Genomic DNA, 144,179 nt, shown 5'->3' with positions numbered 1-144,179 from the left:
CCCCCTTCTGATTCACTTCCTGCAGCACGAGACAACAGCGTAACTCGCAGACCTTGACCACCCTTCGCCAGGCTATAAAATCAAAACGACCAGGCAATCTCACGCGTGTGGTCATTCTGCTCCACGATAATGCAAAGCATCATACGACCAACACAGTCGCGGCACTCCTCCAGAAATTCAAATGGCCACCCTCCATGCAGTCCGGACCTCTCTCCCTGTGATTACGCCATTTTTGATCCCCTTTAAAGCCGGCCGCGGTGGTCTAGCGGTTCAGGAGCTCAGTCTGGAACCGCGCGACTGCTGCGGTCGCAGGTTCGAATCCTGCCTCGGGCGTGGATGTGTGTGATGTCCTTAGGTTAGTTAGGTTTAAGTAGTTCTAAGTTCTAGGGGACTGATGACCACAGATGTTAAGTCCCATAGTGCTCAGAGCCATTTTTTTTGATCCCCTTAAAAAGGCTCTGAGGAGCAAACGACTCACCTCGGACGGCGACGTCGACGTTCAGTAGGACGTGCGGAACTGATTAACATCGCAGCCCCGGGAATTTTATGAGACAGCCATTCACCGTATTGTGTCACAGTGGGACAAGTGTCTCAACGGCCAGGGTCAATACTTCTAACATACAGGTATTGGCTTCTGTAATTATGACTCCGGCTCGTTTTTTTTAAAACGCCCCTTATATTTTACTGCCTAAGTAGCAGAATTCCTTAACTTCATCTACTCCGTGACCATCAATCCTATTGTTAATTTTCTCTCTGTTCTCATTTCTGCTACTTCTCATCACCTTCATCTTTCATCTATTTAATCTCAGTCCATACTCTGTACTTATTAAATTGTTCATTCCGTTCAGCAAATCAAGTAATTCTTCTTCACTTTCACCAAGGATAGCAATTTCATCAGCGAATCGTATCATTGATATCCTTCCACCTTGAATTTTAATTCCTCTTCTGACCGTTTCTCTTATTTCCATCATTGCTTCCTCGATGTACAGATTGAACAGTAGGGGCGAAAGGCTACAGCCTTGTATTAAACCCTTCTTAATACGAGAACTTCGTTCTTGGTCATCCACTCTTATTATTCCCTGCTGGCTGTTGTACATATTGTATATAACCTGTCTCTCCCTATAGCTTACCCCTACTTTTCTCAGAATTTCGAACATCTTGCACCATTTTACATTGTCGAACGCTTTTTCCAAGTCGATAAATGCTATGAACGTGTCTTGATTTTCCTTTAGTCTTGCTTCCATTATTAACGGAAACGTCAGAATTGCTTCTGTCGTGCCTTTACCTTTCCTAAAGCCAAACTGATCGTCATCTAGCGAATCCTCAATGTTCTTTTCCATTCTTCTTGTCAGCAACTTGGATGCATGTGCTGTTAAGCTGATTGTACGGCAATTCTCGCACCTGTCAGCTCTTGCCGTCCTCGGAATTGTGTTGATGATGCATTTCCGAAAGTCAGATGGTATGTCGCCAGACTCATACATTCTACACACCAAGGTGAATAGTCGTTTTGTTGCCACTTCTTCCAATGATTTTAGAAATTCTGGTGGAATGTTATTTATCCCTTCTTCCTTATTTGACCTCAATCTGTCCAAAGCTCTTTTAAATTCTGATTCTAATACTGGATCCCCATATCTTCTAAATCGGGTCCTGTTTCTTCTTCTATCATTTCAAACAAATCATCCTCCTCTTAGATGCTTACAATGCATTCTTTCCAGCTGTCCGCTCTCTCCTCTGCATTTAACAGTCGAGTTCCCGTTGCACTCTTACTGTTATCACCCTTGCTTTTAATGTCACCGAATGGTCTTTTGACTTTGCTATATGATGAGTCCGTCCTTCCAACAATCATTTCTTTTTCGATGTCTTCAGATTTTCCCTGTAGCCATTTCGTCTTAGCTTCACTGCACTTTCTGTTTATTTCATTCCTTAGCGACCTGTATTTCGCTATTCCTGAGTTTTCCCGGAGCAATTCTGTGCTTCCTCCTTTCATCGATCAAACCAACTACCGACATTGGGTGTGGTACGGCCATACTACTACGTGATGGCATAAAACTAACGGGTATTCAGTATTTGCCATCAGCGCGAGGCGTTGGGCTCATGATCGGCGCAGTTCTCATTGTGAATCTGTATGCCCCTTCGGGTAATGCGAAGCGCCGAGAACGAACGCTCTATTACTGTACAGAGGTAGCTCCATCCTTTGAAGGTGCTACAAAACATTTCGTGGTGGGCGGGGACTTTAACGGAGCCTTACACCATGATGATCATATCCCTCACCCTGTCCCATGTATAGCCCTTAATGCTTTCGTCAGAGATCTCGCTTTGCATGATACATGGACACTAATCCACTGTGACCGACGCGGATATACACATTTCACCAGCCACTCGGCCAGCAGATTGGATAGGATTTATGTTCCCCGAGGTCTTCGGGCAGCGACTGTTGGTGCTGAGCTGTGGCCCATTGCATCCACCATCAGCCCTTTATCTGCACCGTAACTCTTCCACGACAACAGACGAACCGTAGTAGAGGACCTTGGACTCTTAACGTCAATATTTCCCGGGAAAAGGCTTGCCATGTAGCTGTCACTGATACATGGCACAAATGTGAGCGAAGATGTCATACCTTTGCTTCTGCGACACAGTGTTGGACACACTGCGCCGAACCAGCTATTCGCCCACGCTCATGTCGTATGGACGAGACGGGGCGCTTTGGCAACGATTGACATCTGAGTTTTACTACGCTGTCTTGCGAGAACTAGCGTTGCAACAACTTTCCCCCGAGTGCCAAACGGCCGTCCACCGGACGCAGACACGGCTTCTGCAGATCACGGCTGATAGACTGGACGGCACGCAGAACAGCGAGACTGAAAGATTCCGTTCCAGAGGAATGTGAGAACGGAGAAATCCTAAGAGGCGACACGTCACGGCAGTTATTTCGGCAGATGGGCAACGTGCAGAGGGACGCACCACCATCTCCTGTGTCCTCACAGATCATTACCGCGCTCTCTATTTGACAGGTCAATGGCCTGACAATAAGGTTGAGGACGTCCTGCAGGACCTACCACCATCAGGTATGGTCAAGGCGACGCCACATTTTTGGAGGCCTTCACTTTGCTCATGACCCTGTCGCAGGGCCGACGAGCACATTCCCTGGACTTGATGGTCTTCCGCTGGAATTTTATAGCAACTTTTCTGACCTGATGGGGGAAGTTTGGCGGCAGATGTGCTGGTAACTCCTGGATCCAGACTTTCCCGTCCCAACCCCCTTCCTGAACCGTGAATTATTTTCAAAGAATATTCTTAAGAATTTATTTTATTTACTAGCGATTCATCAGGAACATTAACACATTTAATCACACTGTGTGAGCGTGTAATTAGTTGCCAGGGCGTAACTGATGAAATCATAAGCAAATTCCTTTTTAACAAATGGTAATTTATTCACTTTAATGGTACCTAAAGCATTTTTTAAAAAGAAACAGATTTCAGATTATAATCAGAAAGCACCCTCTAAATATCAAGTTACAATTTATTCAGAGGCAGAAAGAAACAAATTTTTGACTGTATGAGCTTTCGGGCTGAGAACCTTGCCGCTCCCTTTTAACACGGCCGTAGTTACGACCGCTCACAACAACCTCTGAAAGACTACACTACTGCAAATCTGCGACACACCAGATTACTTTAACTAAATGTTTAAACAATTCACACAAGCACACAAACTATGCACCCCATAGGAGGGCTGGAAATGGCACAAAACACTAAAATTAAAATATTAACTTTGCCACCGAAGGTGCAACTTGATTTTAACTTCTAAGATAGTCTTACGGTGGAAGGGTGTCAACTTTATATACTAAAATGACCATTTAAATAAAAGCTCATGAAATGCAATCTTATATAAAATTATACAAGGTTGGCCAAACAAGTTAACATACTCTACAGTACACAAATTCCGCCTCTCGAGATGATAGGCAAGATCAAAACATATTTTAGGAATTCGGCCGTTACACTCCAAGCAATAAATTCGTTAACACACCGAATCCGACAAACATAACAGAGGCAGCTCCGAACGACAGACAGACACTAATTGCCTAACAAATGCGGACGAGAAACAGACGAGCAAACTGGGGACGAGAGACTGACCAAGAAAACAAGTAATATTTAACAAGAGTAAATCACACAACATGTCACCAATCGCTTAACTTCTAATAAACTGCGATTTCTCGAGAAGACCTGGCGCAGCACCCCCAAATCGCTCTCCCGAACCGTCCGCTGCCAGCCGCTTCAACGGACGCTGGATGGCGCTCCAGTCTCCCGTCTTTCCTAGTCCGCACCAACCGACCGACTGCCCGCTGCTTCGTCCGCGACTGCTGCTCCGCCGCGACTGCACCGCTGGAGCGTCTCCCACTCACTTCCAGACACACGGCGGTGGAAATACTGGCTCGGACCCAACCATGCAGAGGAAACACGCCCACTGGCAAAACGACATCCCTGCACCAGGAAAGGACCAAGCCAAGCTCCACAAGATGGTAACTGAAGGGGCCCAGAAGCGCTCGGAGAACCAGTTACACCACGGCGTCGCAGCTCGCACCGGCCAGACTGATCGTGGGTTGACTCCTGTTGCCCTCGTGTCGACCGCAAAGTCACCACCCCTCGCTATACGCCGCGACCCACTGGACTCACATGGCGACCTCACAAGCGCCGACGCTCAAGGCGGACAAGTCATCTTGTGTCTCAGTGCGCGACCGACCAACCGATCGATCCAACCGCCAATGACCACTGCCTGAGCAAACTCGAGCAGACTGGCGGCCTAACACGCAGACTCATATGCACGAACTAAGCCCCGACCGGGCGACCACTCGCTGAGTTCTCTTACTGGCGGAGTGGAAAGACTCTCATTTTTCCGGCATTAAAGGTTGATCCGAACGACAGACATACTAGTACTCCGACCGACAAACAGACACTAACTGCCTAAGAAATGCGGACGAGAGACAGACTAGCAAGCTGGGGACGAGAGGCTAACCCCAGACTGACCCGACTGACCTACTGGCGAGCTCATAGTGCCCCTTAAATGCACATGAACAGGCAACCTTTCCCCTTTCCCACCAGAGGGAGACACCAAAGCTGCGATTGCCACAGCGGCGCCACCGCCAGAAACGGAGGGCGCTCTTCATAACAGCAATTTTTACCACGGCTCACTTCTCACCCCCGACTCCCATATTTTTGGTGGGCATGACCATCGCTGTGCCAAAACCAAACGGTGTGGTGGTGGGGGGGGGGGGGGGGGAGGGGTGCAGACCGCAACAGTTCCGGCCGTTGACATTAGTGAATTTGAATTACAAGGTATTCGCACGCCTACTTCGTGCTCGCCTCCTCGCTACTGTGAAAGATGCCGTTCATACCATCAAAACATGTCTGGAAGGTGGCAGTAATATCCACACGGCATTAAGCTTTTATAGAGATGTGATGGCACCCATGCCGGCATGTCGTTTTCTCTTCGCCGTCGCCCTCGAGATTGCACTTCATGGTCTATGACAGCGTTTGGAGGACGTTCACCTCCGCAATGTTCGTTTCAAATGTTGTGCCTATGCGGACGATTTAGTTTTATTGGCGAGTTCGGCAGAAGATATATGTACAGCGAACGCGTGGCGTCAACGCTACGGCGAGTTGGACGGCAGTCATATCAAACTGCGGAAGTATGTGGGGCAGACGACTGAATATCAGTAAGTCAGTCCCCATTACCTAGGTCTCGGTGATGAAGTATTTCGAAATGTCTTTACGTGAGAACGTGCAGCGCACAGCTGCAGCTACAAATTGCAGACTACTAAATATGATACACACGAAAGTTCGCCTCCATACCTTCTGAACATTTGAGTTGATCATGTGGGTACATTTTGTCAACGTCTACCACGTTCCGAAATTTAATAATTACACACACGTTCTCCCAGTGGCCGCTACGGTAGCTGTCAATTTCCAGGCAGCTTTAGGTCATTTCGCCAGCGATCTTAGGGTGTTCAAGACCCATTACGAGACACTGTCGTTGCCCACACATACAGGCGGTATTGGGACGATAAACGTGCACAATAGAACGCGTGTTCTCTTTTGCCCATGTGCTTTAGACAAGGACACCCTCTCTGGTACGATGATTGAAGAGGTGGCGCCTCAATCCCTCAGGCCGCCGATTCCTGTTGGACATATCGCGCCAACATTGTGTTACATCCACACTTATCTAGTCGGTTTGAGTTATCTGTTGGATCTTCCACCGACCACACGGCTCCTACAACCAAGGACTTACCTTTCAATGGATACTGCCTGCCTAATGTGACTGAACGTCTACAACCGGCGGTTGGCTGCAACCGGGACTGAAGTAACGTGCACTCGCCTTTTCTTCCCACGGTGGTGAGATCACTGTGGTATGCGATAACGACTGAAAAATTCCCAACCCGACGACGTTTATACGCTACACACCTTGCTGAGGACCCTCTCAGCCCCAGGTGCGCCGTAGTTAACACCGACGTGTACCGTCTCGTTTGTGATACGGCTGCCGACTGCAGGCTCCTCACACGTCGCATGTTGGCATTGCTGCTGCGACGGTCGTATCAGTCCGTAGAGCCCGCCGAACTAATCCATCCCGTCGTCACTTACTACCCAGCTACTCGGTAAGGGATGAGGGTATGGCACTATCATACTTGCATAGTGAGGGTGTTGCAGGGTTGTTACATTTTTGGCACTATTTAACGATCAACTACACGGTTTTAAGGCGCAAGGCCTTCGTATGGTTCGCCTTTTGCGAATTACTTGGAGGCGTTATTTATGCACCCTCCAGACCACTGGGGCGTACCGGGTGTGACAAGAAATTGACGATATAGCACACGATGGACTGATGAGAGACATAAAAGGAAATTATAGGGTGTTTAACCTTCGCTGAACGAGAAGACTACCTCAACATCCCAACGTCTGGCTGCTGTGAACACCCCTGGAAGAGGAATAAATCAATAAAAAACGACAAATAAAGGGGGGGGGGGTATTAGGGGTGACAGAGGCGAACGCCTGAAGTGGAAGAGTTTCACGGGAAAAAAAGTGGATTAAAGAAAAGGGCGTATCGTCTTTGAGTAGTAATCAAAACGTCCTCGGGCTCGGGTTCTAAACCCGCCACTTTTAAATTATGATTAATAGTCAGCATTGGCGGCCGAAGACTACCGGCATACGAAGTCAGCCTCATTCTGCCAACGGCCTTGTCAAAGAGGGCGGAGGAGAGGACAGAGGTTCAGGGCACTCTCTTGTCCTTGGGGTGGGAAACTGCTCCTAAAGGAATAATCAGCAATGATCAACGACATGAGGATGCAGAAGACAATAGAAACCAGTGCATTAATAATACACTACTTGTATCCACAGGAAATGTGGCCTGTAACTGAAAAAGTCTCAGGATGATCTCTTCATTGGCAAAAGATTCCGGAATAGTCCCCCATTCGGATCTCGGGATTTTTGGGGGGGGGGGGGGGGGTGACCATGAGAAAAAGATTGAATAACCAACGGTAACGTTTTACGAACCGGGGCGTGGAATGTCAGAAGCTTGAAAGTAGTAGGGAATCTAGAAAATCTGAAAACTGAAAAGAGAAATGCAAAGGCTCAGTCTAGATACAGTGTGGTACAGTGAATTGAGATGGAAAGAAGACAAGCATTTCTGGTCAGATGAGCATAGGGTAAGGTCAACAGCAGCAGAAAACGGTATAACGGGAGTAGGGTTCGTTATGAATAGGAAGGAACGGCAGAGAGTGTTTACTGTGAACAGTTCAGTGATAGAACTCTTCTTATCAGAATCGACAGCAAACCGACAACGATAGTTCTCGTATACATGTCGCCGTCGCAGCTGAAGATGAAGAGATACAGAACATATGAGGATATTGAAAGGGCAATACAGTACATAAAGTTAGATGGAAGTCTAATAATCATGGGGGACTGGAATGCAGTTGTAGGAAAAGGAGTAGAGGAATAGGTTACAGGAGAATATGGGATTGGGACAAGGAATGAGAGAGGAGAAAGACACAGTTCTGTAATAAATTTCGGCTAGTGGTGACGAATACTCTGTTCAAGAACCATAAGAGGAGGATGTATACCTTGAAAAGGCCGGGTCATACGGGAAGATCTCACTTAGATTACATCGAGGTGAGACAGAGAATCCTAAGTCAGATACTGGATTGTAAAGCGTACAGTGTAGTAATGATGAAGAGTAGGCTGAATTTAAAGAGAATAATCAGAAAGAATCAATAAGCAAAAAAGTGGGATATGGAAGTACATGGGAATGATGACATACACTTGAAGTTCTCTAAGGCTATAGATGTAGCAACAAGTAATAGCTCAGTAGGCAGTACGGTTCAAGTGGAATGGACGTCTCTAAAACCGGCAATCACAGAAATTGGAAGAAAAAAACATAGGTACAAAGAAGATATCTGCTAAGAAACCATGGGTGACTGACGAAATACTTCAGTTGATCGATGAAAGAAAGAAGTACAGAAATGTTCAGGGAAATACAGGGCACGGAAATACAAGTCGCTAAGGAATGAAATAAACAGAAGTGCAGTGAAGCTAAGACGAAATGGCTACAGGAAAAATGTGAAGAAATCGAAAAAGAAATTACTGTCGGAAGGACTGACTCAGCATGTAGGAAAGCCAAAAGAGCCTTCGGTGAAATGAAGAGCAACGGTGGTAACATTACGAGTTCTAGGGGAATGCCGCTGTTAAATGCAGAGAAGAGAGCGGATGTGTGGAAAGAGTACATAGAAGGCATGTATGAGGAGAAAGATCTGTCTGATGTACTAGAAGAAGAAAGAAGAGTCGGTTTACAAGAGATGGGGGATCCATTACCAGAAACAGAATTTAAGAGAGCTTTGGAGGACTTAAGATCGAATAAGGTATAAGGGATAGATACAATTACATCAAAATTTCTGAAATCATTGGGGGAAGTGGTACCAAATCTACTATTCACATTGGTGTGTAGAATGTGTGAATCTGGCTATATACCATCTGACTTTCGGAAAAATATCGTCCACTCAATTCCAAAGACTGAAAGAGGTGACAAGAGTGAGAATTATCTCACAAGCAACATAACAGCTCATTCACCCAAGTTGTTGCAAAGAGTAATATATAGAAGAATAGAAACGAAAATTGAGGATGTGTTAGATGATCAGTTTAGCTTTAAGAAAGGTAAAAGCACGAGAGAGGTAATCCTAACGTTGCGGTTGGTATTGGACGCAACACTAATGAAAAATCAAGACACGCTCATATGATCTGTCGACTTGGATAAAGCTTTTGACAATGCAAAATGGTGCAAGATGTTAGAAATTCTGAAAAAGCAGGGGTAAGCCATAAGGAGAGGCGGTTAATATGCAATGTGTATAAGAGAGAAGAGGGAATAATAAGAATGGACGACCAAGAACGAAGTGCTCGGATTGAAAAGAGTGTAAGACAGGGATGCAGTCTTCGTTCACTCGATTAACAAGGATGTTCACTCGATTAACAAGGATAACAGTGTCATAGGAAGTGAAAGTGGAATTTTGCATTTTATTTGAAAGTGTTAGTGTTGTTAAATAACAGTTACACAACTATCACTCACTTCACATAATGTTAAATTGTTATTTTTCTCTGTAAAGGTACTTGTGTGGGGTAATTTATGCAAAGCAACATGTTGTAAATTCAGAAATGGTTTTAATGTTCAGTTCTTACTTTTTCATATATTAACGTAATTTGTACATAGACGGTTAAGCATATATGCTACATATGATGTTGGATCCAGTGACTATTTACGAAATTTGCTAAACAGGTGAAGTGTGGATGTCATTTGAACTAGACAATAATTTCTGCTATCACCAGAAAAGGTGCACATTGTATTTTTTTTTTACTTTGTGGTTTAATATCAGCTTAAAAATTCTATTATTGTCTTTATTTTTCGCTGTATACCTAATATATACTCCCAAACCCCTAATTCAATATCCATTAAGCTAAACACGCCTTGTCACTATCAATGATACATTTATTTATAAAGTGGTAGCATTTTAGTTCACGAATGATGAACTTCATAACTTTTTCAGTAGGTTCTGTGTTCGTAGTTAAGCTTCAAAGAGTATCAGGCGACCGATTAGTGGCAGTGGTGTATTTATTTCCTTCAAAAATCAATTTGAATAGTAAATAAGAACTACATAATATTTGCACGGGGTGGGCAGTATCACATATGAGTCCATTACATTTCGGCCTATCTCAACATATTTACTCGTATTAGCTCCTGAGCGGAGATGTACCAACTATAACTTCTAAACCTTTACTTAGATAGAACGGCAATGCTTTATAAAATGATCTTTATTTATATTTTGTTGCTGTAAATGTGGTCCACATGACGGGATATGTTCTCTTACCATCTCTTGGAGAAATTTCATAGGGAAAACTAGGGAACTGAGCTCTTCTTTGTTTGGGTGCTTTAATTTGGAGGTCGAGGCCCATTTTGTCCCCTTCCCCCCCCCCCCCCCCCCCCCTCCCCCTATGCACAGAGTCAACCCACGTGGAGCCCCACTTGATGTGGGTACGCCTTATACAAGTAAGAGATGTGAACATTTGGCTGGAGTAGCCATCCACCTCATCAGCACGTAACACACACCTTGAGGTTTAGGTGTTTTTTTTATAAACTTTTATATTTACCTCGCAATCGGGCTGATAAAGGTAAGATTGCCCTTCCCTGTGACAACCTCGCGCTCTACGGCGAGCGGCCAGTACTTACAGTAAAAGAGGACTGGCGATGCTAACCACGCCTGTGCTTGATGTCCCTGAGACAGCCACTATCGACTGTGCCTCTGTAGGACAAATATTACAGACAGAGTTTATAGTTGCAGCTCAGAAACAGACGTAGTACATCACCATACACAACAGTAGCACCGTCCTAAAAGAGAACACTGGTAACTTTCGAGCACTGTAGATGATCATAACCGGTACCAGGCGGCCTCTTGACCCTGTACCCTTGACGTAAGTCACACCAGTGAAGTGATGTGTATGTGTCAAGTGAATAGCCCGAATAAGTGCAGGAATATGGATCGACGTGAACACGTGACGGAGTGGGGAAAAGATATTTCGCTCCCGCACTATTGAACACGGCGAAAGATCGGTAGTCACACAAAATTCCAACTGACAGGGACCGAAGATATGTGTGACATCTTGCCAGTCGCAACAGGATTCTTGTTGTCAGTGAACGCAAGTCCATGTCAACCAGTTTCTGAGCGAACTGTGACAGCAGCTGCATGCAACGGACTTTCGAATCAGCTACATCGCAAGAAGAATAGAAAAGAAAAATGAGAATCTGTTAGACGACGACCCTGGAGCTGCGCTTATTGATCGAAGGAAGACTTAAGAAATATCAAGAAAAATTCGTAGGATCTGTCGAACTAGAAAAAGGGTTATACATTTAAAATGCTGCAAGACGTTTGAAAATTTTCAGAAAAGTAGGCATGTACTATAAGGAAAGACGAGTAATTTGCAATACGTACAAGAACCCAAAACGAATATTAAGAATGGAAGAAGGCCAAAAAATAATAGCTCTGATTAAAGAGGGTGTAAGACAGGGATGAAATATTTTCCCCATATTGGACACTACGTACATGAGAGAAGCAATGAAAGAAATAAAAGTTTCAGCAGTGAGATTAAATTTCAGGGAGAAAGGATATGAATGATAAGTTTCACTGACGACATTGGAATCCTCAGCGAGAGTGAAAGCATTACAGGGCACATTGCATTAAATCAATTCTCAACTGAGATCGGAATACGGACTGAGAGCAAATCGAAGAAAGAGGTAAAAAATGACGAACCGCATAAACTAGACTAATGATGAACTTAAAATGGAAACTGGGGACCACATAGTATGAGGGGCAGTCAAATGAAAACCTAACGTCCGCCACAATGGCTCATGGAATGGTTACATTGAACAGTATTCACGAGATGCGTGGCAAAATTTGTCACACTGGAAAGCGAGATGTCGATTCCTGCTTCGTAGAACGCTATGGGCCGCTGACAGCACCACAACCACACCCATTCTTGCACTTCCTCATCCGATTGATAAACGACGCTCAAGCATGTCTTTCCTCCGATCGCCAAAGATGTGATAATCACACGGTGAAAGATTCTGGCTGTAGGGAGGATGCTGCAGAGATTCCCCACCAAATCGCCGAGTCGTAGTCTTCGTCCGAGTGCAGACTGGTGGTGGGCATTATCGTGCAACAGGATGATTCCGTCCGACAGCCCAGGGGCAAACGGCAAAGCCAGCAGTGGATACACCCCACATCTCTCTCGCCAAAGATATCCAAATCTGTTCGCACAAGTTCATGTAAAGTCATGATGCTCCTCTTCTTTGGCCGCAGGGGTCCTCTGCTCGTCGACTTTCTCGAGCGTGAAGCCACAATCAGCATGCAGCGCTATGAAGACACTTTGAAGAAAATGCGACGCAGCATAAAGTCAAAACGCTCAGGATTGTTGGCGGACGGAGTCATCCTGCTGCACGATAACTCCCACCCCCATACAGACAATGGAACGAAGGTTACGCTTCAGCGATTTGCTAGGCAAACATTGCAGCATCGTCCCTACAGCCCGAATTTTTCACCGTGTGACCGTGAGACCAAAGAAAGACACGTGTGGGCGTCGGTTTCAGTCGGATGAGGAAGTGCAGGAGTGGGTGTGGTCGTGGATCCGTCAGCAGCCGACCGCTTTCTACGAAACGGGAACTGATCGTCTCGTCTACCAATGGGATAAGTGTCTTAAAGCGTGTGGAGATTACTTTTTAATGAAAGATTCCATGATCCCTTTATGGCCTGTGTTCGGTTTTCATAACTGCTCCTCATAGACGCTGCTATCTTGGGAACAAAGAAAATTCTGAGAATGGTTACATTCAAAAGTATTCACGAGATTGTACCGTAATGAATCATGGACTGTGCGAAAAGCGAAAAACAAGAGAATCAAAGAGTTTGAGATGTAGTCCTACAGAAGAATGCTGAAAATTATGTAGGCTAGTTAAAATAAGAAACGAGGGCGGAAATATGTAGAAGACACTGACGAGAAAGGGGGACGGGATGACAGGGTAAGTGTTAGGACACTCGCGACTAATTTGTACGGTACTAGAGGCAGCTGAAGATAGTGAAGGAAGCCCACATACTGGAACATATTTAATAAATAATTGACGACGTAGGGTGTAAGTGCTACTATGAGATGAAGAGGTTGGCTCAGGAGAGGATTCGAGGCGGGCCGCATGAAACTAGCGAGAAGATTTATGGTCCTTCCTCCCGCTCCCCCCCCCCCTCCCCCCCACTCCATCATCATAAATATTTAGCCGTAACCTCCGTTCAACTGAAGGAACCATGCTGAAACTAAACAGTAAATGGCTAGAGGCTTTTGAAATAACGCTAGACGTTGAGAACACCGATGGACTAATGAGGCGTTCAACCGGCAGCGTGTGTAGTGCGTAGCTCAGGCCGTAAGTAGTTCTGTGATGTTTTGGGGTATGTTTCTTACCACGACTTGAGCCCAGTCATTCGGATTACCGTGAACTTGGACCAGGATGTTTATTCCAACATTCTCGGTGCCCAAGTACAACCCCTTTTCTACACTGTCGTGATGAATACGTTGTGGATACTCCCATATTCCGACGTGACAACACCCGTGTTCGCAGGTTTGCACGCATATATTCCTGGTCTGACGAACTGTAGTGCACCCTGTTGCAGTTTGATAGGCCAACTATGTCTCCCGACCTTAACCCTATAGAAAATGTCTAGCACTATTAGGAATGGGAAGAGGCATTATCAACTCTCACACGGTATTAGGTTAATGTTTACAGGGGTGCCTAATTTTTCGTCCAGCAATTTTACTGCGATAGAATGGCTCTTGGGTTGGGCTGGACAGATGCGTTAATGCCAAGTAGATAATTTCATTTTAATCTGGTTACTCATTCCATTATTGTGAATAAATTTTCGTGCAATTTACGTGACTATATTATCGCTGAATTTTGAGACTGCAAATGTATTTCATAATTATGGTGTTTTTCTGTGAATCGCAGGGTTCAGTACAGTCCTACAACTTTGAATGACAATTCGCCAGATTGTGCTTAAGTTTGAGATTAGGTACCTAAGCTACATGATGCGAGTGGTTTTCGCTTTGTTCCTTACTGAACTTGTTGATCAAAGCGAACAGGCAGAATGAACTGGACATCATTATGCAAGGTGAGTTAACAAGAGACTTCCGCAACTCAATGACAGACAAAATGCAGAAACAAATAGAAAAAAATAAAATAAAATAAAATAATTCCTGGGCCTGTGGAATAAACTAACAATGCACTCAAATTTTTGTTCAGCGTACTTTGGTGGATCTCATATAGTGAAAGTAATCTACTTCAACCAATAAACTACAACATAATTCTCAGATTGAGAAATATACAAAAACAAATCCAAAACTCGCTCAGGCCACTGCATAGGAAAGGCTGTCAGGAAATTCATACCAGATCTACTGAACATGTCAACTGCCACACACATAACTAATTCACAAAATCAGTCCTTGTAACACTTCTATAAACACTGGAAACCAATTCACCAACATATATCTTAAGACACACCATAACTTCCAGGTATCATATATAATGGATTTAATTCGGGAACTGGAAACATTTGTACACCACAAAAGGTCAGCAGAAAAAAATCTCATTAGTAAGCTATATCGTCGATTAATTTGTTAATGTCTTCAAATGTTTCTCCTGTATGCATTAAGTAATCCACAAACCCATAAAGAAATTCATTCATTCACACATTACACTCAATATTGCAACAAAATATTATTAAATAGAATATAAAACTTCACTGATAATTTAAGTAGTCGGTCGTGATAGTGAGCACTTTATGCAAATAATGTAATTCACAAAAAATGGAACACCACCTCCGACAGTGTCCAAACCATTTGGGTAGCCATACCGTTGTAATACCTTTGTAGTATATTTGGATTTCTCGTAAACGAACAGTGTGAGTGTGAATACTCGTGAGTAGAAACAAAATTATCTAAGATTAGCATGTAAAACTTCACAAGATTCATTTTTCCCGGTTGTCCAATTATGGAAAAACCTTAAAAAGATGTCCAAAACATTCCTGGACTTTTTGCCTCCTCAATTCATGGTCTCATGCCTTCAACGATGACTTCCATCGTCTTACAGTCTAAATTAGTGATGTGGTGACTTTATATAGCCCATAGACGGCTTGTGATTGGTTGATAATTACGTAGTTCTATTGCAGATGGCGTCAACATCTGCGCTGAGGGCGCCACCGTTCCAGTAGCAGCCTAAACATTGCGAGGGAAATATTGTAAGTAGGTTGTTGAGGTTTTCTTATTGGTAACGCCACGTAGCGCTCTGTATGGAAATCACTGGCTGTGCTGTGTGCAGTCTGTGGCTAGTTTGCATTGTTGTCTGCCATTGTAGTGGTAGGCAGCTGGATGTTAACAGCGCGTAGCGTTGTGCAATTGTAGGTGAGCCGCCAGCAGTAGTGAATGTGGGGAAGTGAGATGGCGGATTTTTGAGAACGGATAATCTGGACGTGTGTCCATCAGAAACAGTACATTTGTAAGAATTGATGTCATGAACTGCTATATATATTATGACTATTAAGGTAAATACATTGTTTGTTCTCTATTAAAACTTTCATTTGCTAACTATGCCTATCAGTAGTTAGTGCCTTCAGTAGCTTGAATCTTTTATTTAACTGGCAGTAGTGGCGCTCGCTGTATTGCAGTAGTTCGAGTAACGGAGATTTTTGATGAGGGAAGTGATTTGTGAAAGGTATAGGTTAATGTTAGTCAGGGCCATTCTTTTGTAGGGATTTTTGAAAGTCAGATTGCGTTGCGCTAAAAATATTGTGTGTCAGTTTAAGCACAGTCATGTATAATTTTTCTAAGGGGACGTTTCATATGTCGACCCTTAGCCGAGGATACCTCACTGGAATCTTCTGATTTTGTTCTTGTAGTTTGTGTAATTAGTGTAGCTATTGTTTATTGCTAGCGCGTAATCATAGAGAGAATTTCCTTTGTAGTTGTGGTTTTCATTCTTGTACAGTAAAACAGTTTTGGCATGCATGTAGATTTGCACCAAGTATTTCGCAGCTGCGCTTGCAATTAAGTAGACATTATTTTCAGTGCTATGTTAATGTGTTCTCTTATTTTTTCCTCTTCAAATTGTGCTTTTCTGTGTTATCGTGTGAAATATTGTGACAGTAATGGCGTATGAAAAACGTAACACTAGGCTCCAAAGTAAACTGAGAAATAATAGTGACGACGAGCGTAGCTTATCAGCACCACTGTGTAATGAACTAACAGACATTCAAGGTAGTAATTTGGTAATTGTGCATAGGGAAATGGAGCGGGCGGCAAATAATGGTGTAGACAGTGAAACAAGTAGTGAACAGGGAAGCATTATCGATCGATCGGTCGGCAAAAGCTCGCCTCAGGAATTCGAAATGACAGAACACAATATTGCAAATACTATAGACTCAGGTTTTGGGTCCTCACCGTTTTCTCAAATAAGTCAAGACACATTTTCTGCTCGTCAAAATGTAAATGTTGCCGGTGCAAATGCACTGCCAAAAAGCATAGAGGAACAGATTTCAGACACTAATACATTATTATTGCAATTAATGCAGCAAATGAAACAAAATCAGAGACAAACACAGCAACAGTTGGACACAATGGAACAAAATCTTGAAAAGTTAGACACAATGGAACAAAATCTTCAAAAGTTAGACACAATGGAACAACACCAGAGACAAACACAGCAACAGTTAGACACAATGGAACAAAAGCAGAGACAAACACAGCAAAAGCTTCAAAAGTTAGACACCACACTTGAACAAACACGTGAAGATTTAACTACTGAGTTACATAACATTGAATCGAAATGTCAAAAAGTCTGTAATGACGTAAAAACACAAATTTGTGAGCATTTTCAACCTATTTTTTCACGGCATGAAAATGCATTACAGAATCACGAAGCAGCCATAAAAGAACTGCAAACCATTGTTCATGAAAATCATGAGACCTTGTGGGCTAAAATTGACTCAGTTGCATCTACCGATTCGGTTACGCTACTTGCAAAAATTCAGGAAAACTTAAAGGACACAGTAGATACGATTTCAACACAAATGGACACTCTGAAACTTGGTTCAGAAAAACACAGTGAGGAAATAAGTACACTATCGGAGAAGGTAGCCGAACTTTCGGTTCAGTTCACTAACTTATCTGCAAAGGTAGATGATGATCTGAATGACACAAGACCTGTAGCCATCACTGACACAGAAGAGTATGAACAAATTAAGAAATTCAAACAAAACCAGAATCAAATTAATACGCAATGCAAAAGAGAAATCCGGGAAGTACAAGATCAGTTGGCACAAGTAATACAAGAATTACATATTTCAGAGGACACTCGCGCTCCAACACGGGAAGAGGGACTTAAAAATACGGAAAAGCCACAAAATAATAACACAGGGCATCTCGGAAATTATGAATGGAATTGGCAAGGCGCACCAAATTTTGAGACGGAACAGCCGACACGACGTAACAATGACCGACATGCTTCTCGCCGACACGATGATTTTGACTATAAGCTGTTCATTACTACACGTAAATTCTAAACATTTAAGAATTCTGGCAACGACATTCATCCACAAGCGTGGCTCCATCAGTTCTCTCATTGTTTTCCTCCCAACTGGTCATTAGAGCACAGATTAGAATTTATGTGTAGCTACTTAGAGAATGAACCAGCTGAAAGAATGCGATCGGTCATTCACGATTGTCACAGTGAAGGAGAATTTTATCATGCCTTGCTCTCAGCATATTGGTCTCAAGCTACACGAGACCAAGTAAAACATAGCATCATAATGATGAAACATTTCGAACAATCTGAATTTTCCAGTCTTGTGAAATATTTTGAGGACATGTTGTACAAGAATCAGTACCTGTGAAACCCATACAGCCCCTCAGAACTCATCCGCATTTGCTTAATCAAACTACCTGAACATTTACGACATATTATTTTGGGAGGACGTTGCAAAGATGACATTGAAGCTTTTCAGGGACTGTTACAAGAATTGGAAACTGACACTGACAATCGCGGAACGCGAAAACAGGAACACAACAATTACAGGTCACATCCGTCACAATTCCGCAATGAAAGAAATAATAACTGGACACGACAAGGCTATTCTCATTACACAAATCGTGACCATAACAGACACCACCCATATGACAACCGTTGGTAGAGTAAAAATAATTACAGAGAAAGATCGCATTTCCATAGTAATGACTATCACAGAGACAACCATAGAAACAGACAATATGGGAACCAAAACAATCATTATTACGGGAGACAGAATAACTTCAGACGCAACGGTCCACCGTGCAGTGATAATTCAGGGAGAAATTCTCCACCACTTAACGGACAAGAAAGAAACTGCAGGAGCTACCGACATGACGACAGACGATATAATCATAACGACAGACTTGAATTTCATCAGGACTGGCGTGATTCAAACAGGGCTGGACCCTCTCGGCAAGGTGAATTTGTAGAAGTTAGGTCTCCTAATCCCAATAACGACGCGCGCCAACAAAGAGACTGTAGACAGTGACTCGCACCGAAGGCAGCCACGTGCGCTGGCTGACTCAGAGAAAAATAACATAGACGCTAACCCTGAGAAAAATTCCAGTATTCTTTACTGACATATATTGCATGAGAATTGCGTTCAAGTTGAAACTCTGCGTACTAGGTAGAGTAAAGGCTTACACCACATTTCATACGTAAAACCGCTTATTGAGAAATAATCTGTTTTTTTAACTTAGTCTTTGCTATAAAATTTTTCACTTTACATTACTAGTATGCTTTGTCAGACTTAGAATCTGTTAACATGCAACAATGTTTGAAGTTAAATATCCAGTCAAGAACCAAGAGAACTTACTTAAACAGAAATTACGAATGCATTGTTATAGTGAACAGAGGACACAGTGTTATTGTGTGTGTACATTCTTGCTTGTTAATTGCACGATTACGTAACGACTATAAGGCTTACATACTTAGAACATATACTGACACTGCTAATGAGATTTTAATGCAACATTTTGGTTTACTTGAAAATACATTCTGGATTTAAATTACTCTCTGTGAGATACCAGATGACACAGTGTTTAGTTTATGTGACAGCTACACGATTTTATCACGACGCTACTAATGAGTGACCATTTAGAATGTTGCTTTTGAGGTGTTTCTGTTTTATATCTGCACAGTTTTTCTGAATTATTCTGGAAAGTAAAACATGTTTTGGTAGTAACTTTTGTGGTATAGCTACAATGAGACAGCCTTTTCCGCAGCATGACAATACGTTCCAGCACAGTACTTTCTTCATCACGGCAATAAGCGTAATAAATACGATATCTATACGCAAAGCATTTCACTTTTGTTTATCATGAGGTAAGTACATTGACTTCTGCAGAACTTAGCTTTCGGAGGACGATAACTACGATAGTTCCACAGAATTATCTTACAGCAAGACGCATATTTAGCGCTACAGGACACGCATTTGAGTGATTAATTTTGTACTTAAACCATTTATTTTTCAAGATTTTTGAATTACAAAGAAAGTTTTTTGTGATACGCTTACTTTGTGTACCATGTGTGTAGCAAGCACAAGGAGCCCTAGCTAATATGGTATTTGCTTATACAACTTTACACATCGGTACCATATTTCTCTGACACAGAATTACACAGCTATCTGATCATTTAACTGAGAGAGACAAACATTTTTTTTTACTACATCAGTGACACATTTTTACATAATTACACAGTTGGATAATTTCACACTTATGAAATTGTATGTTGTCTGTACTTTGTGAACTGTTCATATTTTTTTGGAACCATTGTGATACTACGAGAGCTTTGAATGATGTATTTGGTATGGGATAATGATTTTTAAAGTACGTTTGAGTTAGATGACACTTTTGACATGAGCAGAGAATTTTTTTCAGGTTTTGAAATTATTGGAGGAAGCTATGGCGATTTTGAGATTTGGCTGAGGTTTTATGATGTTATGATGACGATGTGTATTACGCTGTTGCGGTATGTTTATGATCAATAAGCTGATGCTATATGAGGAATTTGATTATGCTATGTATTTATTATGATGAAATATTGAAGAAGTGTCGACACAAGATTAACGTGTCGACGAATATGTATATGTGTAATAAGATAAGGAATAATGAGTAGTGTTTAGGGACTCTGTTTGTGAAAAAGGATGTTGGAAACGAAGAATCGTACTTTAAGAATAATGAAATGTGTGTACATGCGTGAATGTATTACAATGCTGTCGAAAATTTTTTGGATACTGTTATATTTATAGCATTTTATTTTCTACACATTTGTAATGCAAATTCTCAACTTGTGAAGATATTTTTATATGAGACTGTCACTGCAGTGGAAACTGTTGTCATAAATATTTCAATAAGAAAGGTAAGTGACCCTGACATAATGCGTTTTGGGCGCCCAGCTGAGAGATAGTCGTCTGACAAAAGAAAGCCATTAGGTGGAGAAAAAAAAGAGGCCATTATCCTCGCTATTGACATTTATTTGTCGAAAGCATCGCAAAAACGACACGCTCAAACTTGAAAACATATGGTTACACTGTGGAGCTCTTAATTTATGATATTTACTAAAATGCCTAATGAAATGATGAGAAACATTTTACATCTATTGTCTTTCTAGTTGAGAGTTTGCTCATTTTGTTTAATATCTAGTTTCTAGCTGCAGTGCAGCATTGGTTAAAATAAAATTTTATAGATGTACTAATATAAATATATTCTGTCTACAGATCCAGTAAATAATAATTATGTGATATACTTCCAAAACAATGAGGGAGCACAAAAAGACATTTCCCTTCACAGGAACTGCACACATAATTTTCTTTTCAAGTACTTGGTAATTAATTTCATAGAATATGTTTTTGTGGTGCACCACTTTAATGACGTAGATATTAAGATGTGAATAGACATTTCCCTTTTCTGCATTGTTGTCTTTAGTGTAATATTTTTTCTGTTTGAGTTTTGTCATGTTTAGGTATAAGTTATAGCATTTGTTGTTGCTGTTTGCCAGGCATAATGTTACTGAATTCGACTTCGTATTACTCTGTTAAGCCAGTTTTACTATTGATTTATTTTTCTTGTTTGCTGCACAGTGCCTTATATTAGTTGTAATATTGCAGTTGCTTTGCTAATTTAGATTTCCTGCTGCTTGCTTTGCCAATTTACATTTTTTTGTCATTGCTGTTTGTGTTAATTGTTTTGTGCAGCTGCATTGCCTCATCCCTTAGTTTAGCATCTGAGCTCCGGTGATTTAAGTTAGCTTAAAAAAGGGTAGGGTAAATAATAGAACGAGTTGTGATGAATTGGAAGAAATGCATTGAGAAGCTATAAGAAAATGGTTTGGCCAAAAAAAGTATTTTGAAAAAGGACATGAACAAAAAAGTAGGGTTTAGAAAGAACAGGTTTAGGTAGGATTTTCTTGGAAATAAATGATGAGGTAAGATAATGGAAAATAAATAATGAGGTAAGAAATATGTGAACATATAAAAACAGAAAGCATGCTTGGATAGGATTTTTTTGGTGGAAACAAATGTTGAAATAAGACGAAACATCTATGGAATGAAGTTTTGGGTTGGCCTGCAGTACCAAATGTTACACTGAAAACAAACCCTGCCCTTTCCTCTTGTGTTATTCTGCTATGTGTTTGTGTACTCTTGTATATTTGTGTTCTTCCTGTCTTTATGTGTTTATCTGATGAGAGTTACATTGTAGAATTTTTCTGATAATATGTTATTTTCTTTGTAAAGATGTTTAGACATTATTTATTCTGTTCTGTTTTAATGTTCATGTGTGAAATTAATGTTTCGAAAACTATTCTCATTATTTTATATATTTACTTATGTCATAATTCCTGTAACACTAATGCATATGTTTATTTCTATTCCTTTGGAAAGCCCATATTACTACAAATGTTATCTGTATTGTTATGTTCTTTAATGATGTATTTTGTACCTTTGTAATTGCATTCTTATGTTATAAATTTATAATTGTATAGACACCAGTTCTTCAAATTAAGTTACATTTCACTGCACGCGTTTCTGTTGGTCATAGTAATGCACAATATGTGAGAAGTTGGGACTGTTAGTGTTTGCACGTGTGTTAATAATTCAGCAAGGGACTGGATAACAGCTTTGCTGGTTCTAAGGACATTTCAAAAAAAAAAAATTTGTGAGTGCACAAGTGGTGGTTCATGGGCTTGCTATATTGTCCACAAGACTCTTCAATGGTGATTGTGCACCTGGACAGTCACAGCACATGGCTACTGGCCATCTCTACAAGGACTGCAGTGGGTCTGCACCTTTGATGACACACCAATACCATTATTTCTACAAGGACTACAGTGGGTCTGCGCCTTTGATGATCCACCAGTACCATTATTTCTACAGGGACTGCAGTGGGTCTGCACCTTTGATGGCCCACCAATACCATACTCTCTACCAGGACTAAAGTGGGTCTGCTCTGTGATGACCTACCTACCGATATTCTTCAAAACTTCGGCTGACTCTGCTGTGGGTTTGCTCTGTTGTGGCCCATTACCTGTCTGCATGTCAAGAGTCAGCACTGTCTTTCCATTGGAAGGACAATACAACTTCTTCAAGACTGCATGGAAATCCACAACTTCCGTGGGCATTTTCTTTTACTGCTCAGTCTTTGAGAAAACACTGCAATTTTACTGTAGTGAATGATCAGGACTGTCTTTATGGACTGTGAGAAAATTTTAGCTTTTCACCAACATTGTATCGATAAGTGTGCGCATTTGATTTCTTTGTTATTGTAATTATGAAAAATTGTTTCAAATCTGCATAGGCCACTGTCCAAAACAATTTGTAAAATTTTTTGTGGGGAGCATGGGGGCTGTGTAAGTAGGCTGTTTAGGTTTTCTTATTGGTAACGCCACGTAGCGCTCTGTATGAAAATCACTGGCTGTGCTGTGTGCAGTCTGTGGCTAGTTTGCATTGTTGTCTGCCATTGTAGTGTTGGGCAGCTGGACGTTAACAGCGCGTAGCGTTGTGCAATTGTAGGTGAGCCGCCAGCAGTAGTGGATGTGGGGAAGTGAGATGGCGGATTTTTGAGAACGGATAATCTGGACGTGTGTCCATCAGAAACAGTACATTTGTAAGAATTGATGTCATGAACTGCTATATATATTATGACTATTAAGGTAAATACATTGTTTGTTCTCTATTAAAACTTTCATTTGCTAACTATGCCTTTCAGTAGTTAGTGCCTTCAGTAGTTTGAATCTTTTATTTAGCTGGCAGTAGTGGCGCTCGCTGTATTGCAGTAGTTCGAGTAACGAAGATTTTTGATGAGGCAAGTGATTTGTGAAAGGTATAGGTTAATGTTAGTCAGGGCTATTCTTTTGTAGGGATTTTTGAAAGTCAGATTGCGTTGCGCTAAAAATATTGTGTGTCAGTATAAGCACAGTCATGTATAATTTTTCTAAGGGGACGTTTCAATATCTGCCTCTTTTCTGCATTGAGAGCTCGCTTTCATCCACCGCTAATATTATATCTGCTGTCACGGTTGAAACTCTTCTCACACATTCTTATTTCTACGCCTCTTTAATTGCAGAATCCCAGTATGGAGGAGCCTGGTACAAAACATTTGTTTCGTCCAACAATATACCGTTTGTGTTTGTAAGGCTGTTCTCAGCTAACCGAAGATTTCTCCTGTTCTCGATTTTCACTATCCCGTTGATGTCCTGCACGGCGGTCGGAAACGGCGCGGACGGACTGATGGATGCAACTGTCTCCTCATTCACAAGGGATGTTTTATATCCCAGGGATCCTGAGGCCGTGACTGTTCTTAACAGGGCATTACATCTTTACCTTCTTAGGAGGTAGGAAAAAAGGTCTTATACAATACCTCATACTCCCAGGACTCTTCCATCTTGCTGGATGGAGGGTCGCTGAAAGGAAGAAATACAGTCGATGGCTCATCAAGTGAATGTTCAACATTTTCACATTTTCTTTTCTTGGAGAACACTGACTTCATATTAGGTGAATCATAGTTAGAGTTTTCTTAAAAACATCGATTAAGATGATAAAATAAAACTCAATCTCTGCCCTACGGGTTTGTTAAAAAAAAGTAACACAAATAATAATAATAATAATAATAATAAAACGCGTCTCATTTCACACAACACTTTTCCACTACAATTTTTTGAAGGATATACTTGTTCCAAAAGCTCTCCACCACACTGTATAGTAATAACAGCTTTCTGAGCTCAGCGTCTTACTCACCACACATTAATGCTGACTCAGTTTGTGATCCATGGAAATAGGAAGCTGCGGTACGCAAAAAGAAGTCAAGCAGTGTCGCTATGGTTCTGACGTCCCATGACAGTGTGTGTAGTGAAACTTCCTGGCAGATTAAAATTTCATTCTAAAAAATTCATTCTAGTATGTGTAGTGTTAAATATTGAAATAGTGTGTGTAAAGTGCGTATAGTGTGCACAGTGAAGTGGTAATGAGTATTGAATGCACAGCGTAGCACAAGTTTTTTAGACTAATATATAACGTCTTTGTGCAACATTAATTTACACTAGAGGTAAACGAAACGAATTTCAGCTGTTTTAAACAGACAGGCCCTGTATTTGTGAGGATGGAGGCCGTATCTCCCTTCGGCATCCTGATTTATGTTTTCCGTGGTTTCCCTAGATTAATTCAGAGGAAAGCCAGGGTGTTGGCACTGTAAGCCCACGGCTTACTGTCTGTCCCATCCTTGCCGTACTAGATCTGAAAGTATGTAAATGACTGTATATATTAATTATATTTTTTTATTTGTTTGTCGTTAGACTGTAATACCATTTAATATCCAATATGCTTGTAAAAGTGATCGAGGCGTAATTGGAACTACTGTTGCTACTGGTATTACCACCACTACTTCTAAAATAGAAAATTATCTATTTATGAATTCGTGACGACGTGGTAATTAGAAACACGTAACCAAGCTTCAAAAATGTTCAAATGTGTGTGAAATCTTACGGGACTTAACTGCTAAGGTCATCAGTCCCTAAGCTTACACACTACTTAACTTAAATTATCCTATGGACAAACACACACACCCATGCCCGAGGGAGGACTCGAACCTCCGCCAGGATCAGCCGTAACCAACCTTCCACTGGAGAAGAATTAAAAAGAATCATCTGGACGGGTATTTGGGTTTAAGGGATCTAGGGAAACCATGGAAAACCTTAATGTGTGCGGCTGGACGCGGATTTCATTCCCAGTCCATTTGAACATGAGCCCAGTGATTTAACCAATGGGCCAATTCGATTGTTCCTTGCCACTTCGTCCGAACCATCTGTTTTCACTAACATCTGACTGCGATCTACTGCTGATAATAGATTGTAGGTGTAATTAGTCTGTAAAAAAAGTATGTTGGCTTGATGCGAAAATGAAAAGACGCAATCGAGCAACAGGAATTAACAGGAATTATTCTTAAGAAAGAATTTTCTTTGGGTACGTAAAAGGGAAAACGAGTGCAACTGTACTCAAACTGCATACAACCATATAAACTGCAGTGAGACTTCTATGTTAATGTTGCCACTTCTCGATTCTGATCACGAAACCTATTATCGGGGTTGACTGCATCTATAATAGAACCGATAACGGATAATAGGGTGCACCAGGCACTTAAATGCGTGGACACCTTTGACCTTACGAAGCGCGTAGTTGCCACGTAGCGACCACCATTTAAAGCGAGGAATATTTATACTCGCAGGTGTGGGATTTCGTAACACAACAGCCTGTCCGAGCAGGCGTTAATTTCAATAACCGCGCCGCTATCTCGGCAATGATCTTCGCAGTCATGATTTATGCAGCAGTAACACCCCACATTAAATAACGCGCGGTATTCAGCTCGACAGATTCCTTAATGGAAGTAGTGCGCTGCATTTCTCCTCACTGACACTCTCGCATTTTAGGATGCTGTAGGATAATGCAACGTTACAAGCTCGCTGAATTTAGTGATGACAGACACTATCTGAGAGACTATTTTTTAGATCGATGTACTCAATTTCCTTAACATGGCTTCTCTACTACTCGATGATTGAACTGAATGTAAGCGTACATGAGTTATTGGTTGTGTATTTGCAGCTTGGTTGTGCAGCTGCAACTTGGAGGACCTTTCACAAACGGAACAAAATCGAATGAAAAAGGAATGTTGATAATTGCGAGGTGGAAATATCGTTTGATGCCAAGGTGCTATTTCGACGCAGCTGGTGATCCTATGCAATGCTATTTGTGTTTAGGGGGAATAAGGAGTGGGCTGAGGCGTGAATGGAAATTTGGATCGGGGAGGGAAGGGTGGTAGGGCAGGTCGTGCAGGTTTCCACGGTTTCCACATCCACCGTGCCAGGGTAGCGTAGTCGTCAGCACATCTGCCTAGTGAGCGGGAGACCAACGTTCGAATCCCGGCCTTGGTACAAATTTTCAATTTGTCGTTTCAGTCCGCATATATACATGCAAGTCTAAGGGCTAGGAACCCAACAACTGGTCTATTCCAGCTTTTAGCTTCTCACAGTGAGCGTGCTTTTCCACGTATGTTAGTAATTCGCGGTATGAGAAACGATGACTGGCAGTATGGTTGGGACTTTACGTTTAAGTATATCCCACAATTACTGGCAGAATGAGGTAGTTCTCAGGATGGGCACAGCCTCGCCAGTGGGTCCCTGCCCAACAAAACACAGCTAAATTTGAATAAACACTTGGGTTTAGGCCGGCCGGAGTGGCCGAGCGGTTCTAGGCGCTACAGTCTGGAACCGCGCAAGAGCTACGTTCGCAGGTTCGAATCCTGCCTCGGGCATGGATGTGTGTGATGTCCTTAGGTTAGTTAGGTTTAAGTAGTTCTAAGTTCTAGAGGACTGATGACCTCCGAAGTTAAGTCCCATAGTGCTCAGAGCCATTTGAACAATTTTTGAACTTGGGTTTAGGAAAACTTCACTTTTTTAAGACGACCTTGCGTTTAAATTTCTGTAAGTCTACGGCGGAATGAAACTGGCATGAAAATGTGGAAACTGTCTGCAGCCTGTAGAACCAAACAGAAATAACATAAAGAAGAAGAGATATTAATGTATATTTGACAAATGTTAACTAGAGACGGAAAAATGGAAATGAGCGTTTGGCGTCATTGGCCAGTAGGACCCTGACGGGGCAGCTCCGGGCGCCTTGGTGCAGGTCTTACTACATTCGACGCGACATTGGGCGACCTGTGCATCGGACAGGGATGGAGTGAAGATGATGAAGACCCAGCCGGGAATCGAACCCGGGCCCGCAGGACGGCAATCCGTCACGCTGAACACTTTATATATATATATATATATATATATATATATATATATATATATATATATATATATTATTAGTCGTAAAGCTCCCAACATGGAAGACGCTAAGTAAAGATGGTTCACTTCTGGGGCTTCTTATTCTTCTTGTTTGCCCACCAGGTCTTCATTCTTTGCGAGAATTCAGCTTTTCTTTCTTCGCTCCATTTTGTTCCAGTTCTCGGCGCTTTTGTCTCTGGTTTGACCTCCCATTTGTCAACTTTAAGTTTGAAATCGTTTCTTTTGTTCATGTCTTCAGTAGTAATGTTGGCTAATTCCAGATCTTTCTTTACATTTTTGATCCATTCTCCTCCATTAACAAGGGATGCTACGTATCTTACTATTTTTTTTGTAAGTCTGTGATCGGGAAGTCTCATTATGTGGCCATAGAATTTTAGACGCCTCTTCCTCATGTCTATCTCTATGTTAGAATATTCTTCAATTTTAGAATTTTTCCGTAATCTATACCCCTCTTTGGTCCATCTTGGTCCTAGAATTTTCCTAATGATTTTCCTTTCCTCTTTCTTCAGGTTTTCCATATCTGTTTTCCTTTTAAGTGTCAAGGTTTCGCTGGCATATAGCATTATTGGTTTAATTACCGACTTATAATGTTTAATTTTTGTATTTATAGATAGACATTTTTTATTGTAAATGTTTTGGACCAGCCCTAGACCCCTACGAGCTTTTAATATTCTTTCTTGTTGTGAGTATTTTTCAGAAATTATCTCTCCTAAATATTTAAAGTATGGTACCCTCTTAATTTCTTCATATTTGGTTTGTAACTTAGAAATTTCTAGATTTGTTGTTGTAAACACCGTTTTCTCAAAAGATATTTGTAGGCCAACTTTTCCTGCACACTCTTTTAAGGTTTCTATCTGTTTGACTGCCATTTCACTAGAATCTGCCATTATTGCAAGATCGTCTGCGTAGGCTAAGTAGGGGATTTGTAGGTCATCTTTTTTGGTTCCCAGTGATATTGGTTTCCAGTACTTTTCTTTTTTGAGTTCTTTTTCCCATTCTGCCATGACTCTATCCAGAACTAAGTTAAATAACAGAGGTGATAATCCTTCACCTTGTCTAACCCCAGTTTTTATCTCAAATGATTTTGAAAGTTTTCCCATGAATTTCACTTTGCATTTTGTATTTGTTAATGTCTGCTCTATGATGTTCCGTGTCTTCTTATCCAGTCCTTGTTCTTCAAGAATTTTAAATAGTGTGGGTCTGTGAATTGAATCATATGCCTTTTTAAAGTCGACAAAGACATATACTGTAGGCTTCCTTCGCATTTGTCTCATCCTTGTAATCAATTTCAAGTTTAAAATTTGTTCTGGACATGATCTGTTTGGTCTGAAACCAGCTTGGAAATCTGAGATTTTGGGTTCTAGCAGTTTTTGTGTTCTTTCAAGAAGACAAGCTGATAATATCTTGTATGTGACGGCAAGTAAGGAGATTCCTCTATAGTTGTTCACATCCGATTTATCCCCTTTTTTATGTAACGGATGTATTAGGGCACATTTCCAATCTTCCGGTATTTCTTCAGTAACCCATATGTTTTGAATAATTTTAACTAGCTCATTTCTTGAGTTAGACCCTAGACTATTGAGAAATTCGGCTACAATTCCATCTTCTCCTGATGCTTTGTTATTTTTGAGTTTGTTTATGTATTTGATAATTTCTTCTTCAGTTGGCGGTACAGAGTCTTGCTGTTGCGGGGCTTTAGTGCTGGATATTGGAAGAGCTTCTGTTGGTTCTGGACAGTTTAGTAGCGTTTCAAAATATTTGGCTAATTCTTCACAGTTTTCTTCGTCCCTTAGTGCCAGATTCCCATCTGATTTCCGAAAACAGACATTTTGAGGGATATACCCTTTAATTTGGTTTGCAAAAGTTTTGTAGAATCCATGCGTATTATAATTTTTAAAATCTGCTTCTATTGATTCCAGTTGCTGAGTTACATACTTTCTCTTCTCTTGTCTAATAAGTTTATTTGAAAGTTTCCGTGTTTCTAAAAAGTTTTGAAGAGTTTTCTCATTTTTATTTGAACTGTACTTCGCAAAGGCTTCTGTACGAACTTGAATTGCCTTTTCGCATTCCATACTCCACCATGGATGTTTGTGCTTCTTCTTCAGTGGTATTTGCTCCTTCGCTATTTTTGTGATTTTTTCCTTGAATGTTTCCCAGTTGTTTGCGGGAGAATTTTCCCATTTTTTAATTGTTTCTGATTCTGTTAGTTTTTGTAGGTCAAATTTTGGGATTGCTGGTGGAATTCTTGGTGTTTTCCTTCTTGGGGTGAATTGGACCCGAACTCTTGTGAGATAATGATCTGAGTCAATATTTGCACCTCTCCTAACCTGGATATCTCTGATCTCTTTTTGGAAGTTATATGAGATGGCCACATGGTCAATTTGAAATTCTCCCACTTGGCTTATAGGGGATCTCCAGGTCTTCTGTTTTCTTGGTTTCTTATTGAACGACGTTGAGCTGATTTTCATGTTGAATTGTTGACAAAGTTGGATTAGTCGCATGCCATTTTTGTTGGTCAATTTGTGTGCTGGGTATAGCCCAACCGTCTTCCTGTATTTCTTTTCTCTGCCAATCTGTGCATTGAAATCTCCAAGAAGTATTTTGACATCATTCCTCGGTACCTTTGACATTTCAAGTTCTAATCATTCCCAAAATTTATCCACATTGTCTAGGTCCTTTCTATTGTCAACGTTGCAGGGTGCGTGAACATTAATTAGGGTGTAATATTTATTCTTGTGTTTCAACCTAAGAAACATTAGTCTATTGCTAATAGTTTTTACAGATTTTACAAATTTAACTGAGGATTTTTCGACCATAAAGGCCATACCAAGCATGTTTGCCCCTTTACCAATTTTTCTGTCCGTTCCACTTTTGAAAATTCTGAAGCCATTGTAGTCAGTGATTTGATTATCAGGAAATCTGGTCTCTTGTACTGCTAGGATTTGGATTTTCAGCTTCTTTAATTCTTCTGTTAATGTGTATAATTTTCCGGTTTGTATTAGTGTCCGTATGTTTACTGTTCCAATGTAATCTTCATTTTTGGGAAGTTTTCCAGAGTGCTCCGATCCACTCACAAGTCGTGTAGGTCCGGTCTCCCCAGAATCCGATAGACCATTGCCACCTTTCTGCTAGGTGGGTGGATTTCACCACCTGGGGTACTTTTGTTATTACATACACGAACCATGATTTTACTTGTAATTGTATTTTGGTCTGACATGTGCCAGTTGGTAGGATCAAGGTTGTGGAGCCTTGAAACACAAATCAGCCGCCACTAACATGTGGAACAGACGCTGTCGGGAAACCGCCACTGACATGTGGAACCGTCGTGCCCTAGTTTGCTAGTTTTGGTCCACCCCGGGTATTTTATTTCCCCGGTACCCACCATATCTGGTGAGCATTCCCCTATCCGCCACCTGGGGAGGCGCCTGGTAGGAGACTAGCAACTCCCCCAGGATATATATATATTTTTTTTCTAACATTCGCGTATATATATATATATATATATATATATATATATATATATATATATATATATATATACGCGAATGTCGGCGTGCGGCACCATCCAACTGAGCGGGGGTGACGTAAAGATCGCGTGTAGGTAATTGGCGAAGAAGGCGCGGTAGCGCGGTCGGTGCTCGACTTCACTGTGGACGGTTTGTAAGTACTGCCAGAAATCAAGGCGTGATTTGTCGCCATCATTATACATGTAGATGATCGTCCATCCCTTGACCCATACAATCGCATGATTTTTTGTGGCGGGGAAATAAGTATCCTCAGGATGGATAAAAGTCCATGGGTCAATCGAGTCCGGCGGAACACGAAGTTAACAGGCAACGAACTGTCGGCCAAGTTTCCAGACGTCACTGGTGGCAGCACAAGTCAGTTGCAGCTATTGGGGCGGACACTAGAGACGGAGTAGAGTCTCGAATAAGCGCGGAGAAGAAATCGGCACTGGGTTTTATAGAGGAGCCATCTTCTCATTCATCTAAAATCCGATAAAATATCAGGGCGGCCGAATCAGAGATTTAAATCCACTGTCCGTTGTGTTGAATTCTGTGTCCCCACTGAGACACGAAAATAGCGACAATCCAGTTTTGCGATACAATATCCTTAATACCTTGGGGAAGGCTTCTGACACTGTACCACACAAGCGGCTCGTAGTGAAATTGGGTGCTTATGGAATATCGTCTCAGTTATGTGACTGGTTTTGTGATTTCCTGTCAGAGAGGTCACAGTTCGTAGTAATTGACGGAAAGTTAGCGAGTAAAACAGAAGTCATTTCTGGCGTTCCTCAAGGTAGTGTTATAGGCCCTTTGCTATTCCTTATGTATATAAACGATTTGGGAGACAATCTGAGCAGCCGCCTTCAGTTGTTTGCAGATGACGCTGTCATTTATCGACTAATAAAGTCATCAGAAGGTAAAAAAACTGCAAAACGATTTAGATGAAATATCTGAATGGTGCGAAAAGTGGCAATTGACACAAAATAACGAAACGTTTGAGGTCATCCACATGAGTGCTAAATGACCTCATTAATCTTCGGTTACACGATAAATCAGTCTAATCTAACAGCCGTAAATTCAACTAAATACCTACGCATTACACTTACCAACAACTTAAATTGGAAGGAACACATAGAAAATGTTGTGGGGAAGGCTAACCAAAGACTGCGTTTTATTAGCAGGACACTTAGAAAATGTAACAGATCTAGTAAGGAGACAGCCTACACTACGCTTGTCCGTCCTCTTTTAGAATACTGCTGCGCGGTGTGGGATCCTTACCACAAAGGACTGGCGGAGTACATCGAAAAAGTTCAAATAAAGGCAGCACGTTTTGTATAATAACGAAATATGGGAGTGAGTGTCACAGAAATGATACAGAATTTGGGCTGGAAATCGTTAAAATAAAGGCGTTTTTCGGGGCGACGGAATCTTCTCACGAAATTCCAATCACCAACTTTCTCCTCCGAATACGAAAGTATTTTGTTGACACCGACCTACATAGGGAGGAACGATCACCACGACAAAATAAGGGAAATCAGAGCTCGTACGGAAAGATATAGGTGTTCGTTCTTTCCGCACGCTATACGAGATTGGAATAATAGAGAATTGTGAAGATGGTTCGATGAATCCTCTGGCACGCACTTAAATGTGATTTTGAGAGTATCCATGCAGATGTAGATGTACCTGACGTTCATTACCCGCCGCATTTTCATAGAGCGTGCCGTCCCACAGTGTGTATCCTGGTGTGCCCACACTGTCGCAGCGCCCTAGATCGTCAGAATCCTGGGTTGGCAGGAGATCTTTGTCCGTAACGCTCCAAATGTTCTCAGTTGGGAAGAGATCCGGTGACCTTGCTGGACAAGGTAGTGTTTGGCAAGCACGAATGCAAGTAGTTGAAACTCTAGCCGTACGCAGGCGTGTACTGTCTTGCTGAAATGTAAGCCCAGGAACGGTTGCCAAATTGGAAAGTAGAATATCGTCGACTTTTCGCTGTGCTGTAAGGGTGCCGTGGATGACAACCAAAGGGGTCTTGATATGAAAAGAAATGCCACCCCAGATCTTCACTCCTGATTGTCGGGCCATATGGCGGGTGACAGTCAGGTTCGTGGTCATTGCTGTCCGGAGAGTCTCCAGACACGACTTCCCTCAGTTGAAGAGGGACTCATCCCTGAAGGCAAATATACTCCAGTCTATGAGATTTTAGGCCGAATGTGCCACTGAAAATCGGCTTCTTGGTATGGAGAGGTTAATGGTAATCCGCGCAATGGGCGCCTTGGGCTCAGACCTCTTTCTGCAAGCCGCCTATTAATGTTCTTTGTGGACCAGTTGCAAGTCGGATCGATGATAATGATGAATCCAGGGCTCTCTGACCACTACTCGGTCCTCACGTTCACTCGTCTGTCTAGGTCGGCCGCTTCTTTCTTGACGCTTAGTTGAGTCATGGTTCACCCATTCCTGCCAACATGTGGCATCGCTCCTATTGAAACGTTGAGCGATTACTGCAACCGGCTTGTTTGAGCCCAACTACACGTCCTCACTCAAACACTGCATATATTGTTGACGCACCTCTCTGCGAAGCGTAATTACTGTCCAACTAAGTACACGGGATGAAATTCGCAAAGACCTTATGCCTCGCTGTCCACATGTCTCCTGTTTACTATGCTTGGCAACTGCACGGTGAAATTTCGGTGTAGCCTCACGCGTTTATTCATCGGTCACCAGAGTTTACAATTTGCATCTTCCGTCGATACCCGTGTGAATAGCAATTTGTGACCAATTTGCGTAGCTTCTTCGTGGTGCATCGCCTCTTTTTCTATTTTTTGTCTTAGTGTGTACATGGTTAAATTTGTAAGCCATTTGCAGAAAGTGTAATTTACAGAGCGCTTTTAACTCTGGCACCAACAATAGGTCTAATGCGGACGATCATTCAGTCGAACTGAACTTGGATGACAGATGCACGTACGTCATTCCATGTTTCTTCAGATCTGTGCCGGAGTTCATGACTGTTAGTGGTTGGCGGGTGGAGGGGTGTCATTGTCTCTGCAATCTGTGACCAGATGTTCCCAGTGGGTGAGAGACCTTGAGACTTTACTGGGACGGGAATTAGTCGAACACTGTTTCGAGGTGGGCCAGCAGAGGAAGGGCAACATGCGATCTTGCATTGTACTGTTGATGTCACAAGATCTCGAAGAATGTGCATGACCATTGGCCTTAACACAGTCGAAAGGTAGTGGCTTTTGTCGAGATCCTCGTACTCACTATGTCAACGAGAGATAGTCGTTGCTTACTCAGTGGCTCCCATATCTTCGTGCAATGTGCTAGAAATGCCACACCGTATAACGAAGAAGAATGTAAACATTAGTTACCCTCCGAGCATCTAGATACGCTTAAGACCGTTGTGACGCTGTACGCAAAACCGGGACGACGTGGTAGCTCTCCTCCATCCATTGTAGTCGCGGGGGCACGACTGTTGGCGCAACTATCTGTTCTGCTGCGTTAAGCAAAACAAAAGCAATGCCGCACCGACAGTCAGCAGTGCATCAAACGTCGTCGTAGTGTCTCTATGGTTGTTAATTTCGCTGCAAACATGCCTATTTCCTGGCAACGTACATGGCGTGCTCTCGGGCGTTAGTCATGTGGGACCCTTGAGATTAGTCACGGCATTCATTACGTCGATCCATTTCATATTCACAAGTCACTCTTGGCATACAGTAAAGGACATCCAGTAATGTATAACATGAACTTCTTACAACCATTACTTACAAACAACATTCAGATTCTGATTCAGAAACCACCTAAGCAATCTTTCCTTATAAATAGAACGTAAAAGCCGTTAATCCTGTTAATTTTGTTTGGATGTGGTGAAATGCTAATAGCTTGCATTTCCAAGCATGTAGTACAGTCCATGTCATTTTTGTTGTAAGTCGCCTTTTTGGTTCTGTAATTTTTAAAGCAAGCGATGTGTTATGCAACTAGTATTTGCCACGATGGTAGATACAAGTTATAAACCACGCTGTCCACATTAGCTAGGCGATTTCTCCACAGCACTCACGAGGGAGCCTTCCAAGCCTGCTCAGGGTACTTCTTGACTGGCAACGCGCAATACGCGGTAGCAGCGTTAAGTCCCGGCGGCGGGGTTCAGCGTTATTCGTCAATATAACCCAACGGAAGTCGAATTGAAATTGCTGTCAGTAAGTCACCTCAGTCATCCGCCGACACTACCTCAGTAGTAAACACCTTGTCACGTCGAGAAAAGTAAGTCACAACGGTGGTCGAAATGTTGCAATAATTTACACTAGCATTCTAGGACAAACCTACAAGAAATATCTAGAAACTAAATCACAATGGTCGGAGAGGGATTTGAATATCGACCCTGTCTAAGTATACAGCGTCTCAACGATGTACCATGTGCTGTGGAAAACGTGTCTTTGTAGATTAGAAGAGGGACAAACAAGAGATAAAGAAGTTCCGCTGCCTCTGATGAATCAGCTTTAGAGGAAAAAAAGGTTGTTGTTGCTGTGGTCTTCAGTCCAGAGACTGGTTTGATGCAGCTCTCCATGATACTCTATCCTGTGCAAGGTACTTCATCTCCCAGTACCAGCTGCAACCTACATCCTTTTGAATGTGTTTAGTGTATTCATCTCTTGGTCTCCCTCTACGATTTTTACCCTCCACGCTGCCCTCCAATACTAAATTGGTGGTCCCTTGACGCCTCAGAATATGTCCTACCAACCGATCCCTTCTTCTAGTCAAGTTGTGCCACAAATTTCTCTTCTTCCCAGTTCTGTTAAATACCTCCACATTAGTTATGTGATCCACCCTTCTAATCTTCAGCATTCTCCTGTAGCACCACATTTCGAAAGCTTCTATTCTCTTCTTGTGTAAACTATTTATCGTTCACGTTTCACTTCCATCCATGGCTTCACTCCATACAAAAACTTTCAGAAACGACTTCCTGACACTTAAATATATACTCGTTGTTAACAAATTTCTCTTCTTCAGAAACTCTTTCCTTGTCGATGCCAGTCTACATTTTATATCCTCTCTACTTCAACCATCATCAGTTATTTTGCTCCTCAAATAGCAAAACTCCTTTACTACTTTAAGTGTCTCATTTCCTAATCTAATTCCCGCAGCATCACCCGATTTAATTCGAATACATTCCATTATCATCGTTTTGCTTTTGTTGATGTTCATTTTATATCCTCCTTTCAAGACACTGTCCATTCCGTTCAGCTGTTCTTCCAGGTCCTTTGCTGTCTCTGACAGAATTACCATGTCATCGGCGAACCTTAAACTTTTTATTTCTTCTCCATGGATTTTAATTCCTACTCCTAATTTTTCTTTTGTTTCCTTTACTGCTTGCTCAATATACAGATTGAATAACATCGGGGATAGGCTACAACCCTGTCTCACTCCTTCCCCGAACACTGCTTCCCTTTCATGCCCCTGGACTCTTATAATTGCCATCTGGTTTCTGTACAAATTGTAAATAGCCTTTCGTTCCCTGTATTTTACCCCTGCCACCTTAAGAATATGAAAGAGAGTATTCCAATCAACATTGTCAAAAGCGTTCTCTAAGTCTACAAATGCTAGAAACGTAGGCTTGCATTTCTTTAATCTATTTTCTAAGAATAACTATTTGGCTGAAAAATTTACGAGAAGACTATGGTCATAACTGAAGCGAGTAGAGTTCGTAAGCGAAGCTGCACAGATAGTAGTAGGACTTATCGAGAGAACTAAATACATAGTGCGTTTCACAGGGATGATAAGAATAAAAAGAAAACAAAGAGCGAATTCATTGTATTACAGTTGGTAAAAGAGAGAGCAACAAGCATTGCTGAAGTTCTGTAGAGAACCTAGATGAGGTGGGAGAATACTTCTCCTGGGAGCGAGCAGTTGAAGAAGAAATTTCCGTTGTTGGCACTAAGACTGATCGTGAAGATAACGTCGTCAGATTACCGAGTGTACACGCTGGCGAAGCGGTCATCGGCAAGAGATCACACATTGCAACTTGCTGTGATGTCAAATGGGACAGGAGGATGCACTACTCCAGAAACAGCAACGAATTGGGCTTTTAGACGCTCGGCAGATGACCTTCACGTTCAGTTTGACAGATGTGCCCACTCGGCGGTTTAGCGCTCTTTGTGAACCTCGGCCCTCGGAATGAGTTGTAGTGCTGCCTGAGAATCGGGGCCGTTACACATTTGGCTTGCAGAGGCTGTTGTGAAAATATCTGGCTCTCGGTCCTCTCGTAACAGATTACTGTGCTTAAAAGCCAAGAAATACTGAAGCACTGCGCCTTTTCTACAAGAGTACGTAATTTCCGTAATCTTATTCATGAACAAGAACTCTGTTCCGAAGACAACGCGGCTGTATGGGCCAAAACAGTTCCCGATACTTTTAAGGTCAGAGAGATACCATGACCTGCTTAACACATTCCTTGCTAAGATTTGTGGCATGACCTCTCGCTAGGAAATGTTGCCAAACGCATACCTGTTCCCCAGCGGCCGTGGAGTGTCCTTCGCAATTTAGCGCGAATTCGCGTCCTTCTCAAGGCCACTGCCAGTACTGGTTGCACAAGCAGCTATTGTAGATTCATTAGCAACGCTTAACGACTGGAACGAGTAAGTGCATGGCACACATATGCTAACTGAGCTTCCAATGTTCCGATTATCCCAGTGGAAAGAACGGCAGACTCAAGTACAGGTTAATTATAACTAATCTATCTCCATTTGAGCCAGTATGGACGGAAAACTATTTACCGTATGGCCTCCAAAATTTCAGTTTTAGACCGTCAGCATGGGTTTGAACAAGGCGAGCAGGGACTTAATCGCAGTAGTGTTTTATCAAAACAACAGCAATAGTGCTGCTGCTCTTCAAGAGTATAGACGCATCAGAGGAATGCAGATAGGTTCTCTTGTAGCACTGTCGTTGAAGAATATGATCTGAATTATCTGGAGATTTGAGAATTGCTCTTAGGGTAGGCCGGAAGCCCATTGCGCTGCAAATTGATGAAGAAGTTACTGTTGCCATGGCTGAGAATGCTGGACGCAATGTGCGATCTTCAAGGAGTGTACGAATTGTGTCGCGAGAGCTGAACATTCCGTGGTCCACAGTTGGAAAAGTGATGCGAAGGCTTGTGAAATGGTACCTACATTGCGCTTCCAGGCTATTGTCGAAGCAGATGGTCGTTCGTCACCTTGAGCAACGTTTGTAGCTTGAACGTAAACATGGCACACAATTAACAAATGGTTCAAATGGCTCTGAGCACTATGGGACTCAACTTCTGAGGTCATCAGTCCCCTAGAACATAGAACTACTTAAACCTAACTAACCTAAGGACATCACACACATCCATGCCCGAGGCCATAGTGCTTAGAGCCATTTGAACCATTTTGAAGAAATATGCAATGAGACGAACTGAAATCACACTTTCCTTGAAATACATTAATTACACTGGAGCCAGTGTGCTTTATCATGGTCCCCTGGACGTTACAAAAGGCGTGACATTTGATACGTTGTGTGGTCATGTGAGACGCCAATGCGTGCTCTGCAGTGTGCAACCTTGGTAACAACGTTGGTGACGAGTTCTTGTGGTAGGGCGGTCCATTCCTCCTCGAGCACTGCTGGATGGTCGTTTGTGATGTGGACATGCTGCAGTACGCCTGCAGAACGATCCCACACGTGCTCGATGGAAGTCGGGGAAACGAGACAGCTAGTCCAATCACCGAATATTCTGTCGTTCCAAGAGCTCCTTCACCTGTGTGTTCGTGCACATTGTCTTCCGTAAAAATGAAGTTGGACCGAATGCATAACAACAAAGACGCACATGGTGAAGGAGTACAGCTTCAGAACAACGTCGACCAGTGAGGGTATAGAGTTCAATGATTTAGAGGCGTGTACGCCGATGCAACATTACTCCTCACCATTCCATAACACCTTGACTGTCAAAAAGAGCTTTTTCGATCATGTTCTTGGGTTTATTACTGGCTCCCACGTCTAACAATGCGACAGTATGTCCAGAATCATTACTCAGACTGGATCTGCTCTCTTCGTTGACCGAGACCCTATGGCCTACGCTGTCACCACCATCGCAAATGATGCCGACAATGCGAGGACGTCAACGGAACGCAATGTATTGGTCGTCGGACAAAGAGTCCATCCCATCGCTGTGGCGAGTAAGACTACGTGTCTTGCAGTCGCCGGCCGGACTGGCCGTGCGGTTCTAGGCGCTACAGTCTGGAACCGAGCGATCGCTACGGTCGCAGGTTCGAATCCTGCCTCGGGCGTGGATGTGTGTGATGTCCTTAGGTTAGTTAGGTTTAATTAGTTCTAGGTTCTAGGCGACTGATGACCTCAGAAGTTAAGTCGCATAGTGCTCAGAACCATTTGAACCATTTTTTTTGTCTTGTAGTCATGTTAAATGCGGCTGCAAGTGCACCCGCTGTTTGATGTGAGTCCCATTTCGCCTTTTGTAATGTGTAACATGTAGCTGCTGTAGCTGCTTGTGGTCGATGATCTCCTCTCTTTTGGGCAACAGTGTCTGTGGTTCAAAAAGCTCCCCAGGCAATTGAAATAGTGCCGTGAGCAATGCCAAACTCCTGATCTACATTCGTTGCAGTTCGTGCTTCTTCCAGTTTCCCGATGATTCTTCCCAGTGTCAAGTCATCCAGATATTGTCCCTGGGTCGTGTTGTAATGAGAGACACCACCAAAGTGCACAGTAACTGCTCTTTGATTGACACACACCGTCTTTTCCTAAGGGACTAAACTACTGAGGTCATCGGTCCCAAGACTTACACACTGCTTAAATTAACTTAAGCTAACTTATGCTAAGAACAACACAAAAACTCATGCCCGAGGGAGGCTCGACACTCCGACGGGACGGGACGCGCAATCCGTGACAAGGCGCCTCGGCCCGCGCGGCCACTCCGCGCGGCTGTTCAACGTTATACTCACGCTGATCTCACGCCGTGTGTCGTCCAACTTTCTGTGTAACGACTAGGAGACCTCTGGCAACATGCACCCACACTTTCATTTATTTCCACTGAACAGTTATTACTTTGCGTTACTTTTTCTATTTCGCCCTTAAGTTTCGCAGAGCAGTGTATTTGGGTTGGTCTGTTTTACATAAAACACCCTGAACAAATGGAAAATCCTTTTCAATTTCTTTTACTTTTCCAGCGGGCATTTATTAGCATTTTGTGTGTTATGATATGGTTGGTTCCAGAACGATGTGTCTTGGATTCCTACTTACTTCAAATAAAAATTAAGTAATTGGAAACCATTCCGCACGAAATAGATATGTGCTGATACTTCAGTGAACTACGAAAGAATAGATGATAAACAGGGTATGTGTTGAAGTAAAATCAATCATGCAGATACTACCGAGAAGCAGTTTCCCTGAGATAGGGCTTCTAGTTTTTCTGAAAACATACTCTATTTTGATGTATGTTGACAGTTCACTGTATGTCATCCATAACTCAGATCCAGATTATGCTCAGCTAAACCCACTCCCCTCGGTTTGCCAGAGCTGTACTGACGCTATCTTACCCCTGGCACAACTTGCAAAGCTGTGGCACCTTTTTTCCCCCATATAACTAGCTATCTACATTTTCCTATGAAGGTGAAGCACATTTTACAATTTTGTAAGCGAGATTAATAAAAATGAAACTTTTTGAAAAAAAATATTACTTACTTTAATAATAGCGATAAATCACAATAAATTACGTTATCGTTCCAGCAAATATATTACGAACCAGATAAATTTCCTAAAGAAGTGAAAGCAAACAAAAACTATTTCTTATTATTTATAACAGGTACTGTTAATTGCTTTTAGTATGTGTAACAAAGAACAGATTTCAAGAAAACATTCTCTCTGAGAGCTGTACTTTTACTGCAATTTTAATTTGTATTTCCTTGCACTGAGCGAAGCAGATTCATTGACGATGTTGCTAACGTCAAGTGTAGCAGATATATAATATTCTGTCGAAAAGGTAGGTAAATTTGACAGTCTGCTTGATCTTAAGATGTTTCTTATAATTTTTAATTTGCTGAAAGTACATTCATGGGCTGCAATAGTCACCAACGTTTTAACATACCTCCTCATAGCTATTTTGGTATTTGAATAAGCGTCTCTTAACCCATGAGTAGGATGTCTATGGGGCCTCCATATTACTTTACAATTCAATGAAAGTGTTAGTGCAGGCTGCCTCATTATCTGAGGTCAATACGTCATCAGTGATCTTGAATATATAACGGCATTAAGATGGCGGATGACAGGAAATTTAAAAATCCAAGATTGAGGGTGACAACAAATTTGAAAAAAAGTAAGCTGGCGAGGGTCTCGAAATCTTAAAATTCAGGATTCAGATGGCAGAAAATTTAAAAATACGCAGTATGGCAGATGAAAAAAAGCAAGATGGCACTGGTGGGATGTTTTAAAAAATCAACGCTAGAACACTCTGGTACAAAGAAAGCAAAAATACAGACTGGAACAATTGGTAGTAAAATTCCTAATACTTGCATTTTGAAGTTGGTTATGTAACTGTGCACGCAAAGTCTCATGAAGACATATGCATGGTATGTTGTCCTAAAGTATAAGAAAATATGACACATGTATTGTATGTCGTACTAAAGTGTCAGAAAATACGACTTCAGTGGATATCTTTGCCACCTCAGGTATGTTAGAGAACAAATGTAATTAAAAAATCGGTATTAGCCAATCAATATCGTTGGTTACATATTTTTCTAGTGTAGACAATAGTATTTTCTGAGATGACGAAACACTGTCTATTTTAAACTAGGAGGAATTACCGCATCCTTTCTACATGACGTTTGTACTGTTATAGAACAATTTAGATGTAGAAATATCATTGTGGCAATGTTGTGTTTTAGGTGTCAAGTATAAGTTACATATTAATTGCAGTCCTGGAACAGTTGACATGCTATTTTTGCTAAGTGAGTTTTATAGAACAATTTAGACATGCCAATCACTTTTACATATCCACTGTGTATTTGTGCTGAAATCTTTTTTATAAATAGTTATTGTACTAATTGTAACTTAGCCTCATTTATGTTTAGGAGGACCTGTTAACTGCCTGCTTAGCAATCATTTTAGCCAAATATCTTTTCTACTGTTATGTTTAAATAATAAAGATAATTTAGAAATGGAAATAGAATGTGGACATTTAATTTGACGGTGCAACCGCATGTTTCAGACAGTGACGGTTGTATATTATTTACACTCTTACAGTAGCTGTCAGTAATGCCGACTCCCTATTTGTTTGTTTGTGATTGTGTGTGTGTGTGTGTGTGTGTGTGTGTGTGTGTGTGTGTGTGTATGTTTGTGTGTGTGCCTGCTTGGCATAGGAATTTACGAAACGTGTGTTTCGTGCGCTAATAGGCCTAGTGAGGTTTGTTTAGGTACGTCGCTTATTTTTTAAGCCACATGTGTTTTACAGCTATTTAGAGAAGGGAACTGAGTCGGGGCATTTAATTTAAGAGTTGATGGCGATGTTTTAGGCACCAGTTTTGGTGTGTGTGTGTGTGTGTGTGTGTGTGTGTGTGTGTGTTTGGCTGACATAGTATAGATACTGAAATACCGCAAGTTACAACCTTTACCCATTTTTTTATTATGAATACCTCTGAACGTGATGCAAAAGCTGATTCAGACTTAGCAGATACGTTTGAGTGCGGCCAAGACGACTAAAACTACTGCACTCAGATTGATTGTTTTATTTTAATGGATGTGAATTTTTTTTTTAAGTTTCCACCCAGCACAAGTTTTATTTCATTTTGGTGGCCAGTAACAACACTGTGATATGACTGGGGGTTTCATTTTATTGGATACTAAATTTTTTTGCAGTTACTTACAATTTTAGCACTGTCATCGACCACTTCATCTGTAATGTATTCTAAACAATTTTCTGGCAACCCCCTCCCTCCCCCCATTTAACATTTCTTTTAACTCCCCAGCACCTCCATCTCCAGTATTATTAAATTCCCCAACTACCACCAGTTTCGATTCATAAATTTCCCGCCACACTACTATCTCGTATTTTTTTTAAATTTACACCAACCGCCATCTTGAATTTTTAAGTATCCTGTCACCGCCATTTCGTATTTTTAAATTTCCCACCAAATACCATCTTAATGAGATCATATGATCAAGGTCATTGACGACATAATTGTCCATGGCATGTAGGCATCCTGCACTAACACTAGTGTTTTTAGGGTCATTTAAGGGCAAAGTGGTGTGAGGGATCATGGATACTCCTACACTTTGAAAAAATCGTCAAATTTTCAAAATGGCAATCCGTGTTGATGCTCTTTGATTTGCTATATTCAGCACAAAAATGACCAGTACATTTTTCGCGGAATGATACAAGCCATTTTGTGATGGAAAATTAAAATAGTAATGGTGTGCTTCATGTGAAATATATGTCCCATTTCATTTACTGTCCTATGAAATATATTGAAGCCCATTGACTCAGACAATCTAACTCCAGTCGTTAGGCGACAGAAAAGAGGCCCTATGACACCGCACTGAAGTAGCAACAACAATTCTGTCATTGAACACAAGCGAGATGTATAAGTAGCAGCTGAATAAACTAAGGACGCTATTGCCATATAAACCTTGGTAACAAGTGACTTCTTTGTTCTATAGTAGTAGTTTCATCGTGATGCTACTTTGACGAAATGGCAGTGTTGAAACGACACTATGACAACAGACTGCTTTTACAGTGACGGCATGAAGAACAGACTTCTCTTGGCTGGCAGAAGATAGAAACGTGGATCGTAGGAGAATTCACGTACATACTGAAACTGTCTTCTGTCCGGCCTGTGAAGAGGCAAATAGAACAGAACAGAACAAAAGTGTAATGCAGCTTTACACATCATTCAGCAATGATATAAATATGACGAATTAATGATTGCTGCAGATAAGACTGTTTCCATGTTACGGAGACGGAAGTTGTGAAAAACCAGGAATTCTTGTACTCGAACAGATGTTGTTTGTGGGGTAGTTTGGAGACAACTGATACACGTAAAAATAATGAGAAGGAGTGTGAAATATTGGTTGAGAATAAGTAAAATCGAATAAATACAGAAATAAACTGTGAAATAATCACCAACAGGCAAGGACTGCGATGTAGGGTGAGAGATAACTGGTGGCACATCTAGGCCAGTACCATTTCAGAGGAATAATGTGTAGTACAAGAGTGCTTCAATAAATAATACACCACAACTCTTTTCTTAGAAAGTATTTATTCTCAGCAGTTAGAATTGGGTGACAACATTAAACATGTACTATTTTTATACATATCGCTGCCGATGCACTTTCAGTGCTGACCCATAGCTTTAGAGCAAGTTCTCGAGTTGTGAGGTGATGGTGTTCAAGAGAAATGTCATTGAAGTGATTCACCATGCCGGGAGCAATGACTGTGACAGAATGTCCCGAACGTACCAGATCATAGAGCACTTCCTGGCTCTTTAACTATCCTTACCCATCGCTCAACAATACTCTTGCCAGCTACATCATTCCACTGCACACAAATACTGTGTATATGGTGAATCACCTGAAAATAACACCGGAAATATTGCGGAAATGGAAAGTGCTATCGATGTGCAGTTTTCGCAGAGTGTATTGGTAGTCAGGGGCTGGTACTGTTAGCCAATAAACAGATTTCAATAATACTTCGAAAGTGTATTTTCTGTGCAAAAATACACTTCCTTAAATGAAACAATGTCTATTGACATCAAGTAACTAAACGTAGGAATATTAAAACGTGTTTGTTGCAAGATTATAGTGGGAACTGTTTTTCGAGGTATCGTATTTTGAAAACTTTCGACAGCTGTTTGCCTACAGTGTGCTTGTGTGTTTCTTGAGTGCACTGTGACGTACTAGTCAGTTCATGTGTGATAGTCCAAGCAGCATGTCGCGAGTGGACGAAGGGGTTTACAATTGCAGAAACGCAGACACGTTCATAGTGTATGGAGAGTGTAGGAAGAATGCAGTTCGTCCTTGTACGACATGTGCGGAAGGTATCCCAATAGAAGTCAACCATCTTGGAAATTATTTATCAACCTCTTCAACTAGTTATGCGAAAGTGGTTGTGTAACACCTAGCCGACGTAACAGAAGGAAAAAAGTAACGACCGATGAGGACGAGATAACTGCTCTTACTGCTGTCGCAGTCAATCCGCATCTGGCCAGGCAAATGCCAAGAGGAAGTGGCATGAGTCAGGCAAGTGCCCCACGCATTCTCCATCTCTCTATATCAAGAGCTGCATGGAAACGATTATGAAAATCGTTAACTTCTGTACATGGGAATTAAGTCAGGACACTCCAGATGTAAGCTACATTTATCAGTCATGGCCAAGTAAACCGCCGAAACATGCACTACTTGTCTATTCACAATCCCCTTTGGCTTCGCCTGGGGAAACGTTAGTGTCTATGGAGAGTAAACGTGTGGTGTGGGATTGCGAATCATTGCCTCATGGGCTCGTTTTTCTTAGACGGAACACTGAATGCGCCCAAGTATCGCAGCCTCCTAACAGACCATCTTCCACAGACGTTAGAAGACTTTCCTCTTGTGAGGTAACGGGCGAGTTCTCGCGCCCTGAAAATATTCATAGTTCGGAGGAAGCAGTGGCCGCACGGGCGGCTCGGCAGGCTGACCACGTGGTGCCAGACGCTGGCCAAAGGAAGAGGAGTCTCACCCTACATCGCAGTCCTTGCCGGTATGCTGATGAAAGAGACACGCCGGGAGTGCCAAAGATGGTGGACTGTGTGAAACCTTAATGGCAGACGTTTCACAGTTCGTATAGAAATTAATAGTAGCCAGATACCTCAAAAAGAAACATGTAAATTACTATTATTTGCACGACGATTCGGATGGTGTAATCAGATTCTCAATATTTTTATTGGTTTAAGTTTAGTATCTGACGGTAAATTATACAAGTAACACCCAGCAACGAATTTCCAAAATCTAAACGCTTCATCCGGGTTAGTCGATCGTCGTGTCTTTAGAAAGCTATTAGTGTAAACCTAAATTGGTATTAATTACACGCATGTGACTTAATAGTACACGAGTTATTGGAGGTCAAAGTGGCCGATTACTATCGATCGCGTCAGGCCATAAGTACTCCACAGTTACACGAAAAAACTGTAGCAGCATGCTTGCAAATATATTCATTCATCCATGTCTTTGTTAATATCTGATATATGCTATTCATGAAGAAACTGGTCAATTATTTACCGTGTTTTAGAAAGCACAGAGACATTAGGCTCCTGGCCTTCCTTTCGCTTCTTTTCATATATGTTTATTTCATTGTTTATGTATTTAATAATGTGCATTAGAGCGTGTTTATGGTCCAGCCGTAGGATTATTTATTTAATTTCAAGTATTTGAATGTAAATCCTATATTTCGTATGTGCTTGAATATGGGTGTCGGTGCGTTGGTTTGAAGACATGGCGCGAGCGCTCTAGCCAATCACAGCGCTCGTGAATGGGGAGACTGGATGGAAGCGAGTTTCCGGAGAGGACACGGGGTAGTTCTGGCTGTGCGGCAGTTCTGGACAGTCGCAGAGGACACGGAAAGTGCTGGACGAGAAGGCGCGACGTAGAGTCGCCAGAGGGACTTGCAGAGGGTGGCGTAGTTTGCTCGTGGTCGCGGCAGATAGAAATATTTCGTAGTGCTGACTTGTGCACTTGTGAGATTTCTGTGGCTTCTACAGTGAAGACGTAGTGTACATTTAGAAGAGACTATCTCGCGAGCTATGTTGTAGTTCATAACTAATTACATGCATTAGGAATCTATTGTTTCCCTATTCAACTTATATTTTATTTAATTGCTGGACCAACAACACCAATGAATGTTTTGCAGAAATATACCACATTCTCAAAACTACTTCTGCTATCGTATTCATCATTTAAAGTTGTTAATATAGTACCTGCGGCAACGGCCTTGCCGCAGTGGTTATACCGGTTCCCGTGAGATCACCGAAGTTAATCGCTGTCGGGCGTGGTCGGCACTTGAATGGGTGACCATCCAGGCTACCATGCGCTGTTGCCATTTTTCGGGGTGCACTCGCCCTCGTGATGCCAATTGAGGAGCTACTCAACCGAATAGTAGCGGCTTCGGTCAAGAATACCATCTTACGACCGGGAGAGCGGTGTGCTGACCCCATGTCCCTCCTATCCGCATCCTCCACCGAGGATGACACGGCGGTCGGGTGGTACCGGTAGGCCACTCGTGGCCTGAAGACGGAGTGCAAGATAGTACCTGTAGATTTTAAATTACAATTTTTCGTTTATAAATTCGTATGTTAGTTTCACAAATCGCAATTGCCAAGTGATTGAAACCTTCGACCATTCGATTCATGTGTGTATTCTTATCGTACACTGTGGACTCAGCAGTATTTGGCCTGTAATGCGGCAACTACGTATCCCAGCCCCTAGACAACGAAACCAGCCAAAACTTTTAATAATTCAACTCTGAGGGTGCGTAGTTTCACATCTTATTTGTGAATGCCCGCACTCTGCAGTCTAGGAGGATCCAGTGATACCAAAATTAAGGCTCTCCAGCTCAAAGAGCACAACGTACTACAGCATGTCTTCACGAATTGTTTCCAAATCGTTGGTCTGGACGCAGAGGACCTCTACCTTGGCCGCCCTGTTCCCCGTATCTAAAGCATGTAGACTCTTTCACGTGGATAAAGATGAAGGACGCTGTCTACAAGGACACACAAACTGCACCCGATGATATGCAACGACGTATTACAGCAGCCTGCTCGGAAAACTCCGCTGAAATGCTAGCACGTATGCAGCACGTAGGTATTCCATACCAAACTGGAAGTGGGTGTTACCGTCGCCAGTGATCATTTTGAACACAACCTATGATGGTAAATTGTCTCGTTACTGGTCAGAATCCACGTAACTAGTGTGTGTTACCACAGATATAATACAATTGTCGGTATGGGAACTCTTAAAAATACGATATGTCGTAAACGACGCGCATTAAAATCTTACAACGAACACCACTGACATTCTAATTTACCCTACTTTTAGTTTGTTGATGTCAGTAACCATTGTTCCATTTAAAAAAAGAGTATGTTTGCGCAAAAGTACACTTTCTAAGTATTATTACAAACGGTTTGTTGGTTTCCGACAAGAACCCCTGACTACTAATTCATTCTGTGAAAACTACACATCAATAGCACTTCCGTTCTCGCAATATTTGGGTTGAAAGTTTTAGATGATTCATCCTGTGCCAGCTTCTTCATCCCCTTCGTCACTCAGTACGACTTGTACTCAGTTGCTTCCTGGATGTATTCCACTATTTGTCTTTCTCTACAGTTTTTAGCCTCTCAGTTCTCTGTGGTATCGCGAAGATTCTCTGATGTCCTACCACCCAGTTCCTTCTCTCGGCAGCGTTTACGATATGTTCTTCACTGATTTTGGGGAGAACCACTTTATTTCTTGTCTTATCAGTGCACCTGGTTTTCAAAATTCTCCTGTAGCAGCGCACCTCAAACTCTTCGATTATCTTCGGCTCCGGTTTTCCAACTGTCCATGGTTCACTATCATAGAATTCTCTGCTCCAAACGTTCTTCTCAGAAGTTTATTGCTCCGATTAAGGCCTGTGTTTGATACTAGTAGACTCCTCTTGGCCAATAAAATGCTCTTTGTGCCAGTGACAGACTGATTTTTAATTCCTCCTTGCTCCGTCCGTCATGAGTAATTTTGCTGCATAGACAGCCGAATGCCTTAACTATACTACTAGCCATTAAAATTGCTACACCAAGAAGAAATGCAGATGATAAACGGGTATTCATTGGACAAATACATTATACTACAACTGACAAGTGATTACATTTTCACGCAATTTGAGTGCATAGATCCTGAGAAATCAGTACCCAGAACAACCACCTCTGGCCGTAATAACGGCCTTGATACGTCTGGGCATTGAGTCAAATATAGCTTGGATGGCGTGTACAGGTACAGCTGCCCATGCAGCTTCAACACGATACCACAGTTCATCAAGAGTAGTGACTGGTGTATTGTGAGGAGCCAGTTGCTCGGCCACTATTGACCAGACGTTTTCAATTGGTGAGAGATCTGAAGAATGTGCTGGCCAGGGCAGCAGTAGAACATTTTCTGTATCCAGAAAGGCCCGTACAGGACCTGCAACATGCGGTTGTGCATTATCTTGCTGAAATGTAACGTCCCGTGTTCAAAGTGCCGTCAATGCGAACAAGAGGTGACCGAGACGTGTAACCAATGGCACCCCATACCATTACGCCGGGTGATACGCCAGTATGGCGATGACGAATAAGCGCTTCTAATGTGCGTTCACTGCGATGTCGCCAAACACGGATGCGATCATCATGATGCTGTAAACAGAACTTGAATTCATACGAAAAAATGACGTTTTGCCATTCGTGCACCCAGGTTCGTCGTTGAGTACACCATCGCAGGCGCTCCTGTCTGTGATGCAGCGTCAAGGGTAACCGCAGCCATGGTCTCCGAGTTGATAGTCCATGCTGCTGCAAACGACGTCGAACTGTTCGTGCAGACGGTTGTTGTCTTGCAAACGTCCCCATCTGCTGACTCAGGGATCGAGACGTGGCTGCACGATCCGTTAGAGCCATGCGGATAAGATGCCTGTCATCTCGACTGCTAGTAATACGAGGCCGTTGGGATCCAGCACAGCGTTCCGTATTACCCTCCAGAACCCACCGATTCCATATTCTGCCAACAGTCATTGGATCTCGATACGATAAACCGCAATCAAAGTCGGAAACGTGATGGTACGCATTTCTCCTCCTTACACGAGGCATCACAACAACGTTTCACCAGGCAACGCCGGTCAAGTGCTGTTTGTGTAGGAGAAATCGGTTGGAAACTTTCCTCACGTCAGCACGCTGTAGGTGTCGCCACCGGCGCCAACCTTGTGTGAGTGCTCTGAAAAGCTAATCATTTGCATATCACAACATCTTTTTCCTGTCGGTTAAATTTCGCGTCTGTAGCACGTCATCTTCGTGGTGTAGCAATTTTAATGGGCAGTAGTGTAGATCTGCTTCGTGATCACCAATCCTGATGATAAATTTCTCGCTATTCTAATTTCCGCTACGTATTATTACTTTCACCTTTCTTCGATTTTCTCTTAATATATATTCTGTACTCAGCTGGCTGTTTATTCCTTTCTGCAGATCCTGTAATCTTCCTCAATTTTACAGTGGATAGCAGTATACCAGCGAATCATATTATTGATTTTCTTTCATCATGAATTGTACTCCCACGCTTGAACCTTTCTGTTGTTTCCGTCATCCATCGAACAGATTGAACAGTGGAGCCGAAAAACTGCATCCCTGTCTTTCCCTATAGCTTACTTCTATTTTCTCAGAATTTCTAACTTCTTGCACCATTGTACACTGTCGAGCGCTTTTTGTAGGTCGACAAATCCTGTGATAGTGTCTTGATTTTTCTTCATTCTTGCTTCCAATATCAAACGCAACGTTACAACCGCCTCTCTGGTGTCTTTACCTTTCCTAAAGTCAAACCGATCATCAGCTAACAGATCGTCAATTTTCTTTTCCATTCTTCTGTATTTTCTTCTTGTCAGCAATTTCTCCGCGCGATAGATCTCGCACTTATCTGCCGTTGTTGCCATGGGAACTGTGTGGATGATATTTTTTCGGAAAGTCACCAGTCCCAGATATTCTACGCACCACCGTGAATAGTCGTTTGGTTTCCACTTCCTCCAATGATTTTATAAATTCGGATGGTATGTCATCAGTCCCGTCTTCCTTATTTGATCTCAACTATCCCAAAGCTCTTGGACTTTGATTCTAATACTAGATCCCCTACGTCTTCCATATCGATTCCTATTTCTTATTTTATCACGTCATCAGACAAATTCTCCCCTTCATAATCGCCTGCAGTGTACTCCTTCTATCTATCTGCTCTCTCCTTCGCGTTTAACAGTGGAATTTCCATTGCGCTCTTAATGTTACCAATTCTGCTTTTAATTTCACCGAAGGTTGTTTTGATTTTTCTATATGCTGTCTCAGTGTTCCTGACGATAACTTTTTTCGATTTTCAAATATTTCCTGCAACCATTTAGTCTTGACTTCTCTAAAATCCTGTTTACTTTATCCATAAGTGACTTCTATTGCTGTATTCCTGTCTCTCCCTTAGAATTTTTGTATTTTCTTCTTGCATCGATCAAATGAAGTATTTCTCCTGTTACCCAAGGTGTCTTCACAGTTACCTTCTTCGCAGCTATGTTTGCCTGTCTAGTATCTCTAATTGCACTTTTTGTGGGTGTCCACTTCTTTTCAGCTGAGCTGCGTATTCCTATATTTCTAATCATAGTATTAACATCCTTTGCAAACTTCAGAAGCGTCTCACCGTTCCTCAATACAACAGTATCCGATTTCCATCCACAATGATTCTTCTGGATGATTCTCTTACACTTCATGTACGCTTCATCGTTACTAAATTCTGATCTGAGTCTGTATCTGCTCCTGGATACGCCTTACATTCCACTGTCTGATTTCGAAATTTCTGTCTTATGATGATGTATTCCAGATGGAACCTTCACGTGTCTTGGTTCTTGCCAAGTATGCCTCCTCCTCTCCTGAACAGAGTATTCACTATTATTGGCTGAAATTTACTAGCCTTTCTCCTCTCTCATTCCTACTGCTAAGCTCATGACCTCCCGTAACCCTCTCTTCTATTCGTTGCCCTTCAAACGCTTTCCAACCCCCCATGATCATTATGTTCCATATCCCTGTACCTGCTGAATTAACAGTTCAGTATCCTCATATATTTCCTGTACATCTGATGAGAACAAACCTTTTACTGAGCTGTTCACGGTAGCTCACTTTTAGCCCTACTTTCCGAGTCATAACGAATCCTACTCCAGTTATAGCATTTTCTGCTACTATTGATATTGCCCTTTATTCGTCTAACAGGAAGTCCTTATCTTCTTTAAGTTTTAATTCTGTGACCCCCATTGTGTCGATATTAAGCGTTTGCATCTTCCTTTTCAGATTTTCTGGCTTCCCTACTACTTTCAATTTTCTGAGATTCCGTTCACGGTCTAGAAGAATGTCATCCCTTCGTTGGTTATTCCATCTTTTTCTCATGGTTACCTCCCCCTTGGCAGCCCCTCCCGGAATCCCGAATAGGGGACTAATCCGGCATCTTTCCTTTGCTTTCTACATCATCATGCCGTTGGTCATTGCGGATTCTTTCGCCTTTTGCGGACAGTCTCCCACCCCAAGGCTGAGACAGTGCCCTCAACCTCTGTCCGCTCATCCTCTCTCTTTGAAAATCTCGTTGGCAGATTGAAAGTGACTTCATGAAACTTCCTGACAGATTAGAACTGTGTGCCGGACCGAGCCCCGAACTCGTGATCTTTGCCTTTCGCAGGCAAGTGCTCTACCATCTATGCTCCCAGGCACGACTCACGACATGTGCTCAACTCCGCTACAAAAATCTCATTCTGGGCGGTGACTTTTGATCTCGGAAGTTTTAGGCCGCCATTGCTGATGATTTTTATTCAAATTTTAAGGCAGTGGCAGGGCTAGAACCCAAGACCCAGGACGTTTTTGTTACCAGTCGAAGGTGCTACCCCTAGATCACGAGTCCAGATAAAACCTGTAAAAAAATTCAGGGTATTAATTTCGAACGACTCTCGAATTCCACGAAATCATGGTGGGAAATATGAAAATAAGTTACCCAAGTCAGTGAAATCGGATGGCTCATGTGCTAATGACTGGTATACAATATGTTGCTTATATTTGCAAAAGCAATGAAATGAGTATTGTCAAAGAAATTGTAGCACCCGAGGGTGACAACCAAAGGAAAGATGTCTATTTAGAAGATCGTAATTCTTGTGAAATAATACGTGATAAAGAGGTATGTGTTGTGATAGGTAATTTAACAGATATGTATAGGAGAAAAGTGCTACAAAATTATTTGAGTCATCAAGCAGGAAGAAAACACAAAGTTTTCGTAGGACTGACCACTACTCCATACTGGAGACTGCGACTTGTAGGAGAAAAACGCGAGTAGTACATCCCTGGCTCTTTCTCCGGACAGTATGGTGCTTACAGGTTTTACTACGAGTTTCGACTCTGGTATTTAACTGAGTGTTTCTGGATCAGAGTTTACGCAATGTGTGCAGTCAAAAAAGCATGAGAAAGAGAATGCCACCATGGTCTGAATTGCCAGCCAACGGAGAGGACCAAAATCACAGGTAGTGCATGACACTGTGTAAAGATTGGTCTTGTTGTTTGCCGTAATCTTGGATGCCACAGGTTCCGATTCCGATTGCTAGTGGTGCTGCATTACTCCGAATATACAATTATGGACCACAGTTGTTGGAGTGACAGGACCAGTGCAATTAATTTGTTCTAATTTTCATTATTTGTGTAGCTCTCGTTTAATTTATTTAATAAACATTTTGTAGTTAACTAATTCCCTGCCTTTCTCTCCTCCCCCCAACACAGAGTCTGCTTATATTCTGCTTCTCTTCTCTGTTTCTTTCATTTGTACACTCTTTCCTTTCTCCTAAATGTAATTAACAGATATTAAAATGATGAAATGAAACAGAAATTCTGCCGCTGAATGGAATTCAAATGCGACAAGTGAAAATTTGAGCCAAAGCCGGAATCAAAGCTAGATTTCCCGCTTTAGGCGAGCAGTCGTCCTAGCACCTTCGGCTACTTGAACACATTTCTCGGCCAACCCAAATTCCCAACTTGTAGTGTACTTATTATACACTGCCCCCCGTCCACCATACTCACTGCTCGCAGCTTCACGCTAATTCCCACAAGAATTGGAGAGAAAGATGCGTCCACATAGAAATGACCTTAATGGCCATCAAGACTTAAATAGTTGTATACAGGGTGATCCAGCTGTCCCTATCGATGGGTTTTATGCAACCCACAACACCTTCAAAAATCACGTGTGGGACTTTCATATCCTCTTGCTCACTATGCACAAAGTATTAGTCCTACAGAAAAATATATAGGACCTTTTTGTAGGGAATCTGACACAGTTTAATTTTGAGATGCGTTTGTGCTGGAGGTCACGGTTTTCGTGTTATTCAAGAAAAAAGAGTTTGATGTTCACTTTCGGACTTTTTTTTGCATTATTCGAAAACTATTGCCTCCAGCGAAAACGAATCCCCGTCCAAAATTTAACTACATTAAATTTCTTTCCAAAAGGTTTTGTCCATATTTTCTGCAGGACTAATAGTTTGCATATAGCAAGCGAGAGAGCACGAAAACTTTGCATATGGTATTATTTGATGGTATTGTGCGTGGCATAACACTCATCGGTAGGGGCAGATTTATCATGCTGTATGTGTGGTGTCATATATACATATATATAAAATGTGGATTTTGAAATCACATCTGTACAGTAAACTCATATTTATAAAAAGAATAAAAAATACTTATACTTGGTTGAGTACGAAAATTATGACAAGAACTGTGGGACACGGTATGGTGTGGCTGTTATGTAGAAACAGCAATTAACAAATAAGAACGATTAAATAAATATGCTGTCTACTCACATTGCATGACGTGCAGTGCACTAGCATGCATGTCAATGGATTATGCTACCCATAGCTCGGATCTGTGCAGCGGATTAACGACCGGCGGTTCGTATACCTGGCTAGCCAGAATGTGCTTTTAGGCAGTTTTCCACGCCCCTTCAAGCAAATTCTGTACTGGGCAGCAAATGCCACTTTAGAAAATACTCGACATCTCGAACTCCGTCTGAACCGGTCTTGGAAAGCCCTAACGGTACCGACTGACCGGCGTGTCTTCCTCAGACGAGAGGTGTCACTGGATGTGGATATGGAGGGGCATGTGGTCGGAACATTGCTCTGCCGGCCGTTATCAAATTTCACCGTATGCCAACAGTGCTAGGCAGAACTGGATGGTCAACCTGGTGATACCATTGCGGCAAGGTGGTTGGCGTGAAACAAAGTCTAATACGATAACACACAGGACTATCAGACACAGATAGTGCACACCATTTCTCTCGCTTTGGTTGCCTTGAAGTCTGTGGCTTCAGGAAGGTCATCCGTCCATAAAGTTAAGTAATAAAATACAATCTGCCAAATCCCGATCAGATGGACCCAGGAATAGGCGGGATGAACACCAGGGAGAAGAAGGAGATTTATTTTTAACCTATCACAGACGAGGGCTGTTCGGTAACTAAGGTCTCATCGGTCCCGTAATGGAAGGCAGAATAAAAATCAAAACTGTTTTATTTGCAACAGTTTGCTACACATTCCAGCTACTTCTCTTCATAGTCGTCGCTACGACTGAGATATTTGTTGCAGCGCTGAACCAATTTTCCAAAACACTCGTTTTAGACCGCAGCAGCCTGTGCTTTCCGTCACTTCTCTGTACTGGTCTGCAGATCGTTGTCTGTGCCAAAATGATGTTTTCATAGCCAGCGGTTCATGTGAGCAGAGATGAAAATCAGAGGAAACCAAGTCCGTGATGTATGGAGGTGATCAAACACTTCCCATCGAAACGCTGCAGGAGCGTCCTCATAGCTCCTGCAGTGTGCGGCCAAGTGTTGTCATGAAGGAAGAAATGCATGACAGGTATGTTGTGTGGGCTGCATGAAATCAGGCGAAATATCACACTGGCACTCACACTAGGTGGGGAGGCACTATTTTATAGGAATCTTTACGTGACCATCGTGCCCTCCGAACTGAAAAGAGTGACGTGACGCAATAGACGGGCATACTAGAGATGCTGTCCAAGACATCTATTCAAAGCTCTGTGTGATTTTGACTGTAGTTTCTAGTTCGCGATCGATTTGACCTTAATTTCCGAATAGCCCTCGTAGACAGCAGGCACCCGGTTAAAAAGAAAGCCCTGGCCCGTACCTACCTTAGTCAAGGTATCTCAGGGGCTGGAGCTTGAAAGGAATGGGAACACTTCCGTCCAGTATGGATGCGCTCCGTAAGGGGTGCTCAAGCCTGAGCAACAGGCACAGAGTTTCAAAATACGGTACACAGAATCATCTTTTCCCGTGTTAGAACTAGATTTTACACTTGAATGCTAGTGTTACAAGTGGATGGTTGTCGTAGCTGGTCCCCAGAGTAGAATGGGGATGTCGCCAGCACAGTGGAAGTCGCGGTACTGAGTGCCGGCGTCCCACAAAGTGGATGGCCTTGCCGGCATTCTTAGCATTCTCATGTCTTTCCTCCGCCGTTTTTGTGCTCGATACAGCGCCAATCGGTCATGACTATTATCTGGTGTATGTTCGGCGACGGCTATAACTAAAACCTTGAGAGCGTGCTTCGGCGCGGAAGTACAATTAAGTGTTCTTGAGTGAGAGGTCACAGCATCAGTATTGTGCCTATCGAGTATTTTCTAACGACTGTAGCTGTCTAAAGGAGGATAGGCTATCATTTGTAACGATAATGTATTTTATTGCGTAATTACTATTTCAACTGCAGAGAAACAAATGATTTTTATCATCTCACTGACATTCTAATGTCATACGTGTACGAGTGGTAAAAGGCGATTTCCCTGAACTGACATTGTTTGTGATCTACGACATCTACTTTTATCGTTTTTACCTAACTGACATTGATTTGTTGTTGATGGACTTTGCGATTTGCTGCTAAAAGCCCCATCACACGCTACTACCTAAAGAAAAGTGAACACTTCACAGCTTTTGGCGTATCTACTGTGACAATACTGAAATTCTAACACAATTCGAAACAAGGCCCCGGGAGTAGACAACATTCCATTGGAACTACTGACAGCCATGGGAGAGCCAGGCCTAACAAAACTCTACACTCTGGTGAGCAAGATGTATGTGACAGGCGAAATACCCTCAGACTTAAAGAAGAATATAATAATCTCAATCCCAAAGAAAGCAGGTGTTGACAGATGTGAAAATTACCGAACTATCAGTTTAATAAGTCACGGCTGCAAAATAATAACGCGAATTTTTTACAGACGAATAGAAAAACTGGTAGAATCCGACCTCGGGGAAGTCAGTTTGGATTCCGTAGAAATGTTGGAACACGTGAGGCAATACTGACCCTACGACTTATCTTAGAAAATAGATTAAGGAAAGGCAAACCTACGTTTCTTGCATTTGTAGAGTTAGAGAAAGCTTTCGACATTGTTGACTGGAATACCCTCTTTCAAATTCTAAAGATGGCAGGGGTAAAATACAGGGAGTGAAAGGCTATTTACAATTTCTACAGAAACCAGGTGGCAGTTACAAGGGTCGAGGAGCATGAAAGGGAAGCAGTGGTTGGGAAGGGAGTGAGACAGGGTTGTAGCCTGTCCCCGATGTTATTCAATCTGTATAAGCAAGCAGTGAAGGAAACAAAAGAAAAATTAGGAATAGGAATTAAAATCCATGGAGAAAAAATAAAAACTTTGAGGTTCGCCGATGACATTGTAATTCTGTCAGAGACAGCAAAGGACCTGGAAGAGCAGTTGAACGGAATGGACAGTGTCTTAAAAGGAGGAATAAGATGAACATCAACAAAAGCAAAACGAGGATAATGGACTTTAGTGGAGTTAAATCGGGTGATGCTGCGGGATTTAGATTAGGAAATGAGATGCTTAAAATAGTAAATGAGTTTTGCTATGTGGGGAGGAAAATAACTGATGGAAGAAGTAGAGAGGATATAAAATGTAGACTGGCAATAGCAAGGAAAGCGTTTCTGAAGAAGAGAAATTTGTTAACATCGAGTATAGGTTTAAGTGTCAGGAAGTCATTTCTGAAAGTATTTGTATGGAGCGTAGCCATGTATGGAAGTGAAACGTGGACGATAAATAGTTTAGAAAAGAAGAGAATAGAAGCTTTCGAAATGTGGTGCTACAGAAGAATGCTGAAGATTAGATGGGTAGATCACATAACTAATGAGGAGGTATTGAATAGAATTGGAGAGAAGAGAAATTTGTGGCACATCTTGACTAGAAGAAGGGATCGGTTGGTAGGCCATATTCGGAGGCATCAAGGGATCACCAATTTCGTATTGGAGGGCAGCGTGGAGTGTAAAAATCGTAGAGGGGGACCAAAAGATGAATATACTAAACAGATTCAGAAGGATGTAGGTTGCAGTAAGTACTGGGAGATGAAGAAGCTTGCACAGGATAGAGTAGCATGGAGAGTTGCATCAAACCAGTCTGTGGACTGAAGACAACAACAACAACACAGCACTTTCAGGAAGCTTCCAGCGTTCACTGAAAGAATCTCGCACTTTTCAGCACAACATCCATCGTCTTGACAGTAAAATTTACGAGAACACTACGACGTTACTTAGTTATATAATTGTAACAGAGTACGAACACAATAAGAAATGGAGTACCGTAAATGACTGAGCACGTAATCAACAATTCTATTCATTCTTCAGAATGCTGCAGTAACTTAGAAAAAAGAATTGCATTCGACAAAGAATGTCATGTCACATCAAACCTGAGGACGTGGTCGGACCATAGCAACGTAATTAAGCTTTCACAGTACACAAGTGCATATGTAACACGTAACAGTAAAACCGGCAGTTTCATTCTTAAAGAGATAGAATATGTTACGATACTGACTTGGTGCATGAACTGACCTTCAAACGTCTTCTATCACACAGGCCCAGATAAACGGATTCCGCTCACAGAAATTCGAGACAGTCATGGTTACCCAGACTACTACATCTCTATTCCCAATACTGTTCATTCCTCTGACAGAATTGCATCAAAGAGAGGTGACACAGTGGTCAAAACAGTAGACTACTAAGAGCTGACATCATCAGGTAACAGAGATAAGCGATATGGTGCATTTCCAAACCTTTTAAAATAATTCTTTATGTGAAACCTTTTTACTGTCTTGATCACAACAGTATGTTACTTTACAATCAATTGATTATTAGTTTCGGTTGCTAAAGAACCGTCTTCAGATCACTCGTGCAATGTAAACACAGAGACTCTAGCAAGAGTCATCTGAAGATCGTTGTTTAGCAAGCGAAACTAGTAGTCAGATTGTATCAAAAAAATTAAAGATAGCTTTAGAAATAATTTTGGCTAGAATTCGCGAGCCCAAGAGTCCACTTTTAGGATATCTATTGTTTCCTAAACCGAAAATGCGATTGGAAAGAAACTTTCTTTTCCATCCTTGCTCCCTGCGAGCCCATACTATGCCTCATCGCCGACGGCAGGATGAATTCTTCATACAACTGTGATTCCGCTGCATACTGCCCTTTTTTCTCGTTCACTTCAGGATTCTGCCCATAAATGGTTTTGCTCTACCCTATGTTCCTTACTTAGTCAGTAACGGACCACAGCTCAAAAACCGGTCACTAGTACTGGAGTCAGTAGAACTGCTGTTTTTGAGTACGTTTCGCCATATACTCCTTGTGATAGTTCAAAAGGAATACAGACTCGTCATGTAGGAAAAGAGTCGCATTACCTTACGTACTGGCTTATATGGAGACAGAATTCATCTTTAATGTTTAAATATATAATTGTTTGATTAATGATGTGCTATTATATGAATATCATATGTTGTAAAAGTTTATTGAGGCGGAGGGAGCGCCACGGCAGTCTCTATGCAAATTTAGCAGCAGATGTAAAAAAAGCGAATGGATCCAGGAAGCTGGCCAACTAAAAAGGATTTGTCGAAACTACTCATAGCAATAACTTATTGTTAAAAATGGAGAAGTAAAGCTGTTCATTTGTTCAACTGCTGTTCTATTCTGATGGGGTGTTGAGGGGGTACACGTACAGTCGTGTTAGGTCAACACGGTAATGCGCTCTCGCTCAATACGTGAGTACAGTAGATTTCACTAGAAAAACAATAAAGTCCAAGTAACTTTCAGGCGTGGTGTAATGTAGTCAATGACAATGTGCACTGTAATTTTTAGTGTAAAGTCTCATAAAAAAGATTACTGAGGAAGAAGAGTAATTTTCAGTTGACTGGAACCGTATGGTCATTATCCCATTGATATTTCTGCATGGGCAGTGACGTGTCCACTTGGAAAGCCAACTGCTTTCTATTCTGTATTTTTATTAATTGAGAAAATAATTCTCAGAGCGAAGAAGCCCAGAATTTAAGTGATAAATGAACGAATAATAGCGTAATGGTATTGGGTAAGTCGAGACTACCCTGACTCAAGCTATTCCCTAATACAGAACAGGAATAAACTTCGGGCACAGCAAAAATTATATTTCTGACATTTTGTGCTGTAGGTATCATTGAACATAGTTATTCAGGTCTTAAAGGTAACTGTCTTGAGATTCCACACTCCACAACTGTGCCAAGTTCATCTAGGGTACTGTGTCATCTTGGACTCTCTACCTGAAATATTTAAATCTTTTATTTTTGCGCACATTAAAAGTGGTGGTGGCAAATTAGTAGTTTTTTGTTGACAGCAGGGCCAGTTAATATATTTATTGGGTCACTGCGAAAGTCAAGAGCATTAGTGTATAAAAAAGGGTTGAAATAAATAATTTTGTGTCGGTGTAGTTATTGTATAGACATGTGTATGTCTAAAGCTCTCTTAAAGAAAAATACTAATTTTCGTAAAATATTTAAACCTCTAACTATTCATATAAAAGAAACTTTTGGTTTAAAGTTTGAGCACTGACAACAGCGACAATTTTGCTCAAATGATCATATCACGGTCAGATCATTAATATTTATTGAAACATACGCTGCGTTAAAAAAAGGTGAAGCACCCAGGAGGGAAGAACAAACGAAACTTCCCTTGTTCAGAAGGTTTGTGTTGTGATTGTAAAATCGAGTGAGATTTACAAAGAACTTGGCAGTGTTGTACCAATTAACAGTACGATGTTGCAGTCCCTCTGTCCAGCTTACACGCACTAATTCGGTTGGGAAGGGTGTCGTAAACCTGTTATGTTCATTCTTGAGGCAAGCTGGTACACAGCTGTTGTAGGTGGTCCCTTATATCCTGAATACTGGCATGGGGACAGACTTGACGTCTGAGCTGGGTTTTCTATCGGGGACGGATCTGGGGATCTTGATGATAGCGGGAGTACTTCGCCATCACGCAGACAGTTCATAGAGAGACGTGCCGTATGTCGTCAAATCACTCTAGCCGTGATTTGAGCGAAGGAACGATGGAAGATTAGTGTTTTAACGCCCCGTTGACAACAGGGTCACTGGAGATGGAGCACAAGATCGGATTAGTTAAAATTACAGAAGAAAACTCGCCGTCCCTTTTGAAGGCAACCATCCCGGCATTTGCCTGGAGCGATTTAGGAACATCTCGGAAAACCTAAATCTGGCTGGCCCGACTGGGAGTTGAACCGTCTTCCTTCGGAACGCGAGTCCAGTGTGCTGGTCAGTCCCGTGACCTAATCTCACACCCGACAGGTCGCAACACTCTGATGCCAGGAGTAACACTGCTGAGCTTCTACAAAGCATTGTAAGAGTGTGATCTCCCCAAGTCTCGCCGCCGTACCCGCAGACGATGGTCATCCAGATTAATACAGAACCGCGACGTATCTTTGAACCCAGTGCGACGCCGTACGTCACTGTTGCATGCTTCCTGGTCACGGCAGTGCTCCGAACACTGTCGTCTGTGTTGTGGTGGTAATAGCGGCCTACCATTAGGTCGGAAATTCCCCTGTCCGGCTGCTGCTGCTGTTGCTGCTGCTAGTCTCAGACCAACGGTGTGGCGAGACACAAAATTTTGCAGGGAGTCCATTACGTGTCTTCGGATGGTAGGCCCGTATGTGAAGCGAAATGCCGTAGCTAGGGAGAAGCTGGGCGTGGTATGGTGCCAGGTTACAAAAAAATAACATTCTAACCGAGAGAAAATTTATTTATAAAAAGATTCTGCAAATATTTATATATTTCCTTAGCGTATATTTAAGAAGTTTGAGAAACTTAAAAAAAAAAGCAAAAGGGCAAAACAATTTTAGAATCAGAGGCCGAAATATTCAAATTGTGGTGGCCAACTGTTTGATTTCATTTTTTCAGTAGTTACTTTCCAGCATGGCTTAAACAAACATACGTCAATGAAAACAGAGAGAAAAAGATTTCCATCAGCAAATATTACGTGCCAGTACAAGCAACATGAATGGACATTTAGTTATCAGTTCAGAAGAGACAATGAGACACTGTTAGAGAACACTGTGAAACAGATGAGCAATCATGAAACATGGTTAAATAAGATTTAAAACAAAGTGCCCAGTTGGCTTGAACGTCAAGTAGTACATTTAGCCCTGCGTGTCCAAACAAGCGTAAATAATACATTACAATTACGAACTGAGCTCACATTCAATAAACAGGTACGGTATATTTGTAACGTAAACCGACGAAGACCATTACCATTGTACATCGCTTGATTTCAAATTCCACCAAAAGGTGTATAAATAAAATTTGAACCATAACGCGCACACGGATTCATCTAAGAAAACTGAACTTACCCTCATGTTCAGTATATACATTATAGGAACCTCTCATAATACCCATGAATTATCAAGAGGGCACAAAGCTAACAGAAAGAAATAAGCGTGAAGCGAAGACAAGTTTATCAGTATAAGTAAAGGCCTCTTAACAACACTACGGTTAACTGAAGCCTAACACACAAACTATAACAACCCCACAGCATGGCACAGCAAAGAGCCTCACGTACGGTTTAGGTATTAAGATCTTCAACAGACAAGTCCATATGCTTGAGCCAGTGCACGCTGCCTGTAATTTCTGTAGATACGACTCAGCATACACACTACCAAGGGCAAATTCCTGGACATGCGAGTGTCGCATTTCTCAGGCACATACACTACTGGGCATTAAAATTGCTACACCAAGAAGAAATGCAGATGATAAACTGGTATTCATTGGACAAATATGTTACACCAGAACTGACGTGCGTTTACATTTTCACGCAATTTGGGTGCATAGATCCTGAGAAATCAGTACCCAGGACAACCAACTCTGGCCGTAATAACGGCCTTGATACGCCTGGGCACTGAGTCAAACAGAGCTGGGATCGCGTGTACAGGTACAGCTGCCCACGCAGCTTCAACAGGATACCACAGTTCATAAAGAGTAGTGACGCGTATTGTGACGAGCCAGTTGCTCGGCCACCACTGACTAGACGTTTTCAGTCGGTGAGAGATCTGGAGAATGAGGTGGCCAGGGCAGAAAGGCCCGTACTGGACCTCCAACATGCGGTCGTGCATTATCCTGCTGAAATGTAGGGTTTCGCAGCGGTCAAATTAAGGGTAGAGTCACGGGTCGTAACACATCTGAAATGTAACGTCCACTGTTCAAAGTGCCGTCAATGCGAACAAGCGGTGACCGAGAGGTGTAGGCAATGGCAAACCTTACCATCACGCCAGGTGATACGCCAGTATGGTGATGACGAATACACGCTTCCAATGTGCGTTCACCGCGATGTTGCCAAACACGCATGCGACCATCATGATGCTGTAAACAGAACCTGGATTCATCAGAAAAAATGACGTTTTGCCATTCGTGCACCCAGGTTCGTCGTTGAGTACACCATCGCAGGTGCTCCTGTCTGTGATGCAGCGTCAAGGGTAACCATAGCCATGGTCTCCGACCTGATAGTCCATGCTGCTGCAAAACGTTGTCGAACTGTTCATGCGCCGGCCGGGGTGGCCGAGCTGTTCTAGGTGCTACAGTCTGGAACCGCGCGACCGCTATGGTCGCAGGTTCGAATCCTGCCTCGGGCATGGATGTGTGTGATGTCCTTAGGTTAGTTAGGTTTAAGTATTTCTAAGTTCTAGGGAACTGATGACCTTAGAAGTTAAGTCCCATAGTGCTCAGAGCCATTTGAACCATTTTTTGAACTGTTCGTGCAGATGGTTGTTGTCTTGCAAACGTCCCGATCTGTTGACTCGGGGATCGAGACGTGGTCGCACGACCCGTTACAGCCATGCGGATAAGATGTTTGACATCTCGACTGCTAGTGATACGAGGCCGTTGGGATCCAGCACGGCGTTCCGTATTACCCTCGTGAACGCACCGAGTGGTTATTCTGCTAACAGTCATTGGATGTCGCGATACGATAAATCGCAATCGCGGTAGGCTACAATCCGATCTTTATCAAAGGCGGAAACGTGATGGTATGCATTTCTCCTTCTTACACGAGGCATCACAACAACGTTTCACCAGGCAACACCGGTCAACTGCTGTTTGTGTATGACAAATCGGTTGGAAACTTTCCTCATGTCAGCACGTTGTAGATTTCGTCACCGGCGCCAACCTTGTGTGAATGCTCTGAAAAGCTAATCATTTGCATATCACAGCATCTTCTTCCTGTCGGTTAAATTTCGCGTCTGTAGCACGTCATCTTCGTGGAGTAACAATTTTAATGGCCAATAGTGTAGTTAAGAGATTGGTAATGGAGATTTCTGCACAAAGTGCTACTCTGCTCGGGCAGCTGCTTGTAACGTTCAAATCCCACATAACCAACAGGTGCTACTGTTATGGCCATCATCCCGTTATCTGTGGGCAGCAGCTGAGACCGAGATGATTCAGGTCGGCGTTAAGCCGACGTGGCGGAGAGCGCGCCTGCTCTCTGAGGGGATGCAAAGCACGCTGTTGCTTAGCTACAGACAAAGAGGATAAATCGCCCTTTCGATGCTCACGTGCTTGGTGCAGAATACGACGATCCTCCGTCGTGGTGGTGAAACGTGGTCGACGGGAACACTGACGACGATTCTGTCTGCCCTCATGTTACCATGCAGTCCAGGACTGAACCACTGTCCCATCCTTACGCAACACCATAGATCAGAACTAGAAAAAAATGCAATAATAAATGGCTACTGTGTCTGGCGTGTGGTGGAAGGTACTTTGCGTACCACTGCTGTTTCGGCCGGCCGGGGTGGCCGAGCGGTTCGAGGCGCTACAGTCTGGAGCCGCGCGACCGCTACGGTCGCAGGTTCGAATCCTGCCTCGGGCATGGATGTGTGTGATGTCCTCAGGTTGGTTAGGTTTAAGTAGTTCTATGTTCTAGGGGACTGATGACCTCAGAAGTTGAGTTCCATAGTGCTCAGAGCCATTTTTTTAACCGCTGTTTCCCTCTTTTCCTGTTTCACTTGCGAATGTTACGTGTTAAGAACGGTTGCGGGTAAGTCCCCGTGTGACGGTAATTCTCTCTAATTTTTACCTTCGAGGTCTTTTCGTGAGATAAACTTAGCAGGAAGAAAAGTATTGGCTGAGTCGGGTGAAGACAAACTACAATAATCATCTAATTTTTCACTGTCTCTGTCATCAAAAAATGTGAAAGCGATTGAAAAATTTGACGCAAACAAGACTAAAAAGCAGAAAATTGACATTTAAATGAAAACTTTTTAACATAACACGTTTTTAAAATGGACTAAAAAGTGTAAAATAGCTTCGACTAGCCACATAAACATTCCTAACGACATGCAGTTGGTCCTGAAAATTTGTACTCGTGAATTTTTAATAGCTATTAATATAATTATAGAGTTTAAAATAAGAAAAACGTGGGGCGCATGCAACACATAACTGATGCATGAATAGTTCCTCTTCATACTATTATGTATTGCATGCGCCCACGTTTTTCTTTTTAAATTCTACAAATATTTTCCTAACTCTTCAAAATTCACAAGCACAAATTTTATGAGTAGCCGTGTAGAGACGGAAATCTGCTTTGGGCTAGAAGAAATTATTTATACTTTTTCGCCCATATTAAATATATGTTATATTAAAATGCTTTGTATTTTAATAATTTTTTATATTGTAGTGGATTGTGCCACTTGATATCTACTGCTAGTGCCGCAGCAGTGTGCAGCCGAGACTGCCCAAGACGCATGACAATCATTTTATAGAAGATACTGAGAGATGACGCTGTGATAAAACGCCGGACTCGTATTCGGAAGTATAGCAGTTCAAATCCACGTCCGAACATTTCCGTGATTTCCATAAATCTAGGCTCATCCTTCCGAAAGCGCGCCGCCGATCTTCCGCCCATCGTTCCCTAGTCAGAGTCAGTGCGAAGTCTCTAACGACTTATTGTCGACGGGACGTTGAACCTGATATTCCTTAATATTCCTACCTTTTGTTTAGCTGTAGCTTCTTTTTCATTAATTCCTCTGGTTATCGAGTATGTGACTGAATGTCTAATTACCTCGTGTGTGCTTCCACATTTCGCTGTTCTCCCTCAATTTAGTCGACATTACTGAGAGATCAGGCACAGGGATTAGCACAATGATTTCAATTCGGAGTTTCATAGGGAACTGTAACCTATCTAGTTATGGTCCACAATAAGCTCAATTTCTTGAAAGTAAAAGTCGTAGAGTTTATTTCAAATTATATTCCTTCAGTTAGTGCGTCTAACCTATACATTTGATGCTGATTGCAAATGTTGTACTCTTTAATTAATAAAGTCGATGTTGTATAGACCCATACCGCTTAAGTTACTTCCAATATGTGCCTGGTAAAACTGAAATTGCAGACTACATAATCATCTGTTCAACATGAGGCCTTAATAAATTCCGCACAACGTAAAGCTTCGAAAAACGTAACAAAACCACCATTAAAACTACTTCCATCGACTGATTTAGCCGAATATTTTACTTTACACCCATCTCAATGGTTACGTAATAACTATAATGTGCTTGTGAAGTATAATAACAGCTTCATATATCTAAAGTTTCTCATATGTGCTCGCTAGAAAATAACTGTGTATAAACAGATGTGAAGAAGTAGGCGAAGATAAGTCAACAGCGCCATAATTATCGTCGCGTCGATCGGGATAAGAAGAAAATAGTTTACTTATTCAGTAGTCGATAATCTTCTTCATAGTTCCGGGGAAATAACTTGGTCTAACCGCCATAAGAAAAATTCGGATGTATAAGATACGTGATCGTCTCATTCTACCAGTTATTAATTAGACGCAGTACTTCTATAATAAAACTGGACTGCGCTGATTAGGAATTGCCGTCCACCTAATCTAGAGCTAAGATCTTGTCGAGGTGATTTCTTACAAGCATAAAAACTTGCGCTCAGTCTTCTTGATACAACTGTTCGCCTAAATTTATCCCGAAGGAGAATGGAGCACCTACTTTGCGCCGTCTGTTACTACCGAAAAGTTAATAGCGGAAGCTGTTACTTTTAGTCTTGGATCTGATACGGTAATTAATCGACCCGTACTCCCCATCTGCTTAGCCTCTTAGCGTTCAGTCTATTAGTGCTACTTTACGTTTAATTCAGTTGACTGGCCTTAAAAGCGTGTTCGGCACGTGTTCTTGATCTTGTCCTAATGACTGAATTATTAGCTGCGATAATCAGTCGAATTTAGCTGCTTGTCAGGAATAGATGAAAAAGAAACGGCTGTACTCAGACAAATCTACGTCTTTATATATAATACTGTTTGGAGAGAGTGAAACGCCAAGACTGAGAGATGTGATCTCAATGAAATTTAATCCGTCGGTTAGGGACACGACACTACACAAATGGTTAGCTATACAGACCTGTACATTCACTGTGACTGGGGAGGCGCAGTACAGAGTAACGCCTCTGCTTGCTGCAATCAAAGCCGCAGACGTCGTGGCATGGAATTAAAGAGTGCTTGAATATGCAGTTGGGGATTACTCTACCACACGGTTTGTAGGAACGTCCCAAAAGCATCATCTGTGGCTGCAGCAGGGACCTCAACGAACATGTTGCCGACCGACCATATACAAGGTATGTTCGATTGTCGACATGTCAAGCGAACGGTTGTGCCAGGGAAGCAGTGGTACCCGTCATTCTTCTAAGATGCCTTACACATTCCTCGCCACGTGCTGCTGGGCGTTGTCCTGGCTGAATTATGGCATGTGGAACGGCCTGAAGAAGGGGCAGCGCCACGAGGTGTAAAACCTTCCTTATGTAGCGGTAACTGTTCAGGTTGCCCTCAAGACTTTGGAGCCTAGATCGCGTGTTATAGGCAATAACGCACCACATTTTCCGTTTGTCGGCTATGCAGCTCAACAATACAGCCTGCCTGATTGCGTTCACCATGACGGCGTCGAACCCGTATGCAGACATCTCCATAGGACAAGTTGAAATGAGACGCGTCCGAAAAAAGAACAGTTTGCTACTCAGCACGACAGTGTCGCCATTCATGTGCCCATTGCAGTCAGCGGCGTTGGTGGGTTCTGGTCAGTGGAAGGCGACACAATGGCATGGGTGCCACTTGTCCATCCCGCAGAAGATGGCGTCGAACCGTCGACGCAGACATGCCCACATCCTTTGCAATGGTCCAACGTCACGCCAAGACTGTGGGCGAAGCTGTTCTGTCCGTTACGTCCAAGCGAAGTGTTTCCTCCTGTTGCCGGCAGCAATGGCCGAGCGGTTCTAGACGCTTCAGTCCGAAACCGCCCGACTACTACGGTCGCAGGTTCGAATCCTGTCTCGGGCTTGGATGTGTGTGATGTCAGGTTTAAGTAGTTGTAAGTTCTAGGGCATTGATGACCTCAGATGTTAAGTCCCATAGTGCTCAAAGGCATTTGGACCATTTTTTTCCTCCTGTTGCACTTACGCAATGAGAAGTCATAGGGTTCATTCACTATCGATAATCTTTCTTTCGAAATATCCAAGCCACATAAACGACTGTTTTAAATTGCTCTATAATTTCGCCACCCACTACGATTTTCTGTGGAGAAAACAGCTGTAAGGTATTAGTTTTAACCGTTTGGATCGAGGAAAAAGTTAGCAATATCCTGTACTAGGCATTTCTCTTTCTAACCGTGTTAGAATATTCTTTTCAATTCATAGTCCAAATCGGAATCATCTATACAGTTCCACTAAAAAAAGTAAATTTGTTTTGGAAACTTCACCTTCGATTGTGCTACACACTGCTCAACAAAACTTAGAACGAGATGGATAAAGTTGTTACTGTTGTGATCTTCAGTCCGAAGACAGGATTGACGCAGCTCTCCATGCTACTCTATCCTGTGCGAACCTCCTCATCCTCACATAACTACAGCGACCTATATTTTTCTGAATCTGCTTATTGTACACTTCTCTCGGTATCCCTCTACGACTTTCAGCCCACACACTTCCCTCTATTACTAAATTGGTGATTCCATGATGTCTCATAATTAGTCCTATCAACCGATCCCTTCTTTTGGTCAAGTTCTTCTACAAATTTCTTATCACCCCAATTCTGTTTAGTAATTCCTCATTAGTTACGGCTGTTACGCGATCGATCCATCTAATCTTCAGCATTCTTCTGTAGCGCCACGTTTCTAAAGCTTCTATTTTCTTTTTATCTAAACTATTTATCGCCCAAGTTTCACTTCCATACATTGCTACACTACCGACAAATATCTACAGCAAAGACTTCCTAACGTTTAAGCCTGTATTCGATGTAAACAGATTTCTCTTATTCAGCAGTTTGTCAGTCTGCATTTTATGTCCTTTCTACTTAGGCTATCATCAGTCATTTTGCTGCCAAAATAGCAAAACTTATCTATTGTTTTAAGTGTCTCGTTCCCTAAGCTGATTTCCCTTAGCATTACCTGGTTTAATTCGACTACATTCCATTAGCCTTGTTTTACTTTTGTTGATGTTCATCTTATATCCCCTTTTCAAAACACTGTCCATTCCGTTCAACTGCTCTTGCAAGTCCTTTGCTGTTTTTGAAAGAATTGCAATATCATTGGCAAACCTCAAAATTTTTCTTTCTGAACTTTAATCCTACTCCAAATTGTTGTTGGGTTCCCTTTACTACAGACTGAATGATTTGGGTGACAGGCAACAATCGTGTCTCACTCCCTTCCCAACCACTGCTTCCCTTCCATGCTCCTCGACTCTTATTACTGCCTTCTGGTTTCTGTAAAAATTGTATATAGCCTTTCGCTCCCTGCATTTCATCCCTGCCACCTTCAAAATTTCAAAGAGAATATTCCAATCAAAAGCTTTCTCTAAGTCAACAATGGTATAAATGTAGGTTTATCTTTCCTTAACCTATCTTCTAAGATAAATCATAGCTCAGTACTGGGTCTCGTGTTCCTATATTTCTCCTGACTCCAAACCGATCTTCCCCGAGGTCTGCTTATACCAGTTTGGCCATTCTTCTGTAGAGAATCCGTGTTAGTTTCTTGCAACCATGACTTATTTAACTGATAGTCAGGTAGTTTCCATACCTGCCAGCAACTGCTTTCTTTGGAATTGGAATTATTACGTTCCTTTTGAAGTCTGAGGTATTTCGCCTATCTTGTACATCCTGCATACCAGATGGAAGAATTTTGTCATGGCTGGATCTCCCACGGCTATCAGTAATTATGACAGAATTTCTTCTACTCCTGGGGCCTTGTTTCTACTTAGATCTTTCAGAGCTTTGTCAAATTCTTCTCACAGTATCATATGTTCCATCTCATCTTCATCTACTTCCACTTCCCTTTCTATAATATTGCTTTCAAGTTCACCTGGCTTGTATATACTCCTTCCATATTTCAGCTTTCCGGTCTTTGCTTAGGATTAGTTTACCATCTGAACACCTGATAGTGGCACAGCTGCTTTATTTTCCCCAAAGGCCTCTTTGATTTTCCTGTATTCGGTATCTATCTTTCACCTATTGAAATATGCTTCTAAATCCTTACATTTATCCTATAGCCTTTCCTTCTTGGGAGTTTTGCGCATCCTGTCAATTACATTTTTAGACGTTTGTATTCCCTTTCATTCTTAAATTTTCTCCTTACATCAGTGAAACTCTATATCTCTTGTTTTATCCAAGGATTCTTACTGGGCCTTGTCTCTCTACCTGTATAATTCTCTGCTGCTTTCACTCTTTCACCTCTTAAAGCTACCTAATCGTCTTCTACTTTATTCCTTTCCCCTGTTCTAGTCAACCGTTGCCTGATGCTCCATCTGAAGCTCTCAACAACTTCTTGTTCTTTCAGCATATTCAGGACTCAGCTCCTTAATTTCCTATTTGAAATTTCTGCAGTTTTCATCTAAAGTTCATAACCAATAAATTGTGATCAGAGTTCACATCTGCCCCTGGAAATGTTTTAGAATTTAAAAATTGGTTCCTAAATCTCTATCTAACCATTACATAATCAACCTGAAACTTTCCGGTGTCTCCAGGTCTCTTCGATGTATACAACCTTCTTTTACGATTCTCAAACCAAGTGTTTGCAATTCTTAAATTATGACCTGTGCAAAACTTTAATAAGTGGCTTCCTCTCACACTCTTTTGTCCCAGTCGATATTCACTATTTTTGCATATCTTGCTTTTCCTGCTATCAAATTCCAGTGCCCCATCACAATTAAATTTTCATCTTCTTTAACCATCTGAACAATTTCTTTCACCTCATTATACATGTCATCAATCTCTTCATCTTCTGCGGAGCGCCGGCCGCGGTGGTCTAGCGGTTCAGGCGCTCAGTCCGGAACCGCGCGACTGCTACGGTCGCAGGTTCGAATCCTGCCTCGGGCATGGATGTGTGTGATGTCCTTCGGTTAGTTAGGTTTAAGTAGTTCTAAGTTCTAGGGGACTGATGACCAGAGATGTTAAGTCCCATAGTGCTCAGAGCCATTTTTTTTCTGCGGAGCTAGTTGACACGTAAACATGTACTACTTTCGTAGACGTGGGCTTCGTGTCTCTCTTGGCTACGATAATGCGTTCACTATGCTGTTCGTAGTAACTTACCCGCGTTTCTGTTTTATTATTCGTTGTTAAACGCACTTCTGCATTACCCCTTTTTGACTTTGAATTTAAATCCCTGTATGCACTTGACCAGAAGACCTGTTCCTCCTGCCACCGAACTTCACTAATTCCCACTATATCTAATTCAACCTATCCATTTCCCTTTCTAAATTTTCTAACCTACGTGCCCGATTAAGAGAGGACTCCATCATCATTTGACCTTTCAGTAAGGTTGCATCTCCCTGGGAAAAATTACGGCTGTAGTTTACCCTTAATTTCAGCCGTTCGCAATACCATCACAGCAAAGTTGTTTTGTTTGGTGTTATAAGGCCAGATCAGTCAATCATCCAGACTGTTACCCTACAACTACCGAAAAGGCTGCTGCCCCTTTACAAGAACCACACATTTGCCTGGCCTCTCAACAGATACCGCTACCTTGTGGCTGTACCTACGGTGCGGCTATATGTATCGCTGAAGCACACAAACCACTTCACCGGCAGGAAGATCCATGGTTCAAGGGGGGGGGGGGGGAGCAGATAAAGTAACGTAACATATTAATAACTTGGTGGTAATGAATGAAAGTCGTGCACAGATGGCTCGACGGCGCATGGCTTGAGGTCAGTATGACTATAGCGCCAATTGTAGCTTGACCCGCATCACGAGGCAGTTGAAGGAACGGAAAAAGACAGTGTTGTGGTTCATCGACTCCTCTACTGCTACTGTTTCATTAGGCAGCACTTCCGTCTGAAATATTGTGGATGGAAAACACCTGGAAACAAGTAAAGGACATCGCTGTAGTTGTACTGTATTCCATCATCGTTAAAGTAGCCTTCAAAGTTATCATAAACTATCGTTAGCCGTGTAGAGAACTGTAAGCTTTGTCGCTGATACTGTCACTTCGGGACTGACGATACCACAGTAGAAGTCCACCTATTATGCCAAGGTTTTTTTCTTTTCTTTTCTTTTTAACTCTAGTTCTGACTTTATCAATTAAACTACTGAAGTATTTTCAAAAATTTCGAGTTCTATCCAAGTTGACCAATTGTCTTAGGACATGCTCGTGTCCTGGTCTACTGACAGATCCGAAGTGTGACTGAAGTTTCACAGTGGCTGGTTGGTGATACACGTAAATGTTTTTCAACTTTGGAGTAGGCGACTGTTTGTGAATTTGGAATGCAATTGGGACAGGCGCTCGGAAAGCCTGTCCTTTAAATCTTGATGTGATTTTGACAGATCATCAGTATTTTTAATCTTTAGGCGTCTATTAGGAACAAAACGTGAACAGATGCATAGCCAGTACACAATCGTGACTATAAGTTCGTTAGAGCTGTTCAGATGAGAGATGCAAAGTGTTAATTTAAACGTACGCGTCGCCATTCGAGCAGCAATGAATAATTCATTCTGTTTTCTGCAATGAATTACAGAAATTCGCGCCTAATACCATTATGCAAGGCAAACGTTGAAATGGACTTCCTTCGTACGTAAATCGAGTTCTCTATTGTATCTTTCGCTCATAATGCACCAAAAGAGAAAGCAACGTAATTTAAACAAAATTAAGCCCACTTACAGTACTACACAATAAAGTTTTCCAGGACATATAATGAATGTTACTAAAATTATTTAGACGTACTATTATCGAGTAGCATGGCATGATCCATTGAACTGTAGGTATTTGACATAGTGAAGAAATGGCTCTTCCATTGCCTAGAAAAATCGAACAGTTCGGCACGACATGCGGCGGTAATGTAATGACAGCGTTTGCCGCCTAACATTACTGTCCGCAGCTCGAGGTCGTGCGGTAGCGTTCTCGCTTCCCACGCCCGGGTTCCCGGGTTCGATTCCCGGCGGGGTCAGGGATTTTCTCTGCCTCGTGATGACTGGGTGTTGTGTGATGTCCTTAGGTTAGTTAGGTTTAAGTAGTTCTAAGTTCTAGGGGACTGATGACCGTAGATGTTAAGTCCCATAGTGCTCAGAGCCATTTGAACCATTTGCCTAACATTACTGTTATATATGTAATATGTAACACCTCTGTCCTTCTGCCCGTGACTCGATTATTTATTCGGCTGTTCAGAGTACACTTTCCTTCCTAAATCGTCTTGGCACTGTGTGCTTTACGAACTGATGAGAAGGGTAACTATAGGGTGGCTTTTATTAAGGCAGGCGGTACAGTGCAGGGACCGTATTTACACCCTTCTTTCTCTCTGTCAAATTCAAATACAAACTAATTCATCCATCCAAGGATCTATGATTTAGTCGGCAGATATTCTTTGATATTTATTGCTTCTGAACCCTGGAAGGAATTAAATAAACGTTACAAATGACGTAGTCTCTTCCAGAGTTTATACTATGAGCTCACGTTTCTTATTCAGTCTAGTATTTCGTAGCATAACATTCAGTTACTTAAAGTGAGTCTTAACGCAATTCCTACGGAAGCAAAAATCTATCAGCGTCATTCGAGTGTCCACATATTGCCCTCAGCGTGAGGTCTGAAACTGAGTTGATGGGCTTATAAATCAATTGAAAAAATGGAAAAGAAATGGACTAACAAAAATAAAGGTAATGAATATTAGTCTGGTATACGGAAAGACATAGTTCGATGCCGGAGGACATGTATGCTTACATTTCGCCAGTACCTCTGCTAACGGGAAGGGACAAGGCACAGATTAGCACGTGGCTTGAGAATCTCTATAGCTCAAAATGGATGAGAGTTGTAATGATGGGTGTTTCTGTTGCTGTTTCTTTTCTTTCCTATGTTTCCCACAAACCTATGCTCGGTGTCCCAGTCGTCCACACTTACAGCATTCAGGTTTCTGGCACTGCTTCCGTACGTTACCCCAACGTCTGCATCTATAACATTTTTATATTCTTATAGGAAACACGGTGGCCCATACATGCTTTAGTCGCAATGTTGATTTCCTCTCGCTGTATCATGACCTGAAACGCCGCAATTAAATTCCCCAGGTTTTCCATTCTCGCTCTATGTGACAAATTGCAAAAGTAAAATGCAAGAAAACGTCCAAAACTCTTTGTTCTGCCTCCTGGAGCAAGACTATACCTCCTTCCACATTTTGCTTCAGCTAGTATGTCAGTGCATTGACCCTTCGGATCCTATCTGAAAAGATCACTACCGACTCCTTATGCTTCTGCGTTGAAGTAAATTTTAACAAAACAACAGCGCCAGCCAGTTTGGCAGAGCGGTTCTAGGCGCTACAGTCCGGAACCGCACGACCGCTACGCTCGCAGGTTCGAATCCTGCCTCGAGCATGGATGTGTGTGATGTCCTTAGGTTAGTTAGGTTTAAGTAGTTCTAAGTCTAGGAGACTGATGACCTGAGATGTTCGGTCCCATAGTTCTCAGAGGCATTTAAACCATTTTTTGCTGACTCGTGCCACTTCCATGTGCGATTGCATGGGAGCTAACGTGAGGATCGGCTGCAACAGTCTGTCGTCACTTGGTATAACACTACCACTTTCACGTAAATGGTTGGGGAGGTTGATAAATAACTGCCGAGATGCTTGACATCCATTCGGATATCTTGCCGCATACACCGTACAAGGACGAACTGCATTCTTCTTACACTCTCCACACACCATGAGCATGTTGTCTTTCTGCACTGGTGTATCCTCTCGTCCACTCACGACCAACTGCTTGGACTGTCACACACTAACTGAACTCAAGCAACACACAAGCACACTGCAAATATAACAACATTGTCCCTAGCAACTATGCAGGTTGAATAGAACAAACGAGTGTCGTTATGGAAACTTTTGAAAATATGATAGCTCGTAAATGACTCACACTAGACTCGTATAACAAACAACAATGACATTCTGGTTTACCCCACTTTTAGTCTGTTAATGCCAATAGGCATTGTTCCATTTAAAGAAGTGTATGGCAGCACAGAAATACACTTTCTAAGTAGTACTACAAGCTGTGTGTGTAGTCTAACAGTAAGAGCCCCTGACTACCGGCCCATTCTGTGAAAACAACATATCAATGGCACTTTCCATTACTGCAATATTTGCGGTGCAAGTTTTACGTGATTCACGGTGTATAATTACGGCGATGACAGATGCACACCATGCTCGAACTCTTACGGGAAATGGTGAAATGCCGTGAGTAATGAGGCTAACGAGCCGTGGCACTATATGTGTAGTGTGTGGTCTAATGCTACGGTCGCAGGTTCGAATCCTGCCTCGGGCATGGATGTGTGTGATGTCCTTAGGTTAGTAAGGTTTAAGTAGTTCTAAGTTCTAGGGGACTGATGACCAGAGATGTTAAGTCCCATAGTGCTCAGAGCCATTTGAACCATTTTTTTTTGTGTGGTCTAAGGCGAGAGAGAATTTGAATCTGATAGAAAAAAAAGGCGTGCTAGGGTAGTCCGTGCGGTGGTGATGACCACTGTGTCCAGGTGGTGTACGGTCAGCGCATCTGCCTAGTCAGCAGGAGACCCGGGTTCGTATCTGCTGGCACGGTAGCTCAATGTGTTCGGTCAGAGGGTTAGCTGCCTTCTGCAATTAAAAAAAGTAAAATCAAAACAAAAAACTAGTAAATGGATCAACGATGGACTTGAACGTGTGTCATGGGACGTCCGCTGCGAACAAATGCAACGAACAATAACGCACGAAATAAAATATGTGTATAAAAAATCCCTGTCTGGCACAAATTTTTAACTTTTTCCAATGATATAAATCAGTGCCCACTGGCAGCTAATGTCTTTATTTTCTTTTCCTCTCGATTCGTGCTGTTTTGTTTTGGGTAACATTGTCTTAACCTATCAGCCAGCTGCCGGAATGTTTCTTCTTTCCCCATACTTCTTCATTTTGCCTTTTAATGGCAAATTAGCTACAAAGAGAATAATACCGCCTGACCAACCATTCACTGCGGCTGTAGCCCTAACATCATCAATAAAACCATTTATGTCTTTCACTGATTTGCCAGATGAAGGTTATTACTGCAGAATTTCGTACATGGGTGCACGTTCAGAGACTGTGAATAGTTACAATCGAAAGAAAAACAGCTCTCGATCACTATATTTAAACGAAATAACCAGATATCAACACTGCTACGAGTGTCTTCCTCAGAATTTAAATCAAAGAATGGTATATGTTCTACAACATGGTCACAGAATTATGACTAAAAGCGTATGGTAGAGCATAAGTACGGAATTATCGTACTTATATGTCATTTATAAAATAATAAATGTGCCAAAATGGCATTAGTCACAAAGATATTTAACATAAAGAAAACTGTGATGGCGAGCCACTAAGGGCTGCTCGTTACTTGCGTGGTGCAGGTTGCAAAACGGCCTGAGTTGCCCGCGTTAATAAATGCGGCCAGGTGAACATGGCACTGCAACGAGCACGCCATCTAGCAACCGTAGATACAATTAGGCTACTTCACATTGAAATATAGCCAGAAATGATTATAAATAAATAATATTTAGTACATGATGGAAAGTAATGTTTGTTTGATAGCAGCATGCAACATAACATTTTATCTACATCAAAGCTTATAACAGTGAAATAAAACATGAAAACATCATTATGAAAATGTAGATAGGACTGTATGACAACTTGTAGAAAGCAATATTGTCTTGAAATGCAGCCAAGAAACATTTGATAATTGAAAAAAGATAGGACTACATTAGAAGGAAAAGAACATTTCGGCAACCTGCACTAGGAGACCCGAAGTCAGATATCGAGTAACGGCTTTATACTGTTGAAAAAAGTTTTGTTACGTAGCTGTAGCTGTTCGTTAAGGATGAGGCTATCCTTTCGAGCAAAATGCTTGAAAATCTCTAATTCTTCTAGAATATCTAGGTTACGCCCTTTCTTTTCGGTGTGGAAGATGTTGCTATCGCAGATGGCTTTAGGTGAATGACCTGTAATTAGAAGATGGCCGGCAAAAGACGGATTTTGGGGGCTAGTGCTATTTTTTCTTAGCAAGTGTTCTTTATATCTGGTAGTGAAGGCACATCCTGTTTGTCCTGCCACCAAATATAGAGCTTTAAAAAAGAAAATACTAAATACAAGTATGGCTATTAATTTTAATAAACAATGTGAAATAAGGGATTTAGTCCCTACCTACGCGAAAGCTTATATTAACTTTACTGTCTGTAAGCAAAATCCTAAATCCTTCAGACCTTTCATGAAATATCTCATATCTGATAGAATTAAACGATTATATGCCAAAAAAGATATTCTTAACGAAGAAGCTTATTACCTGTACTTAGAACTGACAAATATTTTTCATATTAATTACAATTTTAATATTGACGATCTCTGGGCGATAATTAATGAACATTTAGAAACTTGTAAACTAGGCATAATACAGAAGCATGAAAAGAAACTCAGCAAGCTTTTCTATCTGTTTCCTAGCGAAAAGTGTTCTCAGGGTACGTTTAAAAAAAGCAGCCACAGTTTTTATAAAAGAATTCTGAACAAAACTAACATTATTTTTAAACAAAATGAAACTGTCCTGCTGGAAAAAGGGCTAAAGTATAAAGTCCCGCCCAACTTGTCAGATAGAAATGTGATTGAAAAAGTGCAAAAAAGATATTCTTAACGAAGAAGCTTATTACCTGTACTTAGAACTGACAAATATTTTTCATATTAATTACAATTTTAATATTGATGATCTCTGGGCGATAATTAATGAACATTTAGAAACTTGTAAACTAGGCATAATACAGAAGCATGAAAAGAAACTCAGCAAGCTTTTCTGTCTGTTTCCTAGCGAAAAGTGTTCACAGAGTGCGTTTAAAAAAAGCAGTCACAGTTTTTGTAAAAGAATTCTGAACAAAACTAACATTATTTTTAAACAAAATGAAACTGTCCTGCTGGAAAAAGGGCTAAAGTATAATGTCCCGCCCAAATTGTCAGATAGAAATGTGATTGAAAAAGTGCTTGTAGATCTTAAAGTTGGTCTCGATAGTAAAAAAATAGATAATGCTTGTCAAACTCGTACTGCTTATGATGTAGTTAACATTTTCATGAAAAATACAGTCTCTATTTATAACGTTACGCATAATTATAGAAAATTTGTCGTTTCTGTTAATAATAAACTGAAAGAAGCAGAAGCAATAATTAATAAATTAGACAAGGGTGCTCTTTAGTTATTGCTTATAACTCTGAATATATTTCCAAAAACTTAGATTTCCTTAACGAAAATAATTTTTCTGAACTGCACGGGGATCCGACTCCAGTTTTACAAAAATAGGTCAGGACAGCCATCAACAGCGCAGATTTCCTACTCAAACCTTATCAAGAAAAAATACTCATTAACATGAACCCTCGGCCCCCAAAACTTCGGTCTTAATTTAAAATCCACAAACCTAATCATTCGATACGCCCGATATCTAATAGTATGAATAGTGCATACCATGATCTGGATAAATTTCTACATGAAATTCTGAGAAAGTCATTCGTTTTTGTGAACAATTTTACAACACCTAATTAGAAAAAACTGTGCCTCAGCACACTGACACTAACTACACACGAATGTTTTCGGCATATCATCTCCGAACGTAATTCAGAAAAATCCTCTGACATATTCCGAAACGGCCTATAAATGTCTCACGTAAATGGGACAGCCTCATTAAATGGTAGCTCATGCCCAGAAAGGTTACATAGTTTACACCAAACTGGAGCTAAATCATTCCCGTGACTTTCCCCATTAAAATAATGACAAATCGACAGGCTCGCCTGGTCTAACAAATGACACACCTCTACGAAGTGACATGGCCGATAGTAACACAAACACACTCCACAGAACGCCTTTAATAAACAAACACAGTTCGCTCACCTCGATCCATTGCCCTCGTACTGCTAGACTGTGCTGTAGACATAACTTCACTGCCACTGAAATCTAGAGGTGACAGCCACCCTGCCGTCAATGTTACGTGGTAGCACCACTGGTGGATGACAGTGTCACGCACTGGGGCTGGGATCGCGTCTTTAGGAAGTTGAGTGACGTGTGAGGGTGAGTGGTCCAGTGCACGCACTGCGGCGTCGGCGATAAAGTATTGTCTGTAAATACATTTTATGTTGGAGCAAAGTTTACGAAGATCTAGCTCAGGGCTGGGCAAATACCGTTCCGTGAGCGCGGGCGCTCGCAGATTCCCGCAGGGCCTGCCCGCGGCTCTCCGCCGCTCTGCCAGCCAGCAGTACCCCAACCATCTACTCGCCTAGCCACTCACGTCACTGCACCGCGCAGAAACACTCGGTTCGTTTAATTCCCGCCGTTTCTACTGTCTGTGTAGACATAGCGTTCGGTGTTCGTGATAAAACATAACTAGGGGGGTGGAAAATGGCTGAGGAGGAGTTAAAATCGTTGAAACGAAAGTCCTTCGAACCCATATCCGTTAATCAACAGTGGGAAGAGGAGTACTTTTTTGGTGGAACGACAAAGCGGACCTCAGTATTTCATTTGCAATGCAACATTGTCTTCACGGAAGAAGAACAATGTGAAGCGACATTATCAACTGCTTCACGATAAGGACATATATGAAACGTCCCCTTTGAACAATTGTACATGACTGTGCTTAAACTGACACACAATATTTTTAGCGCAACGCAATCTGACTTTCAAAAATCCCTACAAAAGAATGGCCCTGACTAACATTAAACTATACGTTTCACAAATCACTTACCTCACAAAAATCTTCGTTACTCGAACTACTGCAATACAGCGAGCGTCACTACTGACAGCTAAATAAAAGATTCAAACTACTGAAGGCACTAACTACTGATAGGCACAGTTAGCAAAAGAAACATTTTGATAGAGAACAAACAATGTATTTACCTTAATATTGTTCAAAAGTCATATTATATATATCAGTTCATGACATCCAGTCTTACAAATTTACTCTTTCTTAATGAGACACGTCCAGATCGTCCGCTCTCAAAAATCCGCCATCTCACTTCCCACATCCACCACTGCTGGCGGCTCACCTCCAACTGCGCAACGCTACGCACTGTTAACATCCAGCTGCCCAACACTACAATGGCAGACAACAACGCAAACTAGCCACAGACTGCACACAGCACAGCCAGTGATTTTCATACAGAGCGCTACGTGGCGTTACCAATAAGAAAACCTAAACAGACTACTTACACATAGTCATTTGAATAACGAAGCCGAACTAAACGAACTGAAGCAGAAAAAGGAAAAAGACGTACGTATACATTGAAAGGGTACAGTACCGCCCAACATTGAAAATAGGTACGAAATTCTTGTCAGAACAACACATTTTTTGTGTAAAAGTAACTCAATTTCAATTAATACAGCGAAGCCGGATACCAGTGTGGGAAAGAATGACAATTTATTTATTTAATTGATCACATGTGCACTCCCTCAAAATAAATCCCTACATCCAGTTTGGTGAGATCTGTGAAAGGAATGAATGTATGGTCGTCTGCTAACCACAGATAGTGAATCGGAATATATGATCATCTTTGAGTCGATCCTTTGGCTACCTTTGGTGAGACCAAAGAGATGGAAGTTACCAGAGCTTTGAGCGTCTGAAATGTGGCTGACCAATAAGGTAGCAAGGTGCTTCTCCCACTTCGAGAGAGGTGCGAGAGAATCAGAATACGGCCATGTTTCAGCACTCTGCCGCTGAACCTTCTGCTGTAAAGACCTGTTTTTTTTGTTGTGCTCCGTGATGAAAGAGTGGAGGCATGGTATGGATGTGGAATATTTAAGAGTAGTTAGAATTAATACTTTCTCTTTCACAGGACCTTTTGTGGGGAAAATTACAAAGTGAGGCAGGTAATTTTAAGGGGATTGTAGTAAACCAACGGTCACAAAGAGCCCACGTGTAGTTATAAGTTGAGATACTTCCGTGAGCTTAAGCTGAAATATTTAAGAATTAATAGCGTGTGTACAATAAGCTGAAATATTTAAGAATTAATAGCGTGTGTACAATAAGCTGAAATATTTAATAAATAGCGTGTGTATCATAAGTTGAAGTATTTAAGAAATATCATTCCGTGTGACGCTGAATTTAAACTCTGAGAGAGTATCAAGGTGAGTCGCCCGTTTTTCCAGCAACGCCGCTTGGCTTGCATTGCACAGGAAGACGTGCGTTTATCTCCAGAGTTCACAGTAGGAAAGTAGAATTACAAAGTGGGGCAGTGTCGTGTGAAACTGGGATAAATATTGATTGAAGTGGGAAAGCGGAAAGTGATGAAGTTGTAACCGTTCTTTGTGTAATATTTCATGTTGTTGTGTTGTGTATGTCTTGTAATTTGGGTATGTGTGTTTTGCATGGGAGTAGCAAGGTAGTTTCGAAAGATTTGTGGGTATGCCTGTTCCTTCTGTATCGCTCGATCTGGAGGAAAGTTTCGTGAGGATAATTGTGAGAGGCGAAGTGTGAGGTATAATAAAAGATCCACCATCCGATCCAGGGAGTGCACTGTTGCGGTAAATAGATTACGAGACCATAGTATAGAGATTCACTAACGTAAAGCCATGCCCACTGGGCGGAATTTCTCATGTGATTTTGTTGTAGGTTGTAGAATTTGTGTGTTTAGGAATAAATCAAATAGTGAAAAGAAAGAGATTGGTGGCCTTTTTCATTAAATTGTATGTTATCGTAATGTCCCGAATTTATATAAAAGCCGTTAAATCAAAGACAAAAGGTAAATGTGGTATTGCCAGTGCGTAGTGTACAGTCAGAGTTCTATAAATCACTGATAGTCAGATGCGTGTTTCCGTTGCGTATTATTCATACAGGAGGATAATTTGTAACTAAATAGTAAGATACGAGAATTCATGTTGCTCGATAAATTAAGGAAGAATCCACTCGCTTGGCAAACCACTCATCTTGCAGGCCTGACTGCTTGATGCCACAGTATGAGAAAGGCAAGTGGGTGCCTCTCAACATGTAGATAATTATGACATTGATTTACACTATTTCTGGTGTCGTGGGTTTGATACGGAAAAAGTTGGAAGCCGTCGGTGTCCAGCAGTAACTACTAGCAATACATTGCGTTCTTCACCGTGTTAATTTGCTTGCAAAATGTGCCAAATTAGTTGGCATCATGGACGTGGTTGTAAAAACAGTTAACATTCTCAGATCGCGCGGTGTGGGACACAGACAATTCAAATCGTTCCTGGCAGATCTCGAGTGTGAATACGGCGAAGTTAGATGTTTTTGTGAAGTACGCTGGTCGAGTCGAGGTGCTGTTTTAGAACGATTTTTTAATTTACGTAAAGATATAGCGTTATTCATGGATGCGAAAGGGAAACCAGCGAAAGAATTGGACGAACCACAGTGGATTTTAGACCTTACGTTTTTAACTGACGTAACCAACCATTTGAATAGCTTAAATGTAGCTTTTCAATGTAGAAATAAGGTAATTAGCGAAGTGTTTGACACTGTTTTGGCATTCAAGAGAAAACTGCTTTTGTTGACAAAGCAACTGTCAGAAATGTCGTGTGTACACTTCCCGAGCGTTGCACTAGTTGCTAGCGAAAACAATTTGGAACAGGAGAGGTTCGAAGAACATTCTGATGGGTTTGTAACGGAGCTACAGTCTCTCGGAGACATTTTTGATAGTAGATCCTAGGACTTAAATCGACTGGAATGCGATGTCAGCATTTTTGCGACTCCTTTTGCATTTAACGTTGAAAATGTGCCTTCTGAAATTCAGTTGGAACTCAGTGATTTTCAATGCAATCGTGTGCCGAAGGAGGTTTCGCACTGCAGGAACCTTAGAAAGCTTCTACAAATATTTCCCACGTGAACAGTTTCCATTGTTATTTAAAACAGCTACTCGGTGTGTAGTTTTTTGGAACAACATACTTGTGCGAAAGTGTTCTCTCCAGAATGAAACTGACAAAATCAAAGCTTAGGGGTAGTCTTACTGATGTTCATCTGACTGTGCAGTGCGCCTATTGACCAGTAATTTCACACCAAATATCGAGATGCTAGTTCAAAACCACTGTAACAACATCCAGGATGAGGTGCAAAATGGTTCACACCAGTGGCTACAGTCCTGCCAACTCTTTCTTCTGTATCGCAAAAGGAACATCCAGTTTCGCGTAGCCCTATTACACGACCTGGTTCAAACTCAGTGAAATGTTGACAATGGCGTCCCTGTCGCGTTAAAGGCATCTTGACTATCATCAACTCACTGGGCTGGTGCGTTGCTGGAGCCAGTTTCCATCGATTGTCTTTTCATCGTTGAGTCGACTTCGATGCTTATTTGTCTTCTTCACATCTTTGGCGGCAGGGGATTTTAACTGCAGGGCGCGCGCTCTGCTGGTGGCTGGTGTGCGGGTATCCACGGTGTGAGGTGTGGTGACGTGGGACTGTCTTTGTACGCAGCACGGCTAGAGACCGAGTCGGCATGACGAAGGAGCGTGGACAGCCGCTATTGCGAGTTTAACCGTTACACTGCAGGTCTTCTGGCCATGGTGATAGGGATTTCCTCGAGGTTGGAAGGACAAGTTCCGTCGAGCTGGTTGCAAGTTACATGGGCCGAATGAATTGCAGTCGTCGAGTTGCTTCGGTGAGTAGTGTTCGTATTAACTAAATGTACCAGCGTACTAAAAACCATTTGGAATTGTTCCAGCAGCTTATCAAATGGTTCAAATGGCTCTGAGCACTATGGGACTTAACATCTGAGGTCATCAGTCCCCTAGAACTTAGAACTACCTAAACCTAACCAACCTAAGTACATCACACACATCCATGCCCGAGGCAGGTTTCGAACCTGCGACCGTAGCGGTCGCGCGGTTCCAGACTGTAGCGCCTAGAAACGCTCGGCCACCACAGCCGGCTCCCCTCTGAACTACACACGTCTGTATAAATATAACGTAACATTTACAATACAAATGTGTTAGTTCCTTAATCTTTTACGTCTGTATCCTATTTGTGGCCATCAAAGTAGAACGTGTTACAATGGTTCGAAACTGTGTTTCAGCCGTACCTGGCCAGCCGTTGCATGTACAGGATACACAAACTTCGGGTCAGCACGTTTCACACTTACGTCTCACACACGCACGTTGTGAGCACATATGGTTATCCCCCCCGATAACCGTGTACCAGTGCCGAGCTCATAAGCGTGAAACGACCTCGGACGTATGTGTGTTCCACCTGCACTACGCACGTTGTGTAGCTTGTCCTTATTCAGTTGTGTATGCGAAGCGCTCTCGCAGCGGCACAGTTGCCCCTCGTGCAGTATGCATACCCAAACGCCCAGCCACATCGGACAGCTCTGCTACCGACACTACGTACCCTCATAGCTGCTCAGCGTTGCCCCCGCGGATGACAATGCCCGCTGGCAACTATGTGGGCAGCTCTCGTGCCCACCCCTGATCTAGCTTCTTCACAGCTGTAGGCGGCGGCCGTGAAGGAATGCCACGGATTCGCCAGCACGTCGTGACGTCGCTGCCGCAGATCTGTGCCATGGCTACATGCAGAGCTGGACACGCTGGCGGACGAGGCAGCCAAGGCCCGTGGGAAGCACTACAGTGACGCAGTTCGGCTACCGCAGCAGTGCTCTCGATGACGGCCCCTCCATGCGCTCAGGTGGATGATGCCAACTGTGGTTCAGGACGCCATTTGTCAGGCGAAGACGCGCCGGTCACCGACGCTGGATCGACAAAGACGACAGCAGACGTCCACGAGCCACCAGGAGGCTGTGCGGGCGTGCCTCGATTGGTCTGTACGAAGATGGCAGCTTGCAGATTATCCTCTACGACGCGGAGGCGGAGGAGGGCTACCTGTTTATGTCTTCCCATCCATGATGGCCCAGTATGCAGGAATGGGAGACAACGGCAATGGTATGCGTCAGGTCTGGCTGCCTCGGCGCTGAAGTCAGCAAGCAGGTAGCAGGCTGAGCAGCATCGAACAGCTCGTCGTGGTTTCACTGAATCTAATTAGACGGTGATTCTTCGACACGGACAGAATGGCAGCACCACAGAGTTGTGCTCTGAAAGCTGCGTTATTTATAAGATCAGATCACACGCCTGTAACGTGGTGGTTCTGAGTACATGAGCGTATTATTTTGTCCCCATTTACAGGACCTCACTGTGACAATTTCAGTAACGATTCTAGGTCCTGGAGCTTGGTCTTTCCGTCGTCGTTTCACTTTGTAACGGTACGGATGTGGAGTAACATAGTATTACCTGACAGTGCCTTAGTAAGTTCAGAGGTTCTTGCATTTATGCCTGCCGTGTTCTCGATGTCTGTTGGATTGGCTGTACCCAATTTTGAAATAACGGCTGGTACATCACTTCGGCTGGAAGCTACTCCGTTCAGAGCTCGCCTGATACAACTTTAACAAAAAATTGAGCCTACTTAATAATTATTTTCTGTTGTGTTGCAGTACTAGAGTATGTAACTTTTTTGTTTTGTGCTGAATTTTGTGTTTACAATTCAGGCAGCTTTTTACTTTGCAATGAAAGCATCAAACAACAAGTTTAGCAGTTCACAGAGGAAGTGCGCTGGCTGCATCATCAACTACATCACGTGCCGTTAGTGACAATAGGCGGTGTCATTGTCGAAAACAGTCAACAGTCTCAAAAGTCTTCTATATACGTTGTTAATTATCAGTCACGTGGCATATTCCTCAAAAATCCAGCCTGCCAAAATTGTCTACAAGCCTAGCAACCAGACTACAGTTGCTACATTTCTGCGCTCTGGTCTCCGTACGTTAACAATATCGATGCATGGCGGGAGAAATTTGTCAAAAACACGCTGTGTGATAACTGATCGTCGCTCTCTATGTGGCACAAAACATGAAGACAAGGCTCTGTTTTAAAATGTGAACTCTTACTTATTGAAGGATACATGAATACATTATCTCGAAACTTTAATGAATGTTACCTAAATCGAAATTCTAAATGATTTCTTAGACCATATGAAATACTGCGAAAACATGGTTACAGTATTGCAGAATACACTGACGGAAAAATGTAGCAAAACCAAAAAATAATTAATGTAGCGTAATGAAATTTCGGGAATGCATTAGTCAAAGTTAAATATTTAATTGATTAACATCGCAAGATCACAGGTTAATGTGTTGTTGTTGTCTTCAGTCCTGAGACTTGTTTGATGCAGCTCTTCATGCTACTCTATCCTGTGCAAGCTCCTTCATCTCACAGTACTTACTGCAACCTACATCCTTCTGAATCTGCTTAGTGTATTCATCTCTTGGTCTCCCTCAGAACATGTCCTACCAACCGTCCCTTCTTCTTGTCAAGTTGTGCCACAAACTTCTCTTCTCCCCAGTTCTGTTCAATACATCCTCATTAGTTATGTGATCTACCCATCTAATCTTCAGCATTCTTGTATAGCACCACATTTCGAAAGCTTCTATTATCTTCTTGTCCAAACTATTTATAGTCCATGTTTCACTTCCATCCATGGCTTCACTCCATACAAAAACTTTCAGAAACGACTTCCTGACACTTAAATATATACTCGTTGTTAACAAATTTCTCTTCTTCAGAAACTCTTTCCTTGCCATTGCCAGTCTACATTTTATATCCTCTCGACTTCGACCATCATCAGTTATTTTGTTCCCCAAATAGGAAAACTCCTTTACTACTTTAAGTGCCTCATTTCCTAATCTAATTCCCTCAGCATCACCCCACTTAATTCGACTACATTCCATTATCCTCGCTTTGCTTTTGTTGATGTTCATCTTATATCCTCCTTTCATGACACTGTCCATTCCGTTCAACTGCTCTTCCAAGTCCTTTGCTGTCTCTGACAGAATTACAATGTCATCGGCGAACCTCAAAGTTTTTACTTCTTCCCCATGAATTTTAATACCTATTCCGAATTTTTCTTTTGTTTCCCTTACTGCTTGCTCAATATACAGATTGAATAACGTCGGGGACAGGCTACAACCCTGTCTCACTCCTTTCCCAACCACTGCTTCCCTTTCATGTCCCTCGACTCTTATAACTGCCATCTGGTTTCTGTACAAATTGTAAATAGCCTTTCGCTCCCTGTATTTTACCCCTGCCACCTTCAGAATTTGAAAGAGTGTATTCCAGTCAACATTGTCAAAAGCTTTCTCTAAGTCTACAAATGGTAGAAATGTAGGTTTGCCTTTGCTTAATCTATTTTCTAAGGTAAGTCGTAAGGTCAGTATTCCCTCACGTGTTCCAACATTTCTACGGAATCCAAACTGATCTTCGCCGAGGTCGGCTTCTACCAGTTTTTCCATTCGTCTGTAAAGAATACGCATTAGTATTTTGCAGCCGTGGCTTATTAAACTGATAGTTCGGTAATTTTCACATCTGATAACACCTTCTTTCTTTGGGATTGGAATTATTATATTCTTCTTGAAGTCTGAGGGTATTTCGCCTGTCTCATACATCTTGCTCACCTGATGGTAGAGTTTTGTTAGGCCTGGCTGTCCCAAAGCTGTCAGTAGTTTTAATGGAATGTTGTCTACTGCCGGGGCCTTGTTTCGACTTAGGTCTTTCAGTGCTCTGTCAAACTCCTCAAGCAGTATCATATCTCCCATTTCATCTTCTTCTACATCCTCTTCCATTTCCATAATACTGTCCTCAAGTACATCGCCCTTGTATTTACCTTCTATATACTCCTTCCACCTTTCTGCTTTCCCTTCTTTTCTTAGAACTGGGTTTCCATCTGAGCTCTTGATATTCATACAAGTGCCTCTCTTTTCTCCAAAGGTCTCTTTAATTTCCCTGTAGGCAGTATCTATCTTACCCCTAGTGAGATAAGCCTCTACATCCTTACAATTGTCCTCTAGCCATCCCTGCTTACCCATTTTGCACTTGCTGTCGATCTCATTTTTGAGGCGTTTGTATTCCCTTTTGCCTGCTTCATTTACTGCGTTTTTATATTTTCTCCTTTCATCAATTAAATTCAATATTTCTTCTGTTACCCAAGGATTTCTACTAGCCCTCGTCTTTTTACGTACTTCATTCTCTGCTGCCTTCACTACTTCATCCCACAGAGCTACCCACTCTTCCTCTACTGTATTTCTTTCCCCCATTCTTCTCAATTGTTCCCTTATGCTCTCCCTGAAACTCTGTACAACCTCTGGTTTAGTCAGTTTATCCAGGTCCCATCTCCTTAAATTCCCTCCTTTTTGCAGTTTCTTCAGTTTTAATCTACAGTTCATAACCAATAGATTGTGGTCAGAGTCCACATCTGCCCCTCGAAATGTCTCACAATTTAAAACCTGGTTCCTAAATCTCTGTCTTACCATTATATAATCTATCTGATACCTTTTACTATCTCCAGGGTTCTTCCGTGTATGCAACCTTCTTTGATGATTCTTAAACCAAGTATTAGCTATGATTAAGTTATGCTCTGCGCAACATTCTACTAGGCGGCTTCCTCTTTCATTTCTTAGCCCCAATCCATATTCACCTATTATGTTTCCTTCTCTACCTTTTCCTACTACCGAATTCCAGTCACCCATGACTATTAAATTTTCGTCACCCTTCACTACCTGAACAATTGCTTTTATCTCATCATACATTTCATCAATCTCTTCGTCATCTGCATAGCTAGTTGACATATAAACTTGTACTACTGTAGTAGGCATGGGCTTCGTGTCTATCTTGGCCACAATACTGCGTTCACTATGCTGTTGGTAGTAGGTTATCCGCTCTCCAATTTTTTTTATTCATTATTAAACCTACTCCTGCATTACCCCTATTTGATTTTGTATTTATAACCCTGTATTCACCTGACCAAAAGTCTTGTTCCTCCTGCCACCGAACTTCACTAATTCCCACTATATCTAACTTCAACCTATCCATTTCCCTTTTTAAATTTTCTAACCTACCTGCCCGATTAAGGGATCTGACATTCCACGTTCCGATCCATAGAACGCCAGTTTTCTTGTTAATGTATGATCGACATAAGCCATTGCAAATGCGAAATGTTGGTACATTAATCATTGACGTAACCGCCAGAATGTTGAATGCAACCATGCAAACTTGCATGCACTGTGTTGTATAGATGCCACATGACAATTTTTGGTATGAAGTTCCATGCATGTTGCAATTGGTTGGTCAATGTAGGGACGGTCAGTGCTGTTTGTGGATGACGCTGTAGTTGTCATCCGATGATGTCGCACAAGTACTCGAGCAGGCCAGGACACCGTGTCGAAACTCTTTAGAGCATGTTGGGGCACGACGGTGGTATGTGAGCGATTGGTATCCTGTTGGAAAACAGCCCCTGGAATCCTGTCAAATCAAATTACTCTAAGCACTGTGGGACTTAACTTCTGAGGTCATCAGTGCCCTAGAACTTAGAACCGCTTAAACCTAACTAACCTAAGGACATCAAACACATCCTTTCCCGAAGCAGGATTCGAACCTGCGACCATAGCAGCAGCGCGGTTCCCGACTGAAGCACCTAGAACCGGGAATGCTGTCAATGAATGGCAGCGCGACAGGACGAATCACCAGACTGACGTACAAATTTGTTGTCACGGTGCGTGGGACAGCCACGAGAGTGCTCCTGCTGTCATACGAAATGACAGCCCAGCCACACCTTCAGCTGTAGCTCCAGTGTGTCTAGCATGCAGACAGGCTGGTTGCAGGCTCTCGATTGACCTCCTTCTAACCAACACACGTCCATCACTGGCACCGGGGCTGAACCAGCTTTCATCAGGAAACATAACAGACCTCCACACTGCCCTCCAATGAGCTCTCGCTTGACACCTCTGAAGTCGCAAATGGCTGAGGGTCGGAGTCAGCGGAATGCACGCAGCAGGGCGTCTGGTTCGAAGCTGTTCTTGAAGTATTCGATTTGTAACAATTCGTTGTGTCACTGCCCCTCATATTGCTGTTGCAGATGCAGAACAATGCGACAGTGCCATACGCCGAACACGATAGTCCTCCCTGGCGGTAGTGGCACGTGATCGTCTGGAGCCTGTTCTTCTTGCGGCCGTTATGTTCTCGTGACCACTGCTGCCACTATTCATACCAGTGGCTACAGTCCTGCCAACTCTTTCTTCTGTATCGCAAAAGGAACGTCCAGTTTCGCGTAGCCCTGTTACACGACCTGGTTCAAACTCAGTGAAATGTGGACAATGGCGTCCCTGTCGCGTTAAAGGCATCTTGACTATCATCAACTCACTGGGCTGGTGCGTTGCTGGCGCCAGTTTCCATCGATTGTCTTTTAATCGTTGAGTCGACTTCGATGCTTATTTGTCTTCTTCACAACTTTGGCGGCGGGGGATTTTAACTGCAGGGCGCGCGCTCTGCTGGTGGCTGGTGTGCGGGTATCCACGGTGTGAGGTGTGGTGACGTGGGACTGTCTTTGTACGCAGCACGGCTAGAGACCGAGTCGGCATGACGAAGGAGCGTGGCCAGCCGCTATTGCGAGTTTAACCGTTACACTGCAGGTCTTCTGGCCATGGTGATAGGGATTTCCTCGAGGTTGGAAGGACAAGTTCCGTCGAGCTGGTTGCAAGTTACATGGGCCGAATGAATTGCAGTCGTCGAGTTGCTTCGGTGAGTAGTGTTCGTATTAACTAAATGTACCAGCGTACTAAAAACCATTTGGAATTGTTCCAGCAGCTTATCAAATGGTTCAAATGGCTCTGAGCACAATGGGACTTGCATGCACTGTGTTGTATAGATGCCACATGGCAATTTTTGGTATGGAGTTCAATGCATGTTGCAATTGGTCGGTCAAGGTAGGGACGGTCAGTGCTGTTTGTGGGTGACGCTGTAGTTGTCATCCGATGATGTCGCACAAGTGCGCTAGCAGGCCAGGACACCGTGTCGAAACTCTTCAGAGCATGTTGGGGCACGACGGTAGTATATGAGCGATCGGTATCCTGTTGGAAAACAGCCCCTGGAATGCTGTCAAATCAAATTACTCTAAGCACTGTGTGACTTAACTTCTGAGGTCATCAGTGCCCTAGAACTTAGAACTACTTAAACCTAACTAACCTAAGGACATCACACACATCCATGCCCGAGGCAGGATTCGAACCTGCGACCGTAGCAGTCGCGCGGTTCCGGACTGAGCGCCTAGAACCGCTAGACCACCGTGGCCGGCAGCAGCTTATCACTGAAATTGGTGTTGTCACTTGATAACTTGATGGCAGTTAAGGAAGTGTAACGACGCCAACCAAACAGACACGAAGCACGGCTAAACACGTAGCTGCAAGTGTAACTAACTAGTGCGTAAGTCTGTGCTCGGCGTTCCAAGCTGCACTGAAATATTTTTTCCATTCTACCTGTTATGTCATTATTTTAGTATGGCCTTCTAATGTGCGCCGAGATTACTCTTGCTATTCTAACTTTTATGCCATTATTTTAGTGATGGTCTTAAGGGATTGGATAACCAAATTTTAAGAGCCGTGACTACCCAAGTAAGTCACGGAGGTTAATTCTCTTGGTTTCATTAGTGAAGTATATCGTTGCAGATATTGATAACTAGTTGTGCAGCTAGGATAGTGTATCTCATGCCTCAGAATATTGTCTGCGACTGCTGTGTTTCATGTTGCAGATAATTGGCAGTGGCTGACGCGAGAAAACTGGGGTTGGACAGTTTTCTCGCGTCCACGTCTCGGGTTATGTTGTTACTGTCCAGTAATTCCATCCTTTCGGTGGAGAGTTATGCTTTCTGGAACTCAATCGCAGTGCAAAGTTGAGTACCTTTTACTTCATTTCCTGTTCCGTGGATTTCTTGTATTTGTTAAAATATTTTGGTGTGCTCGCGTCCATCACTAATTCGCATGTAAAGTGGAAGCGGCCCCTGTTAAGTTTTTCTTGGGAAGATCTTCTCGTTATAGTCAAGTACTGAAATCATACGAAACTGGTATATGCAAGTAGTATTGTTCTAATTAATCTGAAGTTGGCCGAGTAAACTTTAAAAATTTCGGGGCTTGTTGAACTAAGAACCTTGGTGTGAGTTAGTAATTTTAGTCATATTTTATGAATCAGGATTTTATGAACACTGCATTAGTTAATGAAAAGTTGGACAAGTAAAGCTTAAAATTTTCGTGTTTGTTGAACTCAGGACTATTAACTGGGATAGTTATGTAGTCATAATTTACCAGCATGCTTTTATGAATATTGTGTTTGAATTATGAAGAGTTGGCCAAAGAAGACTTAAAACATTACTGTCTGTTGAATTCCGAACTAAGATGAGTTGAAAATATAGATAAAAGAGTTTCCATGTAAGTGATGGAGTAGGTGTGGTTCATTTGTCAGTCATGTTGAATTAATTATGGGTCCATGGACATGGTTTAAATTAATGTAAGTGGTTGAAAGAAAACGATATGTGGAAGATATCTTAAAAGATTTTGGTGCTCTATATGACAAGCTTTGTTGTAATTATGGTAGCTGTGAATGTATTATGAGCAATGTATTTGTAATAAAGAAGTGTGTGGCAACTACAACTGATTTCGATTGTAATTTCTGTGTATCCTAAGGGACCACTCCCCACTCATTAGGTTCATCCTTAAACATAACTCACGCCCACGACCATTACAACGTATATTTAAAGCAAACTTGATTTGCATTCTCATAGGGCGCTACTTGTGCCACTTTTATGCGATTGACGCAAAATTTGAGTAGACATCATGTCTCAGAAGTAGAAACAAGCTTACTAAGTTCCGTTTATGTCCAGCAACTCCTTCTTAGTGTTGCGGTTCTTTTCCTGTCACTGTATTTTGGTATACTTTCCGATCTACGTGGAAACCATTAAATAATTATAAGGTTTCTGAAACGTATTACCTAGTCGGAATTGATACGCTGTAGCCTATTATTGGTAATTAATAATTTAGGTTACTCCTAGTGCCAATGACCCAATACGGAGCGGCGGGCAGGCGTCGGCTGGCGCGCGCCATTAACGCAGCGGGGAGCTTGCCGTCTAATTACGCGTCTTGCAGGTCCGGCCTTCACCCCGCCACGCTGCCAGCGCCTCCCATTGTCCGCACTCTCAGTGCCCGGCGAGCCAAGAATGCGGCCGTGTTCCTTGTTCGTGCCCGCCTCTGCACTGAAGTCTTCGTGCAGCATAAAGATGTCGCATCCATCTTCAGGTTATATAACGTATAGAATTAAACCCATAAAATAACGACAGTTAAGATGCTATCTAATAATCTTCTAGGTTACAGTTTAAGATGAAGTCAGTCAGGTGGAGAAGTATTGTTTCCACTGTATGAGAAGTTAACTACCCAGAAAACTACCCAGCTGGCCATTATACTTGGAACACCAACAGCATAGGTCGGCTATTCATTTTGCCAGTTTTTATTAGAAACGGAAACTAAAAGTGAACAGCGTTTGCAGTGTAATACCGAAAAAAATTTCATTTCCATCTATTCGTGAAAAAACCTTACAAATTATGAAACAGTTGTACAAAGAAATATGCATAACGTGCAAATGAATAAGTACAGCCACTTCGTGTGCCTGCAACGCGATTCTGTAAACGTCTCTATGGCAACGCCTCTTCGTATCTCTGTAGATCGCTATTGTTTTCGCTTAAGGCCGTATGCGCGTCGCAGTTGAAAGCTCTCAAAAGCACTGCCAGGTGTCAGGAATTTCCTAAATTTGACTTGGCTGTAGGACTGTCTTAATAGTAAATAGCATAGTATTAAAACGTCATGCATGACGAGCATTTTTTTTCCCTCATCTCAGTGTTTATAACGTTATATATCTTCAACTATGTGTCTTACAATGATGTATTTGTTTGTGTAGGTACATTTAGCGGCACACTCTGAGTTGACAAGTCATGTGATAGCAACGTGCATTAGTATCGTGTACACGAGGTATAAAAGGACAGTGCACTGGTGGAGCTGTCATTTGTACTCAAGTGAGTCGTGTGAAGAGGTTTCCGACGTGATTATGGCCGCACGATGGGAATTCACAGACTTCGAACGCGGAACGGTAGTTGGGGGTAGACGAAAGGGACGTTCCATTTCAGAAATCGTTAGGGAATTCAATATTCCGACATCCTCATTGTCAAGAGTGTACCGAAAATACCAAATTTCAGGCAGAACTTCTCACCACGGACAACGCAGTGGCCGACGGTCTCCACTTAAGGGGAGTCTTACCGCCCTATCTCGACAACGTTAAATTGCCTATATAAGTGCCCCGTTTTCTCAGGAATTGTTGAGTATATAAATGTGGTGTTTTTAACACACGTTCTCCCATGTTTTGTGACTGTATTGCTCTATAATCATTTTAAAATAACAACTGGAAAAAGTTATGATTTCTTTCCCTAAACATATAATTTTTGGTGTAAATTATCACAATTTTAATTTCTTGAATTTTAGCTATTACAGTAAATACTACTAAATCAGAGCTAAAACATCATTGTACTATCTATGTTACATGGTAAATAATTCACTGATGTAAATTCAGAAGTTTCTGAGAAAAAGGGGCTTTTATACTGAAAAATATCATGTTGAGAAAATTGCGTTTAAAGAAAAAATTTTAATATACAGCCAACTGATACATAAAAAATATGTTACAATCCTCCTGGATGGTAGTCCTCATCGCCTCCTTCATCTTCCTCACCCAGTGCTGCCCTACTTCTCTTGGATCTGGCTTCTTTTGACATATTGTTTGTTGCAATCTCTGCCTTCATGATTCGCAGTTGGTCCAAGTCCATCACACTTTTAGTGGAGTTGTAACCTTTATGAGTGCCAAGATATTCCAAAACCTTTAGTCTTCTAGAATAGCCATCATTAAAAGTAAGAACAGCATCCAAGACACCAAGTTCAAAGACTGACCTTCCAACAAATACATTTTTTGGTATCCTTGACCATACAACATTCTTAAATGATTCATTTGCATTTTGTGTTTTGCCCTTGAGACATTTCGTCAACAGTTCTGGTTGGGCAAGATCCTGAAACACAGGTTTCATGGCAAACATAACAGCATTTGTTATAGTAATTTTGTGTGAGAAAGTGTCTACTTTACCCTCCTCTTTTGCCTTCAAGTATTTACATCATTCAGTGGAACACAGGTTGTGTATTGGTTCAGCATCTGTAGACAGCTTGTGAAAATAAATTGCCCAAACAGCTCTCTTCATACCATCTAAATTATCTCTGTTACTTCTAATTGCCATACCGTAATATTGTGTAATCTGATCAATTTGTTTATGAGTCAGTCGACGTCTTATAATTAGACCATCAGGCAACTTGGTACTTCCCAACTGCTGTTTGAGTCTACGTAGTTATGTGCCCATCCTCTTTTGCACATGATTAATGCAGTATAGTTTTGTAATTGACAAATCACCAAAGGGTTTACTCTTCACCGCTGCCTTATACGATCGTGAGTCTCCATCCCCAAGAAAACTCATGTAGCGAGCAGCACGGTCATGCTGGGAACGTTGGAACGTTTTCACTGCAGAAGCAACCTCCATCCCTCCACTAGTTCCTTCATAGTTTCTCTGACAATTAATTTCATGCTTAGTTTGCTTTTCAGTACTCTTGCTTGCTTGCCTACAACCCTGACAGTACATGGTCAACACATCAACATCCAACACTTTCCCATTGTCGATGCTGATAATAGATGCACAGGAATTCTTTGACTGGAAACCTATTTTTTGCCAGGATCCGTCGAATGATACTGCTATGTCAGACCTACCATTTTCTGCTACAGCCTGCTCTGCTGCTGTAGTCATTGACTCCATAGCACACGCCTTGACACTACTTCTTACTATGGAGTTGTATTCGATAGATTTTGTAGGTGGACTAGGGAGGTTCAGCAAGCCACAAAGAGCCTTACCAGCGTAATGGCCTTTTCCTATGCATCTAAGTCCATAGAAGTATCTTAGATTAGTGTCAAAAAGTCCAATCTGTACACTTACTTCTGAAGTCTTGAAAGTCTTTTACAGTTCAAACATATTATTTGCAAAGTGCACATCAGACCATTGCGTTGAGATAGCTTTTCAAAAATTTCAATTTCCCCTCCACATATACGACAACACACTGTTTCACAAAAGCTGAAATAAGTATATGGAGATTAATAATGATATTGCAGTTTGTTTCACTGTCTGAAGCTGCGTTGTATTTTACATCATTACCCAGCAGTTTTTTCTTGGAAGCACTCGGAGGAGTAGGAGAACTGAGGTCTAGTTTAGTAGGGGATACAACCCGTCGGCTTTGACCAATGACGTCAGAATTGGTCAGAGAGCATGTATTACAAAGATGAAAGAGCTGAGAAAAATATTCAGAAACAAAGGAATGCAAGAGTGAAAAACTGTACTTCACATATATAACGGCCAGTAGTATTTTCACGTTAACGATATCGCGTGTTTGTATCTTAGTATTTCTCCGCAAAATACAATGGAAAGAAATGAATGAAATATATTACTAGCAAAGAATACATCACGTTATGTATCTCGAAACTCTTTCGAACTGTATTGTTCAAGTGCAGTACGGGATACAAGTTCAGCGTACGTCGATTTCTTAGTTTCAACTACCATTGCTGTCCTGTTGTTCACTGGAACTATATATCCCCTGCCTCACTACACCGTAAGTGAAACACCTGATACAAATTAAAAGCTCATTCGAAGTGTGTTGCTTGGTTACAGTACGGAATACGAGTTTGTCGTAAGTCGATTTCTTCGTTTTCACTAGCATCACTGTCCTGTTCTTCACTTGAACGATGTATCCTCCGCTTCAGTAAACCCTAAATGGAACACGGGATACAAATTATAGATGTGTTGTTTATTTCATCTCCGCTATTAGTAACAGTCTTTTCTTACGTACATATCAGAACTACTGACGACAGAAGGACCTACGTATGTAATATATGTATACCAGACGTCCGTTGACCTCTATATATGTACACTGGTAACGAAAAGGTGGAAATAGACGTACGTTACATTTGCAACTTGTACCTCAATCGAACTACGCGGAGACAAGAAGACGACACATGTACAATTTGTTTCCCGTACTTCACTATGGGGTATAGTTTTCTTGTTGCCTTGGACGCTAATAGTATCTCATTCGTTACTTGAGCTATATAGCTGTACGCAACATTTGTATCTTGCTCGCCAATTGACATATATAGTGTCAGTGTAAAGGTGAAGTGAAGGAGGGGATACAAATTTTAGTTGTGTCGTCAGTGTAAAGGCGAAGTGAAGGACGGGATCAAATTTTTGTTGTGTCAGGGGTTTCGCCTGTTATATAGCAAGTTAACATATTAAAATGTCGTACTGATATTAGTGCTGGGAAACGAAAGAAGATCGACAGCTGAGAAATTTCTATTACGTACTTCACAAAACGAAAATACACATATTTGTGGAATAAAACAGTGAAATATCAAAATAGTGAAATACCGTGAAAGAAGCAAATGGGAAAGTGAACTTACCACACGGAAATATCGAGGAATAACCGAAGCTCGCCTAGACAGACAGTAACGAAAATTACACACCCACAAACAGACAAATCCATTCCTATAAACGAAACTAAGACACTAAAAATTGTTCTACAATAACAAACTAATACTCCAAATTACCTCAATATCATTACGAATAATTATTTTACTGTACAATGATAGCGCTTATCCGGAACACAGAACCGTTTTATTATCTATGCCTCGAAGTGAAGACATTACTATCTATGACAAATGTATGACGTCATTGGTCAAAGCCGACGGGTTGTATCCCCTGCTTCACTAGACCCAAGGGCTGTTACCATTTACAACCAAATTATCACGCCATTCGGCACTAACCACTCCTTTTACTGCTGCTATATTTGTCCTGTAGTATCTGTTTCCTTCGTTTCGTATTTTTTTAAACACTCCTTTTGGTTTAGTCATGACGAAAACTGTCACAGGAAACACAGAAACTAAAACACGGCTAGTGGATAACTGTTATTGTCAAACACAAACAAATGCACAGTTCAAAGAGTTTACTGCGAAGTACCACCAGTGTAGGAAACTTATGAAACGGACAGTTCTCTACAAAACAAAAGAAACCACAGCCTTCTAGAATATATAGTTCCAGAGAAAATTGCCAGTAAGCGAAGTGATGGAAAACAAAATTCTCGGAATTTCATTGCATGATTATTTTCAAATATTTATTTAAAATAGTAAATAATCTAATATTTCAATAAAACCAACTCCAAATTAAGCATAAACATCATATTTTCACAATTTGTATAAAAGTAAAAATGTCAAATTTTGTCATTTTGGGCGGTACGACTCCCCTTAACGATCGAGAGCAGCAGTGTTTGAGTTCTCATTGCTAACAAAGAAGCCGATAAATGTGGGACGTACGACGAGCATATTTATTAGGATAGTGCGGTGAAATTCGCCGTTAATGGCTTATGGCAGCATAAGACTGAAACGAGTGCCTTTGCTAAAAGCACGACATCGCCTGCAACGCATCTCCTGTGCTCGACGGCTTTGTGAGAATATTTTCAGGTATAGTTCTTTTTAATGATTATAATGCCAATATCTACTTGAGAAACAATGTAATCAAACTGTAGTCATTTCTACGTAGTTAATTCTCTTCACCAAGGCTTACCGATGTACTGATATGTGCCTGTGCAAATCAGGATACTTAGAGGGTCACCATTGACAGTTTGATATCCTTGAACTTTGGTTTACATTGTCTTCGGCGTCGTGTATATTACATGAAGAAATCTCGTTCATTTTATGTGCATGGTGTAAAAAACGTTATATTCCAATAATTATCTAACAATCATCATTTTTGTAATTATTTTCTATCATAATAATTATTTTCAATTAACAAAATGCATGTATGTGAAACAGTAAGCTAAAACATCATTGTAAAACTTAAAATAACAGTTTGAAACACAGAAATAAAAGTAAAATAAATAATTAGAATGGCAATGAAAGTTTAGAGATTTTAATTAGGTATCCGGAAAATACTCTGACAGCACATTGTGTACAGCTTTTTCCCAAAAATGGTAATTCAGAAACCACCTTTTTTTTTACACAGATATATATTTGGCTTGAAAGCTTCATTAATTTATGTTGCAACAACAGTTTTCATTTTTCATAATTAGTTAATGATGGTAGGATATTTTGAAAAATTAAAAATTATTACAAATGTTTATTATACAATTTTCAGGAACATTAACCACATACCAACGTTTTTATGAAAAACATTTTTTTATATGTCATCGTTTCTTAGAAATGCTTTACCATAAATATTTCCAAGTGTTGCTAAATGTTATTAACTTTACATATGGAAAAATATTATCTGCTCCAAAATCTTCAAATTGAGAACTACACCCTTTTTTTACTCATTGCACATTTTTTGCCTTTGTCTGCAGTAATTTTCAGAACTCAAATTAATCAATAAATTAACTAATTTAATGACTTCGCCGGCATGGGTGGCCTAGCGGATCTAGGCGCTTCAATCTGGAACCGCCCGACCGCTACGGTAGCAGGTTCGAATCCTGCCTCGGGCATGGATGTGTGTGGTGTCCTTAGGTTAGTTAGGTTTAAGAAGTTCTAAGTTCTAGGGGATTGATGACCTCAGATGGTAAGTCCCATAGTGCTCAGAGCCATTTGAATTTAACTAATTTAGCACGACTGCATTCTGAATTGCTGGTGTATCCACGTATCACCACAATAAAATAAAAACAGTGAGTGACGGGGGGAATACGAATGAGAAATGTGGGGTATTTAAGTTTACAAATCTAATGACAAATTTATATTCATCCTTTTACAATTACAACCGAACTGATGAATCTCACTAATAAAATGACAAGCATAAGTAAGGAAAAGAATGGGGCTTGATTGGCAAAGCATTCATTGGGGTGAAAACTATACAAATTCTCCCCTGAATTAATCCATTTTAGAATGCAATCAGACGTCGTTTACATGAATCCTCTGTGAGGCCAGATTTTATTCAAATGGAATCAGCTACGACCAGGTACAGCACAAACTATGGTTCACAGAGAACAGGGAGCTCTGAATATCATTTAACAACTCCATACCGGTGCTGCAATATTTTACCCCTTGACCTTGTTTCAGGGGGGAGCTGCAAGCGACACACTGTGGGCGAGGGATGGTGTGTAATATTCTGACGTGTCCACAAATACTTGCAAACTACGTGGACTGGCGTTCTGATTACCAGAACACGGGAAACTTCCCTATCAGAACCCTGAAATTCCAGCATATTTCAATGTGTGGTCCAGCTGTTCGCTGTTCTGGCCAACCAATTTGACTCACAGGTACCACGGCGATTACTGGAATTGCCAAACATCAGATGGTCGACTCAGGACGAAAAAGTACACCCTCATGACACACAATATGTCTGCGATGATATGCAGTTCCACTGTCGGTACAGTTTTAAACTGCCATGGCTCTTAGTCCACCAGATGCATACCAAGAGTCTCATCCACTAAGTAAAGACCTGACGTTCTCCACCAGGGGAGGACTAGAAGATGAAGAAGGCAAAGTGAATGTGAAATCACTTTCCACCAAGCGTCGTGCAGGAGACGAATTAGCAGCAAAAACTCGTCTCCACGTTGTAGAAACCAATCGAACTCTCCTCCACTCATTGAATCTCCCCTTTTGATTGTCCAGCTGGGGTAGCAAGCCTCTGCATTGCATATCCTGAGGGGAGCCAATCAGCGACTCAAAATCTCTCTTGTCTGAAAGAAAGCAATGTTTTAGACAAGTGAGGCATCGTTCTCACAGTAAGAATGTCTACTTAGCTGTGACCGCATTCTCTCCTTTACGAAGAAATCTAATCTTTCCGGAGCGACTACTTCCAATTTCTGAAAGAAAGTTGTTACGTTTCGCAGCAAGTGGTGCCTGCGAAATATACGTTCTTGCTTTCCGTTCGGTAAAAGAAGCTGGTAAACTCCTGGCGTCAGGGGAGTTACAGTCTTTCCCCCACTAAACCCGTGCACCAGTCGCTCTGATCGTATTGTCCCAGCTTTTAACATGAGAATGCTTATAGTTTTATGACTGTCCCACTGTTTGTACAAAAGCTCAGGGGAATTACAGTCTTTCCCCCGCTAAACCCGTGCACCAGTCGCTCTGATCGTATTGTCCCAGCTTTTAACATGAGAATGCTTATAGTTTTATGACTGTCCCACTGTTTGTACAAAAGCTCAGATTGTAGCAGTCTCTCTCTTCAATGGTTTCCTCCACCCACTTTCTGCCAACTGGCCGTCTTCACGACGGACCGTTGCCTGGTCAAGGTAAAACGTTTTGCAAGCTGGCGCCCTCCTGCTCGACCCTTACCCCGAGGGGCCCGTTATCTCCGATCCCATCTTTGTCAGCGGTTCGCACCACCACATAGGTGGTCTGTGGCACCGCGTTGCGCTCGGCTAGTAGTGACTTTCCAGCAGCAGTGTGTGCGTCTGCGACAGAACCTCACTTTCGTTCGTGTACGAAGTCTTTTAGTTATGGAACACCTCATTCAGCTAGTTCAGGACAACCCAGTGCTGTACGACACCCAGTCATCCAGACTACATGCGGAGTAAATTGAAGGACGAAATATGAAAGCAGGTTGCAGAGGAATTACGTACATTACAGCATTTGTAAGTATTATTTATTAATTGAATTATTTATTTTATATGCATTCTCACAATATACATGTAATATTAATGACATAAGTCGTTCTCTTTAGTATTGGCCTCTTTTTATAACTGCATACTGCCAATGAACAGAACCTTCTGGTGAATTAAAACACTCATTAAATTTTTCTCTCGTAAGAAACGCTTCAGTCGTGTTTCTGCACCTACTTGGAGCAGGCGACAGAAGCTGGTTGGTACTCAGTGGTCCCATGTCGTCCTCCTCGGCGATATTATTTGACGTAATGTAATCAGTCCTCAAGTAATTATGAAGTACACATGTAGCTGTCACAATTCTATCTACAGTCTCTAGTTTACACTCAAAAGGCCGTTTAAACACACGAAATCGGGAACTCAAGATACCAAATGCACACTCTACAGTTTGACGAGCACGAGACAGTCTGTAATTATAAACTTTATTTTTGTCATTGCCAGTAACTCTGCATTTAGGGTACGGTCGCATTAAATTTTTTAATAATGGAAATGCCTCATCACCTACGAAAACGTAAGGGGCTCTATTTTGTTGTCCAGGAAGCGATTTATCTCCTGGGATTTTTAAAGTTCCGTCAGTCAGTTTTCTTCCTAATACTGAATTAGAAAAAATATTTCCATCACTAAATCTGCCCATTGAACCGACGTCTATAGAGGTAAATCCGTAATGAGCATCGGCAGTAGCCGTTAATACTACAGAGCAATGCTGTTTATAATTGAAAAATGAGGAACCAGATAACTGAGGTTTTCGCAAAATGATATGTTTCCCATAAACAGCTCCAAGACAATTGTAAAACTGCCGTTTCCTCTCAAAGTCAGAAGCAGTATTTTCCCACATAACTGTTGTTGGCTCAGGTAGATAAATGGGTTGTAGATGCTTCTATATCGCTCCACACACATCATAAACTATCTTCGATACTGTCCTTTGACCCATGCGGTAGCTTAGAGCGATGGTTTTAAACATGTCCCCCGTCGTTAAATACCTAAAATGAAAAAAGACAACAATCCGTTTATGTCGCATAAGCAGAGTGGACAGAAAGTTACTAAGTGTTTCGACATTTATGGTACGTGTGCACGAAATCACAGATTGTTTCTGACACTACTAGGGGAATGGGGCAAAATTATTCGAAAATGTAACAGTTCACCTTTCTTATGTCACTTTATACGGAAATATATGAAAAACTAAATTCAGGAATTCCTTGTTGCAGGGGAAACAGCGAAAGAAAATTGGAGAAAACTTAGGGATTGTCACCGAGATGCCCTCCGTAGACAGAAAAAGAAGAGTGGGCAAGCAGCGACCTCAATCAGCCCATGGCTGTACCAAAATCAGATGGAATTTTTAGTTCCATATATGGCCAACAGAGGTACAGTAACAAATATAATGGAAGAAGTAAATCTACAACGAGCGTTGCAAATGATGGTGGAGGAGATGACGTAACAGACACACAGAGGAACGAAACTCAAGACGACTTGGGGACGCCATTGTCAAAGAAGAAGAAGAAAGCAGAAGTCAGTAAAATCATTCTTGAAAGTATTAACAGCTACGAAGAGAGAGCTAAGGAAAGAGACATTTTACACGAAAGATCACTGCATCAAGAAAATGACGCCTTACACCAATTTTTCATGTCGATGTACCTATCGACAAAAGAGATGCCAAAGGCGTACCAAGTGTTGGTAAAGAAAAAAGTGTTTCAGATAGTATCTGAAACGGAGGAGGAAATTTTGACTAAACCAGTGGCTCAACATCGATACCATCATGCAGCACAGAAAATAGTTCGTCTACCACGTCAATATCTGACTCTCCTGGTACGGAGTTTGAACCTTCAGCACCACATTTACTATAAACAGTGTTATCATGTTCATTATTTTAACAAATTTACAGATGGAAATGGTTTCTCTGAGCTTTAATAAATATTGAGAGAAAAAATACATTATTTCAATTGCATACCTTAAACATAAAGCTAATTTTTCTTCTGTAGGTATGGGCTCCCGCATGTGACTTGGTTTTCCTCTTATGTCTTGCTCTATCAGTGTATGAACCTCTTCAAACTGCCGTCTGTTCAGTCGGAAGCTTTCCCTGAATACGTGATCAGGAACTTCCGTAGACAACACGTATTCGCCATGTGTTCTTCGCTTTTGCATGTATTTGCGTTTCCATAGAGATCTTTCACTGTTCTTGTATGCACAGTACAATAAAATAACACTCCTGAGTTCCGAATCAGAATCGGAACCTAAGTCTAACTGCATAGACAGACCCGCGGTGGACATTGCTGGGCGTTCTGTGCTTCGCGAGCGCTGGGCCACCACTGAGCTCTGCTGCCGTGCCTCTGCTGCGTGCAGTGTGCGCTGACCGGCAAAACCTCTGTTACTCTGCTACGCCTCTGCTCTGCCTCTGCTGCGTGCAGTGCGCGCTGACCGGAAAACCTCTGTTACTCTGCTACGCCTCTGCTCTGCCTCTGCTGAGTGCAGTGTGCGCTGACCGGAAAACCTCTGTTACTCTGCTACGCCTTTGCTCTGCCTCTGCTGCGTGCAGTGTGCGCTGACCGGCAAAACCTCTGTTACTCTACTACGCCTCTGCTCTGCCTCTGCTGCGTGCAGTGTGCGCTGACCGGCAAAACCTCTGTTACTCTGCTACGCCTCTGCTCTGCCTCTGCTGCGTGCAGTGTGCGGCGGGCCTTAGTGTGATGCCACAGAAGGGGCAATGGTGAACTTCTCAACTGGTCTAGCGATCATGAACTTTGCAACTGTGCATAGGGAGCTCCCCTGCTGTGGAATTTGTTTACGTAAATACGCAATTGTTCCTAGTACACAGAAAGCAGTTTGGAATTTAATTTAGCGGAATTAGCAGGGTTACAATGTTGTAAACCGAGCGAGGTGGCGCAGTGGTTAGACACTGAACTCGCATTCGGAAGGACGACGGTTCAATCCCGTGTCTGGCCATCCTGATTTAGGTTTTCTGTGATTTCCCTAAATCACTCTAGGCAAATGCCGGGATGGTTCCTCTGAAAGGGCACAGCCGACTTTCTTCCCCATCCTTCCCTAATCCGATGGGACCGATGACCACGCTGCCTGGTCTCCTACACCAACCAACCAACCAACCAACAATGTTGTATGACATATTTGTTGTCTATTGTGGTGATGAACGTAGTGAAAGTGGAGCGATACAAACTTAGAGGAGAAACAATATGCAGGTATTCTATAAGCAACCATATAACTAAGAGTGAATGGTATCTTGGACAAAACATGTTAACTAGGTCAACAGACGGGCCCCAAATTGCAAGGGGAACAAACAAACAGTATTTCTTCCAGAATTGGTACAGGATGAGGAGGCGGTGTCCTTACCTTTTGTTCCAGAACTACAGTCTTGCACCTGTAGGAGGAAACAAACATCCTTCTACTCAATAAATCTGACGTTATAGAGACTATTCCAATATTCCAGGTCAGTCATCTTGGACCGCCATCTTGGATTCTAACGTCATAGAACCTGTTCCAGTTTTCCAGGTCAGCCAGCATGACAATGCACCATCTTGGATTTCTTAATTCCCTATAATTTTTATTTAGGGCAACAACCCTACATCATATGTGCGGGAGAAAGCCTCACCAAAATGACAATTTCCTGCCAAAGATTTGAAGCTCCCGGCATTTTATACTTACTGCAACTGACAGTTGATGGGGGAGGGGTCTTAAAGTCCGATGGCTCGTCGATGATGTCATTGGTGACCTACTATATCTCAGAACCGACCCTGTGTACCTACTTAAGAAATTATACTGTAATTCTGAAGCAGATGCATCAGCAGAAGAAAAAGGGAAAGAAGGTACATGTCTAACAAATATTACAGAATTAAAACGGGAATTCAAGAAAACAAAAATAAAATAGAACCTGGATTAGATGGAATTAACTTAGAACTGATAAGATATGACGGAACATTTACAGAATTCTGAACACTCCAGCTCAGTAATACGTGTTGATGTACAAATGAAATACCAGAAGAGTGGAGATACACTAAAGTTATTTCACTGTTTAAAAGAGTTCTAAGGAGTCACTCAACTAATTACAGGTGAATTCGTCTTCTGAATGTTTGTACAGAAAATAAAGAAGGAAAAGCTTCGAAACATATCTGATGCAATTAGAACAACGCGCAGGTTTCCGTAAAGGAAGATCTGGTGCAGACGACGTCTTTGCTCTGCAACAAATTACTCAAAATAGACGAGAATTCAGTCTGAAAGCACATCTAGCGTTGATCGGCTATGACAAAGTATTTGTCAGTATTCGTAGAGAAAATCTCTGGTCAATATGGGGAGTATGTGCAAAGAGTCCCTAGAGACTGGAATTGTTTGAGAACGGTGTTCTGGTTTCGACGTCAAGAAATCGACTGCTGCAGTTCGACTTGTTTTTGAGTAATTGTGCAGATGGTGTCACGTTGCTTTTGGTGCAGAGGGACATCATTTTGAGCGCCAGATGTTAATGAAGATATGCCTAATACAGTCTCGTAATTAGAGCTCAGCTCAAACGTGAAGTAACTGCTGAAAGAGCAAACCAATGTGACGACGTAGTAGTGCACTCAACATTGTACATGATTTACCCTGCAGTTCGAGTCCATCCAATGACGCCAACCGCGGCGCTGTAGCGGCCATGCTTAAAAATGGTACGTACTTCAGATAGACGCCCCTTACGTTCTCGTGTAAGTTGAATGTTTTGCCGCACAGAAACCTCTTTGCTTACGTCTTGTAGGAAGCGCACAATCCGTGCCGTTTTTCGTCGAGTGCAGCAAATCTCCCGTCACAGCTACTTCCTCCCTGCCCGTGCAGGTGGCTGGAGTGAGACACGGAGGACGCGGCAGGCACAGAGGGCTGGGGGCATTCCTGCAGGTCGTTAAGCTGTCATCGCCTCTTCGCTCCCCGATGGCGGACTGCTCCAGCTAGCTGAGCCGGTTTGCCGGCCGCATCGTGGCCGTCTGCACGGAGCAGTACGCAGGCCACGGCCGTCCGCCGTTTCCAGTTGAGAATCTCAATCGAGCAACAACGTTGCCCTCTTCGCCACGTCTAGCATTGGAAACGTCGGGGAAGTCAACCGTGACAGGACAGAAAAGTCCAAACTGATGTGTCACTCAGTCTTACGTTCTTACGGCTCCTATACTACTGGCCATTAAAATTGCTACACCGAGAAGGAATGCAGGTGATAAACGGGTATTCATTGGACAAATATATGATACTAGAACTGACATGTGATTACATTTTCACACAATTTGGGTGCATAGATCCTGAGAAATCAGTACGCAGAACAACCACCTCTGGCTGTAATAACGGCCTTGATACGCCTGGGCATTGAGTCAAACAGAGCTTGGATGGCGTGTACAGGTACAGCTGCCCATGCAGCTTCAACACGATACCACAGTTCATCAACAGTAGTGACTGGCGTATTGTGACGAGCCAATTGCTCGGCCACCATTGACCAGACGTTTTCAATTGGTGAGAGATCTGGAGAATGTGCTGGCCAGGGCAGCAGTCGAACATTTTCTGTATCCAGAAAGGCCCGTACAGGATCTGCAACATGCGGTCGTGCATTATCCTGCTGAAATGTAGGGTTTCGCAGGGATCGAATGAAGGGTAGAGCCACGAGTCGTAACACATCTGAAATGTAACGTCCACTGTTCAAAGTGGCGTCAATGTGAAGAAGAGGTGACCGAGACGTGTAACCAATGGCACCCCGTACCATCACGCCGGGTGATACGCCAGTATGGCGATGACGAATATACGCTTCCAATGTGCATTCACCGCAGTGTCGCCAAACACGGATGCGACCATCATGTTGCTGTAAACAGAACCTGGACTCATCCGAAAAAAAAAATGACGTTTTGCCATTCGTGCACCCAGGTTCGTCATTGAGTACACCATCGCAGGCGCTCCTGTCTGTTATGCAGTGTCAAGGGTAACAACAACCATGGTCTCCGAGCTGATAGTCCATGCTGCTGCAAACGTCGTCGAACTGTTCGTGCAGGTGGTTGTTGTATTGCAAACGTCCCCATCTGTTGACTCAGGGATCGAGAATCGGGATGTGGGTGCACGATCCGTTACAGCCATGCGATAAGATGCCTGTCATCTCGACTGCTAGTGATACGAGGCCGTTGGGATCCAGCACGGCGTTCCGTATTACCCTCCTGAACCCACCGATCCCATATTCTGCTACCAGTCATTGGATCTCGACCAACGCGAGCAGCAATGTCGCGATACGATAAATCGCGATAGGCTGCAATCCGACCTTTATCAAAGTCGGAAACGTGATGGTAGGCATTTCTCTTCCTTACACGAGGCATCACATTAACGTTTCACCAGTCGACGCCGGTCAACTGCTATTTGTGAATGAGAAATCGGCTGGAAACTTTCGAGATGTCAGCACGTTGTAGGTGTCGCCATCGGCACCAACCTTGTGTGAATGCTCTGAAAAGCTAATCATTTGCATATCACAGCATCTTCTTCCCGTCGGTTAAATTTCGCGTCTGTAGCACGTCATCTTCGTGGTGCAGCAATTTTAATGGCCAGTAGTGTCTATTCAGGAAACTCGAAATAATGGTTGCCTGTTTGTAACCTGCATTTATTTCAAGATCATGGAACATATGTATAATCTCTTTACTTATATGTTATACGGATATAATAAATATGCCGTATGAAGGTGAAAATGAGTGTTAACTTAACTTACTGTGTTACTGAACTTAAAAAGGGGTGCAGCTTAAGACCATACGTTGTGATGAAGTAGTGTCACTATATTCCATATCAGACTTCTATAAAGGCCGGATTCGGAAAATAACAATCCTCTATTCATTCAGAAATATACTCGTAAGAGTTTATAAGAAATCCTGTGAGGCAATTCAGCACTGAAAGGGAGCACGATATTCTTAATTCGCTGTGGTACTGAAATTAAAAGACATACAGACTTAAGATTCTAGGTAGTGCTAGTGCTGTATCACCATATCCCATATTAGAGACCTATCCAGGCAGGAGTCGGAAAATAATAATCCTCTATTCATGGAATTTTCCGTTCAGAAATACACTCGAAATAATTAATAAGAAATTCTGTAATGGATTTCAGCATTGAAAGGGAGCACAACATTCTGTAGTACAGAACGTACGAAAGACGTACGGCTTCTGACTCTAGACAGCTGATGTTGTGTCACCAGATCGCATATTAGAGTTCTGTACAGGTATGAAATAATAATTCTGTATTCCTGAAATTTTTTGTGCAAATACATACTCGCTCGAGTTTATAAGAAATCTTGTGATGTACTTCATCACTGAAAGGGAACTCAAACAGTCCCTTGAAACTTGAGGTAATTTCGCGCCCGGTACTTTCAGTAACATATATCGTTGTAGTGTATGCTATAATGGTATCCTGTTGGAAATAACATATTCGAGGTAACTATTGAGAACAATTAAATCTGACTTTCAGTGAGTCGGATCCTGAAATGTTAGATCCCTTCACTGGGTAGGTGGGTGGCATAACTTACAAGAGAACAGATTAGGTTGGAATGATAATGGGAAATAGTGAAATTCAGTGGCAGCAAGAACAAGCCTTCTAGTATGTGGTAACATTATGCTTCATTCAGTGAATAAAAAAAAATTCTGATTTATTTTCAGTGTTGAAAGGTTGCACACTGTTGTGTGACGTAAGGTAAGCAGAGTTGTGTCGTCTGTAGGACGACAAAATAACCGAAGATTTCGGGGAACCACTAGACTGTTGAAGACAGTGACAAGTACAATTAGAATGTTAACAGTAACAGGTGTCAGATATGAAAATGGAACAAGATTAAGTAGACCAAAGAATAAATTAGACAGAGACAGGAAAGATATGTAAATCAGCAAAGCAGAGCTGTGTCGTCTGTAGGACAACCAAATAAGCAAAGGTTTGTGGGGAGCCCACTGACTAGTGGAGACAGAGACAAGGACGATTAGAATGTTGACAGTAAAATGTGTCAGATATGAAAATGGAACAAGATTACGTAGACTAAAGAGTTAATTAGTCAGAGACAGTAAAGATATGTAAATCATTTTTATGGAAGGAAGCATGCAATTTAATATAAGAATAATAACAAAAAAAAGATTGTGCAACACAGTCAGCGAAGCCGAATAGTACATCCAATAGAAGGTCTTCATCAAAGAGAGGTGCGGTGGACGCATAGGGTCGCGAGGGTGAGTCGTTGGCATATTGACAAAAGTAGTTTTTTGCAGAGTACACTTATCAAAAGAGAATCGTAGTGGAAGACGGCGTACGAGTCATGATGCGAGCGTGACTGCGAAGGTGTAGTTGTGCGAGCTTTGAAAAACTGATTCGGGATTTACATTATATATATACAAAGTTTGGGGCAAGCAAGGTGTTTTTGCACTAGCTACGAAACGGTGTAATTCAGGGCAGTAGCAGAAAGCCAATTATCACGAAACCGTGGTCTAGGGGTAGCGTCTTTGATTAGTAATTAAAAAGTCCGCAGTCCTACGTTCCAACCCCGCCACCACTTAAATTATGAATGAAACTCAACTTCAGTGACAGCCGAAGACTTCAGGCGCAAGATCTCAGCCTCATTCAGCCAACGGCCTTGTCATAGAAGGCGGAGGAGTGGACAGAGTTTCAGGGGGCTCTCTTGCCCTCCGAGTGAGAAACTGACCAAGAAGGCGGCAGAACCATCGATGGTGTACGTTGCCTGTAATTGAAAAATGGCATGATGATATCTCCACTTTCAAAAGATTCCGGACTAGCTTCCCATCTGGATCTCCAGGAGGGGACTGCCAAGGGAGAGGTGATCATGCGGAAAAGATGGAATGACCAACGAAAGGATAACTTTCTACGAGTCAGGGCGTGGAATGTCAGAAGTTTGAAGGTGGTAGGGAAGCTCGGAAATCTGAAAAGGGAAATGCAGAGGCTCACTTTAGATATAGTGGTGGTCAGTGAAGTGAAATGGATAGAAAATAGGGATTTCTAGACGGACGAGTACAGGATAATAATAACAGCAGAAGAAAATGCTGTGGCGAGAATAGGATTCGCTACGAATATGAATATAGGACAGAGAGAGTTACTTTGAGCAGTTCAGCGATAGAGCTATTCTCATCAGAATCGACTACAAACCAATGATAGTTCAGGTATACATGCCGACTTCGCAGACAGACAGAACATGAAGAGATGGAGATACTATATGAGGATACTGAGCAGGTAATTTGGTACAGAGAGGAAGATGAAAATCTAATAAACATGTGAGCTTGGAATGCAGTTGTGGGGGAAGGTGTAGAAGAAAGGGTTACGAGAGAATATGGGCTTGGTAACAGGAATGGAAGAGAAGGTAAATTGAGTACTGCAATAAATTTCAGCTAATAATAGCGAATATTCTGTTCAAGAATCACAAGAGGAGGAGCTATACTTGGAAAAGGCCGGGAGACAGGGAAAATTTCAGATTACGTCATGGTCAGGCAAAGATTCCGAAATCAGATACTCGATTGTAAGGCGTATCCAGGAGCTGATATACCCTCAGATCACAATTTAGTAGTGATGAGGAGTAAGCTGAAGCTTAAGAGGCTAGTCGGGAAGAGTCAAAGCACAAAGAAGTGGGATACAGAAGTACTAAGGAATGAGGAGATACGCTTCAAGTTCTCTGAGGCTATAGATACTGCTATAGGGAACAGGACAGTAGGCAGTTCGGCTGAAGCGAAATGGCCATCTCTGAAAACGGCAGTCACGGAAGTTGGGAAGAAAAACTTAGGTACGAAGAAAGTAGCTGCAAAGAAACCATGAGTAAAAGAGGAAATACTTCAGCTGATCGATGAAAGAAGGAAGAACAAATACGTTTAGGCAAATTCAGGAAAAATGCGGGCACGAATAGTCATTTTTCCCCCAAAAAAATCAGTGGATGGACCATGAAAATATAGGTTTTGTTATGATTACAGACACGAAGTGCAAAGACCGTAATAGACATCTACCCTTTGTCAAACATTACAGAAACCTTGGATCATTTAGGCCAACGCAAATATTTTTCAACAGTGGTTGGGAAGAGTCGTTATGGCCAAATAGAGGTTGCACTGCACGATCAACACAAAACAGCGTTTTCGGCACCTTGTGGACACTGCTAATTCAAAAGAAAGCCATTCGGATTAAAAGATATGTACCTTAAACGTTTCAGAGATAGTTGGACGGAGTACGCATTAGTTTAAAACCACGACAATGCTTAGTGCATCTCTATGACATAAACGTATGTGGGAGTGATATGGAACAGAATATGTAGCGATTAAAGGAAGTTTTCCTAGGGTTCAAGCAGCGACGCTAATACTGAGTACAGAAAAGTGTAATTTTGTGATGTATCTAGGTCAAACCATAAGCAAAGATGGGGGTTAAGACAGACCCAAGATTAATTAGAGCTGTACATGAATTTGCTGTACCAGAATATGTAAAGGATTTGGAATCGTTCTTAAGAGTCGCGAAAAATTACCAACAGTTCATAAAAGGATTTGCGGAAATGTCCAGATCGTTGGCACAGTTGCTGAAAAAGGGGACTAAATTTGAGTGGTCAGGTTCCAAAAGAAGCTTTACATCAAGTTCGATATAGGTATTTCCGGATTTTAACAGAGAATTTATTTTAAAAGGTGATACATCAAACCATGCAGTTGACTGTTGCCATAAGTGGTATAAGGCGTACAACATCCAGTAGCAGTAGCTCACACATCAAGACAGCTAAATTCTGCAGAAAGAAATTATTCCACTATGGAGAAAGATGTTAAGCCTTAATTGTGGTGTCATATGTTTCAAATAGGATCACTGAAGATGCAAAAAAGATATACCGAAGGTTAAAAATGAACTGCGAAGAGAAACAGAGCAGCCTTGGTAAAAATGGCTAAAAGAGGAATGTGATGCAATTGAAGAACTGGACAGGAAGGGAAGATACGACTTACTGTACAACAGAGTAAAAACCATGACATGAGAACACAATACAGCAGGAAGTGCTACTATGGAAATTTTGAGTAAAGACGAAAAGGTAGTGTACAAAGATCGTGACGATGTCATCCAGAGATGGGAAGAATATCTAAAAGATCTATATGACGCAAATAGCAAACCAGAAATTCTGGAACTTACACAACAGTGTAAGTGATGACGAGAAAGGACCAACCATCATGATGGAAGAAGTAAAGTCTACCATAGCTACAATGAAAAATGGGAAAGCGGTGGGTAAAGATACGTTACCGGGAGAAATACTAAAATGCTTGAACCAAGATGGTATAAGAGAAATATTGAGGTTAAGTAATAAAATATATGACAGTGGTGAATGGCCTGAGGACTACCCGAGAACAGTAATGATTCCATTACCGAAAAAACGAGGAACCAAGAAAAGCAGCGAGCACAGGACAATCAGCCTCATTTCACATGCAGCCAAAGTAATAGAAAGAATAATTAATAAAAGACTTGAAAAACTAATGGAGTAGAAACTTGGCGAGGAGCAGTTTGGCTTTAGATGTAATACGGGCAGCAGAGATGCGATAGGGCTCCTACGAATCTTGGGGGAAAGGTTTATTGAAAAAGGAAAAGACCTATGTATGTGCGTTGTAGATCTAGAAAATTCATTTGACAATGTGGTTTGGGGCAAGCTGGCGACTATAATGAGGGAAACTGGAGTGGAATTGAAAACCAGAAGACTCATTATATCTTAATCAAAAAGCCTCAGTTAAAGTGAGAGGAGAAAGTGCAAACTGGATCGGACTAGGAAAAGGAGTAAGACAAGGATTCTGTCTATCACATACTCTTTTCAACTTCTACTTGAAAAATACGACTGACCAATGAAATTGGAGGAAGAAGAGTAGGGTGTTTGAGGTTTGCTGATGACGTGGTCCTTCTAGCCATAGGGGAAAAAGAATTACAGGATTTGGTGGACACCATTGAGGATAACGGAAAAAATTATGGAATGAAAATTAACACAAATAAAACAAAAGTATTGGCACTAGGAGGAAATAAAGAAATAAAAATTATGCTGAATGGGGGACTGCTAGAACAGGTGCAAAATTTTAAGTATCTTGGAAGCAGGATAAACACCGACTGGAAGTGTACCACAGAAATTAAAACAAGGATAGCAATGTCAAAAGAGGTATTTTATAAGAAAAGAGACTCATAAAATGTCTTTTATGGAGTGTTCTTCTATATGGCGCTGAAACATGGACTTAGAGGAAGAAAGACAGAGGAAGGCTGGAGGCTTTAGAGATCTGGACATGGCGGAAGATGGAAAGAATAAGTTGGATGGACAGAGTAAAAAATGAAGAGGTACTAAGAAGAGTGGGAGAGAAAATACAGTTACTAGATGTAATAAAGAGAAGAAAAAGAAATTGGATTGGGCATATATTAAGAAAGAATGACGTACTGATAAAAACAGTTTCAGAAGGCTATGTAGAAGGGAAAAGGAAGCGAGGAAGGAAGATACTTCAGATACTGGATGACGTGATGGACGGTACAACATACAGCAGCCTTAAGAAAGAAGCAATGGATCGCAGAAAATGGAGAGGCAAAGGACCTTTTAATATAGCAGGAAACTGATAATGATGATGATGTTTCAAGTGCTTTCTATACAGTGAGTAATAATAGATCATACGGAATTAAAATGATGATTGGGATTAAAGGTTCATTGTAGTAGATTGACGCAATGGATAGTAAGACTAAGTGAATTTGATTTCGGAGTTACGCATAAACCTGGGAAGAAGCACGAGAGTGTGCCGATGGCTTAAGTAGAAAAGTAGCAGCATTTCGTATTTGGTGTAATGAGTATTAGGAATGGAAAACTGCACATAAAGCGGATAATAAATATAAGCAGCGTTTTAACCATAATTTAGTATGCAGGATAGGTTGTTATACAGAGAAACTAAGTGGAGAGAGCACGAGTAGAGGTACCAACGAAGCTAAGGAATAGAGTGCTTCTTGAAGCTCATGATCGCATATGTCGGGTCATGGAGGTTGCAGAACTACCAACAGAAGAGCAGCAGAAAGATAGGATGAAGGAAGAGGTAGACGGACGTAGACCAGCACCTGCAGAATTGCATACAGTGACCACAGAGAGCGGATTTGTGTCGAAGAAGAGTACCATTGCAGAGATTGCCTGATGCAGTAGCACCATTCGAATTTCTAAGGATTGATGATTTAGGTCCATTAAATAAAACAACTGCAGAAATAAGTATGTACTTGCAATCATACATCATTTTTCAAGACACGTGGAAATGGTCATTATGCCAAACCAGCAGGCAGCAACAGTGGCACAAGCACTGGTGAAAAACTGGATACTGAAGTTTTGAGTGCCTGAAACAATAGTAACAGACCAGGGGCGAACTTCATTTAGATCTGTTCAAGGAACTGTGTACATTATTGAATGTGAAGAAGTTAAGGTAGAGTCCTGTCTATCCGCAAGCCAATGGAACAACTGAAAGAGTGCGTAGGACAACCGGGAGGGTCCTTGGATACCATGCTGATTCACTTCACACCAACTGGGATGTTTATTTGTAGTACATCGTCTCCACCTACAGGTAAAATCAGCATACAAATACAAGATTATCGCAATATGAAGTCGTATATGGTCGTAAAATGCCGTCACCGTTCGACATACTGAAAACGAAAAAAGGAAAGACTGGAGAGTCTATTAAGGAATTTGCCAGAGTGATTAGAGGAATTTGGAACAGAGTATTGAGGACAAGTACGGGAGCATTAGAGACACAGGAAGAAGCAGTTGGCCGTATGGCAAGACTGCCGCAGTATAAGTTTGGTCAATGGGTGATGCTGTCAACTTCGAATATGCCGAAGGAAAAAACAAAGAAGTTTTTTTGCGAAGTATCAGGAGCCATACCAAGTGGTAGAGACTACGTCGCCAGTAAATGACAAGATTCAGTTGCCGACGAGAAAGGCAATTGTGCATGTGGGGCGGATGAAACTTTTTCAAAGGAGTCCGGAAGTTAGGACCCCGGAAGTTATTCCAGGGATAGGAGACGCGAACCAAAAAGAGAAAGTGAGAAGAAAGGTATCGAAGGTAAACAAGAGGTTGCGAATAAAACGTTGATGGGGAACCCGTATGGATTAAGGCCTTGCAGATAGTAATGTAATATTTTTTTAGGTCAGGTGTAGGTGTAGTGTAATTAGAGTAAGCAACTGCGGAGTATCAACGAATTTAAGAGGGAGGAACGTAATAGGTATTCCTGCCCTCAGGCGAAGTGCAGAGAAGGCGAGATGGTGCGGTTCCTAGTAGGACTACTGATCTTCGTCGGGGAGGACGCGTTACAGAACCAGCTCCTGAAATGGGGAGTGCAGTTCGCCAAGCAGGATGACGTAGTGATCACTAGTCATCGCTGGGTGATACAGGTGGTGTTCATCGCGTGGATGATGCATAACGAAATGAAAAGATTGAAAAGAGCATTCGACAAATTCCGTCGTGGAACGGAAAAGCATTCGATACTCAAAGAAAGCATGTCCCATGTACTCTCTCACCTACCCCATGTGAGAGAGTACATGGGGCATTCGAGAAATTTAGAAATGAGATGTTCCAGGTACTGGGGGGTTATTCCAATATGAGAAGGAAGATGGGTTGGATCGATAATGGAGGTCGGCTTATGAAAACAATATTTGGCATTGTTGGTGAGGAAGACATTCGAAGGGTGAACGACACCGTAGAATAAGTTAAGCAGTGGTCAAAAGGGAACAAAGCCGGAGAGATTAGCACACTGCACAGATTAGATAACGACGTACTGAATAACGCACGACTACTGCAACAGTTAAAGAGAAGTAATATGGTGTGCTAGAACTACAGAAGAGACAGTTAATCAGAATGTCAGGGAACTACAAACCGAAATAGAAGACCAAAATAGGGAAGTAGTAATGACGAAATCGTTGCAGTCCGTAGAAGATAGTGTTTGGGAAGCATGAGGGAAAGTAACAGTACTACAGGAGGCTATACAGCAGGCTGTAAAAGGTCAGCTAGGTGTAAACTTGTTGTCGCCAGAGCAGTATTTAGAGGGTTTCAGGAACGTACAGAATGAACTACCGCCGGAGTACGGGTTGTTTTTAGAACCTGAACATGAAAACTTAGATTCTGATTTCAAGGTAGCCATGGCACGAAAGTTTCCATTTCCGTTTCTATACCACTAGCAGGGAAACAAGTATGTTACAAGAGCTACATACCTCATTCATGTCCTGTCAAGTGGAGGATACTGAAGAAATTTATTAGAGTAAAAATGCAGCAACTATAATTAACTACAAAAGATAAGGGAAGATATGTAGAAATGGATGGAATCCACCCGCCGCGATTTCAAGGATAGCTCACCTGAATATTTAGCAGCCTCTTTTCTATCGGCCAGAGGAGCCCATGGGAGTGCTACGTGCCGTAAATCTAACCAGTATAAATCAAACTCTCGGGCCGCAACTAATGCAATTTCTAAACAAGATTATGAACCAGCAGAAGCGAAAAGTTTCCCTGGAAACCTCATCGCAACGTGTAAATTTATATCGAAAAATCAGTACCAGAAAGAGACAACATAGATTATTGTGTACCAACCACTGCAGTAGCACGTGTTCTGCTGAGCGTAGTCCTTGTTTTGTTGTGTAGAAGGTGAAGCACAAAACTGAGTTCGGGCCCAACCATCGTTCAGATTCCAGTGGATTGGACACCCCGAGCAGAAAAGCAGCAGAAGGAAGATTAATGTGTAAGGGATAGTGTTAAGGGTAATTGATTCATTTTAGCTTGTAAGTTTGGAATAGAGAGTTATAAGTTACTGTGCAAGAAGCCTAGTACTGAAATACGTTCCATGGTGTTTAAGGAGCAGAGCAAGGGGCCCTGCAGATGTGTAACATTAAGTGATAGAGTTAAGGAAACCAATTGATAGAACAATGCTTAAGAGGTGAAATAGGGCCAGAAGTGCCAGTCGCCAGGAACTCTAGTGTAAAGGATAATCTAGTTTGGTGGACCTGAGGAACTTGGTCTTGATAAAGAGGAGGGCAATGCAGCGTATGGACCGTAAAGTACTCGAGAGAGGAAGTTAGTTGCAACAGAGCCAGCCACAGGCAGGCAAGAGTGTTATACATTGCGAAGCAAAACACAGCCAACAGGCATTGCAAAGCAGAGTCAGCTGTCCATGTTATAGCAACAGCCGACACTGTAGTACGCTGACAGTAGGATGGGAGCGTTTCCTCACTTTCCAACATGGAAGTGTTTAGAGTATGTGCCTTAAGCTCTAAATGAACATAGTCTGGAATGTATAACAACTCAACCATTCGTGTACTAAAATGTTCTCATCTGAGTATCACAGCCTACACCACGTGCCTCTGCCACCCAGAGCGCCCTCCTGGAATGCAGCACGGAGTCCACTGATCGACAACAGGACAGGATAGTCTGCCCTGAGGCATGGAAGCAGCTGCCACTGGAGCAGAGAGCTGCTCACTTCCTGGAGGGAGATCACGGCCACCTCCACGGAATTGCAGGTGCACTGCCAATCTGTCGTCACAGTAAGAGCCAGAGACGTCGCTAACAGTAGAATTCCAGTAGCGCCACGTTTGGCCCCTCTCTTTGCGCTGTCAGCAATGCCGGACGTCTGTTGTTTCGCGTGAGAGGCAACGGGACACCTCCACCAAGCTGTTCCTTACATATTATTTCCAAGGGCTCGAATAAAGAAGTTAATTAAACAAATCCACGGTTGTCATGACGTCTCACTTCACTCTCTATGGGTGACAATCCTGGGCCATCTCGTATGGTTGTAATGAATTTTCAGTGTAGACGACTATAATAATGATGTCAATAATTCGTATTAACTTTATTTGAATCATAATATATGTAAGGTGGGGCTTGCTAGATGTTTTACATCCATGTGTGGTATGCATGTGTAGAAAGTTGGAGAGTCAAAAACAGGTTACCAGTGTGTGATGATGTGGAACTGTATCAAGTCAGGGTGGTAAAATTGTAATAGTGCCAGTAATATGTTTACTTTTAATTTAATTGTTGCATTTATGATGCAAAGTTGTCCCTCAAATGGCTCTGAGCACCATGGGACTTAACTACTGAGGTAATCAGTCCCATAGAACTTAGAACTACTTAAACCTAACTAACCTAAGGACATCACACACATCCATGTCCGAGGCAGGATTCGAACCTGCGACCGTAGCGGTCACGCGGTTCCAAACTGACGCGCTTAGAATCGCACGGCCACACCGGCCGGCCTGTCCCTCAAAATTACGGGTTGTGGAGAGAAAGATTTTTCCTGTTATAACCTAAGAGGGCATTTTGAGGCATAGCAACTTTTAAAACAATGGTTTCGACAGGTAGCTTAGTTTGCTTTATATTAGTCCATCAGTTCTGAGATGCAAAGTGCTTGACAATTTACCAGCCACCAAAAATCTGTGAAGGCACCATAAAATCTTCAACAATTAAGGTAAAAAGGTTTTCATAAACGTAATTGTACTTAGAACTGTTCGGAATACAACAGTCACTTAACATTGTGAACTTTAGAAAGCAGGTTGGTATCCAAAAAGCCTATTAAATTTACTCTCCTTTCCTGAAATGCTAAGGTTATATTGCTCCTTCAGAGCTGGCAACCAAATTCACTGTAGATTAACATTTTTTTACAGAGGGATTGTCATACGGTAAGGTAATGTCAGTTTCCTTCGAGCCTTAAAACGACGTAGTGCTATGATGAGGATAAGTGAGGATATAACCAAATTGTAAGAAACGCAACTCAGGTAGGCAGTGAAGTGAGGTGTCATTTATATGTTCGCCAAAATTATAAATTGGGCCCCGTATCCTCATCACACTTTGGAAAGAAGTCAGTAAAACTTTTCGACTGCCTTAACAATAAAGTGAATTCCAATTAGGTTTTACATGGCAACAAATAGTTAAATGTACTACAAGTACATCAAATAAAGTAATTGTAAAGTGCATAACTAGGTTTTTAAAGAATGGTGACAGCATACCATTTCCCCCTATATGTAGTCGGCCGCCTATCCAATGGCTCATTACAGGCATGGGCCAATTTGACATTCAGTTCTGCTCCGCCAGGGTGGCTCTGGCCACAGTAGGAAGGGCAATGACTTTTAAGTTTCAGATGAACGCATTTGCTACCAAACTTCAAGTTTGTTAGTGAACAGACCAGGAACATCCCTACCTACAAAGTAGTAGAAAGGGAGATATCCGAAGGTGGTTGGCAAGCGGCACCCTGGAGGTGCAGAGTTGCATATCACTTTGGCCGATACTTGTAAAGTGCCAGCGGATTGGCGAGAAATAGTGCGCCGCCACAGTTCTTTAAAAAAAAACCAGGTCTTCAGTGTTCAGTAGAGTTATCACTCAGATCGTTGGGACGCCATCTCCCTGTCACTCGTTGCCAGCCACGGATAAGCTCCGTTTTCCTCACTTGGAGTGCTGCTCTCAGTTATTGTACTTTACCTTGCTGCTAGTGACTGCGACTTCTGTTGGCTCTCAACCCACGGATTCAGACATTGACATCTGTTGCGCAACCAATTGCGTCATTTGCTTTTCTACTCCTTAGAATTAGCCTGAAGTGTAATAGTCTGAAGGAAATAAGTAATTCAGACCCTTGACTCCCCTGAGTCTCCTGCTGTGAGAAAGCTACTGAGTCCCAAAATCCGCGCCTGTTATAGAAGTCTTGTGACTGGCGCTGATTCAGGCAGTCAGTCTGCCGTCACTGGATGTTTATCTTCCTGCATTTGCTCCTAACTGCTCGAGAATTGCAGACTGAGCTGTAACCCCTTTTTTCCCTCTCTTTTGTACTAGAACACGACTGTGGCTATGACCCATAAAATAATAATCATTGGTAGAGTAGTCAATAACCTTGGAAAATTGGCAATGAGTGGAAAAATCAGCTACCGGTAATTATTGACTAGCTCGAAATGGGAAAAATAAAAATGACCATATCTGGCCCCGCAATGTCGGTGATGGACAGGGGTAGGATCTGCGTTAGAATTGTCAACACGTTAAGGTACAACAATGGAACGAATATCCAGGGAAATCTATAGACTAGTGTTAATAAATGTAGTACCACCTATTTAACTGTTCCACGGTCTGCGAACTTACCTTTCAATATCGTCTTAGACACGACCTCTGTTGTCAGTGTTGTCTTGCCAGATGACAGACAGATTTATTCAAATGAATATGTGAAAGAGTAGAAGTACCCAGTTTTCCTGTTGGTAACTGTCGAATCTTCAGACCTTTTGGCACCTGTTCAAAAAATGTGAAAGTGTATACATGACTTAATGTACCGCCAGGAAACGTAATGATAGGATTCACAATCCTGATTGTAAAATGTTTGACGTGGAGTGCATAACTTGCCTTGATTCCCTGAGGATAAAGGATGCCAGACTTGACTTTTTCTTGGACTAGTGCTATTTTAGGGCCAAGTATGACTGGGGAAAGCTAACAAAAGACTATGATTTATTGGCAGAACGTTTAGAAGGTGCAAGAGGTCAACTAAAGAGACTGTGTAAGCTATACTTGTCCATCCTCTTCTGGAGTATTGCTGTGCGGTTGGGATCAGTAGCAGATAGGATTGATTGAGGACTTCAAAAAATATCAAAGAATGGCAGATCGTTTTGTATTATCATGAAACAGGAGAGAGATTGTCATGAATATGATTCATGATTTGGGGTGGAAATCATTAAAGCACAGGCATTTTGCTTCACGTAGGGAGTAATGATTATTGTAAAAAGATGGGAGAAATCAGAATTCACTCAGAAATACTTAGATTTTCATTTTTTCCCGTACACTGTTTGAAAGTGGAACAGTAAGTAAATATCTTGAAGGTAGTTCAATGAACCCTCTGCCAGACAAGTAACTGTGAATTGCAGAGAAGTCATATAGCTGTAGTTGATGTTCATATTTCTATGGAAGGGCAGTGACCATAGAAAATATTACCAGGGCATGAAAGTTAAATGGATAGCTTGTAACAGCTGTACAGGCAGCAGCCTGAATGTTCAAATATGTGTGAATTCCTATGGGACCAAACTGCTGAGGTCATCGGTCCCTAGACTTCCACACTACTTAAACTAACTTAAGCTAAGAACAACACACACATCCATGCCCGAGGGAGGACTCGAACATCTGGCGGGAGTGGGCGCCCGATTCGTGACATGGCACCTCTTGGAGTTACTTGATTTATTGTTCATATATCTTCATTTGTTCAAGGAAAAGCCCAGAGTAATCAGTGCATATTTGGGTCACCTTAACGTGTCACCTTAATGTAGTTCACATAAGATGTTCTGTCATAGCTCATACCCCGTTTTGTGGTCGAAGAGTATTGCAGTGGATATAGAAATTAAAAGGTTGCTTGAATGGCACATTATTATCTGACAGTGCATACTGTAGCCTACTATAAGCAGTGACAAAACCAGGCGAGAAGCTTAGAGTAATGTTAGATACGAGTCTGAACTCGTCCAAAAAACGTAGATAAAATTATACAAAAGATCCATGGTGTAAGATACCTGACTGGCAAGTTCCCCTGGCAAACAAATCTCTTAAATATACTACATTTACACAAGCCAGGAGGACCCCCACCAATTCCAAATATCAATGTGAGCTCAGGTGTTTTCATATTGAGAGTGAAACAGTAGATAAACAGCTTGAAGGTGGTTCAACGAACCATCTTCCAGACACTTAATTGTGAACTGCAGAGACGTCATGTGGGATGGAGTTGGTGTTCATATTTCTATGGAATTAATAAAGAAAGACAGTGTCCATAGAAGTTATTACCAGGGCATGACAGTGTAAGTGGGCCAGAAATAAGATATCAGCTTATGTTGTTTGTGGTTGATTTATTAACATCAACACAACCGTGGTCAGACATATTGCTCTAATAGACAGCAGACCAAATAGATTCCTGAAGGCTAGAAACTGCTAACCTGTAGAAGTCCAACTTCAGGCACGAAAAGGCTAAATTCCTTGGTCACCTAATTATGTAGAAGGGTATATATCAGATAGTTAAAAAATCAGGGCAATTGCCAGCTTTCCAGCTCATCAAATGAGGACGCAATTAAAGGGATTTTTTGACCATCCATCTATAGGAAGTTTGTTCTTGATCAGTTGTTGATTACAGAATCACTTCTGAATTTGTTAAGGAAAAATGTGCAGTGGCTCTGGACCCTGGATTTCCAACTGGTTTTATAAACATCAAACAGGCATTAGTCTTCTTTCTTTCTTTTTTTTTTCTTTCTCTGAGCACTGTGGGACTTAACTTCTGAGGACATCAGTCCCCTAGAACTTAGAACTACTTAAACCTTATTAACCTAAGGACATCACACACATCCATGCCCGAGGCAGGATTCGAACCTGCGACCGTAATGGTCGCGCAGTTCCAGGCTGTATCGCCTAGAACCGCTCGGCCACCACGGCCTGCGGCATTAGTCAATTCTTAGATGTTATACTAGGCTGATCTGTCAGCTGGATTCTGATTGTTTACTGATGCGTCGTCTGTTACATTAATGAGTTCTTCTGTCGTACCCTGCGTCACACGTACATTGAAGTACTCTGTGCAAGATGCTTTTACGTAAGGCGTTCTAATATTTATAACAAAATTCATGGAGGTCTACTATGCAATATAATAATTGTTCTTTGCCCTATAATCTGATAATCAAAACCAGTTGCAAAACGATTTAGAAAATATATCTGTATTGTGCGAAAATTAGCAATTGACCCTAAATAACGAAAAGTGTGAGGTCATCCACATGAGTGCTAAAAGGATTCCGTTAAATTTCGGTTACACAATAAATCAGTCAAATCAAAACGCCGTAAATTCCACTAAATACCTAGGAATTACAATTACGAACTACTTAAATTGGAAGGAACACATAGAAAATGTTGTGGGGCCGGCCAACCAAAGACATCATTTTATTGGTAGGACACTTAGAAAATGTAACAGGTCTACTAAGGAGACTGCCTACACGACGCTTGACTGTCCTCTTTCAGAATACCGTTGCGCGGTGTGGGATTCTTATCAGATAGGATTGACGGAGCACATCGGAAAAGTTCAAAGAAGCGCAGCACGTTTTGTATTATCGCGAAATGGGGGAGTATGTGACTCTGAAATGGTACAGGATTTGGGCTGGAAATCATTAAAACAAAGGCTTGTTTCGTTGCGGCGCAATCTTCTCACGAATTACCGATCACCAACTTTCTCCTTCGAATGCGAAAATATTTTGTTAACACCGACCTATATAGAGAGAAACGATCACGTGATAAAATAAGGGAAATCAGAGCTCGTACGGAAAGATATAGGTGTTCGTTCTTTCAGCGCGCTCTACGAGATTGGAAAAATGGAGAATTATAAAAGTGGTTCGATCAACTCTCTATCAGGCACTTAATTGTGACTTGCAGAGTATCCGTGTGGATGTAGCTATACAGTATATAATGCTAAATTATATAACAGCAAATATATTATCCTAAAAACACTATGGATTTTCGCTGTGTGTTGCTGTAAAGTATTCCTTATTTTCGATTAGGCGGTCACTTGAGCAGTTTTATCGCTGCCGCCATTTCATTTTCACTTATTTCAAAATAAATGAAGGAAGTCTGAATGCAAGGGTCTTCTCTGCGTAGCTGTAGATTAGACCGGACGCGAAGAGAGGAGCTCTCGCGTCTTTGAACCATATTTGATCAATAAACCGCCGAGTACTACAATGCGTTGATGTGGACTACATTATTTCATTAAACCACTAAATCATTTTGTATATTATTACGGAAGAGACAGAGAGTATATTTACGAAACGCAACCACATGATTTATTTCGCTAATCTCAGCAGCAGAACCGAATTCTGAATCTTTGGTTTCACTATTTTATACAGAATTAAGCTGACGTAATAACATAATTTATTTATGTGAAACTCAATCTATGCATACTTATTATTCATGTATACGATTATTGTAATAAACATGATTAGGTCAAAGCCAATAAGAAAGAAGGCCACGACAAATGAAGAGAGAGAACCATCGAGGGAAAAATCACTTAGATGTAAAATAAATTACAAAGTCGGCACGAAGTTAACAGTAGTTGTAGTGTATGATTTGTTGGACAGCAATCATTGATTACTGATCACACGTAGCATGGCAATGCATTTCAGGAAAAGTGGATCAGAGCCGACTAAGAATACACTGTTGTAACTGAACGTGCACGCACTTGGAGACATTATTGAAATCGCATTTATTAAAATCTCGAATAATAATCATTACGATTATTATTTTGTATACTTAAGTTTCGATAATGTACGATAAAGAAGTTTATTTCTTTGTTTCTATGAGCTGACCAAAGCTGAAAAATATGGATTCAAGTGAGTAACTGTATGAGCTAATGGAGCAGGGAAATAGTTTACCGTTAGAAACAACGACAATGGTATGTTCCAGAGATGCATTACCTGCGAAAGTAATTAATGAAAGATTTACAAAAGTAATTCGCCAGTTGGCAAAAGCAACTGAGCGTAAAAATAGAGTCTCTGTCTGAATAAAACATTCCGGATGGAGCAATAGACCAAATGCAATCAAATAAATTCAGAGAACACGAATAAGGACTGAATAATAAATTTCAGGAACGACAAGAACATTTAGCGGAGAATTTCGAAGATGTGAAACCACTTTGCATACGAAAATCGGTACATGGATTCAACGAAAAGTTAAACAGCTTATAAAAATGTTCGTTGACAATTTTAAGGAGTGACAAATTACTGCTAATGTTACTAAAAATTTCTTTTGCACTTACATACACTGAACAGCCAAAGAAATTGGTGCACCTGCCTAATATCGTGTAGGGCCCCGCGAGTACGCAGAAGTTCCACAACACGACGTGCCGTGGACTCAACTAATATATGAAGAAGCGCTGGAGGGAATTTACACCATGAATCCCACAGGTCTGCTCTTAAATCCATAAGAGTACGAGGGGTTGGAGATCTCTTCTGAACAGCACGTTGCAACGCATCCCGGACATACTCAATAATGTTCATGTCTGGAGAGTTTGATGGCCGGCGGAACTGTTTAAAATCAGAAGAGTGTTCCTGGAGCCACTCTGTAGCAATTCTGGACATGTGGGGTGTCGCATTGTCCTGCTGGAATTGTCCAAACCTGTCAGAATACACAATGGACATGAACGGACGCAGGTGATCAGGCCGAATGCTTACGTATGTGTCACCTGTGAAAGTCGTATCAGGAGTCCCTTATCACCCCAACTTCACACGTCCCACACCATTACAGAGCCTCCGCTGCTGACATGGAGGGTCCATGGATGCATAAGGTTGTCTCCATATTCGTACACGTCCATCCGCTCGTCAGAATTTGAAACGCCACTCGTCTGACCAGGCAACATGTTTAAAGTCATCAACAGTCCAGTGTAGGTGACGGGCCCAGGGGAAGCGTGAAGCTTTGTGTCGTGCAATCATCAATGGTAGCTGAGTATGCCTTCGGCTCCGAAAGCTCATATCGATTATGTTCCCTTGAATGGTTCTCACGCTTACACTTGTTGATGGCCCAGCATAGAACTCTGCAGCTATTTGCGGAAGGGTTGCATTTCCGTTACGCTGAATGATTCTCTTCAGTCGTCGTTTGTCCCGTTCTTGGTTCAAATGGCTCTGAGCACTATGGGACTTAACATATGAGGTCATCAGTTCCCTAGAACTTAGAACTACTTAAACCTAACTAACCTAAGGACATCACACACATCCATGTCCGAGGCAGGATTCGATCCTGCGAACGTAGCGGTTGCGCGGTTCCAGACTGAAGCGCCTTGAACCGCCCGGCCACACAGGCCGGCTGTCCCGTTCTTGCAGTATCTTTTGCCGACAACAGCGATGTCGAAGATTTAAGGTTTTACCGGATTCCTGATATTCACGGTACACTCGTGGAATGGTCTTACGGGAAAATCCCCATTTCATCGCTACTTCGGAGATGCTGTGTCCCATCGCTCGTGCGTCTACTGTAACACCACGTTCAAACTCACTTAAATCTTGATAACCTGCCATTGTAGCAGCAGTAACCGATCTCACAACTGCGCCAGACATTTTTTGTCTTATATAGGCGTTGCCGACATTCGCGCCGTACTCGGCCTGTCGATGTACTGTATCTCCATATTTGAATACGCATGACTATACCAGTTTCTTTGGCGCTTCAGTGAATGAAAGTTAATGCCTTATTCTCAACTAATCGTATTTGGCGATATTTTATAGTCTGAATAATTATATCTTAACGCCATTAGTACACATAATTAAATTATAAGACAAAAAAAAGCAATGCGCCACGAAGGAATTATCCGAATGGGACAGAAATCAGATGTGATGTACATCTACAGACAAAAAAATGACTACAGTTTCTGAAAAATTGGATGATTAGTTCAGGAAAATGAGCTTCACAGATTGTGCAAGTCAGTAATGCGTTGGTCCAACTCTGGTCTTTATGCAGTTCGGGTTTTCATTCATTTATATAGTTTTTGAATGTCCTCCTGAGGGATATCAGGCCAAATTCTGTCCAATTGACGCATTACATCGTGAAAATCATGAGGTGTTTGGACGGCCCTGACCTTAGAGCTCCAAACGTTCCGAACTGGTTAAAGATCTGAGTACCGTGCTGGCCAAGGTGGGGTTTGGCAAGCAGGAGACAATCAGCAGAAACTTCTGCCGTGAATAGGCGCGCAATATCCTGCAGAAATGTAAAATTGGCATGATATCCCTCAGGAGGAAATCTGAGAACTCTATCAATGCATGAAAAGCCGAACTGCATAAAGACCGAAGTTGGACCAATGCATTACTGACTTGCTCAATCAGTGAAGCTATTTATCTTGACTAAATCGTCCAGTTTTTCAGAATTTCTCAACAGGAGAAACCAATTTGTGTCTTCGTGCTCTGCGTGAGCAGATAGTGCCTGGTGTCTTGGTCCAGGAATGTAGTGCTGACAAAGATACAAGCAGAGGTTAACTGTGGAGAGTGTTCTAAGAGGAGTGTCACACAGGTGGTTCTCGGTGGAAACTCCGATGCATGCTCATCTGTGTCTGGCTGTGTTTCAACTTGAGCTCTGCCACTTGATCATCAAAACGAAGGGGCCAATGAAACACCCTGTGCTGTTAGGTGAAATAAGTTCAGTACATAATGTCCTCGCCTCCAGTTAGGCTGCAGTCCCCATGACGAAAGCGGCCGACCTGTCCTTCAAACTGGCCAACTATCACCAGCTGCCAGCAACCAGCTGTCCCCGTCTTCCCAGACATCGCTGTTCCTTGGCCACCTCCCTGAATCAGTCACTGTGGTAGGTAAACGAGACTGACCAGCGCACCACGTGTGGCCTTGCATCGCACGTGCCGCTGCTGGCCACGGACCTTGCTACCAGCTCGAAATTGTTGCCGTATCCCTGTCCATCACCAGGCTCTCTCTGCTATCTTATGACAGTACACCGTTTCGCCTTCGCACTGCACTTAGCCATATTCTAGTTTCGTGTGTGTTCTGCCTTGACAGGAACGCATCACCAGTGCTGGCGCCGAGTTCCATGCTGGACGTGACTTCAGCAGTGCGGTGAATCTCTCATCCGCAGCACTGATATTATTTTAAATCAATATTCAGCTGTTTTCAGTCAAAACAGTGTCAAAACGAAGGTCAGGGGACCAGTAACACTTCATTCAGGTTTTAGGGTAAGTGGGGGTAGAGACATGCGGTTTTCTGTTTTTCTCGTATTGTGGTCAATGCTTTTACCGCGATTTCAAATTAAAGTCGTGGGTTGGGTTGTCACCTATAATCCAGCCAAATTCCAGCTCTGTCTGATTTTAAATTACAGAGAAATTTTGAAATTAGCTAAAACAAAAATTGCGGGGTTTTTCCCCGAAAAAAGGCGTAAGGCTCCCAATGTGGGTCTTTGCGTCATTTGACATACCATGGATAAAAATAGATGACGGCATACTAAAAAAAAGAACTTTAAATAACCCGTTGTAAAATTGCTATACTGCAGCCAAGTTGCCCAACACAATATTGAACTAAAATATCTTGTAAATTTGAATATAATGGTTAACAATAGTTGCAAAAAAACTAGTACTTTCTTCTCCGCGAAAGGAGGATTAGTACAGTACGCTGAAAGAGTTCAGAAACTGAGGCTAAGTTTTCTAGGTAGCTAGTAAACAGTGTACTTTGTTAGCACCTCTGATTCTTCCTTGTAATCCCACGCTCTTGTTCTTTCTAATTCTTCGAGTATTTGTTCGTCAGATAGTAAGTCCATATCTACTTCCGATCTCCTGTCATGATGCGAAAAGTCTGATGCTGATTCAAAAAGAATAATCAACCGGATATTTAATCTGTTTTGTTCCTTTTTTGGCAAAGATGTTGTGAAAACCACTTTTCGTAATTTTGTTTCTATAGCATGCTCTTTATTTTCTTTGGCACGTCTTTCCTTCTCAGTAGTAAGCTTTTCTTTCCCCATGCATTCTTCGTCCATTCGTTCTTTATTGTGTGGCGACTTTGCCAGAAAGTTTCCCTTACATCTTTATTTTAGGCAGCGGAATTATATTTTCGGGTGAGATAATCTCAAGTAGTGTGTGCTGAATGTCATCTTTTGCGGGAGTTATCGTTGAATAATTGTCGTCACATTGTTGTAGCTGCGAGGATTTGCCCCTTTTCGCCATTTTCTGACAAATGCGTCATCGGTGATTTAGGGGAGCAACTGCAGCAATTATTTCCGAGCAAAATTGAAGCTTATCAGAAAAATTATACGTAAGCATTAAAAAGAAGGCTTACCTCATTGTCTCATCTCTGGAGCGACCTACTGGGACGAACTTTCATGAACCTGTAATTGCATTAAGACAAACCTGTCACCTGGTGTTCAACTCCTGATTCGATAGCATTCGGTTCAGAAACTAGGGTGGGTTTTTACCAGGCGCCACCAGTTTTTACGGCCGCCCCCCCCCCTCCCCACCTATTTTAGAAAATGGTTAAAATGGCTCTGAGCACTATGCGACTTAACTTCTGAGGTCATCAGTCGCCTAGAACTTAGAACTAATTAAACCTAACTAACCTAAGGACATCACACACAGCCATGTCCAAGGCAGGATTCGAACCTGCGACCGTAGCGACCTATTTTAGAGTTGAGGGCATTACCCTCAAGACGTTTTCCACCTTCATTAGTGACAGAATCTTCACTTGCTGTTCGACACCCGTAACAATCCATGTTATCCACAAATGTAAGTGCTGGTCTTGTCGAATTACCAAATTTTATCCACAAATGTAAGTGCTGGTCTTGCCGAATTACCAAATTTTAACTACAAGCCTTACTGACATGGCTGTTGCGAAATAACACGATTTTAATCTTTAGAAGTTTTATTCATGGCTGGCATTACGCTGTCGAATAAGCAGACATATAATAGGCAGAAATGGTGAAGGAGTTGTTTCATTTAAGGTACCTTCTCACTTTAGGCAAACAAACTGGCGATGTTTTTAACTGAGTACATGGCTTCTACCGGCTCTTCCGCTTTTCTTGCTATACCTCTAAGCTTTACAAATGGCCGCTACATTCTTTCTATACTTGAGCACAAGACTGCCGTTCCAATCTGTACAGCTTTCGCCAAAAGAGTTCTTTGCAGGTGAGTGAGTTAATAGCTGTTTCCAGCACTGTTATCACGTTGACTTTTTTTTCTTGAACCTCGTATTCATAACCTGCAGTCTCCTCGAAACTGCCTCATCAATATGCAATAAACGAAACGAAACTTCAGTGATTACAATATCGAGTCAAATTTACAAAGACCTTGGCAGTTTTATCCCACTTATACAGTGCGACAATTATTTAACTACAAGTGAAAAGAACGTAATTTAGTTACAAACTACGACGTGCAAACACTTCATTCAACATTGAAACGTCACTTATCCCACTGGGTGTTAAGACGATCAGTTCCTGTTTCGTAGGATGTGGTCGACCGCAGACGGATCGGCAACCGCACCCACTTTTGCTCTACCATATCTGAGTTGAAACCGACGCCCACGAACGTCCAGGTCGCCAAAGATGTAAAATCACATGGCGGCTGCCGTTACCGTGCAACAGGATGATTTCGTCCACCAGCTTTCCTGGTCGTTTTGACTTCACGGCGCATTGCAGTTTCAGCAAAGTGTCTTCGTAGTGCTGAGCATAGGTTGTGGTTCCACACTCGAGGAAATCGATGAACTGTGAAGCATGCTCTTGGATAATAATACAGTTCATCGCACTACCAATCGGATGAAGGCTACGCTTCGGCGATTTGGTTGGGAAAAACTGGAGCATCCTCCGTGCAGCTCGGATCGTTCACATCGTGATTTTCACATCTTTGAGGACCTGATGAAAGACATGTGTGGATCTCGGTTTCAGTCGGACGAGGAAGTGCGGTTGTGGATCCTTCAGCGGCCTACCATGTTCTACGAAACAGCCAAAGCGCTAAATGTCTTAACACGTGCGGTGGTTGCTTTTGAGTGGAACTGTTCCGTTGTCTCGCTGTGGCGCGTGTTCGTTTTTCATTTGACTGCCCCTTATGTACTGACAACCGACCACGTTTATTGGGTGGTTCACTGTTTTGTCATGCAGCGTTTATGGGAGATCATTTACCTCTTTACGATTACCTCTTTACTTCCTTACACATCCAACATCTAAGCCCACTCCACTCACACATCCTATGCACATCACAGCAAATAACATGCATATTTTAGAAACGTTGTGTACCTATTTAAGTCACTACGTTCGGTATCGTAGTCAAATCGCAGTAAATATAATGATCATTGCTGAATCAGCACTCCCTGTATCCTAGCTTTTAGTTCATGGGTCCCAAACTATTACCCACAGGTCGCATTCGGCCCGCGACGTTAGTTCATCCAGCCCTCCGACGGCAGTTGAATTTACTTGATAAAACGTATGGAACACGAGACATTCTGATACAGTTTAAATTTAAATGTTACATTTAGATTACCACGAGTTCTTTACTCGTGCTGAAACCGGTCTGTTATATGCCTGAGTATGCTATGTTCAATAGTCTGCACTCAGCTGGAGGATTTGTGGATTCTGGGCGCTCTGATCAAACCTTGCGCCATACATAAGCAAGTACTCTGTGGAAAAGACTTGTATAATCGTTGTGTACTGAAAAGAGCCTTTTCTTCTGCGAACTTCATTCGGTGACATCCACTCAAGCACCGTCAGTTTTAGGCTTCTCTTGATGCATCTGGTTCTGAATTCTGTGACTTGCCATACCACACAGGAGTGAGGTGGCTCACTTGCGGTAAAGTTCATTTTCGTTCTCACAAACAGATGTTACTATCAGTGGAAAAGATAAAGGTGTCCGATATTCCAGAATGAGATTTTCACTCTGCAGCGGAGTGTGCGCTGATGTGAAACTTCCTGGTAGATTAAAACTGCGTGCCGGACCGAGACTCGAACTCGGGACCTTTGCCTTTCGCGGGCAAGTGCTCTACCATTTGAGCTACCCAAGGACGGCTCACGCCCCGTCCTCACAGCCTTACTTCTGCCAGTACCTCGTCTCCTACCTTCCCAACTTTGCAGAAGCTCTCCTGCGAACGTGCAGAACTAGCACTCCTGAAAGAAAGGATATTGCGGAGACATGGCTTAGCCACAGCCTGGGGGATGTTCCCAGATGAGATTTTCATTCTGCAGCGGCGTGTGCACTGATATGAAACTTCCTGACAGATTAAAACTGTGTGCCGGACCGAGACTCGAGCTCGGGACCTTTGCCTTTCGGGGCGAAGTGCTCTACCAACTGAGCTACCCAAGCACAACTCAGGAGAGGAGAGTTTCTGTAAAGTTTGGAAGGTAGGAGACGAGGTACTGGCAGAAGTAAAGCTGTGAGGACGGGGCGTGAGTCACGCTTGGGTAGCTCAGATGGTAGAGCACTTGCCCGCGAAAGGCAAGGGTCCCGAGTTCGAATCTCGGTCCGGTACACAGTTTTAATTTTCCTGTAAGTTTCGTGTCCGATATCACCTGGCTGTCAAAGTTGTCATTTTTGGTCGACTTCATAAACCACGTGAGTGAACTGACTGGAAACCCCTCATCAAAAATGGTTCAAATGGCTCTGAGCACTATGGGACTCAACTGCTGAGGTTATTAGTCCCCTAGAACTTAGAACTAGTTAAACCTAACTAACCTAAGGACATCACAAACATCCATGCCCGAGGCAGGATTCGAACCTGCGACCGTAGCGGTCTTGCGGTTCCAGACTGCAGCGCCTTTAACCGCACGGCCACTTCGGCCGGCGAAACCCCTCATCAGTGATCTCTATGGAACCATCAAAGGCTTTCGGAGAAATGTGTCATTGTTAGTGATACAACTCGAAGGAGGAAACGTCTCTCATTTCCATCGTTTCCAAGAGGTTTTTATTACAGCCCCGAAAATATCAGTCCCGAATTTCTGAGAAATTTAGTCATTACTTGTAGAAGCATTTTTTTGAATAAATTTTGAGATATTTATAGAACAGAAAGCAACTTTCTTCTTTTCCAGAATCAGTTTCATTGTAAACTTGGTGATCTGCCAGTTGAACTACGTTTGGAACTCACTGATCTTCAAGCAAATGACTTGTTGAAAGAGGAGTACAGAGAAGAAAAATTTGTCGGATTTTACCGCTGCTTACCTGATGTTGGGTTACCAAAAGTGAAACAATTTGTCGCTGGCATGGTACCAGTGTCTGGAGCAACTTATTGTAGATAGCAAACGTTTTCGTAAATGAGGTATATTAAATCAGAACAACAAACGAGATTGACTGATGAACATCTGAAAGCAGTTCTCTTGGAATGGCTGCAGGAGTACAAAACGAAACGTTCATGATGCCTTGAAAGCTAGACGTCAGTTTCACAAATCTGAGTAACTTGTTTCGCTACTTCGTTTGTAACATTCGGATGTGTGCAAACTAAGTCTGCTCTAATTATCTTTCTGGTAAGGTCGCTTTCTCTGATAACTTTTTTAGTTATATTGGTTACGCTTGTCTTTTTGCAGTGCATTCCACTCAGTCCTGATTGACACGTAATGCTGAACTTAGTTTTTCGTCTTTTTTCCCAGGGCTTTCGTTGCACTTTGGAAGTATTGCGCTCGTCATTTGGTGAGTTATCTGGACCTCTGTGAAGGAAGCTCTGGTTTAAATATCTCTGATTTAGCTCGTCGAACGCGGTTGCCTCTTTTCATATGTTAGTAAACTTATTTTAACTTTAGCTTTATTGCCGAATACCCTACGCGTCACCATAGCCGTCAATTAGCCTTCGCGAGTGAAGTCGTGATCGCCTTCTGCCTGTGAATCGTGCGAACTTTCTTCTGTGTATTATTCTAATTTGCTTGTCTCTTGTATTTCGGTGATCAACCCTGTATTTGCCAAAACGAGCGTGCAAAACCGTTTGAAAATCAACCTCAGGCCGTCATGTGTACTGAACCAACAGTCCTTAATTTATCACAGATTTTCGAATAAGCTCTGCCTCGCTTCGTTATGTAGCCACCTAATGCCCTGCAAGTTAATAACAGATTGGTCAGTAGTATATTATGATTCAGTTTATGATTTTCAGTTAACTCGGTTAATTTACCGGGTGATCAAAAAGTCAGTATAAATTAGAAAACTTAATAAACCACGGAATAATGTAGATAGAGATTGACACACATGCTTGGAATGACATGGGGTTTTATTAGAACCAAAAAAATACAAAAGTTCAATAAATGTCCGACAGATGGCGCTTCATCTGATCAGAATAGCAATAATTAGCATAACAAAGTAAGACAAAGCAAAGATGATGTTCACCGAGGGAGGTGGCGCAGTGGCTAGCACACAGGACTCGCATTCGGGAGGACGACGGTTCAATCCCAAGTCCGGCCATTCTGATTTAGGTTTTCCGTGATTTCCCTAAATCACTTCAGGCAAATGCCGGGATAGTTCCTTTGAAAGGGCACGGCCGACTTCCTTCCCCGTCCTTTCCTAATCCGATGAGACTGATGACCTCGCTGTCTGGTCTCCTTACCCAAACAATCCAATCCAAAAGATGATGTTCTTTACAGGAAATGCTCAATATGTCCACCATCATTCCTCAAAAATAGCTGTAGTCGAGGAATAATGTTGTGAACAGCACTGTAAAGCATGTCCGGAGTTATGGTGAGGCATTGGCGTCGGATGTTGTCTTTTGCATCCGTAGAGATGTCGGTCGATCACGATACATTTGCGACTTCAGGTAACCCAAAGCCAATAATCGCACGGAATGAGGTCTGGGGACCTGGGAGGCCAAACATGACGAAAGTGGCGGCTGAGCACACGATCACCACCAAACGACGCGCACAAGAGATCTTTCACTCGTCTAGCAATATGGGGTGTTTTTTTTGTTCTACTAAAACCCCACGTCATTCAAAGCATGTGTGTCAATTTTTACCTCTCTACCTACATTATTCCGTGGTTTATTAAGTTTTCAAATTATACTGAGTTTTTGATCACCCAGTACATTACTTAATGGTCATCAAACGGTATTAAGTGTCAGTTGTGATGGACATTGGTCACATTATTTATACAGGCACTCAACAGACGAGCTTGGTAATACAAACTAGTTCAGTAGGAGGTGCCACTGCAATAATGGGGAGATACATTTTAGCTACACGAATGGGGGGCACCATTTTCGATGTTCTACTGTTCTGTGGCGTCAGACTTTGTTAGAGGAGCAGGTGCAGCCGTCCTCGTGCTTGCAGTACCGCATGCAGCTGCCGTTGCACTGGTCTGTTATGTAAGAACGCCTCCCATCAGATTTGCCGGGTCCTTGAGACCGTGTGATGGAGGAGCGGGACCACGGGTGGCGTCCGTCACTTGCCTCTTCATGCGAGCACCACAGCGAAGGCTGCTGGACGCGACTGGGTCTTCACACCTATTGAAAAGTGAACATCGAGGGCAGAGAAATACACAGTTCCTGACGGCTTCACCAGAATTTCTTTCTTTTTTTTTTGCGTCTTTCATTCCTAACCCGTGAGAGTAGGGCGGGATGTTTCAGAACTTCGTCGTTTTCGCATAAATATCCCAACAGGGCGGGGGAGACGCAGAAGGAATCCCAATTGGGAATGGGGAAAGGAGATAGTCAGTTCTGGCGCTCTCGTTAAGACCAAGAGAAACCTTTCGAAAACTTTGGTCAGAGTGAGGGACTGAAGCTATTAATTTGTTTTTGAGAAAACGTTATCAACTTCTCATGACAAAAATTAAAATTTTGTATGTCTCTTCAAAATACTCTAAATATATGTGTAAATATTCTTTCTTACAGCGGATTCATGTTAATGGTGTAGTACCGAATCTCCTTATCAGTACAACAGTTTAACCTTCTGAGTGACACTTGTAAATATAGAGACCACTGGTCTTAAATGCGGTTTATTACTTAATTTACCACAAACAATCGATTCTTTTGTTATAATATAACCACAATAGTTTCTGTGTTAAGTTGTTAGGCTTCAGAAATCTACCAACCAGTGAGAAATGGTATGAGTACCTACCGATGGTGTTTCAGGCAACCGCTTTCAGAGCCGGTTTTGTGCTCAACTAGCATTTGTCGCAAGTGTAATTACTCTTCTGATATAAACAACGGTGTGAGTTGTGCTATCGATAGCAACGATGCCACGGCTTAGGTGCAAGTTGTTAAGTTGGCACTACGACAGACACCGACGACAGGCCCTCTAGCCAGTGCTGTGGAGGTCTACGAGAGCTCCGCGACAGATTCTCCCCATTTCATCGAGAGCAGACGGCCTGGAACATCGCTTAAACTACAATGTGTGTTGACTTGCTATTGAGACCTTGTACTACTCACGACGGTATGTATGCCAAGTTATGTAACCGTTTATTAACTTGTTGTTGCCTATAGTAAACATCTAATATTTTAATCGCAGTACCGAGGTGCTTGTCCCCCTCCTGCTCCGACTCGCTTCCTTCATTTCGGCCTACCCTTCAGTTTGCAGGAGCAGATCCACGCGCCGCCTGGTAGTTCACAGGAACTTTTCCTGCATTACGAAGTACAAAATCAGTACAGGAGTCGTATATAAGCCTATTTACATCTAGTTTCCTCCGCAACGTACGTGTAAGCAAATATGCTGTTATGAAATCAGTTCTAATCACATCCAGTTTTACTTATTCGGAGCTGTGAAATGCTTCTTCTAATGAAGAATGAACATTGAAGATAATATTGATTCACAACTTATATGAAAAGTGTTAACCGCTAAGAGAATAAAAAACTTTAACCGTGTAGTGCACATACTGGATGATAACTGAAAATATGCACCGTGACGGAGACAGTTTATGCACACCCTTGACAGTTAATGCACACGCTTGAAAGTTGTAAGCAGATTATTTACTCACTTTTGGTTACTTTTTGTAGCCAGGGAGATCATTTATACATTAGTGAATACTTCTTTTAGATCTATCAGAATGACTTCATGGCGGTGGCATAGTTCTACGGCAGAAAAAATTTTTTTGATTATCGTGTAACGAAATGTTAGGAAGAGGCTAAAATATAGCACGAAAAATATTCAGAATTTGGAGGAGACGATGATGCATATAATGAAGCTACTATTTCTACAGTTTCAGGCACATAATATGAAGTTCTTATTGTTTTAACAAAGTTTTAATAACGTTGAAAATTGAAATACTTGTAAACGTAAAACTAAACGTTTAACATTAACAAATTATGGATTATGAAGGTAGGAGAAGAGGGAGACAAGAAAGAGTTTAGATGTATAGAATGCCGCAACACTTACTGCCCAGGAGGGAGAACCGCAAAACGACGTTTAGCTTCCCCCCAGCCAACCACTGCCCGATCTCCTACTACTCGCTGTCCGAAGGCGAGGACCTTAGCGATTGAATCTCTCGCCGTCAGATGGCATGATCCTACATCTAGGTAACGTACCTGGTTTAAAGTAGTGTATGTGCTTACGTGGGTATGTGTTATTGCGTTGTTACGAGTTTTGAGTGCTTTCTATACGACACAGCCATTCTAGTATCCATGTTGCTACTGTATGTGTGTATTGTTTATGTTGTATGTTTAACAAAACTGGTAGTATTTTTTTATACATTACACCAGTGTTATATAAGTGGTTGCTACAGGGATACAATAATGATTCCTATAAATCTATAATTATTAATTTTATTGCATTTCTAGATTTGCATACAGTGTGCCCAAAAAAGGTCTGAAAACCTTCCAAGAGTTTTGCCGGGGAGGTGGAGCTGGGAAATAATTTTTAACAAAAAAATTCGATATGTTGCACCTTTTCCGAGTTAGTTAACCAATCAGGCTGTTGCGCGCATACGTTCGAAAGGTCCGCCAAAGACGGTGCCACCAAAATTTTTCCTCTTTTGGGCTCATAAAATGGATCTAGACAGCTATAAAAATTGGACATGGGACGTAGTAAGGATCCAACACGAGCCAAAGGCTGAGAAGTCTCGTGCGCTATCATTTACTCTATGAGAACAACTGACCTTAACTTTATCTTGCACGCCACTTGAATTTCAGTGCGCAAAGGCCTGATTGGGTAACTTCAGTGTCAATTTACTCGAAACTGGCGCAACGTATAGAAATTGTTTCGTGACTCATTTGTCAGCACAGCTACCCTACAACAGCCTTACAAGCTTTTCAGGAAGTTTCTCCTCACCCTGTGTAAGGTGTCAGGCAAATCCAACACCTTCCATGAAAACTCTGACATGATAGCAAATCCGACAATATGTCACATAGCTCCAAATAAATCCTGACATTAAATTAACCAAAGTAATACGATCAACTAGTGAGCAAATGGAATACCACAGGCTAACACAGGAACGCCTAAATGCATGCCATACCTTCCCACCGTGAAACAGATGCAGTTCCGAGCGGAGAAACGAGAACAGAAGCCGAGAGCAGAGCCCTGTAGACTAGACGGCCCTACGATAAGAGCGGGACAATGGGACACCCACATTGCCGGCCGGCCGCCAAGAGGTCCACCCCCCAGCCCATGTTAAAAGATACAGCCCTCCAGAAGAACAGTATAGATCTTACGATAACGCTGGAAGGGCCACACCAGCTGCAAGTTTTAATGTGAGACTATACGCGTCTCTGTTACATAGCAAACATTAAAAACATTGCCCCACCACGAAAAGTATAACGTTTCTCATTGGATAGACAGAATTTTTGTAGGCGGAGCTTAAGGTTAACAGTGAGACGCTGATTGGTCAGTTGAAAACACGGCCAGATACCTTTTTCTTAAACCAACTTCGGTAAACAGTAGTAAGGATAAGTTCGAGAGAGTTGCTACCGAGACGACGAGGTGTGTGGAGCTGCGCGGCCCGCCGCCCCCTGACGCTGCCTAACCAACGACAGGGTAATGAACGCTCGCAGTGCTGCATAAGAGCGCATAAGGCTTCACTCAGAACTGCAGAAGTCCATCTGTTATATCCTCTTTTTACGTAATACTAGTGTTGATCGTCAATTAAACTTCGTGGTATTCACATTTGCTACTTCAAGTTAAAATCTGAAACTCGATGATTTTTCTGTTATATCATTATTGAGAAGCCACATCAGCCACTGTAATTTACGACAAGTTAAATAAGTAATTAAAGATAATTGCGGGTCACTGTAGACCATTTTTGATAGTTTTCTCTTTTATGAAGCTTAATTTAAACCTAGATTATAGATGTGATATGGCATAGGTCATCCTTCGATCCATTATAGAGCTTGGAAACCCATTCAGGGAATATTCGTTCACATTTTTGTTGAACGCAGTTGGTTTTTATCATCCTGTATTAAAATATTTCCTTTATCAATAGTACAACTTATAAACAATGTTTTGTGAGGAGAATAAAAATTCCAATAGTAAACTTAACTGCTTTTCCGGTGTTATTTTACCAGCTAACTGAAAATAGGAAAGCCTTGAACCCCTTCCACTAAATTTAGTTAGTATTAAGATTCTTTTTCAGGGAGTGCAGTGGAGCTGACGCTGAAATCATTAACTATTTGATTATATCATCGCTAGTCTCACTGAACTCTTCTGAACTCTACATGTCATGTGCGGTCTGGCGTCTCTTTACCAGCAACAGGTCCCAGGTTCAAACTAGTCAAATCCCCAAAAAACACGCTCAGAGCGTCGTTGCGCGAAAGTGGTAGGGAGACACGACTTAGAACTAACAGACACCACGCCGAATGTTAGACCTGTATGTATATCATTATCTGCGTCTGCTTAGGCATCTGAATCTGTGTTCGTATCTATGGCATTCCAAGTGTTTTTTTGTCGTGTCCCTTGTGTCCACCCTGATTCTTGCGTATGGTCGTTCTTTTACGTATGCCTCCTACAAGGTTTGTGACACTTCGTCAAATATATTGTCCAGTACATCTCAGCCACTATGCTGCCGCTCTTTGACGGATGATGATGCCAATAGGAGATAGTCGTAATATCACCCACAGCACCTGTAGTATTATTTCCTTAGTGTCGTACTCTCAGTTCTTGGTCTTATGTGTGTAAATTTGTTGCAATTTAATGTGACAGAATCAGGGGAGCCATTTTGTCCACACCTGCATATGTCTGTTTCGGTTAGACCAACACGGTGTAGATGTGCTGGGTGTGGCACATGTCCAGTGAGAAAATGAACCATGCCTCAAGTTGGATTGACATGTTTTAGCGTCGTCCGCATACTGAGGAAGACGGAGTAGTAGTAACATCTTATTCTCTTCGACAGATGTTATTTCGCCAGCGGTTTAGTTGACTTTTCTGTGATATTTCTCGTGGTGTTTCCAGTATATTTATACGTCTGCCTTTCCTCAAGCAGTACAGTCTTTGACGGATGGTGGTGCCAGTGGAGCACATCGCGCACAGTGCTTCCACCAACGTTGTGCCAAAAGCCCCCTACATCCTGAGCATTATGCTTGTTCGCCAGCGCCTCACGATATTTTATAAGGTCGCAAAGTACAGTCGATGCTCCCGGGTGTTCGCTGCGAAACATGCAATAGACTAGAAAAGAGCAATGTGATGTGTGCCTGTTGTCTTTGCAGGCAGTGTGTGTTCCTCTGTACTCTGCCTTGCCAGTTTATGAATTGCTCCCAGGTGTTCGCCTCGAAACGTACAATAGACCAGAAAAGAGCAATGTGATGTGTGCCTGTTGTCTTTGCAGGCAGTGTGTATTGCTCAGTATTCTGCCTTGCCAATTTATGAATTAATTTCATAGCTTTGTCGATCATAAGTACTGTGCGCTCGTTAAATGTCAGTTTTTCATCAATGCGTGTATCTAGATATCTTGTCAAGCCTTTTCTATGTGTGTTGATGTTACAAAGTTTAATGATGGGGCCTCATTTGAGTAAAAATGGTTCAAATGGCTCTGAGCACTATGGGACTTAACATCTGTGGTCATCAGTCCCCTAGAACTTAGAACTACTTAAACCTAACTAACCTAAGGACGTCACACAACACCCAGTCATCACGAAGCAGAGAAAATCACTGACCCCGCCGCGAATCGAACCCGGGAACCCGGGAAGGGAGAACGCTACCGCACGATCACGAGCCTTCATTTGAGTACTCCATTACGTAGTAAGCATACTGTTTTAATTGCTGCAATCGTGTTTGTTGTTTTTTCACCAGTTACTCACACTCATGAGAAGTTGCTTGCTCTTAATCTTCAACTCTGCTCTGGAGTACGGAGATATCACGGCCAGCCGGTCCTCAGCATATTCTGCTACCCCATTTACTCTGTCATCTCTCGGCTGTTTACGAGCCGCTCGATGGCAACATCCCAGAATGTCGGCCCACATATCGATCCCTGCAGGCAGCCTTTGGTGCATTCGTTTACTACCTATTGGTAGTCTATACATTAATTGAATTCGCAGTTGCGAATAAGGACAACAGTCAGCTGTAGAATGGAATGACGACAACGAAAATTTGTTCCGGACCGGTACTCGAACCCGGATCACCTTAACATTTGGCTGTCTGTGCACGACTCCCGGCCACCTCCCAGACTACGATATGCCGTCCTGCAGTATTTCATAACGGCTATAGTCGCTGCAGTGTCTGCATCGTTATCAGAATAACACAGATACTGCAATATCGTGTTTATCTGCCGATACTGGGCAAGCGACTTTCGAGTACATCTGACCTGTACGGGAATATACACAGTGGATGTAGCAGTACAGGTTGTAGACGCATGGTTGACGACATATGGAAGCTTGGGTGTGGTCGTGAATCGTGCAGGGATAGCCTCACGACGGCACGGTAGGTCAGCATGTAGGGTTAGTTGCCCTCTGTAATAAAAAATAAAAAAATAAAAAAAATTGAGTTAATTGAACGACGATGAACCTGAAAAAGTGTCATGGGACGTTCGCCCCGAACAAATAAGACGAACGAAATGAGATAAAAAAAAAGGCACCCGCTCGCGATGGACAGGAAATCTGGTTTCGAGTCCCAGTCCGGTACAAATTTTCATTGTCGTCATTCCATTCTACAGCTGGTGGTTGTACTTATTCGCAATTGCGAATTCACTTACTGTATTTCATAACGGCTGTAGTCACCGCAGTGCCTGTTCCTTTGGAAATGCATTCATGTCCAAAGGAACTTTGCATCGTAATCAGAACAACACAGGAACTGCAATAGCCGGCCGGTGTGGCCGTGCGGTTCTAGGCGCTTCAGTCCGGAACCGCGTGACCGCTACAGTCGCAAGGTTCGAATCCTGCCTGGGGCATGGATGTCTGTGATGTCCTTAGGTTAGTTAGGTTTAATTAGTTCTAAGTTCTAGGCGACTGATGACCTCCGAAGTTAAGTCGCATAGTGCTCAGAGCCATTTTTTTTAAGTGCAATATCGTAGTTTGGTAGTCTGTTCACCAAGCTACAACTATATGTTTACAATAATGAAGTAGGGTGTTGTTTAGGGTAGTTGGAACGTGCTTACTCTTCCGAATAGCGCCGGCAACCGATGATTGTCGAAAGCGCCAGTGGTGTTAACTAGTGTGGTTACCGCAGTCTCTTTGGGTTTTGGATTATCTCTAACGCTCGACTGACTGTGTCGTCTGTTGAATTTAGTCACCTGAAACCATACTGGTGTAGACTGAGGCCGAAGACCTACCTGTGTGACTGTAGTCTGTTACATATTAGCCTCTCTTGCACGTTAGCCAGCTTGTTTACAACGCAGATGGGACTATATGCTTTGCTGTTAGTCGGATACCTGTCCTCGGACTTTTTAATAACCACGGCGTTTGCTGATTTCCATATGGCGCGCAGTCTTCCTTGTTTCAATGCGTCGGTAAATAAGTCCTCCAAAAAATGATAGTCAGTGGTGCGCCATTTTTTGTGGTTACAGAGTGTACTCCATGTGGGCCAAGAGCTTTCCTGTTTTTAAGATTCATCATTGCCAGCGCAAACTCTCCTTCGGCGTAAAGGATAGTGACTGCGTCTATCCATAAATATTGTCCGTTATTCTACGAAGGTCGGCGTGATGATGTTGATCGTTTGTGAGGTCAACATCCGGAAGGAGGTCGTTTAACAGACGGTCAGCTTAGCGTCTCCACCCCTGTGTCATAACACCGTGTGGTCAATTTAGTGTCGATAATACCATTGGTGTCTTAATTCTGTCCATTGTAATTTAAAAGGCACACACGATAAGTTATGCTCCCACTAAATTGTCCCAATGGCCATTCCTTGTCTTGTTTAGCTCATTTTTGGATCGTTGTTTGGTGTCGCGACGCAGTTGCAGTCTGAGTTCTTTTTCTTACGCTGTCTATTTCCTCTCTGATGGTGTCGCCTCATGAGAGTCCTTTTTTAGTCTCATCAGCGCTGTAGGGAACCGTAGTTTTTTGTTTTCGTCTCTTGTTTGTGGGACTGCAGACGTTTGAATGATTCAAATGGCTCTGAGCACTATGGGACTTAACAGCTGTGGTCATCAGTCCCCTAGAACGTAGAACTACTTAAACCTAACCAACCTAAGGACATCACACACATCCATGCCCGAGGCAGGATTCGAACCTGCGATCGCAGACGTTTGAGTCCTTTATTACGTGTACTCCTTATTCAGTACTACCATGGGTAGTCTTCAGTAATAAGTAGTAAGAAGTCTTCAATCGC

At 42.2% G+C, this 144,179-nt stretch overlaps 1 pseudogene; it reads left to right on the top strand.

The window, feature by feature from the left end:
• The first annotated feature begins 46,983 nt into the window (after positions 1 to 46,983).
• Positions 46,984 to 47,101, top strand: LOC124722064 (annotated as a pseudogene).
• Positions 47,102 to 144,179: the final 97,078 nt, after the last annotated feature.

The sequence above is a fragment of the Schistocerca piceifrons genome, chromosome 1, assembly GCF_021461385.2.
Source record: "Schistocerca piceifrons isolate TAMUIC-IGC-003096 chromosome 1, iqSchPice1.1, whole genome shotgun sequence".
Classification (NCBI taxonomy): domain Eukaryota; kingdom Metazoa; phylum Arthropoda; class Insecta; order Orthoptera; family Acrididae; genus Schistocerca; species Schistocerca piceifrons.
Note: the sequence above shows the minus strand (reverse complement) of the source record. Positions and strands in the feature narration are given on the sequence as shown.